Source organism: Pleurodeles waltl, chromosome 4_2 (assembly GCF_031143425.1).
Source record: "Pleurodeles waltl isolate 20211129_DDA chromosome 4_2, aPleWal1.hap1.20221129, whole genome shotgun sequence".
NCBI classification, from domain to species: domain Eukaryota; kingdom Metazoa; phylum Chordata; class Amphibia; order Caudata; family Salamandridae; genus Pleurodeles; species Pleurodeles waltl.
In genome coordinates this window covers 1044712427-1044842473 of record NC_090443.1, presented here as the reverse complement: position 1 = coordinate 1044842473, position 130047 = coordinate 1044712427, and the positions used below count along the sequence as shown (strand labels likewise).

At 47.4% G+C, this 130047-nt stretch overlaps 1 protein-coding gene across 1 annotated transcript; it reads left to right on the top strand.

Annotated features, from left to right (window-relative positions):
- Window positions 1–30914: 30914 nt before the first annotated feature.
- On the top strand, window positions 30915–101062 carry LOC138293701 (transcobalamin-1-like). Its single transcript, XM_069233024.1, has 9 exons — window positions 30915–31145; window positions 52410–52598; window positions 54282–54431; window positions 57449–57595; window positions 57717–57892; window positions 70740–70926; window positions 80342–80531; window positions 94611–94729; window positions 99907–101062. The coding sequence occupies exons 1-9, from the start codon at window positions 31070–31072 to the stop codon at window positions 99966–99968; spliced, it is 1296 nt and encodes a 431-aa protein (XP_069089125.1). The 5' UTR covers window positions 30915–31069; the 3' UTR covers window positions 99969–101062.
- The last annotated feature ends 28985 nt before the right edge of the window (window positions 101063–130047 follow it).

Sequence of the window (130047 nt, the reverse complement as noted above, 5' to 3'; positions counted from 1 at the left end):
TGTGCATGTAAGTGCGGTGGGACCTCGATCTGACTAATGGTAATTCTCGTTGTAGACTTGGACTTCTGTGTGCCCCCAGGTTGGCGGAGTTGTATATGTCAGTATATCACATTCTGTAACTTTAAACGTACTGTGACGATTGTTGACAGCCTGGCTACCCTGACTGTAAATGTTGCAGCCATATTGTCTCCACTAACCCTATGTGATAGTGCTTGCATCCTTGTCTATGTTGCTTTGCTAGATGAAGCTGTATGTTTGTTTAAAAACGTAAAATAAAATAATAAAAAAACACCTGCTCAGTTATGATATGATTTACCACGAGCGTCCTGTTCTGGTGCTGTTATGCGCTGATGACATGGTCCTTCTTTCCAGGACTGCAACGGGCCTTCAGCGACTGTTAGATCAGTTCTGTATATTTATGGTTAACTTAGATCTGAAGGTTAATCAAGGTAAGACACACATTATGATTTATGGCTCAAATTAGAAGAAAGTCACCCCTTTTACTGTCAACAATAAGATAATTAGCGCTGTTCTTCATTCTCATACTTGGGAGCCTTGTTCGCTGACCGTCTTAGTTGGGGCTCATTGAGTAAAGCCAAGCTGCGGCCTTAGCAAGGACCACTGATGCTGCCTCAGCTTTGGTTCCAAACTCGGCAGTAAACCAATAGAGAGCTTTTGATGGTTTACAACTCATAACGCTGGCCAATTGCCATTTATGGGGCAGGTTTTTGGGCATTAAGGACCATCTACACATACAGAGGGCACTTCTAGCTTTGAGGGCCTTTTGATTAGAAGGACTTCTAAAGCTTTATTGTTAAAGACTAAATTTGTAGATATTTTGAGAGCCATAGTCTGGTATTCTGTTTAAAAAAACATGCTCCTTGTTGGATTCACTCAACCCTTAATTGTTGATGTTTTTTCAGAAATGTGAATATTGTGGAGTAATGCATATGGTTCTGGTGCCCAGATGCCCATGAATTGGAATAGATAGGCACAGAGCAAAAATTGCTCCCTCCAAGCGAGAGCAAACACAAGTTTCCCTATCTGCGATGTTACCTGGATGGGTGTGATGGTTGTTGTCTAGAATAAAATCCTGGAGCCCTCCAAGTGCCTTATAGAAGCTCTGTCAATCGCGGATAGACAAGACAGATGTAAGGTCAGAATTCTCTCTGTCCAAGGAAACAGCAACAGCCAGAAGACAACCATAACAAGGGGCAAAAATTGCGAGGAAGAATGCTTCTACACCTCAGTGATAACTGTAGACTTGATTTACCCAACAGGTGGGTGACAAACGTTACGCTAATCTATGAAGTCTTCTTGACCAAGAATAGTGCTACTAACACAACTCTCCTTTGCACTTCAGCTTATCGGCAGTTGCATCACCTGTTGTTTTTAACAGACCAGGAAGATCAGAGCTGTTGAGGTGTTTTCAAAAATATGTAAAAATGTGCAGATTTCTTGTGAAAAAGATTTCTCATAATTGATGTTTATTTATAATGCGTGGAGTTGTAACCAATGAGCTAATGATGTTGGTTCTGAAATGACCTACCTAAGTGACTTAGAAGAGTAGATAACGAGATGCATATTTATGCCACGTTTTATAAGACCCCATTATTTCTAATATGGATATAGTTTTTGTTGTCCAGTTCAACCTGCTCCTGTTTATGTCCCCTCCCAACCAGTGTCCTGCTCAAAGCCATCTCCCGCCTTCTCTCTGAGGAACACCAAGTGTATGGCGTACATGTGATAGTGATGTACAACATTGGTAGAAAGCCTGTATTATGATTGAAGCTTCCGCCATGTACCCGAAGTATTATTTTCAAGGAATTCCGCTGGTAGTTGGTATAGATGTGCAGATTCTATGAGACATTTTAGAGGGATGCTTCAGTTTGTGTTGATCATCTCCGGAGGGTGGTTGCTGATGGATGATTTCTCTTACGTTAAGAAATGGGTTAATGTTGATGCTTTATCATTACATGGATGTTTCTGATGACAATGCGATCCTAACCATGATCATTCTATCCAAAATGTGCAGAATCTATTTTTAGAAAGTGTGATTTGTGTGTAAAAGTTCTTGGACTTTAGCTGTTCAAGATTTAGAGCCTAATTAAGATATTGGCGGACACGTTACTCTGTCACAACAGTGACGGATATCCCATCTGCCGAAATCTAAATCCCATTGGATAAAATGGGATTTAGATTTTGGAGGATGGGATATCCATCACCCATGTGGCGAAGTAGCTGGAGGAGCCAAAATGGCGGTCGGGACGGATGCTTAGAATCTGAGCTCCGGCCCGAGCCTACACAAAATCATCCTGTAGGCGCTCCCGGACCGATGCGGGGGTTGCGGGCGTAAGGGGGGCGGTGCCCCCGGGACCTGAATGCGCCAGCCCGCGCTAAAGCGTGAGGCGGGCTGAGGTGCGGCCCGAGAGAGGCTGGCTGCCGAGTACGCACAACATGTCCTGAGCGGCGCGGCGGCACCGGGACGCCGCTCGCCGCGCCACAGAAGAACTCCGGTGGAACTTTTACCAAGGTGGGGGGCGAAGCTGAGGAGGCGCCCCCCCCTGTTCGAGGAGACGGCAGCGGACTAGTACCCAAGCAAGGGCCGCCCCTCCCCCACTGGAGAACCGTCCGCCGCTGCCACGTTGAGGGCAAGGTGGAGCGCCCTGGAGCCCTACCCAGGACCGAGGACCAAGGCGAGAAGAGCTGGCAGGCCTGTGTCCCCCTGGGGCGGAAGCACGGAAGTGGCTAGGCGAGGCCGCCGAGGGATACTCCCGGCTGCCCCCCCCGACAGGGGCAAAGGTAACGGCTGAGGCAGCCTGCGTGAGGGGGAGCGGGCCTTGAAGTACGCAGGCTGTCCCGGGCCGCTTCCCCCTCCCAGCCCCGGCTGCTTTGGGGATTGTTTCATCTCCCCCCCTCCCCCTGTGCTCACCACAGGGGGGGTGCGGGGTGAAGCAGCGTGGAGAGAGAGGAGCAGGCTCAAGGCCCCTGGATGGAGCGGAGTGATCATGCTATAAATAACCAGCGGCTGCAGAATACAAAGCTTAATGGAACACGGTATCTCCTCCCAGAAAACTGGAACCATTATTCAGCAGAGGGACAGGGCACCCAGCACAAGGATTGTGCAACACCCCACATAGCAGCTCCCCCTATCGGGATTAAAGTGGGACCACGGCCCCAATGGGATTAACAAGGCCCGCCGGCCCAGTAGTATTATAAGTACAGGGTGCCTGCAGATCGCGCGGAGCCGCGCACACCCCTCGCTCCTCTGAGCGGTGAGAACGGTGGACCGGGCTGGCTGAGGCGCAAGGGGAGGCTCGACTGGCTACCCATAAAGGCTACACTCAAGATGCGCACTGCTCAACCGGTGCACAGTCACGCTGCCCTGCTCACTCAGAGCAGCCCACTCGCCGCACATTATGGCTGGAAGAAATAAATCCGCAAAAAATCAGGACCGCCTCACACAGGGGCAGTCAACAAGTGACCAGCAGTTAGCACCAACTCTACAAGCACTGGAAACCACATTGCAGGCCCACTCCACCCAATTCGAAAAAGTATTACAAGCAATTATGGACACTAAAACCTCCCTGGAGAACAGGATTGACTCAGTGTCACAAGACCTAAACCTGCTAAGAGTGGATCATCGTAACTTAGCGGAGAGGGTGAAGTCAGCGGAGGTGGAGCTAAAAGAACTGAATCCCTCGGTCTTGGCCAATCAAAAACAAATACAGCGGCTGGACGCAGAGGTAAAAATACTTTGGCGCCGCGCCGAAGAGGCAGAAGGCAGATCCCAGCGAAACAATGTACGCTTTTTAGGATTTCCTGAAAAGTTAGCAGAGTACAGAGATATTCCTGAAGCAATGGCTGATCAAGGAAGTGCTAAATGGGACCCCATCGAAATTCTCTGTGGAAAGGGTACACAGGATACCGGGGAGACCCCCAGCTCCGGGCCAGCCACCAAGACCTCTGATAGCGAGATTCTTAAACTACAGGGACCGCGACCTTATCTTGCAGCAATTCCGCAGCAAAGGCCCATTCCGACACGAAGACCCAGAAATTAACGCCTACCCAGACTTTACACAGGAAGTACAAAGACAGCGTAACTCATTTGTGAGGGTCAAACAACGCCTCTGTAAGGAAATGCCTCTTTGGCATGGTTACCCCCTGACTTTTTGCCTTTGCTGATGCTAAGTTTTGATTTGAAAGTGTGCTGAGGCCTGCTAACCAGGCCCCAGCACCAGCGTTCTTTCCCTAACCTGTACTTTTGTTTCCACAATTGGCACACCCTGGCATCCAGGTAAGTCCCTTGTAACTGGTACCCCTGGTACCAAGGGCCCTGATGCCAGGGAAGGTATCTAAGGGCTGCAGCATGTCTTATGCCACCCTGGGGACCCCTCACTCAGCACAGACACACTGCTTGTCAGCTTGTGTGTGCTAGTGAGGACAAAATGACTAAATCAACATGGCACTCCCCTCAGGGTGCCATGCCAACCTCACACTGCCTATGAAGTATAGATAAGTCACCCCTCTAGCAGGCCTTACAGCCCTAAGGCAGGGTGCACTATACCATAGGTGAGGGCACAAGTGCATGAGCACTATGCCCCTACAGTGTCTAAGCAAAACCTTAGACATTGTAAGTGCAGGGTAGGCGTAAGAGTATATGGTCGGGGAGTCTGTCATGCACAAACTCCAAAGCACCATAATGGCTATACTGAAAACTGTGAAGTTTGGTATCAAACTTCTCAGCACAATAAATGCACACTGATGCCAGTGTACATTTTATTGTAACATACAACCCAGAGGGCACCTTAGAGGTGCCCCCTAAAACCTTAACCGACTATCCGTGTAGGCTGACTAGTTTTAGCAGCCTGCCACACACCAGACATGTTGCTGGCCACATGGAGAGAGTGCCTTTGTCACTTTGTGGCTAGTAACAAAGCCTGTACTGGGTGGAGGTGCTTCACACCTCCCCCTGCAGGAACTGTAACACCTGGCGGTGAGCCTCAAAGGCTCACCCCCTTTGTTACAGCACCCCAGGGCACTCCAGCTAGTGGAGTTGCCTGCCCCCTCCGGCCATGGCCCCACTTTTGGCGGCAAGGCCGGAGGAGATAATGAGAAAAACAAGGAGGAGTCACTGGCCAGTCAGGACAGCCCCTAAGGTGTCCTGAGCTGAGGTGACTCTAACTTTTAGAAATCCTCCATCTTGCAGATGGAGGATTCCCCCAATAGGATTAGGGATGTGCCCCCCTCCCCTCAGGGTGGAGGCACAAAGAGGGTGTAGCCACCCTCAGGGCTAGTAGCCATTGGCTACTAACCCCCCAGACCTAAACACACCCCTAAATTCAGTATTTAGGGGCTCCCCAGAACCTAGGAACTCAGATTCCTGCAACCTAAGAAGAAGAGGACTGCTAAGCTGGATAACCCTGCAGAGAAGACGGAGACACCAACTGCTTTGGCCCCAGCTTTACCGGCCTGTCTCCCCACTTCTAAAGACACTGCTCCAGCGACGCTTTCTACAGGGACCAGCGACCTCTGAAGCCTCAGAGGACTGCCCTGCATCTAGAAGGACCAAGAACTCCAGAGGACAGCTGCTCTGTTCACCAAAGACTGCAACTTTGCAACAAAGAAGCAACTTTGAAACAACACGCATTTCCCGCCGGAAGCGTGAGACTTGGCACTCTGCACCCGACGCCCCCGGCTCGACTTGTGGAGAACAATCACTTCAGGGAGGACTCCCCGGCGACTGCGAGACCGTGAGTAGTCAGAGTGGACCCCCCTGAGCCTCCACAGCGACGTCTGCAGAGGGAATCCCGAGGCTCCCCCTGACCGCAACTGCCTGCTTCAAAGACCCGACACCTGGTAAAGGCACTGCATCCACAGCCCCCAGGACCTGAAGGATCCGACCTCCAGTGCAGGAGCGACCCACAGGTGGCCCTCTCCCTTGCCCAGGTGGTGGCTACCCCGAGGAGCCCCCCCCCTTGCCTGCCTGCATCGCTGAAGAGACCCCTTGGTCTCCCATTGATTCCTATTGAGAACCCGACGCTTCTTTGCACACTGCACCCGGCCGCCCCCGTGCTGCTGAGGGTGTACTTTCTGTGTGGACTTGTGTCCCCCCCGGTGCCCTACAAAACACCCCTGGTCTGCCCTCCGAAGACGCGGGTACTTACCTGCTGGCAGACTGGAACCGGGGCACCCCCTTCTCATTGAAGCCTATGCGTTTTGGGCACCACTTTGACCTCTGCACCTGACCGGCCCTGAGCTGCTGGTGTGGTAACTTTGGGGTTGCTCTGAACCCCCAACGGTGGGCTACCTTGGACCCAAACTTGAACCCCGTAGGTGGTTTACTTACCTGCAAAAACTAACAAACACTTACCTCCCCCAGGAACTGTTGAAAATTGCACTGTCTAGTTTTAAAATAGCCATATGTCATTTATGTGACAACTGTATATGCTATTTTGCTAATTCAAAGTTCTTAAAGTACCTACCTGCAATACCTTTCATTTGAAGTATTACATGTAAATCTTGAACCTGTGGTTCTTAAAATAAACTAAGAAAATATATTTTTCTATACAAAAACCTATTGGCCTGGAATTGTCTCTGAGTGTGTGTTCCTCATTTATTGCTTGTGTGTGTACAACAAATGCTTAACACTACTCCTTTGATAAGCCTACTGCTCGACCACACTACCACAAAATAGAGCATTAGAATTATCTCTTTTTGCCACTATCTTACGTCTAAGGGGAACCCTTGGACTCTGTGCATACTATTCCTTACTTTGAAATAGTGCATACGGAGCCGACTTCCTATAATTGGTGGATCAGCAGTGGGGTACAAGACTTTGCATTTGCTGGACTACTCAGCCAATACCTGATCACACGACTAAATTCCAAAAATTGTCATTAGAAACAGATTTTTGAAATTTGAGCTATTTTTCTAAATTTTTAAAAGTCCTGCTAGGGCCTTGTGTTAGTCCCTGTTAGCATTTCTTTTAGAGTTTAAAAGTTTTGTAAAAGTTTGAATTAAGTTCTAGAGATAGTTTTAGATTCTTAAAAAGTATTCCAACTTTTAGAAACATAGGTGGTCATTCCGACCTCAGCAGTCTTTTTTGCAGACCGCCGAGGCCGGGGGAGACAGAATACCGCCATTGCCGGCGGTATTCATGCCTCCCTATTCCGACATTTCCGCTGGGCCAGCGGACGGTAACAGCGTTCGGGCAGTGAAATGCGCGATGGGGCTATGCCTTGGGGCCCCTGCACTGCCCATGCCAAGTGCATGGGCAGTGCAGGGGCCCCCAGGGGCACCCCCAGTCCCCTTACCGCCAGCCTTTCAATGGCGGTGTTTACCGCCACGGACAGGCTGGCGGTCGGGGACTCAGGCGGAAGCCTGGCAGGACAGTGGAGGGGCCGGCGGTATGACCGTGGCTTTTCCGCCACGGTCATAATTGCTGGCGGAACACCGCCAGCCTGTTGGCGGAGTTACCGCCAACATACCGCCGGCCGCCAGGGTCGGAATGACCCCCATAATGTCTAATGCAGAAGAGAATGTGATGGAACTCAACCTCACCCCTTACCTCCATTTTAGGATGAGGGAGTTAAGGTCTGTCTGCAAATTAAAAAATATTAAAGCTGGTTTAAACCCTAACAAATTACAGCTCTAGGAGCTTTTGGCAGAGTTTGCTAAAGGCAACCCCTCTGAGGATGACCTCCTAGAGGAAGAAACTAGTGATGTGGAGGAAGTCGCACCCCCACTCCTAGTTAGGGAAGTCAGAGCTCCTCAAACCCTGACTCCAAATGTGATAGTCAGAGATGCTGCTTCCCTCACAGGAGGGTCCAGCACCTCTGGAATCACTGAGGATAGCCTCAGTGAAGATGCCCTCCTGCTAGCCAGGATGGCCAAAAGATTGGCTTTAGAGAGACAGCTCCTAGCCATAGAAAGGGAAAGACAAGAGATGGGTTTTGGTCCCATACATGGTGGCAGCAACATAAATAGGGTCAGAGATTCTCCTGACGTTGAAAATCCCAAAAGGGATTGTAACTAACTATGAAGATGGTGATGACATCACCAAATGGTTCACAGAGGGCTTGTGCAACCAGAAAAGTAAACAGATATCACTGGGGTGCGCTCCTTTGGGAAATGTTCACTGGAAAGTGTAGGGATAGACTCCTCACACTCTCTGGAAAAGATGCAGAATCCTATGACCTCATGAAGGCTACCCTGATTGAGGGCTTTGTATTCTCCACTGAGGAGTATAGAATTAGGTTCAGGGGGGCTCAAAAATCCTCGAGCCAGACCTGGGTTGATTTTGTTGACTACTCAGTAAAAACACTGGATGGTTGGATTCAAGGCAGTGGTGTAAATGATTATGATGGGCTGTACAATTTATTTGTGAAAGAACACCTGTTAAGTAATTGTTCAAATGATAAACTGCATCAGCATCTGGTAGACCTAGGACCAATTTCTCCCCAAGAATTGGGAAAGAAGGCGGACCATTGGGTCAAGACTAGGGTGACCAAGACTTCCACAGGGGGTGACCAAAAGAAAGGGGTCACAAAGCCTCCCCAGGGGAAGAGTGTTGAGACATCCAAAGGGAAAAATAGTAAAGAGTCTTCTACAGGCCCCCAAAAACCTGCTCAGGAGGGTGGGCCCAGAGCCTCTTCACAATCCAATTTTGGGTACAAGGGTAAAAACTTTGATCCCAAAAAGGCCTGGTGTCATAGCTGTAATCAGCCTGGACACCAAACTGGAGACAAGGCCTGTCCCAAGAAAGGTTCCACTTCTAACTCTACTCCAGCTAACACTGGAATGGCTAGTCTCCAAGTGGGATCAACAGTGTGCCCAGAGCAAATCAGGTGTCACACTGAAGCTACATTAGTCTCTGAGGGTGGGGTGGATTTAGCCACACTGGCTGCCTGGCCCCTAACATGCAAAAATACAGGCAGCAGCTCTTAATTAATGGGACAAGTGTAGAAGGCCTGAGGGATACAGGTGCCAGTGTCACCATGGTGACAGAGAAACTGGTTTCCCCTGGTCAATACCTGGCTGGACAAACTTATCCAGTCACCAACGCTGACAATCAGACTAAAGTACATCCCATGGCTAAGGTAACTTTAGAGTGGGGAGGGGTCAATGGCCTGAAACAGGTGGTGGTCTCCTCAAATATCCCTGTAGACTGTTTGCTTGGAAATGACCTGGAGTCCTCAGCATGGGCTGAGGTAGAACTGAAAACCCATGCAGCCATGCTGGGTATCCCTGAACTGGTGTGTGTCAAGACAAGGGCACAGTGCAAGGCTCAGGGTGAAAAAGTGGTGTTGGAGCCTGGAAAAAGGGCCCAACCCTCCAAGAGGAAAGGAAAGACAACTGGGGAACCAGTTGCAACACAACAAGAAAAAGAGAACCTCTCTTCTCAGGAAGAAGTTCTGCCCTCTGAGGGAACTGAGCCTCTGGAGTTAGAACCTTATCAGGTTGAGCTCCTAGGCCCAGGGGGACCCTCAAGGGAGCAGTTGTGTAAGGGGCAAGAAACCTGTCCCTCTCTTGAAGGCCTTAGGCAGCAAGCTGCTGAAGAGTCCAATGGAAAAATAACAGGAACACATAGAGTCTATTGGGAAGGTGGACTCCTTTACACTGAGGCAAGAGATCCCAAACCTGGCGCCACTAGGAGAGTGGTAGTGCCTCAGGAGTTTAGGGAGTTCATTCTGACCTTAGCTCATGATGTTCCTCTTGCTGGGCATTTGGGACAAACCAAGACGTGGGAAACCTAGTCAACCACTTCTATTGGCCCAACATGTCCCAGAAGGTCAAGGAGTTTTGTGTCTCCTGTGCCACCTGTCAAGCCAGTGGTAAGACAGGTGGACACCCAAAGGCCCCCCTCATTCCACTTCCAGTGGTGGGGGTCCCCTTTGAAACAGTGGGTGTGGACATAGTGGGTCCACTTGAACCTCCCACAGCCTCAGGGAACCTGTACATACTAGTAGTAGTGGATCATGCTACTAGATACCCTGAAGCAATTCCCCTTAGGTCGACTACTGCCCCTGCAGTAGCCAAAGAGCTCATTGGTATTTTTACAAGAGTGGGTTTTCCTAAGGAGGTGGTGTCTGACAGAGGTACCAACTTTATGTCAGCATACCTGAAACACATGTGGAATGAGTGTGGGGTGACTTACAAATTCACCACACCATACCATCCGCAAACCAATGGTTTTGTTGAAAGGTTTAACAAGACATTGAAAGGCATGATCATGGGGCTCCCTGAAAAACTCAAAAGGAGATGGGATGTCCTCTTGCCATGTCTGCTTTTCGCTTACAGAGAGGTGCCTCAGAAGGGAGTAGGGTTTTCCCCCTTTGAACTTCTGTTTGGCCATCCTGTAAGGGGGGACCACTAGCTCTTGTGAAAGAAGGCTGGGACTGACCTCTTCATGAGCCTAAGCAAGATATAGTGGACTATGTACTAGGCCCAAGTTCAAGGATGGCAGAGTATATGGAAAAGGCAAGTAAAAACCTTGAGGCCAGCCAACAGCTCCAGAAGTTTTGGTATGACCAAAAGGCTGCAATAGTTGAATTTCAGCCAGGGCAGAAAGTCTGGCTCCCAGGGCACTTCAGGACAGATGGAGTGGCCCTTACCCAGTGCTAGAAAAGAAGAGTCAGGTCACCTACCTGGTAGACCTAGGCACTAGCAGGACCCCCAAGAGGGTGATCCATGTGAACTGCCTCAAGCTCTTCCATGATAGGGCAGATGTGAATCTGTTGATGGTAACAGATGAGGACCAGGAACCTGAGAGTGAACCTCTCCCTGATCTCCTCTCCACAGACCCTAAAGATTGCTCAGTTGATGGAGTGATCTATTCAGACACCCTCTCTGGCCAACAGCAATCTGACTGTAGGAAGGTCCTGCAACAGTTTGCTGAGCTCTTTTCCCTAACCCCTGGTCAGACACACCTGTGCACCCATGATGTGGACACAGGAGACATCATGCCTGTCAAAAACAAAATATTCAGACAGTCTGACCAAGTTAAGGAAAGCATGAAGGTGGAAGTCCACAAGATGCTGGAATTGGAAGTCATTGAGCACTCTGACAGCCCCTGGGCTAGCCCAGTGGTCTTAGTCCCCAAACCTCACACCAAAGATGGAAAGAGAGAGATGAGGTTTTGTGTGGACTACAGAGGACTTAATTCTGACACCAAGACAGATGCCCATCCCATTCCAAGGGCAGATGAATTGATAGACTAACTAGGTGCTGCCAAATACTTAAGTGCCTTTGACTTGACAGCAGGGTACTGGCAAATCAAAATGGCACCAGGAGCAAAAGAAAAGACAGCATTCTCCACACCTGATGGGCATTATCAGTTTACTGTTATGCCCTTTGGTTTAAAGCATGCCCACCTTCCAAAGGTTGGTGAATCAAGTCCTTGCTGGCTTGGAGTCCTTTAGTGCAGCTTATCTTGACGATATTGCTGTCTTTAGCTCCAGCTGGCAGGATCACCTGGTCTACCTGAAGACGGTTTTGAAGGCTCTGCAATCAGCAGGCCTCTCTATCAAGGCATCCAAATGCCAGATAGGGCAAGGAACTGTGGTTTACTTGGGACACCTTGTAGGTGGAGGCCAAGTTCAGCCACTCCAGCCTAAGATCCAGACTATTCTGGACTGGGCAGCTCCAAAAAACCAGACTCAAGTCAGGGCATTTCTTGGCTTGACTGGGTACTAGAGGAGGTTTGTGAAGGGATATGGATCCATAGTGACAGCCCTCACAGAACGTACCTCCAAGAAGGTAAACTGGACTGTAGAATGCCAACAGGCCTTTGACACCCTGAAACAAGCAATGTGCACTGCACCAGTTCTTAAAGCTCCAGATTACTCCAAGCCGTTCATTGTGCAGACTGATGCCTCTGAACATTGGATAGGGGCAGTTTTGTCCCAAACAAATGATGATGGCCTTGACCAGCCTGTTGCTTTCATTAGCAGGAGGTTACTCCCCAGGGAGCAGCGTTGGAGTGCCATTGAGAGGGAGGCCTTTGCTGTGGTTTGTTCCCTGAAGAAGCTGAGACCATACCTCTTTGGTACTCACTTTGTAGTTCAAACTGACCACAGACCTCTCAGATGGCTGATGCAAATGAAAGGTGAAAATCCAAAACTGTTGAGGTGGTCCATCTCCCTACAGGGAATGGACTTTATAGTGGAACACAGACCTGGGACTGCCCATGCCAATGCAGATGGCCTTTCCAGGTTCTTCCACTTAGAAAATGAAGACTCTCTTGGGAAAGGTTAGTCTCATCCTCTTTCGTTTGGGGGGGGGGGGGTTGTGTAAGGAAATGCCTCCTTGGCATGGTTACCCCCTGACTTTTTGCCTTTGCTGATGCTAAGTTTTGATTTTAAACTGTGCTGAGGCCTGCTAACCAGGCCCCAGCACCAGTGTTCTTTCCCTAACCTGTACTTTTGTTTCCACAATTGGCACACCCTGGCATCCAGGTAAGTCCCTTGTAACTGGTACCCCTGGTACCAAGGGCCCTGATGCCAGGGAAGGTATCTAAGGGCTGCAGCATCTCTTTTGCCACCCTGGGGACCCCTCACTCAGCACAGACACACTGCTTGTCAGCTTGTGTGTGCTAGTGAGGACAAAACGACTAAGCCGACATGGCACTCCCCTCAGGGTGCCATGCCAACCTCACACTGCCTATGAAGTATAGATAAGTCACCCCTCTAGCAGGCCTTACAGCCCTAAGGCAGGGTGCACTATACCATAGGTGAGGGCACAAGTGCATGAGCACTATGCCCCTACAGTGTCTAAGCAAAACCTTAGACATTGTAAGTGCAGGGTAGCCATAAGAGTATATGGTCGGGGAGTCTGTCATGCATGAACTCCACAGCACCATAATGGCTACACTGAAAAATTGAAGTTTGGTATCAAACTTCTCAGCACAATAAATGCACACTGATGCCAGTGTACATTTTATTGTAACATACACCCCAGAGGGCACCTTAGAGGTGCCCCCTGAAACCTTAACCGACTATCCGTGTAGGCTGACTAGTTTTAGCAGCCTGCCACACACCAGACATGTTGCTGGCCACATGGGGAGAGTGCCTTTGTTACTCTGGGGCTAGTAACAAAGCCTGTACTGGGTGGAGGTGCTTCACACCTCCCCCTGCAGGAACTGTAACACCTGGAGGTGAGCCTCAAAGGCTCCCCCCCTTTGTTACAGCACCCCAGGGCACTCCAGCTAGTGGAGTTGCCCGCCCCCTCCGGCCACGGCCCCACTTTTGGCAGGAAGGCCTGAGGAGATAATGAGAAAAACAAGGAGGAGTCACTGGCCAGTCAGGACAGCCCCTAAGGTGTCCTGAGCTGAGGTGACTCTAACTTTTAGAAATCCTCCATCTTGCAGATGGAGGATTCCCCCAATAGGATTAGGGATGTGCCCCCCTCCCCTCACGGAAGAGGCACAAAGAGGGTGTAGCCACCCTCAGGGCTAGTAGCCATTGGCTACCAACCCCCCAGACCTAAACACACCCCTAAATTCAGTATTTAGGGGCTCCCCAGAACCTAGGAACTCAGATTCCTGCAACCTAAGAAGAAGAGGACTGCTAAGCTGGAAAACCCTGCAGAGAAGACGGAGACACCAACTGCTTTGGCCCCAGCTTTACCGGCCTATCTCCCCACTTCTAAAGACACTGCTCCAGCGATGCTTTCCACAGGGACCAGCGACCTCTGAAGCCTCAGAGGACTGCCCTGCATCTAGAAGGACCAAGAACTCCAGAGGACAGCGGCTCTGTTCACCAAAGACTGCAACTTTGCAACAAAGAAGCAACTTTGAAACAACACGCGTTTCCCGCCGGAAGCGTGAGACTTGGCACTCTGCACCCGACGCCCCCGGCTCGACTTGTGGAGAACAATCACTTCAGGGAGGACTCCCCGGCGACTGCGAGACCGTGAGTAGTCAGAGTTGACCCCCCTGAGCCTCCACAGCGACGTCTGCAGAGGGAATCCCGAGGCTCCCCCTGACCGCGACTGCCTGCTTCAAAGACCCGACACCTGGTAAAGGCACTGCATCCACAGCCCCCAGGACCTGAAGGATCCGACCTCCAGTGCAGGAGCGACCCACAGGTGGCCCTCTCCCTTGCCCAGGTGGTGGCTACCCCGAGGAGCCCCCCCCCCCTTGCCTGCCTGCATCACTGAAGAGACCCCTTGGTCTCCCATTGATTCCTATTGAGAACCCGACGCTTGTTTGCACACTGCACCCGGCCGCCCCCGTGCTGCTGAGGGTGTACTTTCTGTGTGGACTTGTGTCCCCCCCGATGCCCTACAAAACCCCCCTGGTCTGCCCTCCGAAGACACGGGTACTTACCTGCTGGCAGACTGGAACCGGGGCACCCCCTTCTCCATTGAAGCCTATGCGTTTTGGGCACCACTTTGACCTCTGCACCTGACCGGCCCTGAGCTGCTGGTGTAGTAACTTTAGGGTTGCTCTGAACCCCCAACGGTGGGCTACCTTGGACCCAAACTTGAACCCCGTAGGTGGTTTACTTACCTGCAAAAACTAACAAACACTTACCTCCCCCAGGAACTGTTGAAAATTGTACTGTCTAGTTTTAAAATAGCTATATGTCATTTATGTGAAAAATGTGAAAACTATATATGCTATTTTGCTAATTCAAAGTTCCTAAAGTACCTACCTGCAATACCTATAAATATATTTTTCTATACAAAAACCTATTGGCCTGGAATTGTCTCTGAGTGTGTGTCCTTATTTATTGCTTGTGTGTGTACAACAAATGCTTAACACTACTCCTTTGGTAAGCCTACTGCTCGACCACACTACCACAAAATAGAGCATTAGAATGATCTCTTTTTGCCACTATCTTACCTCTAAGGGGAACCCTTGGACTCTGTGCATACTATTCCTTACTTTGAAATAGTGCATACAGAGCCAACTTCCTACAGCCTCCGTGAGCACAACATCAAAAATGCACTGCTGTTCTCCACAAAGCTAAGAGTAATATCAGATGAGCGCACCCATGTGTTCACCTCCCCGAGGATGCATGGACGTGGCTGCATGCCAAGGGTCTGGCGCGTTCCCAATCCGGAACGGAGGAAAGAGAGGAATGGCTGACCACTCCACTGGGGAAGTGCCCCAAGAAAAGGCCCAAAGGTCAGCCCACTAAGGAACAGGCAGCAGAAGAAAGGGCAAAAGCCCTGAAAGGCACCCCTCTGCACACGCAAAACACCTTTGCGGTTCTGCGGGAGATCCCAGCGAACAGCCCATACTCTGACTCGATCAGCTCGGCATCCACGCTTACAGAATCACCTACAGGGCCGAAACTCACACCTCGAGCTGCGGATGAACCGTAGTCGAGGGTTGCCGTCCGCTTCCCCTCCACCCCTTCCCTCCCCCCCCCGTTCGCGGGGAACGACAACTCGGCAGGGAGGTCCGTGCCAACTCCACGCCTACCAACACGTTGAAGAAAGCTGCTACTGACCTTAAGTATCTCTGACTATTCCATTGATGATATTGCTTAATGCTGGTGGCCGGGTGGACGGGGTGGGGGGGAGGGGGTCTGGGAGTGCCTAGTTACATAGGCAGTCTACGGCTGCGGAAAGATATGGGCCCTACACATGAGCCACATCTGGTCGCTAACATGGCTGCCCCACAGGTATTCGAATGGACACAAAGGGGGTCATTCTAACCCTGGCGGTCCAAGACCGCCAGGGCTAAAATGACGGGGCACCGCCAACAGGCTGGCGGTGCCCCGCTGGGCATTCTGACCGCGGCGGTTTGGCCGCGGTCAGAAGTGGAAAACCGGCGGTCTCCCGACGGTTTTCCGCTGCCGAAATGAATCCTCCATGGCGGCGCAGCAAGCTGCGCTGCCATGGAGGATTCTGACACCCCATACCGCCATCCTGTTCCTGGCGGTTCTCCCGCCAGGAACAGGATGGCGGTATGGGGTGTCGCGGGGCCCCTGGGGGCCCCAAAAAGAATTTCAGTGTCTGCTTTGCAGACACTGAAATTCGCGACGGGTGCAACTGCACCCGTCGCACCTTCCCACTCCGCCGGCTTCTGAGCCGGCGTCCTCGTGGGAAGGGTGTTGTGCACTGGGCTGGCGGGCGGCCTTTTGGCGGTCGCCCGCCAGCCCAGTGCAAAACCCAAAATACCCTCAGCGGTCTTTCGACCGCGGAGCGGTATTTTGGAGGGGGAAGTCTGGCGGGCGGCCTCCGCCGCCCGCCAGACTTAGAATCACCCCCAAAGTTTGTTGTGTGTTAGTGGGATTGGTAGTTTGTTATTAGTTAATAGTTTGGTAATGGGTGCGAGTAGAGGGTGTGTAGTGGGAACAACAGTTAAGTTGAATTCAAAAGGTCAATACAAAATACAGGTAATACTGCTAGCGTGGACACATCGGAGGACACATAATTAAGCTGGAGGGGACCCGTGCGGACACAGTTAACGATACAAGGAGGCGGGTAGGTGCTATATATACAATGCGAAATGGCGCTAAATGCAAACTTCTCTGTGCATCAATATGATATAATTACGTGGAACGTAAGAGGCCTGGGGCTCCAAGCAAAAGACACCGGGTATACAATCGCCTCAGACGCCAGGGCGCACACATAGCTATCCTGCAGGAGACACACTGCCTGGAGTCTGACCTACGGGAACTACGAGAAAGATGGGGTGGACAGGTGGTGGGTACAACGTTCTCGGCAAACGCCAGGGTAGTGCTGTTTGGATAGCTGGCGGGGTCCCCTTTGTTCTAACCCATCAGACAATCGATAAAGGGGGCAGATATGTGGTATTAGAGGGGCACCTAGACGGGAAGCAGCTGTCAATAATCGGCATCTATGCTCCTAACAGTGCTATAGTCGAATTTCTGGGCACATTCACACCAGCATTATTAGTGAACCCGAAGCCCGAGCTATTTGGGGAGGCGATTTTAATAGTATCCCAAACGCAGAACTAGACAGGTCCAACATTACCTCAAAAGCAATACCAAATAGAACAGCTAGAAGCCCCTTGCTTGGCTGGGCGGCAGATATGAGCATAATCGACTTATGGCGCACAAAATATCCCCAACGGAGGGAATATTCATTTTACTCAATACCCCATAAGGTATACACAAGAATAGATATAATGTGGGGGACCCGGGATATCTGTGCCCTGATAAACAAGTCAGAATACCTGGCCAAAACATTATCTGACCATTCTCCATTAAGAATAACTCTGAACTGGGGCAGGAGACGCTCACAGATCCCCACTTGGCGAATGCAGGGGGAGGCCCTCCAGGATCAAGCGTTTAGAGAAGGACTAAATACAGCGGTGAAGCAGTACTGGGACATAAATAAGGAATCCACCAGCTTCAGAGCACTGGAATGGGAGGCACACAAGGTCGTAGATAGAGGGTACTGCATCTCAACCAGCTGGGGAGTCAGGCGCTCGTTGCACGCGGAAATAAACAAACTAGAGAAGGAATTGGGAGAACTGGAAAAAGCAGTGGCAAACAAAGTGGTCCCATACACAATACTAACAGAGGCACGAACGAAATATAATGAAGCAGACTTTCGCCTCCGAAAGCACGACCATAAATACCGCTTAATGCGGTTGCACGCGGAGGGCGATAGGTCTGGTAGGTTGCTGGCGTGGCTTCTCCGTGAGAACCGGCAGCACTCCCCCATCGGGTCTATAAAGGGACACGCAGGTAAAATGTTCACCACGCAGGAAGAAATTAATGGGGCATTCAGAGAATACTACACAAATTTATACACCAAACGCACAACATGTACCCCTCTGCAACTGCCGTCTTTTTTAGAGGGCTCCCCATTGGCGCAAATATCGCTGACTCATAGGCAGCTACTAAAGGCTCCACTAACACTGGAAGAAATAGACAGAGCAGTGTTGCAGATGCCCAGGAATAAAGCCCCAGGCACAGACGGACTCCCAATAGAATACTACTCCGCATGCTCGACACACTTGAAGCTACACTTGCTGAAAGTGTTTGAGGAGGCGTGGGCCAACAAAACTCTACCTCCTACATTAAGAGAGGCAATGGTGGTGGTCCTCCCCAAACAAGGGCGCGACCCCACCGATGTTAAATCCTATAGGCCATTATCTCTCCTGAACTTAGACTGCAAAATATTAGGCAAGATCCTGGCCAATAGGCTGGCCCCCCTGTTACACACTGTGATACATGAAGACCAAAACGGCTTCATCCCAAAACGCAACACCTTATTAAATATCCGCAGGCTTCTAGGAGTACTGAGGGACACTCCCCCGGAGCCTCATGATGAGATGGTATTGTCGTTAGATATCGAGAAGGCATTTGATACTCTGGAGTGGGACTTCTTGTTTGCCACAATGCAGGGCATGGGAATAGGGCCTAATTATATACAGTGGGTACAGACACTGTACACTAAACCCCAAGCCAGGGTAAAAACAGGCGGGTCATATCTGATAGTTTCCCAATCACAAGAGGCACCAGACAGGGCTGTCCCTTATCCCCCTTGCTGTTTGCCATAGCAATGGAGCCGCTGGCCACCCGAATACGTGCTACACAGGAGAGATGGGAGATGGGGGGTGATCAGGAGTGGGCTACATCACAGTATATTGCTGTACGCAGATGATGCGCTAATATACGTGCGAAACGGGACTGAGACAATACCTTTAGTAATGTCACTACTAACTAAGTACTGGGACCTATCGGGGTTGGTGGTGAACTGGGACAAATCATGCATATTTCCGTTAACTAGATGGTCCCCGGTAAGACAAGAGAATGCCCCAGCAGGCCGTTTGAAATGGTGCTTTGACACATTCAAATACCTGGGGGTGCATATATACCACAAAAATGAAGACCTCAGAGATGGGCATCTAGGGAGAGCACTAACCTCCATGAAGGGATCGCTACGGTTCTGGACCAAACTTCCACTGTCGCCCCTGGGCAGAGTGGCGGTGGCAAATATGCTGCTGCTGCCTAGGCTACTATATTATTTCGCGGCACTGCCACTCTGGGTCCCCAGGAGTTTCTTCAGGGATCTGAATGCAGTCTTACTGCAACTCATATGGGGCGGCGGCAGGACAAGGGTTGCACTCATCACCCTGCAGCGTCCGCTTACAGCGGGTGGGCTGGGAGCTCCCAACTTCGAACTTTACTATGCTGCTGCACAACTACAGTGGATACTGAATTGGCTGCACAGGCCAACACAAGCGGAGTCCAAGCGGCTTCGGGCGCGGCTGAATGGGGCTCCACTGATCACATGATTAATGAATAAAACACCAAGGGGGAAACCTGGTAATCTGTTAATGGAGGTAGCGCATTCGTGCTGGCAAAGATACATACAAAAGGGCCATAAAACATATCCATACTCGCCACTCCTAACACTGGGATCGATCCCAGGTTGTGCTAACGCGGTGGGCTCACACTCACTCAAGACTTGGACTGAGGCCGTAATAATAATGGTTGGGGACTGCTTTGAAGAAGGGAAATTGATGACATTAGAAGCTATTCCAGCCCTCACAGCAGTGAAACCTGGGCAATTTCTGTCCTACTATGCAATAAGCCACCTGATCCAAAAGACGTGGGCAGCGGGGGGTGGGGAACCTGAGTGTTCTCCCACACTACATCACATGTTGCATTTCGACAACCAAACAAAAATAGTGACAAATTTGTACAAAACTCTGAACAAACCCTCTGAGCTCAACCTAGAGAGATTGAGGGACAGGTGGAATGCAGTCCTCATTGACCCGATCCCGCAAACGGAGTGGCTGAAAGCCCTCTACCACATCAGGGGGGTGTCCAGGAACCCCAGATTTCGCTACACACAATTCAATTACGCGCACCAAACATACCTATCTCCAGCTAGGATACATCGCATGTTCCCCGGGTCGAAGTCTGCCTGTCCGCGGTGTGGCGCCTCAGAAGCGCACTTCTATCATATGGTATGGGAGTGCGCTCATATACACAGGGAATGGAGAGGATTGACAGAGGTGGTAGCGGAATTAACAGGCCTGACATTCGTAGCAAACCCCAAATCTTGCCTGCTAGGGTTGAGAGCCAGAGAAAAGAAACACAGACATTTACATAAGTTTGTAGACCTAGCATTCGTGTTGTACAAAAGACTGATTGCAACGAATTGGAAGGCGTCCAGGGCCCCTGATCTGAAAGCCTGGCACTCCCTCATACTGTGCTGGACTAGGACAGAGGCTCTGGTACTGAGTAAACTTGCACGCGCGGGACAACAACACACAGGAAAGGAAACCTGGGAAACACTGATTACCCGACTAGAGGCCAAAAATGACGAGAGGCCGTCTTGAAGCAGATGGAGGTCACGGGCGGGTACAGACTTGCCAGCACTCATTTATCGCCAGCTTACCCAAATCATACCCACAATATAACTCATGGGAGGGTTGGAGGCCCACATCCTCTCACTAGAGACCGGCATCATTTACAGTTGGCGCCCAGGGAGGAACACACGCACAAACAACATGGGCACAAAGCACACTATCACGCCACACCGAACAAACAGAAACAAAGCGTGGCTCCTCTCCTCTCAGCATAATTAATAAGTAACATCAGTGGGCAACACCGCTGAGGTACCCCGAGACAGGATCATGGGGTGCCACAAAGAACACCCCTTCAAAGCAGCGCGGCAGTTAACTAGATATATTGTAGCAACATTTGACCTAAGTTATGTTATGAGTATGGTGGGGGGTTTTAGTTTGTTTATTCTGTTGTACATGTATTTTCTGTTTTATTACTACTGATCCTGTTGTACCTTCCTCTCCTCTGCTGTTGGGCGAGGAAGTAGAGTTGCAACGAACCCGCATAATCCAACCAATGTAACCGCATATTCATGCTGTATGGACATACATTCAAAATGTAATAAACATATTTAAAAAAAAAAAAACATGTGGCGTAGTAACCCATCTGCCAAACTCTAAATCAGGCCCGAAGTCGTAGCTCCATTAGGCTGTTTTCTTTCGGGGTTCAGTTGGATTTTACAGTTGTCATTAGCTGTCATTAGGACAGATGTCACTGAAGATTTCATAGTTTATGTCCATTTGACTTAGACTCTCTTTGCAATGTGTCTGTACTTTTCGTGAGTTTGATGCTTAGAATTAGAATTCTTACTTAGACTTTGTTAACCAGGTATTAATGCGCTTAGTGATTTAGGTTTTTTTTGTAAATCGGTATTTTGAGCCTTTTTTGGCATTTCATGCCTATTTTCCCTGACAAACATTTGAACTATTTCTGTATTAAAAATCCATCTTTTGCTCTATTTTGGGCCTAGAACTCAATTCTTTACGCTTCCAATATTTACTTCTGTTTAACTTTGCTAAATTGTGCTATTCTGATGAGAAGTGTTTTCTCTAACCCCTAGTTCAACTGGAGATGCTGGAGCCGAATTTCTTAACTAAGATCTTGGGGTGTTCAAATATTGGGGATCAAGTAATTATTGGAGTTCGGCTCCCTTCAGCCTTCAGATCAGAAATTACCAACACCCCTGGATGGACCAGATGACTTGAGGAAGGGATGTGATGGGTGCACGCCATCAAACAAAGGGCATTGATGGTCCCTGGCACATGCTACAGATGCCTACTCCTTCGAGTGGTGTTCTGCTGCTGTGGTTTCCAACCTGTGGTCCAGGGACCCCTAGGAGGTCCGCGATGCCACTTCAGGGAGGCTGCGACTGCTAGAAAATGAAATAATATTAACAGATTAATAAAGTGTATATAAATAAAGTGGCTAAATGCACAACTGAAAATTTTAAAGCGTATTGTAAATGCCAAGGAATTTAAATTTGGAGGCTACAAATTAAATGAGTGTCCTCACTCAGATTGAAGCGTGAGGGGAGTGCAGATGCATCAAACAGAATATACTATGGACAATATGTGGATTCAATTGAATTTAGAAAACCCCCAACCTTGCTATTCAAATTACATTTTTTATTGTTTTTATTTACATTTGTTTGAAAATTAAATGCAATGTGTTATCCTTTGTGTATGTGTTTGATGAATGCATTTTTCTGTATTTTTGTAATTGTTTTCCAGTTCAAATCATCAACAATACTTAGGCCGGAGTCCCTGGCTTCCGGTAGTGACTCAGTGGGGGATCTCCAGATTCCAAAATGATTCAGTGGGGGTCTGCAGGTTCCAGTAATGATAAAGAGGGGGTCCACAGAAGTCAACAGATCGAGAGCCACTTTTCAACTCTTCTGAGATGCTCTGTTAACTCTAAACTCTCACTCCACGGCATTGTGCGGTTACAATGGTGTCCACTCCTCTTGAAAATGGTGGCACCACCTGACATGATGAACATCAGTCTGATGGTTACAGGAAGGACACCCATGCTGTTCTGTGGTGGCTACTGATTGGTCCATTAGGTGCTTCTCTGTTGGGCATAAACCATTTGTTAAAAAAACATGATTGAACATTGCCATGAATCTGTCTCCTCGCAGTGACGTCAGACTACAGTTGGTTGCTCTGATGGAAAACTACAGAGACAGCTCTTATAGAACTTTCCACCAGTACAGAGAAGCACGGCTGCCATACTGAATATGTAATCACTGTACCAGTGCTCCAGTGTTTATAAGGTGGCTTGCTCTGTGACACTTGGGTTGCACAACATCCTCCCCAGGATGCCACAAGCTTCCTCTCCTCTCGTCTACTTGCACTTCTTCTTCTGTTTTTCACGTCACCTGAAAGCAGAAGTACATTTCAGACCATACAGTCTCTTTCAGGAACTAAGTTAGTTCTAATGTATACGTTTATGTAACTCCTGTACATCTGTGTCCAGGTGGAAGGACCAGGGTTGTTCTTTCTGTAGATTCTTGTCATGAGGGTCACATGGCCGGGTGATGTACATGGCCTCTACATGGTGGACCATTGGTGGAGGATTCTGTGATGATGTAGAGGAGGGAGACTTTGCATGCCTGAGTGTGGGTGACAGTAGCATGAAGGGCCCCAGGTGCCTTTATTACAGTAACTACGTCATGCAATAAGGAACCCCTGCTAAAGATAAGGCTCCTAGGGCAGGGTAGCAAACTTTCCCGGCAACTTTTTAATAGTTTCACTCATACATAAACATAAATGTGCAGCTCAGAGGTAATATATAACATCAAAAACAATCATATATTTTATCCTTTTATTGCAATAATTAAATTCATCACTATATAACACTTTAAAAATTATCTTTGTCTTCTTTTACATATCCTTATTAAGTTGTGAGAAAAACCCTTTACAACAGAATGACAACATCAAGTAGCTCATCCCAGGCTGGATAATCCAAGTTTCCAAAGACCACATACATATAATCACTCACTCCTTCCAATATATGAGTGAGTGATTGTTCCTTGCTTTTGCCTTGCCACTTCTGCATGCCGCCTGTTACATCCCGCCTCCTGCCTTGCCCCGCCCACCGCCTCCAAGCGCCCCTCCCCCATCCCAGGACCTACATAATGGAGGCTGCCGCGCAAATCGATTGAGCAGGTCCCAGGTCCGGGTCTCCCCGAGCTGCTGTTCCTGTCTTCTCCTTGCTTTATCAGCGTCTTGAGACCCTCACGGGTGATTGGCTGTGCTTTATAAATCCTTAATTGATTGATATACACTTCATCCTCATCCCTCTTCGGTAATACCTAATCTTGCCTCCCACCCTCAAAAAACTTTACAACTCGCTGTAATAGTTCACAACCTTAACAATTTGCGCTTCAAGTCTTTATGACAATTGTGTTATGTTCTTTTGCAGTATACTGATTTTGATGTTATATAATTTCTCTGAGCTGTACACATGTGTCTATGTATAAGTCAAAATATTAAGAAGGTTGCCGGGAAAGTTTGCTACCAATTCTAGTTTCCTAAAATAACCAACATTCTTTCAGTGTCTCGACCTGATTATTACACACTGTGTTGCATGTTCCCCCATATCTCCACACATGTACCATACCAGTGGCGTAACATAAGCCCTTGCGATGCGGGGGATGGGGGTGGATTGAGCTCCAGAGGGCCCCAATAGCAAGCGTAGTGGGTGGTGGGCCGGGGAGGGGCCCCCCTCCATGTACTTTTGCAGAGGGTCCCCCTCAAGTTTCGTTATGCCACTGTACCATACTACTCGATTTACCATTCTACAACTGACATTGCAAGGTTTGTGGGACTAACCAAAGGATGCTATCCCTGCCTCCCCCTCTTTAACTGCATACACAGAACAGCCTTCAAGACTCCTAATGCAAGTTCTATTCAAGCCGACATCCGGGCTCCTTCCTAGACTGGGCTCAGCACCAATGTGCACCTTTATAGGGGAAAGCTGAGTGACCAGACCCATTACAGTATTAGGTGCCCGGAAGTGGTGTCCAAGACAGCCTGATAACTTCCTGCTGTTCATCCACGGTCTAAGGCATTATGGGTCACCTATACAAATGTCAGGTTTTTGCGACCTGCTAATTGTGAGATTTAGCAACTCGCAATTCGCGATTCGCAAAACCTGATTTACGGCAGTGTCTCAGACACTGTTTGCGATTCTCAAATGGGTCTCAAGGGACCTGCCTCATTAATATTTTTGAGGTGGGATGCAATTTGGGGCCCATTTGGGAATGGCCGCACTCACAGGGATGGTTGCCTGCTGGGGTCAGCAGACCACCATGTCTGTGACTGCTTGTCAAATAAAGCAGTATTTTTTAAATGCTGCCCGTTTTCCTTAAAATGCTTTTCAAAAATAAAAATGAAAATTTTCCTTTTCATTTTTTCAGAGTAGGCAGTGGTCTATGACACCACTGCATGTCCTGAAAAAATGTTGGCGCCACCATTCACAGAGGGGAATGGGTCCCTTGGGGACCACTTCTTATTTACGAATGGGTTATCACCAATTTGAAATTGGTGGTAACCAGTTATTTTTCAACTGCATTCATGGTAGCAAAACAATCACACATCTCCCTGTGAGTCGCTATTAGGAAGGGATGCCCTTGGCATCCCTTCTTAATAGTGAGTTGTAAACCCATTTTGCGATTCAGTAATAGGTTACCGAATTGCAAAATAGGGTTTTGTACATAGGGAAATGCTTTTTTTTGGTCGCAAATGGCCTGATTCAGCGAATTGGGCCATTTGCAACCAAAAAAAGATACGTACATGTGGCCTGGGTAGTGCCACACCATTCCTTGGAGTAGTGGGAAAACAGTTGTTCTTAGTAAAAGGCACACTTTTTAGAATGTCTAACTTAAAATTATTTTTCAATTTTTTTGCTTCAAATTGTTTCATTTCTTTTATTGTTGTTTGCAAAACTGTATAGCACAGCACATTTTGAAAATACTGTTTTCTTTACCAGGAACAACTTTCTAGTTTCTACTAACGGAAAAATATCTATTAATCACTAGGAATATCTTATTTAAAATAGATAATCTATTGTCATTCTTGGTTTTACCATAATTCAGTATTTCCACATGTTCCATAATGAGACTTACTGTTTCTGGCATGTCTGCATTTCGTGGCGAGTTCCCTTTGAGGGATTGAATTTTCTGTCAATAAAGAACATTGCAAACTAAGCTTATGCTAACACTAGGTTGTGTTTACACTGTCCGCCATCTTGCCTCATTGTCACACTATGCCAATTGATGGCCAGTGCTGATTTCGTTTCTAAATAAAGTATTGCTTGTGTCCACATGAGTAAGCAGAGAGTGTTCCTAGAGAAGCATTCTCACTCTACCGAACCAAAGCGATTTTCAACCATTCCAGGCTCTTGCTGAAACAATGTATCTGTTCTATCATTTAGCTAATCAATCAATCAGTCAATCAATAATTTGTTAAGCGTGCTACTCACCCGGTAGGGGCTCAAGGCGCTGGGGGTAGAGGAGGGGAGGGTGCTATTGCTCCCTGTTTTGAGGTGCTTTCTGAAGGCTAGTAGGTCCTGGGTCTTGCGTAGGTTGGTGAGGAGGGAGTTCCAGGTTTTGGCCACGAGGTGGGAGAAGGATCTGCCGCCGGAGGTGGTGCATTGGATGCGGGGGACTGTTGCGAGGGCGAGGTTGGCGGAGCGGAGCTGGCGGGTCGGGATGTGGAAATTAAGTCGTTCGTTGAGGTAGGCAGCTCCAGTGTCATGGAGGGCTTTGTGAGCGTGGATTAGGATTTTGAAGATGATCCTTTTGTTGATGGGCAGCCAGTGTAGAGGTCTGAGGTGGGCGGAGATGTGCTTGTGGCGGGGGAGGTTGAGGATGAGACGTGCGGCGACGTTCTGGATGCGCTGGAGTTTTCTCTGAAGCTTGGCTGTGGTCCCCGCATAGAGGGTGTTGCCGTAGTCCAGTCTGCTGCTGACGAGTGCGTGGTTGACCGTTCTCCTGGTTTCTATTGGAATCCACTTGAAGGTCTTGCGTAGCATACGGAGGGTGTTGAAGGAAGAGGATGATATGGCGTTAACTTTCTGAGTCATGGAAAGAGACAAGTCTAGTATGAAGCTGAGATTGTGTGCGTGGGTGGTGGGTGTCGGGTGGTCCTAGGGTGGCAGGCCACCATGAATTGTACCATGCTGTCTTGTTGGGTCCGAAGATGATGATCTCGGTTTTTCCTGAGTTCAGCTTGAGGTGGCTTGCTGTCATTCAATTAGCGATGGCGAGGAGTCCGGCGTGGAGGTTGTTCTTGGCGGTAAAAGGGTTCCTCGTGAGGGAGACGATGAGCTGGGTGTCGTAAGCATAGGAGATGATGTTGAGGCCGTGGGGGCGGACGATGCTGGTGAGCGGAGCCATGTAGATATTGAAGAGGGTGGGGCTGAGTGAGGATCCTTGGGGAACTCCACATATGGTCCTGGTGGCTTTAGACCGGAATGGAGGGAGGCAAACTCTTTAGGTTCTTTCGGAGATGAAGGAGGTGAGCCAGTCCAGGGCTTTGTGGCGAATTCCAGCGTCGAAGAGGTGTGTGCGAAGGGTTTTGTAGCATACGGTGTTGAAGGCTGCGGAGAGGTTGAGAAGGATGAGGGCAATGGTTTCACCCTTGTCAAGTCTGGTCCTGATGTTGTCAGTGCAGGCGATGAGGGTGGTCTCGGTGCTGTGGTTTTTGCAGAATCCAGACTGGGAGATGTCGAATATGTTGTTGTCCTCCAGGAAGCAGGACTGTTGTTTGTTGACTATCTTCTCTCTGACCTTCGCGGGGAAGGGGAGTAGAGAGATAGGTCAGTAGTTTGTGAGGTCTTTGAAGTCTGCTTTAAGTTTTTTGAGTAAGGCGTTGACTTCGGTGTGTTTCCAAATATCTGGGAAAGTGGCGGACTTGAAGGAGCTGTTGATGACGGACCGGAGCTGGGGAACGATGATTTGGCTGGCCTTGTTGAAGACGTGGTGGGGGCAGGGGACTGTTGGACAGCCTGAGTGGATGGTGCTCATGGTTTTCCTGGTTTCTTCATCGTTGGCGTGGGTCCAGGTGCTCAGTACGTTGGTCGGCAGGGTGCTGTGGGTATGGCTGTGTCGGTAATTGTGATGGTGGGTGACAGCGTTATGAAGCTTTCATGTATGTCTGCGATCTTGCTGTGGAACTAGCTGGAGAGGGAGTTGCAGGGGTCGATGGTGCATGATTTGGGTTTGGTGAGTTCTTTGATAATGGTGAAAGCTAAAGCTTTGATAATGGCTGAATCTCAATGTATTTCTATCCTGAGAGAATCCTTGAATGTATTCTGTAGTAAAATGTTTCTTCTAGCTTGTTCCCTATTGGTGCAAATCCTGAGAACCCATTATATCCTATGGAGCTCGTAATACAGCGGACAGGATGTCCATCACGTTTGTGATGGAGTTTTCCCTCCGCCGACATCTAAATATTGCCCTTTGTCTAAAACCCTATAAAAGTTGTGGATTTTTGCAACCAGGGGCATTCCTTTTCTTCACCGTTAGATGGTGATTCTATGCTGGGTTTCACCTAGAATTGTTACGAGTTCTTTGCACTTGTGATTTGTATGCTCTGCTGCTAGACTCTCTTATGTACCGACTCGCAATTGGGAATGAGCATCGCGTGAGGCCGTTTGCATGGCGCAAACTGCGATTTTCGCAGTTTGCGACATGCAAACGGCTTGCTACATCTGGCCCCTAGTTTTCAAAAAAATCTGAAGACCGGATTCACAAAGGTAAACTTACACTTTTGTGTAAGTTTATGATTGTTTGCTATTCAAATTGGTATTTTACTAGTACAAACGTGTTAATAGTATCTTTACGACTGTGGAGTCCCTGCACGTAAAAAAATAGGACTGTCCTATCTTTTTATGTGCAGACACTGAGCAGTTGTGTTAGACAGGTCCTGGCATTTAGCCCGGTCCTGCACCCAACCGGCTGCAAGTAGCCAACCTCTGCTGCACACAGAGCGGCATATTTATGAGAGGGTTGCACTGCTGTTGTGTCACTTTTAGTTATGCAGTGGTGGTGCTAACCCCTCAACTATATCTATGAGGTCACACAAAGCCACTGTGCGTGGCTCTGAATGGCCTCATAGATATGGAGTGAGGCGAGGCAGTGCAAATTACTGCGCTGCCTTACTCTGCATCAGGGAGGCGTCCCATGTGCGTAGCGATCTGTTTTCACACGCAACAACCATGGATTTTGACGCATCCCCAGTTTTACGAGAGCCTGTAAACCTGGGGATGTGCCACAACCTTAAACCTCCTCTGGTGCAACGAGGAGAAATACCTTCATTTCTCCTCGGTTTTTCCTCTTTCCATGTGTGCTGCATTCTGCAGCACACATAGAAGTGGGAAAAAGCCTCCCGGGATTGTTTTTGTGCAGGAAGATGCCCCTTCCTGCACAAAAACAATCCTTCCGACAATGCAGACGCCCTTGCACTATGGCACAAGGGTGCCTGCGTTGGTGCTAGGTTGCCAAAATGGTGCCAGCGCAGGGGAAAGGATACAACGCATTCTTACCCTTTCCGCTTGATGCAGGACAGCGCAGCAGGATGACTTGCTGCACCTCCCTGCACCAAGTTTTCATACATTTGGCCCTGGGTTTGGAGCACACAACTTGGCCTTCGATCTGGCCTTTTTCTCCCCCATAATGGGCAGCATCACCAGTTCTATGTCTGGTGCCTTGTGTGTTACTGTCAGCCAGAAGGTGTCCTAGATTTGTCTCCTTTAAAAGGACACCTTGCTGAAGTGAGCCCTGGACTCGACCCTTGCAAGCCTCACATCGGGGTGCAGTGGTTAAAGACTGTTCACCCTTCATGGGATCAACATTGAACACACGTCACCGGGCCTTGTCCTCAGGACACTTCTCAGAAAGGAAGATGGGGCCAGATGTAGGAAACAGTTTGCACGTCGCAAACAGCCATTTTCGCTGTTTGCGACGTGCAAACTGCACTATGCAATGCACAAAACCCGTTTTGCGATTCGGTAACCTGGTTACCAAATTGCAAAACGGGTTTGCGAGTCGCAATTAGGAATGGGAGTCCCCTTCCTAATTGCGAGTCGCAGCGCAATGCCAGATTGCTTTGTGACCGCAAACGCGGTCGCAAACCAATCGCAGTTTGCACCCATTTGAAATGGGTGCAAACCCATTCGCAAAAGGACCCCGTGGGACCCCTTCCCCTTTGTGAATGGCTTTAAAAACATGTTTTCCAGAGCAGGCAGTGCTCCTAGGGACCACTGCCTGCTCTGGAAAAATGAAACGAAAACGTTTCATTTTTCAGTTTTGAAATGCATCTTGTTTTCCTTTATGGAAAACGGGCTGCATTTAAAAAAAAAAGAACTGCTTTATTTAAAAGCAGCCACAGACATGTTGGTCTGATGTCTCCAGCAGGCCACCATCCCTGTGAGTGCCGTGAGTCTCAAGGGGGTCGCAAATTGCGACCCACCTCATGAATCTTCGGGCCAGATGTAGGAAAAAATCAAATTGCGACTTGCAATTTGCGAGTCTGTGCGACTCGCAAATTGCAAGTCGCAATTTGACATGCAGAAAGGTGTCTCAGACACCTTCTGCAACTCGCAATGGGGTCGCAATGACCCACCTCATGAATATTCATGAGGTGGGTCGCAAATTGCGGCCCCATTGCGAGTATAGGCACTCGCTAACATGGAGGCCTGCTGACGTCAGCAGGCCTCCATGTTAGCGACCTGCTTTTAAATAAAGCAGTTTTTATTTTTTGAAGTGTAGCCTGTTTTCCCTAAGGGAAAACGAGCTGCACTTAAAAAAAAAACGAAACCTTTAGTTTCGGTTTTTTTTCAGGGCAGGGAGTGGTCCCTTGGACCACTCCCTGCCCTGAAAAAATATTTTGGGCTCCAGTCACAAACTGGAAGGGGTCCCATGGGGACCCCTTCCAATTTGCGATTGGGTTACCATCCACTTGACGTGGATGGTAACTGCGATGCCATTTGCGACCGCATACGCGGTCGCAAATGGTATTGCATCCCAATGCGACTCGCAAATAGGAAGGGAACACCCCTTCCTATTTGCGAGTCTGAAATGCATTTTGCGAGTCGGTAACGACTCGCAAAATGCATTTCTGCATTGGGATACGCGTTTTGCGACTCGCAAACGGCAAATTTTGCCGTTTGCGAGTCGCAAAACGTTTCGTACATCTGGCCCTTCATGACGTGGGCATTTGCAACCCCCTTGCGAGCCACAAACAGTGTCAGGGACACTGTCATGCATAGGGTTTTGCGACTTGCAAATTGCGAGTCGCAAAACCCAATTTACCTACATCTGGCCCATGGTGTTGTACAGGTGCACATTGGCCTCTTATCATCACCGCAGCTACTCACCAGGTACCTGTTCTCTTTCCCTGTTTTCCTTTGTGCGCGCGCCAAGTTTGTGCCACATCTGCTGCCAGGAAAAGCAGGGCCAGGGAGTAGCCTCTACCTTCAGAACAAACTTGTTTTATTTCTCGAGGCTTCCAGCCTGTGGCTGGTTTCACAATGACACGGGAATTACAATGTTTGACGCAATCCTGCCCTTGCGTCACCGGCCCACGGGCTGCTCGGCTGCTATAAAAGGGCCCGTCCGGCGGGGGCATCCATCACTTCCTCCCTGGCACGCGTCCCTGCATGCCTGGCACCTGTCTCCATCTCCATCCCTCCCTGCCTGGTACCCAGCACTGTGCCCGGGAACGAGTGCTCCCTGCCTGGCACCCATCACCCTGTAGCCAGAGACTGTGAGAGAGATGGCATTGGGAGGGACACTGCTTGCCGCCGTCCTCCTGGCACTGGGCCTGCCCGGCCTGAGGTCCGAGACATGCTGTGAGTACATCCCCTGTCGCCGTCTTCAAACTGCACCGTAACTTTGAAGCACTCTTTATACTGCACCATGAAGCACTCTTTATACTGCACCATAACTTTGAAGCAGTCTTCAAACTGCACCGTAACTTTGAAGCACTCTTTATATTGCACCATAAAGCACTCTTTATACTGCACCATAACTTCGAAGCAGTCTTCAAACTGCACCGTAACTTTGAAGCAATCTTTATACTGCACCGTAACTTTGAAGCAGTCTTTATACTGCACTATAACTTTGAAGCACTATGTATACTGCACTATAACTTTATAGCACTCTTTAAATGGAATTTGTGGCAGTGGGTCACTTCCATATTACACCCTGAGTACCTATGGAATTGACTAATGGTATCACCTGTTATTTAAAGCGCTTAGAAATGGCAGAAGAGCTGTAGGAAATGCTATATGTAAAGCACGCATTATTCTAAACACATATCTGTGTACATTGGCGCGTGCAGCTGGACGCTGGGGCTATAAGAGATGCCTGCTGTTGCCCACATCAGTACCCGCTTCCAGGGGGCCTTGGTGCAGACCTCTGCGGCGCTGGACGCATGGATAGCGCTCCGTGGAATGATGCCCCCACCAGGCTGGCAGGAGGGAGGCCGGGCAGGTGAGCACTGAGTCACCACAGGAGCCACAACGGGCATGTGTTCTTTCACTGGCCGGGTCAGAGGGCAAGAGGGCGGGTCCACGGGTGCAGGGGTCCTGACCTGAGCCCATTCCTGTGGTCACTTCCAGGACTGCTAGCCATGGCTAGCCCGACAGGCCAGCCTTGTGCCATCTATGTGGCTCCTTCCTCTTCTGATCCTGTTCCTTGCTTCATGGCCTGGTGTCACCCCCAAATCCCCAATAAGGTTTCTTTTAGAGGTGCAGTACACAAACTGCATCTAATGCGCAGTAACTACGACATATTGATGGAGTGCGTGCGGGGCCGTGTGTGAAGGGCCGTGCGCGCGTTTGAAGCGGGCAAGGGGTGTTATAAAAGAGGGGGCGCTGCCTGCCTTGGACCCGGAAGTCCTTTTCTTATAGGGACTTTTAGTGACTCTTACCGAACCCCCTGAGTGACCCCGGCTCACCCAGGCTGTTCGGCACAGTCTGTCCATTTCTGTAATGCGATTCTTTTCAGTTCACAGGGGGTCCCCCCCCCCAGGGCTGGACTGGACCATAGGACGCCCTTCCTAGGCCAGAAGCGCTGGTCTGACCCGGGCAGGTCAATGTGTGGCCGGTGTTTTTCAGCTGTCCCCTTCACTAATGGGGGCTACTTTTGTTCTGATACCTGGGCCCTTTTTCGGTCCCTGTCCGACCCTGCCTCCTGTGGACATGAAAAACTGTCCGACTTGTGATGTGGGCAGAAACCCTTTGTATGAAATTAATCTCAGCCACCGGCTGAACTCTAAGACCCACCACAAACAGAAAGTCCAGTCCGAACTGGCAAAGCACAGAGCCTGTGTATGGGGCACAGCCCCCAGGACTGTCTCCAGCCTTACCGGCTAGTGGGGTGCAGCTTGAGTAGTCCTATGGCGCAGCCACAGAAGGGCCACAGAAGAGACCCACGTCTGCGCATGCCCGTCCCACCCAGAGCCACTCGCTGACGACTAAATTGTATTGTATTGTATTGCATTGTATTGTATTGCAACATTTTATAGCGCTCACTGCCTCTAGCGCTTGACTCACACAAGTAGCACGCCACACCATGTAGGGTGTGTAGTTGGAAGGATGTTGTTTCCGTTTCATCCCGTGTGGGAAGTGTTTCCGTGTGGTGTGTGATGACCACCGAGGTGTGGTTATCGTGTGATGGGACGCAGCGCGTAGCGGGGCGCGGATGAAGCAGTGTAACACACAGATGCGTGGTTTTATAACTTCAGTATGTTGCTAGCTTTGAGCAGCTCTGCAGATCCCTTTACGGTATTTCATATGATATAGGGCCTCATTTAGGTATTGGCGGACCGGTTACTCTGTCACAACAGCAAAGAATACACTGTCCGCCGAAAACGAAATCCCATCATATCCTATGGGATTTATATTTGGGTGGATGGGATATCAGTCACCGTTGTGATGGAGTAACCCGTCCGCTTAGCTGTTACTGCACTGAGTCTATGATTTTGTGGATAGCTGTGACCCTGAGCTGGCATGATTGGAGGGACAGAGGAGTGGAGAGATGTGTTGGGGTGGACATTTTTATCACCACCTCATATCTGTGTGTCTATGTGACATCTAAAGAAGCAGTCAGATTGTGTGGTTAATTGGCATCTGCACTGAATGAACTATATTAAAGTCAACACAATTTTCCAGCAATGTGTGACATACCTCTACAGTTATTCCACGCCTGTTGATTTGGTGACCTTTGTGGTTTTTTTTGGCTGTACATTGCTGGTGACAGACAACCCTCATAGCAGATGTGTCTGATGTTCAGTATAATGGGTGTAAGTTACAATTTGTTGCTGACTGCTGCGTGTTATGGGTTTGGTATTATTGTGGGTCACAACTGTTATATATGAAAGTACTTAACTATATAATGCCTTCTGCCCTCTCCCATTCTCCTGGCACCGTCATGGAAAAGGAATGCCCTTGTTGTCTGGGATTTTAGGCAAAGGGGATGGAAAAATGATCTTTGTAAGTGAACTGTTTTTTCATCAGCAAGCCAGGTCCGAGCAGGAACTGCAAGGTGTGTGCCAATGTTAGTACTTACGTCAACAAATTCTAACTTGATTAACACGTGAGTTAAAAGTTAACTGAAAATATTGACATACGCCTTATCCCATACCCTTGTTGGGTTAATCATGACACCAGAATTTGTGGACAGTCCTGTCCTAAGCCCTGACTGACACATTCATTCATGATGGCGAGTCTGTGCTTCTTCAATGGGAATGCGATCTAATGCCCACTCGCCGATGAATAGATCTTTTGAATGTTTTTTTGCAACTGGGGTGATGCAATTGAATAGGTCGCAGCAAAATCTAACAAATATCTGAGTTACATAAATTAGGAATTGAGAAAGCCAAGGTGAGACGCTCAGATACAATTAAAAAAACACAGGGCCTGATTTACATATCGGCGGACCGGTTACCCCATCACAACAGTGACGGATATCCCGTCCGCTGAAATATAAGTTCCATTATTTTGTATGGGATTAATATTTTGGCAGACAGGATATCCATCACCCTTTCGATGGAGTAACTTGTCTGCCAAAATCTGAATGAGGCCTTTAGTTTATGAAAGAAAAATACCCTTGCATGTACAAGTCGTTGAAGAGTAATGAATGGGGAGTGGCAAAGCCCGCACCAGCAGTCCTTTGTAATCAAAATATAACGAAAAAATGCTATATTCAATGGAGGTGCATGGTAATGGTGAATGCTCAGTTCATGGGTTCAGCGCTGTTTCAAGTAGAGTCAGCATAAAATGTCAACGTTTCGGCCTCTTTTTTGCCTATCATGCTTAAGACCATCATCAGGACAATAAACTTTACATAGCAGTTGTCTTCACATTAACCTACTTGCAACCATTAAAAATGCTGCTGGGGTAGTCACAGTTCATCACAGGAGGAAAGTTCCTTTGGGGTTTAGAGGACGTTTGTTTAATTCAAATGCTTAAAATAGTATGAATCTGTGTTAATCAGATGTTCAAGCAATAACAGCCACTGTTCAATTATTCACATTAATTATCCAGCAGAGTAAAATGGTCCATACAAATCAACAGTCAATGCTGTCTTGGTTGTGCTCTCGGGTGAGCAATGCAAATTGCAGTTTAATTAAATCTATAGGGAATATATTTTCTCCAGTGATTATTTCTGAAGCACTAATTTGGTTATGCTGTTGGGTATATAATACTACACGAGGTTAAATTCAGTCTTCCGGAATTATCAATTTGGGGGACAGTTAGCTGCAAAGGATTGTTGAAAAACTATTCACTCACACACAGCAGCACTATAGTATGACAAGGAGTCTTTCAGTAGAAGGTGGAATGAAGCATCTGCAGACCATCCAAATCACATGGCTCCGCCGTGTGTCACAGGATATGAGCTCCTATCACGCGGTCACCCGGTGAAGAACCAATATCACACAGTTAGCTGGAAATGGCTGCAGAGAGCAGGTTCTCAGCTAATTGTTTGCCCGTTCTGCTCAACCAATGTCCACTGCAGGTTGTGAAACCTCCCAACAACATCGGTGGTAGCCTCCAAGGCTTTGTTTTTAGTGTTGACTGGGGTTGGGGGGGAGGGGGGGTTGGGAGGAGCATTGCTGGAGGTGCATTTAAAAGTGCCTCGGGCTGTGCTCCGCACGTAGCCCTGTCCTCTTTAAGGGCTTAGCTCTCCTCACGTGATGAATAATTTTCACAAGTTGGCAGGTTTGTATCTGTGCCAGCCTGGAACTTACACTACAGAGCATGGCATGAACACAGAAGTCACAGTGGAGAATGCACTCAAACTTAGGGGTTTGTCAGGAACATCACATAAAAGATTCCTGCAGAAGAGGGCCTTAACACTCGTGACACTTAGCATGAACACTGCTGTAAACACTACTGCAGAGGAGGGTCTTTAACTCAGGGGTGTGGCATGAAGACTACAAACAAGGTGATCACAAAAGTCATCACTGATTATTAGACAAGAGCACAGTGTAAGTAATCACAGTGGACAGTTAGTATAGAAGGAACTGTCTTGAAAACTGCATGAATGATCACTGCAGGAGATGGCTTCAATGCCTTTGTTGTGGCATGAACACTGCATAAGAGACCACTGGGGCGCATCTTGTGGTTGTAGGGTTCTCTACCTAGAGAGCTAGTTTGTAGAGGTCCAAGGACCTCTTCCAAGAGCTCCTCTAGTGGTTGGTGTTTGCCTTTCTTGTGGCCAATGGCTCTGTAGAACCCAAGACAGTTCTCATAAATTCTCAGGGATTCAAGTGGAGGGATCGCCTTGTTCTAACAGCACAAGTTGAAGGCTCTTACTGGCTCTGGAGACAGATGACCAACCCAGACACACAACGCCTGATTCCTCGAAGTACTTAGGGCCTGACTTATGAAAAGTTAGCGTCGCCTTTGTGTAAGTTTTTTATGCAAAAGCAGCTTTTGCATCAAAAATGATGCAAAGAAGGTACTAACTTTTCATAAGTCAGGCCCTAAGTACTTCGAGGAATCAGGCGTTGTGTGTCTGGGTTGGTCATTTGTCTCCAGAGCCAGTAAGAGCCTTCAACTTGTGCTGTTAGAACAAGGCGATCCCTCCACTTGGTTCATCCTTCGTTCATTTCAATCTTCAAGAAATTAGGCCTGGGACCTTGTATAGTCAAGTGGGACAATTTAAAAGTTCTTCCTAGTGCCTATCTGGAAGTGTACATCTTGGTGTTGCTTGGGATTTCCATAACCTCCCCACCATGAGTTTCATCTAGTGATAGTTGGGAGGTCAAAGAGTCAATCCCTCCCTCTCCCACCCAAAGAGATGCTTCATTTTGTTATGTGTTCTTCGTCTCTCCCCGAATGGTCTTGTGCTTGTTGGGTTCTCCAGGTGACTCTTCTTCATTCTGCCTCTGGTGGTAGGCCACGGCTCTGGGTGTTGTCATCTTCAAATTATGTTCTTGTGGTTATTTTGATGTATAGGTGCCCCTCCCTAGGTAAGGCTCAGGAGTTTGCGGAGGGCACATGGTTTCTTCATTTTCCCTCGGATGCTCTTGTGGTTGTTTGAGATGACAAGTGCCTCCTCCTCTCTGTGACTCTTGTGGTTTATCATACTTCAGGGAGTGGTCAGCTTCCCATGAGTGATCTTGTTTATTGGGTTTCCAAGTGCCTCTCTCGAGCCATGCCGCTGGAGTATGATTGGCACTCAAAGCTTTTCCATCTCCACATGGGTGTTTTGTGGAATTTTGGGGTCTTAAGGTACCTCTGCCAGATATGGTTCAAGTTGTAGGGGTGGCACAGAGTATTTTATTAAATTTTCCCAGGATCGTTCCTGTGGTTGTTTGGATCTGGAGATAGCTCTCTTGCAGTATGCTTATAGTGAATGGCCGGGGTTTAGGGTGAAGTCATCTACCGTGAGGGGAGCTGTAACTATTATAGTTCTTTTACACATATCTGTTGGTTTAAGAAGGCATCACTAAGGCATAATTCTATAGACACTTCTTCTCATACAAGCCTGGACAATGAAAGTAGCCTCATTGTCTTGGGGTTGCTTCGGGTTCAGGACCTCCTCTCAGATGGGTTACTTGTGTTACCCTGAATCTCAACTCTGTCAGGTAGGGTTTGTCTTGTGGTTGGCTTGGTTTCTGTTCCTCCTCTCAGGTGCGTTGCTTGTGCTACGTGTGAATCAGAGTTCCATCAGACAGAGTTTATCTTGTCTTTGTTTGGCTTTTGTTCTTCCTCCACAGTGGGCTGCTTGTGCTACATCTCAATCTGAGCTCCTCAGGTAGGGGTTGTCTTGTGGTTGGCTTGGTTTCTGTTCCTCCTCTCAGGTGCGTTGCGTGTGCTATGTGTGAATCAGAGTTCCATCAGACTGAGTTTATCTTGTCTTTGTTTGGCTTTTGTTCTTCCTCCACAGTGGGCTGCTTGTGCTACATCTCAATCTGAGCTCCTCAGGTAGGGGTTGTCTTGTGGTTGGCTTGGTTTCTGTTCCTCCTCTCAGGTGGGCTGCTTGTGCTAAATGTGAATCTCAGCTCCATCAGATAGGGTTTGTGTTGTGTTTGGAGGAGCCTAGTAGCTGTACTCAGGTGTGTATGACACCCCTTTGTATTTAAGAGAGTGACTTCTCCACATGTTTTGAAAGAAAGTATGATATTCCTCAAATATAGTTATATCTCTTTCTTCCTTAAAACCCTCCTTCTTGAACGTTTCGCAACATCCTGCATGTATGCTTGAGAGGTATGTGCTGTGAAAGGAACCACATCCCCGCATGATCTTTTACCAAAGTAATAATATAATGGGCTGAGCAGACAGCTAGGTTCACACTCAAGCACAGCAGGAGGTACACTGATGCAATTCTATGAGGACATGACCTAAAGGTGATGTTCTTGCCAAAAGACCAGCATTTTCCTCTAAATCCTCTACCTAGCAGCAAAATACATTGAAATCTCATTAAATTGACCTGACCCTGATGGCCTTTGAGAGAGCTATGTAGAGGTTAGACTGTTTGCCTCAGTGACTTGTTTCAATGGGTGTAACTTCTGTTTGCCAAGCACCTCACTTTAGGAACTCTTTAGATGTTGTTCTACAGCCTCTCAGCGACTCCTTAAAGGAGATAATCAGGAATTTGACTTCTCACAAGTTAAGCATCATGCGTTTGGTGACGGTGCCTGTGGTCTAGGACCCCATTAGTCAGAAGGATACACTTAAGCGTAGCTCGTGTTGTATGCTTAATTGTCTGTATATTGTGTAAATATGGTGAGGCCAGTTGCACAAGGATAGTATTCTACTTCTCCTCTCTCCAGGTTAGGGATTCTTGGCTCTCCTCTCAGCTTCGGCTTATCTAGTGTCTGCCATCTTTTGCGCTCAGGTGTGTGAAAACCCTCAAACAGAAAGTACATAGTATAGGGAGTCAATTGGAGGCAGAAAGGGTAAACAGACAGAGTGTGCTCAAAGTGCAGTGCCCTTCACCGTGTGCACCTGTGAATGTATTTTACTTTTGTGGCACTCTCTTTTCTTCCCAAATGTATCTTGTCTGCCCCTCCACACCAGCCCACAAATTCTTTAACAAGCCCTCATGCGGCAGTAAGACTTGCCTGAGACCACAGGCCTCCTAAGTAGTGGTTTCAGGAGCCTCAGCATCCATCTGTTGTTGGGGTCCTTGAAAACAGTGCTCTCAGAACAGTTCTCCTCTCTCTCTGTCCTGACATCAAGAAGCCCCTTGATCTCCCTGTCCAGATCGTGGGTCCTCTCAGCATTGGTCTTTCCCTTATGGCTGTCATTCTTTGCCGTCTTCGTTATCCCGCAGTCCGCCTGCACTTGGGTCGTGCTCTCTGCCCTCCATCCATCAACGACATAAGACTGGAATAGTCCTTCACTTATGTTGCAAGACGATGATGACGTCACTTCCATCTGCGCATCTGGAACAGCACTGGCTGTTTCACCTGGGACATTAATGGCACCCATGTTGGAGGTCATGGGCACAATTGGGACCGTACTATAGTGCCTCAGTGACTCCTTTCAAGTGACATCTTCTGTTTATCTAGGGTCCCAGTGCCTCTTTTTAGGGATGCATTAGGTGTTGTTCTGCACAAACACAAACCCCGAACACCTTGTCCCCTACTGGGAACTCCTCACCACACAAGACACTGTCTCCATCATGCACTCCATACAATCAGGAGCACCCACAGACTCTTGCCCCCACCACATCTTCAACCTTGGAAGCAAGACAACCGGAGACGAGCTCACGAAGGTCCTGAATACCTCCATCACAGTGGCCTCTTTCCCGGAGGTCTGGAAGCATACTGAAGTGAAGCCCCTCGTGAAAAATCCATCGCCAACCCAGCCAAACTGAAGAACTACCAGCCCATCCCTCTGCTCCCCTATCCAGCAAAACTCCTTGAGAAAGCGATCAACCAGCAACTCACCCAACACCCAGAAGACCACAACCTCCTGGACCCTTTCCAATCTGGATTTTGAGCTAATCACAACACCAAGACAGCCATGATTGCAGCCAAGATGACATCAGAGTCCTCCTGGACCACGAGGAAACAGCAGCCCTCATCCTCCTGGACCTGTCCGCTCCCACCACATCCTGATCAACAACCTCCACCATATCGGGATTCAAGGAAACACATTAAAATGGATCACCTCATACCTCACCGGCAGAACCCAAAGGATCATTCTCCCACCGATCACCTCAGAGCCCAAGAAGATGGGGAGTCCACAAAGGATTGTCCGTCAGCCTGACCCTCTACAACCCAGTAGAGATGCCAGTTCAAGATGCTAACCCACGCCTGCAAGGCCCGCACAATGAAGAACCAGCATACATCAACAAACGCCTGATCTTCCACCAATTGACCAGACACCTACGATCAGCTTCCCTCTCCCTTGCAGAAACCTCACGGATCCATCGAGCTAACAGCGGCGGATGCTCTTTCTTGCACCTGGCAGCCAAGGCCTGGAACAACCTCCCCTGCTCCTCAGGACTCTATCGTCACTCCAGGGACTCAGAAGAGAACAAAAGACCTGGATGTCCGAATTATCCTTCCTCCACGCAGCAGCATGCAGCTCCATTGCCTCAAAGTCCTCACGGGTGATTTACCAGGCTTTATAAAGGTTTGATTGATTGATTGTTCTAGCGTACCTCAGTGACTCCTCACAAGTGAAGCATCATGTGTTTGTCAAGTGTCCCTCAGTGACTCCTCACAAGTGAAGCGTCATGGGTTTGTCTAGGGCCGCTCACTGACTCCTCTCAAGTGAAGCATCATGTGTTTGTCGTGGGTGCCTCTGTGACTCAAGTGAAGTGTCATGTGTTTGTCTAGGGTCCCTCAGTGACTCTAACAAAGTGGAACCTCATGTGTTTGTCTAGGTTCCCGCAGTGGCTCCTCTCAAGTGAAGCATCATGTGGTTGTCTAGGGTCCCTCAGTGACACCTCTCAAGTGAAGCGTCATGTGTTCATCGAGGGTCCCTCAGTGCGCCTCTCAAGTTAAGCATCATGCGTTTGTTGAGGGCCCCTCACTGGCTCCTTACCAGTGAAGCATTGTGTGTTTATCTAGGGTCCCTCAGTGACACCTCTCAATTGAAGCATCATGTGTTTGTTGAGGGTCCCTCATTGGCTCCTTACCAGTGAAGCATTGTGTGTTTATCTAGAATCCCTCAGTGACACCTCTCAAGTGAAGCATCATGCGTTTTGTATAGGGTCCCTCAGTGACTCCTCATAAGTGAAGCATCATGTGTTTTTTTAGATTCCCTCAGTGACTTCTCACAAGTGAAGCGTCATGTGTTTGTCTAGGGTCCCTCAGTGACAACTCTAAAGAGAAGTGTACAACCATACATCCTCCCAAGTGAAGCATCATGTGTTTGTTGATGGTCTCTCAATGACTGCTCTCCAGTGAAGCGTCATGTATTTGTCTAGGGTCCCTCAGTGACTCTTCTCAAATGGAGCATCATGTGTTTGTTGAAGGGCCCTCAATGACTCCTCTCAGGTGAAGTGACATGTGTTTGTCTAGGGTCCCTCAGTGACAACTCTAAAGAGAAGTGTCATGTCTTTGTCTCGGGTCCCTCAGTGACTCCTCTCAAGTGAAATGTCATATGTTTGTCTAGGGTCCCTCATGAGGGTCCCTTGGTGACTCCTCTCAAGTGAAGTGTGATGTGTTTGCCTAGGTTCCATCAGTAACTCCTCTCATGTGAAGCGTCATGTGTTCGTTGAGGAACCCTCATTGACTCCTCTCAAGTGAAGCACCATGTGCTTGTCTAGGGTCCCTCAGTGACTTTGCTCAATTGAAGCATCATGTGTTTGTCTAGGGTCCCTCAGTGATTCTTCTCAAGGGAAGTGTCATGTGCTTGTCTAGGGTCCCTCAGTGACTCTTCCCAAGTGAAGCGTCATGTGTTTGTCTAGTGTCTCTCAGTGACTCCTCTGAAGTGAAGAGTCATGTGCTTGTCTAGAGTCCCTCAGTGACTCCTCTCAAGTGAAGCATCATGTGTTTATCTAGAATCCCTCAGTGACTCCTCCCAAGTGAAGCGTCATATTTTTCTCTGGGGTCCCACAGTGAGACCTCCAGAGTGAAGCGTTGTGTTTGTTGAGGGTTCCTCAGTGACTCCTTACAAGTGAAGCTTCATGTATTTGTTGAGGGTCCCCCAGTGACTCACATGAAGAATCATGTTTGTCTAGGGTCCCTCAGTGACTTCTCTCTCAGTGACTCGCATGAAGCGTGATGTTTTTGCCTAGGTTCCATCAGTAAATCCTCTCATGTGAGGCGTCATGTGCTTGTTTAGGAACCCTCAGTAAATACTCACAAGTGATGTGTCATGTCTTTGCCTAGTGTCCCTCAGTGACTCCTCTCAAGTGACGCACCATGGGCTTGTCTAGGGTCCCTCAGTGACTTCTCTCAATTTAAGCATCATGTGTTTGTCTAGGGTCCCTCTGTGATTCCTCTCAAGGGAAGCATCATGTGTATGTCTAGGTTCCCTCAGTGACTCCTCACAAGATTAGCATCATGTGTTTGTCTAGGGTCCCTCAGTGACTCCTCCCAAGTGAAGCGTCATGTGTTTGTCTAGGGTCCCTCAGTGACTCCTCCCAAGTGAAGCAATATCCGTTTGTCTAGAGTCCCTCAGTGACTCCTCTGAAGTGAAGCGGCATGTGTTTGTCTAGAGTTTATCAGTGACTCCTCCCAAGTGAAGCTTCATATTTTTCTCTAGGGTCCCTCAGTGACACCTCCCAAGTGAAGCGTCATGTGTTTGTTGAGGTTCCCTCAGTGACTCCTCACAAGTGAAGCTACATGTATTTGTCGAGGGTCCCTCAGTGACTCACATGAAGAGTCATGTGTTTGTCTAGGGTCCCTCAGTGACTCCTTCTAAGTGAAGCGTCATGTATTGAGTGTCCCTCAGTGACTCCTTTTAAGTGAAGCATCATGTTTGCTGAGATTTCCTCAGTGACTTCTCCCAAATGAAGCGTCATGTGTTTGCCTAGGGTCCCTCCATATCTCCTCTCAAGTGAAGCGTCATGTGTTTGTTGAGAGTCTCTCAGTGACTCTTCTCCAGTGAAGCGCCATGTGTTTGTCGGGGGTCCCTCAGTGAATCCTCTCAAGTGAAGCGTCATGTGTTTGTTGAGGGTCCCTCAGTGACTCCTCACAATTGAAACCTCATGTATTTGTCGAGGGTCCCTCAGTGACTTGAAGAGTCATGTGTTTGTTTAGGGTCCTTCAGTGACTCCTCTGAAGTGAAGCGTCATGGGTTAGTTGAGGGCTCGTCAGTGACTCCTCACAAGTGAAGCATTGTGTGTTTGTCTACTGTCCCTCAGTGACATGTTTCAAGTGAAGCATCATGTGTTTGTCTGGGGTCTCTTGGTGACTCCTCACAAGTGAAGCATCATATGTTCGTTGAGGGTCCTCAGTGACTCACATGAAGAGTCATGTGTTTGTCTAGGGTCACTCAGTGACTCCTCTGAAGTGAAGCACCATGTGTTTGTCTAAAGTCCCTCAGTGACTCCTCCCAAGTGAAGTGTCATATTTTTCTCTAGGGTCCCTCAGTGACACCTCCCAAGTGAAGCATCATGTGTTTTTTGAGGATCCCTCAGTGACTCCTTACAAGTGAAACTTCATGTATTTGTAGAGGGTCCCTCAGTGACTCCTATGAAGAGTCATGTGTTTGTCTAGGGTCCCTATTTGACACCTCCTAAGTGAAGCGTCATGTACTGAGGGTCCCTTGGTGATTCCTTTTAAGTGAAGCTTCAAGTGTTTGTTTAGATTTCCTCAGTGACTTCTCACAAGTGAAGCGTCATGTGTTTGGCCTAGGGTCCCCCCCTACCTCCTCTCAAGTGAATAGTCATGTGTTTGTTGAGGGTCTCTCGGTGACGCCTCTCCAGTGAAGCGTCATGTATTTGTCAGGGTGTCCCTCAGTGACTCCTCTCAAGTGAACCATCCTGTGTTTGTCGAGGGTCCCTCAGTGACTCCTCTCAAGTGAAGTGTCAGGTGTTTGTCGAGTGTCCATCAGTGACCCCTCACAGGTGAAGCATCATGTGTTTGTCTAGGGTTCCTTAGTGACGCCCCTCAAGTGAAGTATTATGTGTTTGTCTAGGGTCCCTCAGTGACTCCTCTCAAGTGAAGCGTCATGTGTCTGTATAGGGTCTCCTAGAAACTCCTCTCAAGTGAAGCATCATGTTTTTCTAAGGTGCCTCAGTGACTCCTCACATGTGAAGCGTCATGGGCTTGTTGAGGGTCCCTCAGTGACTTCTCTGAAGTGAAGTGTTGTGTTCGTTGAGGGTCCCTCCGTGACTCACATGAAGTATGATGTCCTAGCCTTCGGTCCTTCAGTGACTCCTCTCAAGTGAAGTGTCATGTGTTTGCTGAGGGTCCCCAGTGACCCCTCTCAAGTGAAGCGACCTGTGTTTGCCGAGGGTACCTCAGTGGCTCCTCACAAGTGGATCATCATGTGTTTGTCGAGGGTCCCTCAGTGACTCCTCTCAAGTGAAATGTCACATGTTTGTTGCTGGTCTCTCAGTGACTCCTCTCAAGTGAAGCGTCTTGTGTTTGTCGAGGGTCCCTCACTGACTCCTCTCAAGTGAAGCATCATGTGTTTGTCTAGCGTTCCTCAGTGACTTCTCTCAAGTGAAGCGCCATGTGTTTGTCTAGGGTCCCTCAGTGACTCCTCTCAAGTGAAGCGTCATGTTTGTTTAAGGTTCCTTAGTGACTCCTCAGATGTGAAGCGTCATATGCTTGTCAAAGGTCCCTCAGTTAGTTCTCTGAAGTGAAGTGTTATATGTTTGTCCAGTGTCCCTCAGTGACTCGCATGAAGCGTGATGTGTTTGCCTAGGTTCCCTCAGTGACTACTCTCCTGTGAAGCATCATGTGTTTGTTGAGGGTCCCTCAGTGACTCCCCCTAAGTGAATTGTCATGTGTAGAGGGTCCCTCAGTGATTCCTCTCAAGTGAAGTGTCATGTGTTTGTCTAGGGTCCCTCATTGACTGTTCTCAAGTGAAGTGTCATGTGTTTGTCAACGGTCCCTCAGAGAATCCTCTCAAGTGAAGCATCATGTGTTTGTCTAAGGTTCCTCAGTGACTCCTTTCAAGTGAAGCATCATGTGTTTGTCGATAATCCCTCAGTGACTCCTCTTAGGTGAAGTGTCATGTGTTTGTCTAGGGTCCATCAGTGACTTCTCTAAAGCTAAGTGTCATGTGTTTGTCAACGGTCCCTCAGAGAGTCTTCTCAAGTGAAGCATCATGTGTTTGTCTAAGATTCCTCAGTGACTCCTCTCAAGTGAAGCATCATGTGTTTGTCGAGTGTCCCTCAGCGACTCCTCTCAAGTGAAACATCATGTGTTTGTCTAAGGTTCCTGAGTGACTCCTCACATGTTGAGGGTCCCTTAGTGACTTCTCTGTAGTGAAGTGTCATGTGTTTGTCGACGGTCGCTCAGTGACTCACAAGTGAAGCGTCATGCGTCATATGTTTGTTGAATGTCCCTCAGTGATTCCTCACAAGTGAAGCATCATGTGTTTGCCTAGGGTCTCTCAGTGACTCCTCCCAAGTGAAGTGTCATGTCTGGAAGGTCTCTCAGTGACTCCTTTAAAGTGAAGAGTCATGTGTTTGTCTAGGGTCCCTCAGTGACTCTTCTCAAGTGAAGCGTAATGTGTTTGCCTAGGGTCCCTCAGTACCTCCACTCAAGAGAAGTGTCATGTGTTTGTTGAGGGTCCCTCATTGACCACTCTCAAGTGAAGCGTCACATGCTTGTCTAAGGGAAGCTTCATGTGTTTGTCGAGGGTCCCTTAGTGACTCTTCTCAAGTGAAGCTTTGTGTTTGTCTAGGGTCCCTCAGTGTCTCCTCTCAAATGAAGCATCAAATGTTTATCTAGGGCCCCTCAGTGACTCCTCCCAAGTGAAGCATCATGTGTTTGTTCTAGGGTCCTTCAGTGACTTCTCTCAAGTGAAGCGTCAAGGGTAGCATCATGTATTTGTCTAGGGTCCCTCAGTGACTCCTCCCAAGTGAAGAGTCATGTGTTTGTCTAGTGTCCCTCAGTAGCTCAAGTGAAGCGTCATGTGTTTGTCAAGGATGCTTCAGGGACCTCTCTCAAGTGAAGCGTTATGTGTTTGTTGCGGGTCCCTCCGGGACCTCTCTCAAGTGAAGCGTCATGTGTTTTCCTAGGGTCCCTCAGTGACTCTCAGAAAGTGAAGCCACATGTGTTTGTCTTGGTTCCCTCAGTGACTCCTCTCAAGTGAAGTGTCATGTGTTTGTCTATGTCCCTCAGTGACTTTCCCCAAGTGAAAAGTCAAGTGTTTGTCGAGGGTCCCTTACTGACTCAGTGTTTGTGTTACACAAATGCATTTACATGCATGCAGTGCTGTAAGATCTCAGTGCTGACTCTCAGAGGATGTCTTCTGCATCACTCTAATGACCCGGTGCCTTTATAGGAGTGTCCTACTCATCAGGTTAGGGTCCACACAGTAACGTCACCCGGCTAGAGCTTGGCCCATGAGACCCTGAGGCTCAAGGACTCCAGGGTACAGTCATGTTTGTGTTCTCAGTCTGCGGTTTGTGTACTTATCTGGGTGTTGCCTCCCTGGGGTTTGTTTAACAAGGGACTGGAAACTCACTTAACTTAATTCCTGGACAGGATATTGCACAAAGGGCTTTTGTTTCTTAACTTGTTAAAACAAAACAGAAAAACAAAACCAGGAGGTGCTGCAATACCCAGAAGAGGAACTGGGTGAGAAAGAGGTGGATACCTAGAGAGATATAAATAGATAGATAGATAGATAGATAGATAGATAGATAGATAGATAGATAGATAGATAGATAGATAGGTATATAGATAGATAGATAGATAGATAGTTAGAGATAGATAGATAGATAGATAGATAGATAGATAGATAGATAGATAGATAGATAGATAGATAGAGAGATAGATAGATAGATAGATAGATAGATAGATAGATAGATAGATAGATGGTTTGATATGATAGATCGACAGATAGACAGACAACAGATAGATAGATAGATAGATAGATAGATAGATAGATAGATAGATAGATAGATAGATAGATAGATAGATAGATAGATAGATAGATAGATAGATAGAGATTGAGGGAGACACTGAAAGTGAGAGTGAGTTAGAGAAAGAGAGGGCGAGAAAGACCACGATAGTGGAAGCCGAACCCATCACCCAAGAAGTGGGGGTGACTTGGTCTGCAGCTGAGATCCATTCACTCTGGTTCTTCTACCCGCATCAGAGCTGGTGTGGGTTGGAGGGTCTGAGCTGGACTCTTCCTGCATCTGGTAACCTTACAGCCTAACTCTGTGTATGTTGCATGTGTAGTGAGCTGTTGCTGCCTGAAGATGGCCCTGTGTCTAACCCACATGAGCTGTTTGCTTCACTCATCTTCAGATCTCACTGACCTCTTGGGGGTGGTGGGTGTTGTGTGCTGCTGGCCAGGGGTGCCCAGGGCAGGTGTTTGTTTTCTTGAGCCCATGCCAGCTGAGCTGTTCTAGCCTGGGTTCCTAGGCAGAAGGCAACAGGTTAGGGTGTGGTAATCAGAGGTCCTAAATGTGGACAAGTTGCTATTTCCATGCTCCTTAGAGATCCTGCATCCCTGTCCCCAGTAGTTTGTGTCACATACGGGCCTGGCGTTATCCTTTTGTCTCCAGCCTCTGGCCTTGCAATGTGGCATCTCAAGGAGTCTGTTTCAAAGAGAACTTGTCTAGCTTGACACAGAGGTGAAGGTTGCCCACGTTTTGCCCTCATATTTGTGAGAGTGGGGCACTTGTTGGATGGCATTGTAGAGCTGTGCTCTGCAAGTCCTCATTGGCATAGGGAGTTTTTAGGTTGGGAACCTGGGTATTTCCTAATTAAAGTATTCCTGCATCTGCCACTTTTCCATATCCTTAATGCCTGAGAGGTGCCCCTGCCACAGGGGAGGGAGGCAGTGGTTGAGCTAAGGATTGGAGCTGGGGTAGTTAGTATGAAATGTGGAGCGTGTTATGTGTGTGGGTCTGATGGCAGGTGCTGTGGTATATTATGGGGTGGGGGACATGTTGGAGATGAGTTGGAGTGGGGTGGTGGGTCAGGTATCTTTGTTTGTGGTTGATAACCTCTGGCAGCGGTGTGGTGTTGTGTGGCGCGCTGGAGTGAGGGTCATTTGAAGGGATAAGATGAAAATATCTGGGGAGAGGCTACATAACTAACCGGAGAAACATTTCTAGGCTGGAGGAAATATACAGCAGTTCAGTGGTGTGGGTTTGCAGTAGACTCTTGCGACTACAGCCTGAGCCTGTATCTGCCTGCCGTGCTGTATGGGGTGTGACTGTAGTAACAGTACAGCCTGAGATCTGTACTGGCAGTACAGTACATGTTGCATCTTTGAAAATGGTTCTGCATGGGTTGTGTTTGTAGTGAGTGTAAGCTATTTTATGCTCTGGTGGTGCCAGCACAGTACACTTCTCTGAGTACAACGAGTGGTTCTGCATGGGCTGCGGGTTTAGTAACTGTACAGCGGTGGACGCTCTGGTGGTGTCAGCACAGTACAGTCCTCTGAGTACAACCAGTGATTCTGCATGGGCTCCGGGTGTAGTAACTGTACAGCGGTGGACGCTCTGGTGGTGTCCGTACAGTACACTTCTCTGAGTACAGTAGGTGGTTCTGCATGGGCTGCGGGTTTAGTAACAGTACAGCGGTGGACGCTCTGGTGGTGTCTGTACAGTGCAGTCCTCTGAGTACAGTAGGTGGTTCTGCATGGGCTGCGGGTTTAGTAACTGTACAGCGGTGGACGCTCTGGTGGTGTCCGTACAGTACACTTCTCTGAGTACAGTAGGTGGTTCTGCATGGGCTGCGGGTTTAGTAACTGTACAGCGGTGGACGCTCTGGTGGTGTCCGTACAGTACACTTCTCTGAGTACAGTAGATGGTTCTGCATGGGCTGCGGGTTTAGTAACTGTACAGCGGTGGTCGCAGGTGGCTTTGCATGGTCTGTGTGTGTAGTGACTGTACAGCGGTGGTCGCTCTGGTGGTGTCCGTACAGTACAGTCCTCTGAGTACAGTAGATGGTCCTGCATGGTCTGCATAGGCTGTGTTTGCAGTGACTGTACAGCAGTTGATGCTCTGGGGGTGTCCGTACAGTACAGTCCTCTTAGTACAGTAGATGGTTCTGCATGGGTTGTGTGTGTAGAGGTTGTACAGCAGTGGCCACATTGTTGGTGTCCGTACAGTACAGTCCCCTGAGTACAGTAGGTGGCTCTGCGTGGTCTGTGTGTGCAGTGACTGTATTGTGGTGGTCGTTCTGGTGGTGTCCGTACAGTACAGTCCTCTGAGTACAGTAGGTAGCTCTGCATGGGCTGCGGGTATAGTAACTGTACAGCAGTGGTCGCTCTGGTTGTGTCTGTACAGTACAGTCCTCTTAGTACAGTAGATGGTCCTGCATGGTCTGCATAGGCTGTGTGTGCAGTGACTGTACAGCAGTGGTCGCTCTGGTTGTGTCCGTACAGTACAGTCCTCTTAGTACAGTAGATGGTCCTGCATGGTCTGCATAGGCTGTGTGTGCAGTGACTGTACAGCAGTGGTCGCTCTGGTGGTGTCCGTACAGTACAGTCCTCTTAGTACAGTAGATGGTACTGCATGGTCTGCATAGGCTGTGTTTGCAGTAACTGTACATCAGTTGATGCTCTGGGGGTGTCCGTATAGTATAGTCCTCTTAGTACAGTAGATGGTTCTGCATGGTCTGTGTGTGCAGTGACTGTACAGCCGTGGACGGTCTGGTGGTGTCCGTACAGTACAGTCTTCTGAGTACAGTAGATGGTTCTGCATGGTCTGTGTGTGTAGAGGTTGTACAGCAGTGGCCACATTGTTGGTGTCCGTACAGTACAGTCCTCTGAGTACAGTAGGTAGCTCTGCATGGGCTGCGGGTGTAGTAACTGTACAGCAGTGGTCGCTCTGCGCTCTGGTGATGTCTGTACAGTACAGTCCTCTTAGTACAGTAGATGGTTCTGCATGGTCTGCATAGGCTGTGTGTGCAGTGACTGTACAGCAGTGGTCGCTCTGGTGGTGTCCGTACAGTACAGTCCTCTGAGTACAGTAGATGGTTCTGCATGGGTTGTGTGTGTAGAGGTTGTACAGCAGTGGCCACATTGTTGGTGTCCATATAGTACAGTCCTCTGAGTACAGTATGTGGCTCTGCATGTGATGGTTGTACAGTCTGGGAGCTGGTGAAAGTAACTGATGCAGGACAGTTTAGGACTCGCCAGCAGTAGCAGTGCATTATGGGACGTGTGAGTGGCAGCAGTAGAGTATATTTTACACATACTGCCTGTGTCAGGACAGTATACCCACGTCTGTTCCGGTGCACGTACAGTGCGCCTGGCTGGACATGCCATGTGTGTGTGTCTGGTGCTAATATGGGATTGGCTGTGCAGTCATACAGTGCTTTGTGGGCTGTATATTGTTGCCTGTACATGGGGCAGTGGTGTGTGGGCTCTACTGGGGTGTGTTGCTCATTTAGGGCAGTAGAGTGTAGAGTTCACAAGCAGGGGCAGTAAGAGTTAGTCCAATGAACAATGGGGCAGTGCACTATGGGCTGTGAGTTGTGCTCTGTGGAAAGTACAGTGCAAGCTGTGCATTTAGGGCAGCACGGTGTGGATTTGTCGAGAGGGGCAGCAGACAGTGAGTTGAAGCAATAGTGGGGCAGTGCATTGCGTGGTTTTGCTGAAGGTGCAGATTGCGGGAGGTCATTGAATATGGGTGCACCGCCGCATGGGCTTGGACCATGTGTGGAGGGGTTGGTTAGAGACACAGGACCCTGTGGTTTGTTCAGTGGGCGAGCCTGGGGTCTGCAGTGTGTAGGACAGTGAGGGTAATGTAGTTGAAAAAGTACCCCAGAGCGGTAAACTGTAGATTTGTACTGTGGGTGAAGGAGAGTGCGGGATGTGCAGCCCAGCCTGAGCTATAAAAGAAGCATTGCCATGCCCAGAGAAGTGCAGGCGGGGCAGTGTGGAAAGTGCAGCGCAGACCAATGGGACAGTACACTACTTTTTGAGCTAGGACAGAGGACATTAATAATGTTCAAGAAGTGGAGGGGTATTGTGACCTATTTGAGGATTCATGTTCCCCTCCCACACTCAATACTGCAATAAATAAATAGCATATTCTGCACATCTGCATGTATGGTGTGTGCCATTAAATGTTTTCTGGTTTTAACAAAAGTTGTTTACCAAAAACCACAATGCAGGGGGTGACATTTGTGCAGCAAGGTAAACTCACACAGAAGAGATATTGTAACTACTGGGAGAGTTGGAGCCAGATGTATCAAAGCACTGTTTTTCATTTCTTAAAGTGTAAATTTTAAGAAATCGCTATTTAAGAAATGCAAAATGGTCTGTAAGAAAATAACGATTCCCTAATAGGGATTCCCACAGAATCCCAATAGCTATTAGGGAATTGCTATTAAGAAATGCATTTCCCAATTTGAGATTCCTTAATAAGGGAATTGCAAATTAGGCAATGCAAAACCAATGGTGCCAAGGCCCTAAGGCCCCCCTTGAGGCACCCCAAAATGTAATTGTGCACATGTGAAGTGCACACATGCCCTAGGGGTATGTGTGTGCTACATGCCACTTTTAAAAATACACTTATAATGTACTTTTAAAAATTGCATATGGTTACCACCAACTTGGAGTTCGTGGTAATTCCATTTCCTAAATCCCAGTTCACATTTAGGAAATGCTTGATACATGTGTATAGGGAATCGTAAATAGGAATTCTCTATTTGCATTTTCCTATTTAGGGAATCTCAATTTGCGATTCACAAAATTGAGTCACAATTTTAGGGAATCGCTATTTTATCGATTCCTTAAAATTGCACTTTGAATGCCTTTCATACATTGTGTATGGCTATTTTGCATTCGCAAACGGTGGGATTTTGCGATTTGCACCGTTTGCGAATGCAAAATAGTTTGATACATCTGGCCCTTGATTCCCTGTGTGTAGAAAGTGTTGCATGCAATCTGGGAGGCAATGAAAAGAGTTTTTCTCATGTCAGGTTTGCTGTCCTGTGTTAATAAACTCAAATTTGACCTTTGCACTGTAGCAATAAGTCTGTGAATGTGTGTTTAATAGTACAGTTCCTATAAATAACATGTTATTAGATCACTTTTAAATTATTGTCACTGCTATGGCCAATCCCCGCTGCTCACGGCCGAAGGCTGTATGCAGTGGTGGTTGTATTAACATAAGGTAGTTATATGATCATTTATGTTAAAAAAACATAGAAATGCACTAAAACTACCAAAGGTTACAGAGATGTTGCAGTTAGGTTCACATTTTACCCACACAAAGCCATAGAAATTCAGCAGTTTTAGTTACACTTATCAGAAGAAACTATAACTTGTGCTGTTAAGTAACTTTAGGCGAGGAGTTATAGTTTCTTAATATAAGTGTAACTATAACTTTAGCTGCTGTTTTTTTCAGTGAATATATATACATATATATATATATATATATATATATATATATATATATATATATATATATATATATGTACATACACACATATATACCATAAATAAATATATTATTATAAAGAAATATATGTATATATACACATACATAAAAAAAAACACTGCTATATGGTCTAAAAACCTCCTTCTCTCCCCTTGCAGCTGTGGATCAGGCCGAGAAGCCTCAGCTCACCAGCCTCCTAGAGGTCATGCTGAGGTCCTGGAACGCTAGCGCGACGCCCAACCCCAGCATCCTGCTCGCCCTGCGGCTGGCTACGGACCACAATCTGGCGGTGGAGAAGACCATGGTCCTGAGGCTGAAGGAGTATGCTGTGCAGCAGGTTGTTAACAGTGAGTAGGCCGTCATCCATTAGAAGCCTATCAGTTCTGCACCGCTCTGAACCTCAGCATCTGCAGCATCCCACCACATTCTTAACTGTCCTCACCCAGTACTATTCACAAACCTACTGACTGGCCCGTCTCTTACGCGTTGAGATCTGCAGAAGTCTAACTTTAGCTGTAAATGAGGAAAAGATGGGGGAATGGCTCGAAAATGGGGAATACTTACTACTAAAGGGGAGGGGTTTTCGGAGGAATATGGAGGAGTTATGGCAGGGCTCAAGAGTGGTATAGGGAGGGGCATACATCCACCTAAGAAAGAGTAAGCCTCTTCCCATTCACAAACTGCACTTCAGTAGTTAATATAGCCCAAAAGGACTATAAATGTGTTCCAGCACCACCAATGGCCACTCACTGGTACTGCACCACTGCTCCTTACAGAATAATGGAAGTAGGGACTTAACATAAAAACCCTTCGAAAACGTCAAAATAACTTCAGTTATTTAAACTATTTAAAAATATAAAAGCATGTATTTAATATTAAAAATTGCCTATAAGAAAAACAGAAATATTATTTTATCAACCTTTTTACATTTTTAAAATTAATGAAACATTAATATTTATTAAAATAATTAAATAATTTCTAAATAATTCTAAGCATCTCATATTAACTTGCTTGTAGTGTATAATAAAATAGATACTTTAGTTGGGATAATTATATTTTAATATAATATGTTGAAAATATAAAAAATTTTGACTTAAAATTGCATTATTAATGCTATACATTTTTACATTGTTCTAACTTATATAGATAAACATATAACATTAATTAACAGTTTTCTAATTTTTGTTTAATACATGTTGAAACTTTTCCCTATATTTTATCATAGCGATAACTTTTCCTCGATTGCGGAGGTCTCCATCAAGTATGTGGAACATCAATTAAGGTTGTAACGTCACTCATAGCTGTAACTTTATGGTCGTATTTGACGTTTACACTAACTCCATTCCATATTTCATAAGTCCAGACAATTAAGTCTACACTTTTGAATAAACTTTGCATTTGTTATAGATGAACAGCCAAATGTAGTAAAGTTACTCAAAAGTGTAAGAATAAATGCACTTGTAATAAATCAGAATGTATAAATTTACCTTATCTTTGTGAACAGAACCCGGAGAGTTACTGCTGTCCCATCTTCCAGGAGGCTCATTTAAAGATGCGGTGGGACTCAAAGGAATGACAAATGATGGTAGTATTACCTTTCTTTCAGGGTGGGCACCACCGGGGTAGCAGGAGCTGGCCCTGAAAGGTTGCGGTCCCCAGGGCCATCTGTGGCTCCACAAGGGGGGCCGCACAACCCCCTCCATTGTTTAATTCCACCGCAGGGAGGAGGTGGTTCGCAGGGCTGGGGGTCTGAGACGGACCACCTTCATTATTTTATAGAGCGATAACTCTATAGAGACAGATTCCAAGAAAGGCGAGAGAATACAGCTTCTGAGATTCAACTGCTAAGGATAATTCACAGGAACATACCCAAAATGAGAGAGACAGTGAATGAGAGACATTGTCAGAGATAGAAATAGCAGGAGAAACATAATAAAGCTAAGGCTGAAGATATTGAAATAGAAACTCCCAGAGATGGACACATTTAAGTTTTCACCAGCAGATTGAGTCATATCAGTCTTATTTTGTAGACCAGACCTTCTCTTCGGGGCTGGTGGCCCTGTACGTGCTGGCTCTGCAGGCTTCCTGCGAGAACCCCCGGAATGTTACAGCTTTGAACTCCAACATTGACCTGGTGAAAATCCTGAAGGAGAAGTACCAGGAAGAGCTGAGGAACATTGGTGAGTTGTGCCCATTTGTCTGCTTCACCTAGAGATATTAACATCCTTAGAGTAAAAATGTCTCTCTCTCTTTCTCTCTGTCCTTCTCACTCCCATCCTCTTCGCTTCCCTAATCCTTGTCTCTTTTTCTATGATTCTTTCTTCCTCCTACTTTTGCTCTCATCTCTCTCCCATGTGCTCCCTTTCCCTCCCCATCATTCTCCTGCCTCTTCTTGTCTCATTCCATCTTCACCTCTTCCCTCCTCAAGTCCTGCCTACCTAATCTCTATTTTTTTTTTCCTTCCCCACGTTCTTAATGGCCTACCTCTAGTCTGCCTACCTGCCGCCGTATCGTCTCTCCCCCATCTTATTCCCCAGGACACACCTCTCTCCTTTCAATCTCCGCTTGTTGTTGGTCCAACCCCCTTGCCTAACCGCATAGCTCTCTTCTCTGCACTTTTACCTCTTATTTCTTTGTCTCTTTCACCTTCACGTCTCTGTGGTTAATCTCTCTCTCTCCTCCTCCTCCTCCAATCCAACTCCATCTTCTGTATCTCTTTTCTCAGGCCTTAACTCTACCCCCTCCACCTCCTAATTGTCATTTCCTTAATTCTCTTTTTTGTCTCCATACCGGTAGCCTTACCTTCTTCACCTGTCCTCTTCCTCTTACTTCCTTTCCAATAACCACCATCTTTCCCTTCACTACCCATGTCCCTCCCCTCTCTGCCTGCTTTCATTGTCTCATAACCACCATCTCCTCACTTCTGTATCTACTTTCTCCATTTCCATAAAGCTATGACTTTTCTGAACAAAAGAACCTTCCAAATGTGACAGTTTCCCCAATGGTAAAATTGCTCATTAGTCACATGGGGGCATATTTACGAGAGGGTTGTGTCACGCTTGCACCACACCAAGTGATATATGCGTGAAGCAAACCTCCAAGTCAGATTTCTGAAGCCATGCAAACGTACTTTCCATGACTTTGAGTGACTCCAACAATCTGGAATAAGGCAGCACAGCGCAGCGCAAATTGCTGCGTGCATTCCATTGGCATTGTGTTGCTTTACTATGCACTGGGAAGGCATTCCATTGGCATTGCGTTGCCTTACTATGCACTGGGAAGGCATTCCATTGGCATTGCATGGGTGTCCTACGCAACTACCATGGATTTTGAAGCTTTCCCATATTTACCAGACCTGCTAAACTTGGGAGTGCGCCAAGAAGATACGCCTCCCCAGAAGAGGCGTAACGAGGAAAATATATTTATTTCTCATTGTTACTTCCTCTATGTATGTATGCTGCATTCTGCAACACACATAAATAGAGGAATATGCCTCTCGGGATTGTTTTTGTGCAGGAAAGTGCATAATTGGCTGCCTAGCACCAACGGAGGCACCCTTGCACCATGGTGCAAGGGTGTCTGCATTGCATGCCGGATTGTTTTTGTGCAGAAAGGAGCACATTCCTGCTCAAAAACAATCCAGAGAGGCATTTTCCTCTTTCCATGTGTGTTGCAGAATGCAGCACACATGAAAAGAGGAAATAACGAGGAGGTATTTCTACTCATTACACCTGCTCTGGGGAAGCGTAACGTTTTGGTGCCCTAGGTTTACGTGATTAAGAAAATCTGGGGCAGCATCAAAATCCATGGGTGTTGCGTGAGTATGGCAATGTAGTGGCGTGTGCTGCATTGTCTTAATTAATCAATCAATCTGAATTTATAAAGTGCTGCAAATCAGATGTGAAGGATTCAAGGCGCTGGAGTTGCTAGCTGCTTCATGGTGTTCTGTTCATTTGAACAACCATGTCTTGAGTCCTTTTCTGAATTCCTGGAGGGAGGTGACATTCCTAAGGTGCAAAGGGAGGTTGTTCCAGGCTTCGGCCACCAGAAGGAGACCCCTGTTGGATCGGCAGATCCGAGGGGTCTCTGCAAGGAAAAAGCAGGCAGATTGCAGGTGTCTGGTTGGTTGGCAGAGGGTCATTCTTACTCCATATCTATGAGGCCATTCAGACCAACGCAAAGTGGCTTCGCCTGGCCTCATAGACATGGTTGAGAGGTTTGCGACACCAGAGCATCAAAAAAGTCATGCTCCGGTGGCACAAGCCTTTCTTAAATATGCCTCTGAGTACCTGCACTTATATATTTCCATTTAAAGCACTGGCACAGACAATATGCAATTATGTTTTAGCAGCAATGCCACATAATCTGCACGTCCTATCCGCACCTCGTGGTCAACACACATGACGTGGAAACACTTCCCACATAGGATCATGACAAAGACAACACCCTTCCAACTACACACTTGACCTGGTGTACCGTGCTACCCATGGAGGCCAGCACTCTGCGCCTCACACGGGGGAAGTACATACTATAGAAATGCTTCAATACAATACAATACAGTGGATCTATCCGAGTAAATCATTAAAGTAAAACGAGCAAAGCTTTGTGGCTTTGGTGAAATCACTGGGACAGTGCCACCTAGGGAGCTCCCCAGTGGCCTTAGTTTGATGCATGAAAGTACCTAGTCAATTATTATAACTACAGTTCTTCCCATGTAAATATATTGGAAGCATTGTTGGACATCCTAGATCTATAGGTTTGTTGTTTTCACCAAAGATAATGAATATGTAATGATTTCCTATGGGGCTGCCAGGTGCTGACAGCAAACATTTTATACCACCATCCTCTCACCACTCAACTATTTCAGAGACTTTTCACACAAATAACCTCAAGTATCTTACCTCTTCAGAGCCCCTGTAATAATTTATGCATGTAGGACCCCAACCATTTCCACTGCCTGTCAGTTAAAAAAATCTAAAAGTGATAGTAAATTATTTAGCCTACAGTAGAGCAAGGCTCGGAAGTGCATGATAGTGTGTGTGTAACCCTGGACCCCATTCTTGCATCAGAATTAATGAGACCAAGAAAGATTGTGCAGGTCCCAGAAGCACTGAGCATGATTTCCAGATTCCTGCTGCATTTTCCCCTGGATCCAGACATTCATCTATAAACTCTCATTGCCCCCTTTCTCTCACAGAAGAGCATGGTCGCCCACTCTCCAATTACTTCCAGATTGGCCTGGACATCATAGCCCTCTGCCTGCAAGATGCACCTGTAAATGTGTCCTCTGTCCTGGGTACCGGTGGTGTCAACATGGGGCATGGGCACCAGGAGTTCTCTGTTGGTGAGTCAAGGTTGTTTCCAGCTGTTGCTTTTCAGTGGTCTTAATCAAAAGATACTTTTATTCAAGTCATGCTTTGAGAACAGCCAATGGTTGAGCTAACATATCCAGTTCTTTATTACAGACACCGCTGCCGTCGTGGTCTTGGGCCTAACGTGTGTGGTCAGAAGAGGGAACCTCACACCAGAGGAGGTGGAAACCATCACTCTCACCCTGAGATTCCTGGTCCAGAAGATTCTAGATCAGTCCCAAAGCAATGGTGAAATTGGAAATATCTACAGCACTGGGCTAGCCATGCAGGTGAGACACCATGGATGCTGCTAGATTGCCTTCTTCCAATCTACGTGGACAGTAACCTTCTCCACCGGTTTTAAGCTGTGTTCCATTTCAACTATCTCAAAATCCTTTTCAACTTATTTTCATTACTTCCACAACTGAAACTTGCAACATCCTGGAGCTTCTCTGCGTGGCTTTTCATGGCCTCATAGATATGGAGTAAGGTAAAGCAGCACAAGTCTCTGCGTTGCCTTACTTTGCCCCAAGGAGTCTTTCTATAGAAGTTGCAGTAGATTTTCCCACGCAACACCTATGGATTTTCACGCTGCCCACAATTTATTTAATCACGTAAACCTGGGAAAGCGCAAAAACCTTACATCTCCTGAGGTGAGGCGTAACAAGGAGAAATAATTGTATTTCTCTTTGTTTTTTTCCTCCTTCCATGTGTGCTGCATCTTGCAGTACACATAAAAAGAGGAAAACGCCTCTCTGGATTGTTTTGTGCAGGAAGGAGCCCCTTCCTGCACAAAAGCAATCCTGCACCATGGTGCAAGGGTGCTTGCATTGGCGCTAGGCTGCCAAAACAGCACCAGTACAGGGGGAAAGGGCAGGAATGCACTGTATGATATACATGCGGTGCATTCCTGCCCTTTCTTGTCATGCAGTGCCAGTGACTTGCAGCGCTGCCCTACGCCAAAAACCCCGTAAATAAGGGCCCCTGCCTCAGGGCAGTAACTCTAAAAATGGAGCATCCTGAACATTCATCCTCCCAAAGCTCTCTTCATCTCTTTGCCTAGCCTGGCTCAGGCGCCTCGATCATTGGCCACAGAACTTGGCCACTGCTGTTGTCCAGGCAGCAATGCAGCAGATGTGGAAAGATCTCTCCAAAGAACTCTCTCTGTCGTGTTCACCCCAATGTCATTGGAGGGGTCACACCCAGTAGTCCCCCTTCGCCTGAAAAGCACATGAGGCCTTTTCAGAGAGAAGGAGAACGGGCAGGAGTCTCGCATTCCTCCTCCAGTGATTTATGCTCTGTTAGGCGGGGAGTGTTGGGAGTCAGACAGGTTGTCAGAGAAGCGCTTATCTGCAGGTGATCATAAAGCGGACCCCTACCTGGTACCGCCAGACCACGGGCACACCCCGTGATTGGGATTCCACAATTATAGTTATTTATTACTCAGTAGTTGTCTACAAAACAAATGCACCAGGATGGTCATGGTTAGTGCAAACAACACAGAGGATAATATGCGTATTAGGTTGCGGGTTAGCAAGGCCCCAATCATATTTCATCGCACATCCCTGGGCTGCTCATCCCTTCCCTACCCACTGTGTCTCCAATACATTTGGCCACTCATCAATGGCTGCTTTAATTGAGCAAGGGCCTGATTTAGAGTTTGGCGAAGGGGTTACTCCATCACAATGGAGGCAGATATCCCAGCCGCCGAAATATAAATCCCATAAGATGTAATGGAATTTATATTTCAGTGGATGGGATACCTGTCACCATTGTGACGTAGTAACCCCTCCGCCAAACTCTAAATGAGGCCCTACGTTTTATTATGCCAAGCCCTGTATAGTAACGCAAGCTGTCATTGGTCCAGCTGTCAGTATTCATCTCTTCATCACCTCCAATCAGTAGCCGGTGCATGTCTTTAAGCCAGCCCCTGCAGCAATGCCTGATGTATCTTTATTGCTAGTGGTGGAACAAAGAGGCATTGTTCTCCTCAGTTCCTGCTTTGTTACAAGTAAGTGCAAACAGCACCACCTTTACAAAGCCATACACAAGTTATGAATGCTACTTTGTCTTCCTTTCATCCAAGGCACACCTCCGTAAGGCCGTCTTTTCTTGCAGTCATCGTTGGCAAGGTGGCATGTCTTCCTTCTCTGCCTTGTTAATTTTAAGTGTCAGAAACAAATTGAGTTTATAAAGTGAAAATATGGTGCTTGATCAGACACTTGTTAGCATCACTATTTGAACGGTCTGCCTCCCCACGCCCCAAGTGTATGCACACATTATCTAATGTTAAATGCAGATATGTTTTCATGCCATGAAGCCTCACTTGCCTGTAACATACCCTGCCACATATGACATCCAGACCCACTACCATTCATGCATGCATCGTCAACTCACCTGTATTCACTCTCAATGATCTCTCCCAGTCCACTTCCAGTTAAATGGCCACTGCTTGCTTAAGTCATTTCACCTGTATTGAGTCCAAAAAGCTCTCCCAATCCACCATTACTCATGTGTTTCTTGTTCTAACCAAACTACGGGCCTATTTACGAGCTCTGTGGCGCGGGGCAGCAGGTGACCTTGCTGCGCTGCCCTGCACCACGGGGGAAAGGGCAGGAATGTGCAGTATCTACAGGATACAACACATTCCTGTCCTCTCCCCCTGTGCTGGCGCACAGTCCGCTGACTAGCGCTGATGCAGCCACCCTTGCACCATGGCTGCATCACAGACACCTTCCTGCACAAAAAGACTCCATGGAGGCTTTTTCTTCTATTTATGTGTGCTTAAGAATGCAGCACACATAGAAAGAGGAAAAAAACGAGGAGAAATAAAAAATGCATCAAAACCCCTGGGTGGTGTGTGGGAAAACCCATGGAATGGCTCCTTGACGCTGTGTAAGGCAATGTAGAGACTTGTGTTGCGTTACTCCATATCTACAAGGCCATAGAAAGCCCTGCAAAGTGCCTTTGCGTGGTCTTGCAGATATGGGCCTGTACTATGCGCGTACGGTGCGTCACAAAACGTGACACACCAGCGGCACACAGGACTTGTAAATAAGCCCCCACAGCTTTGCTAAGTCCAATGTAGTCCTTGCAATTCTCCACCAGGCAGGTCTATAATGTTCATCACTACTCAACTGTGATGTTTAACTATTTTCGCACAGTGAACGAATTGTTCACATTAACAACACTACCTTCACTGCACAATGGATGGGAATGATTTGTGTATTAGACCGCAAGAGAAAATCCCTCTGGTGCACACTGTAGTGAGTAGAGTCAGAACCTGTATCAAGTGATCTGTAGGGTGATGGAGTGGAAATGCTCAGGTGGGCTGTCCTCAAGGTTAAGCTTTTACACCAGAAATAAGAAGATTTTCCCCTACCACTCTACCCAAGGCCATTCATCTAGTTTCCCTTGCAACACAGTAGCACTCCCTTTGTGTGGTTTTGATTGGACTTCACTGTTGGGTGGTGGGTGTAAGAGTCTGTTTATGATCTCAGTAGCACCATCTGAGATCTCCAGGATCAATTGACTGAATCCAGAGCTGCAGAGGAAACTAGGAGAAGGAGCAGACAGATAACAACATCTCAGATAAATTATCATCTGTTGATCGATGTATAATTGCTATGTCAGTTAATAAAGTTCTGTGTCCAAAGAACAGAGGCTGATCTAGTAAGAACACTGCCAATCCAGATCAGTGTAAATATAATACCACTTTTCTACACATGGCTAAAACAATTTAGTGCCAGAATAATGTTTGGTAATATAGCTTTCTCCCAGCATGTGCTAAGTCCTTCGTCATTTCTTGTGCGTGCCTTATCTTAATTGGCATACTGTCCTGACATATAAATACAATTTGAAGATTATTTTTCCTCAACTACAGCATGTGGTAAATGTACCCAATTGAAGACACATTACAAATAGGCCCCTCCTGTTGTTCAAGACAAGATGCTCAGCCTGAGAAATGGGGCACCTAGTTCTACTGTGTATTCAAAGACTGGGTACCTAGTTCTAATGTGTTTTTAAAGACGGGGAACCTAGTTCTTCTGTGTATTCAGGCATCAGGCACATAGTTCTACTGTGCATTTAGAGAAGAGGCTACTAGTTCCACTGTGTATTCAGAGATGGGACACCTAGTTCTATTGTGTGTTCAGAGACAGAGCACCTAGTTCTACTGTGTATTCAAAGGTGAGGTACCTGGTTCTTCTGTGTGTTCACAGTCAGGGCACCTAGTTTTACTGTGTATTCCATTGGAGTAGGAATGGACTCCCACCACTTCTGCTTTGGCAGGAGAGAATGGACGAGACATCGTTTAAGGGATGAAAGCAGAGTACAACCCTCAAGGGGCAGGCTGCTAAGAGTATTCATATCACGGGAGCCCTAAAAGTATACCCAACCATTTTAGATATCTGCCACAGTGCTCCTGAGCATTCTTGCCAGCCTCTAGGAGCTATAGTTTCTACATTGGTACTACATCAGAGAGTTCACAAAATTGATAATGAAGTTATCTGGAATGAACTCCCCCATCTGGAATCGTTGGTACATTTACCCATCCCTCTCTTTCAATGATGGGAGTATGGTGGCTGCTTTGTGCATGTCTCTATCAGACTCCTCCTAGAGAGGACCTGTCTTCAAGAAACAGTTATTAAAAGGACTCAAGACTGGAAAAACCTATGATTCAAAAAAGGTTAAATATTTAGAGATAAAGTTATTCCCACAGTTTACCCTTGCTTTATTGAATTTCTTCCCACAAATGTTACTCGCACTGGGCAGAACTCAAAATCCATGACAAGCTTTCATAATGTTTCATTTAAAAAAAAATATATATATTCTTTTTTTAAAGTGTAGCATAAAGGTGGCTTGGCGGGGGCGTGGCCTGACCGCCGGGCAAGATGGCCGTCACTTTGTGAGACTCTGCCTGGTCCGGGGCCGTTTATCCGACTATTATCATATCCGACGGTGCTGGCGCGCGTGAGCCTGGCGCGCTCTGCTCAGAGAAGCCCCTGGGCTGCCTTCGGCGGCTCAGGAGCAGCAGAGCGGTCGGAGCAGCGGTGAAGGAACGCGGGCGGGCCTGCTGACGGGGGCGCTCGTGCAGATAGAACGTGGTGCGAGCGGACGAGCGTGGAGGCCCGCGGCGGCTTCTGAGGAGTGTGGCCGTGCGTGGAGCTACGCAAGGTGCATAGCGTGTGGGTGGACTTGAGGCCCGCGACTGCTCCCGGAGGTATGTGATCGGGCGCGAGTGTGCGCCTGGGGGCCATTAGGCGACGTGGTCGCGTCGCGGCCCTGCAATAAGCTTGGCCTTGGTGGCGCTAACGCGGAGGAGGCTCTGACGGGCCCTGAAGCTACCTCTGGGCCCGGCGGCTTAAACGGGCGAGGAGGAGGCCCGTAAGGAGACAAGCCGTCGAGGCAAAGCCTCGAGGGGGCCCTCGAGGTTCGTAGCTTCATTTACTTGGTATCTGGGAAAACGGACTGATCATTCGGGCGGGCCCCTCGGGCCGCTAACTCAGGGATACGAAGTGAGGCCCGGCGGAGGGCGGTGAAGGCTGTGACTGCGGTGGCCCAAGGAGGGTGTACGAGTGGCGACTACCCGGATGAGCAGTGCGGGCTGATTGGGCCTGTGAGGATAAGCTGATGTTCTGAGATCCCGTTACTTGACGAGCCCAGCTGCTGAAGTAGGAGCCCGCGGTGAGCTCTGCGTTAACTGGAGAGGTTGCTGGGGTCTGGGCCTCCCTTTGCTTGGCTCTACTTACCTGGACCTGGTCGGAGGTGTTGAAGCAGGGTGGAACTATGGGTAAGGCTGATCAACGTCAGGCCAAACTTACCTTCGAAGGTGGGGAAAAAAAGAACGCTGCTGCTAGCTCCCAGCGCTGTGAGGAGCCGAATGGAGAGGATAGCCCTGAGGCATCGGTGAAGTCCATGTTTTTGGAACTTAAGGCCAGCCTGGCGGGCATTGACATCAAACTGGATCATGTCACCGAACAGCTTGACCGCATTAGGGCGCGCGTAGACGATCACGACACCAGGCTTGAGGCCTTGGAGTCACGTACATCTGAGATAGAGGATGCACGCCGGGGTGATAGGGAACAGATCGCACGTATGGACCGAATCCTTGAGGTCATACGTAACAAGAACGAGGACTTGGAATCAAGATCACGCCGCAATAACATTCGAATTGTGGGACTGCCGGAGGCGACCGATATGGGGCGAATGGAAGACTTTATTGAACAGATGTTCTCTGAGTTGTTCGCCGGTGAGCTCTCTCGGATGTTGGTGGTTGAGAGAGCTCACAGATCTTTGGGACCCCGACCCCCTCCGGGGACTCCCCCACGTCCAATTATTGCACGTCTATTAAATTACCGTGATCGTGACGCTGTACTCCGTCTGGCAAGGGAGAGACGTCCGTTACTTTATAAGAACTCCGAAATAAATTTCTTCCCAGACTATACACTTGGTGTGCAGTCCCAGAGACGTGCCTTTCTGCCGGTTAAACGACTGCTATCTCAGGCAGGAGTGAGCTTTGCCCTGTTATATCCTGCCAAGCTGAGGGTGCGACATGAGGGTAAGATGCACTATTTCACGGACTTGAAACAAGCGACCAAGTTTGCTCGACAGCTGCCGAGGGAGCGGGACACCACAGAGCGCCGTGGCCGTGACGGCGCTGCCCTAAGTGACAATGACTAATATGCTCCGATCGACCTGACACCCATTGTTGGAACTGCTGGGGCGCGCCGGCTGCTCCTTGCCTGGTCCCAGCTGCTAAGTGACTAGTGATTGGCCCATGGGCCCTCTCTCCCGATGCCATCTGGGTGGAGAGATACTAGGCCGGTCATAGCCCCTGGGATGAGTTCTGTTATTCACTGTTCTTGTTTTCGAGGAGGGTTTTGGGGCCAAGATGGGTGGGTAATTAGTTGGGTCCGATTGGGGGGCCTGAGTGGGTGGGGGGTTTCTCACATGTTAGTGGGGTATTGTCCCTTCATTTATGTATGAATGTTCTATTTGTTTCCTTGCAAACTTTATGGCAGGTGGGGATTGGCCTTTGCATGCAAAACTGGCTGACTGTGGATGGGGCCGAGAGGTGAGGAAGTATCTGGGATCAGATGTTTGACTTGGAATGTACGAGGGCTTAATGATAGTAGGAAAGCTCGACTTGTGGCTGCATATGTTAAGAGACATGCAATTGATGTATGTATGCTTCAGGAGACACACTTAGTGGAGTCCACAACACACAGACTAAAATCTGGGTGGGTAGGTGAGATGCATTGCTCAACATACTCGGGTTACTCCCGTGGAGTCGCAGTCCTTATTCTCAAGGGTCTGCAGTGGCGAACGAAAAAAGTTCTGGTAGATCCCAATGGCAGATACGTACTGATGAGTGGTGTGTTACTGGACAAGCCGTGCCGCCTAGTCGCTGTGTATGGGCCGAATGTTGATGATCCAGGTTTCTTCATGGAGCTGTGGCGCCTGGTGGAGTCGTTGGGGCCGGGTGCGGTGCTTTGGGGGGGAGATTTTAATGTCGTACTTGATGCCAAGCTGGAAAGGGAGAGTAAGGCCAGGATGCAACATGTTGCGGCGGCTAGGGCCTTGGAGGCCGTGATGCATGATGGTGCGCTAGTTGACTTGTGGCGGCAGCGGAATGGAGTGGCGAGAGAGGGTACATGTCTGAATTATGTGCATGGTAGCTGGTCTCGTATTGACCGCTGGCTGGGTTCCAGAGACATGCTGGCCTGGACTAGAGCGGTTGAACATCTTCCTCGTACGCTGTCAGATAACTCGCCGGTGTGTCTGGAACTGGAGATACCGACTGAACTAGGTAGATCTATTATGTGGCGGCTGCCTAGGGGGGCGCTTCGCGATGCAGCCTTCCGTGAGGAACTGCGGGAGGCGATTAAAATGTACTTTGCAGAGAATCAGGGATCGGTGGAGTCCCCAGGAACCCTTTGGGAGGCATTTAAAGTTGTTATCAGAGGGGTTTGTATCTCGAAACAACACGGTATAGTTAAAACACTGAGACGAGAGATGGCTGAAATTGAGTCACGGCTTGCTGAGCTGGAAAGACGACTGGAATCTAACTGGTCTAATGAAGTCCTTGCGGAGATCCGCCAAGACATATCGCTGGATGAGGAGGTTTCTCTTAGGGAAATTTGCTTCCTCAGGAGGGAGGCTCGCGCACGTCAGTATGGGGAGGGTGAAAGGGCTGGACGTACATTGGCAGCTTTACTTCGTAAACCTTGAGCCAATGACTATGTCTCTGAGGTCATGGATGGAGGGGGTGAGAGTGTGTCGGGATCGGGGGGAATTATGCAGGTGTTCACTGAGTTTTACGCTGGGCTCTATGCAGCTCCGACGGGAGCTGGTGTGACTGATGCACAGATGCCCTTTGAGGATATTGCGTTAATATGGTTTGATGAGGTGCATAGGAAATACTTAGATGAACCATTCACAGTGGAGAAGGTGACTGCGGCCATACGCGGCTTACCTGGAGAGAAGTCACCTGGACTGGATGGCCTAACCTCTGCGTTTTATAAAGAGTATGTGGATATATTAGCCCCTCGACTATTGGAGGTCTATGCAGAAGCCCTGGAGACTGGGTCGCTCCCGACCTCGCTCCGGGAGGCACTGATAGTGACAATCCTGAAGCCTGGAAAGGATCCGACCCAATGCGACTCGTACTGCCCGCTTTCCATGATAAATATTGACAACAAAATCCTAGCGAAGATGATTTCGGCGAGGCTACAGCCTCTTCTCCCCAGTTTGGTGCTCCCGGATCAGTCGGGTTTTGTCCCGGGAAGGTCTACGGGCCACAATTTGCGCACCTTTTTCGCAGTAGCGGGAACACTGGTAGAAGATGACAATGCGGCAGCTGTTTTCCTGGACGCAGCTAAAGCATTTGATTCCTTGACATGGGACTATATGTTCGCTCTGTTGGGCCGGGTGGGAATTAGTGCGCGCTTCCTCCGCTGGATTAGATTGCTGTATACATTGCCCACTGCTAGATTGCGCCTTAATGGGAATGTATCTGCCCCGTTCCCTGTTGCGCGCGGCACACGCCAGGGTTGCCCGCTATCCCCTCTCCTTTTTGCTGCGGCAATGGAGCCCCTGCCGGCCCGGCCCGGCTCCGACATAATTATAACGACAGAGGATTGCAATTCCGGCAGCGACCAATATTGATATCTCTGTATGCAGATGATATTGCATTATATGTAAGGAATCCCGACCAGAATCTGGATGCACTACTTGATGAGATCGTGCGTTTTGGTACCTTTTCAGGTATTAATATTAATTGGTCTAAATCAGTGGTGCTGCCTTTGACCCCCAGGGTGCCGCGGTATGACTCTCGATACCCTCTGGTGTGGGCGGATGGACCGGTGCGGTATTTGAGTATACAGCTGAGTTGTGATGTGGAGGAGTTGTGGCTGGCTAACTATGGCACTGCTCTGACGTGGCTGGAGGGGAAGGTAGAGTCCTGGCGATCCCTCCCGCTGTCATTGATAGGACGTATAGCTATTGGAAAGATGGTAGTTCTACCGAAATTTTTGTACCTATTTGTGAATCTCCCTCTCCCGCTTCCGAGAAGTTACCTGAGGCGTCTGCGCTCAGCACTGATCTGCCTGGTATGGGCGGGCCGACGCGTGCGTATTTCATGGGAGAGGCTGACGTTGCCATTTGAACTAGGTGGGCTCGCTGCACCGGATATGGAGCTGTATTATCTATGTGCTCAGGCGTATTACTGGCTGAATCCTATCCGTTATCTGCCGCTCTGTGTGGCCGGACGACCTGGCGAGAACGTTCGGAGGACGTGTACCGTCCCGGGTGCGGGGGATTGACACGGTGGCATGTACGATGCGGGCGTGGGGTATGTTGATGCGGCGGTCCGGGGTTTCGGTCCCGTTCGCTCCTTCCTTACCGGTAATGGCGATAGCTGACGAGCAGTTGTATCGTGACGGTGGAGTACGTGGGTTTCTCCGAGATGCTGGCCTAACTGAATTGAGAGATTGGATGATGGATGATCGCTTGCTTGATGTATCTGAGATACTGGCTGGTCGCGAGTGCACAGTGCTTCAGCGTATGTATGTGATCCGAGTTCGTTCTTTTTTGCGGAACCGCTTGTGGAGTTCGGATGAGGCCCCGGTGGAGTTCCGCTCTTTGGAGTCCCTCTGCTGCGCGCGGTCTCATAATAGGCTGGTCACCAAATTATATAACTGTATGCAGGAACAGAGGAATAATCTCCGGGAGCCGTCTAGACTAGCGTGGGAGGCGGATCTGGAAGAACTCATCTCGGAGGCTCTGTGGCGTACCTGCTGTGCGCATATGAGAGCGTTGACGCCAAATTACAGGTTTAGATTGCTGCATTTAAAATTTTTGCACAGACTATACTATACCCCAGTGCGGATGCACTCCTTGGGGTTGCGCGAAGATGCGCGCTGTCCGCGCTGCCGGGCGCCAGAGGCTAGTTTTTTACATTTGGCGTGGGAATGTGCGGATGTTTACGCCTTCTGGGTGGCAGTTTTCAATGTAATCTCTGAAATGGTCGAACTAGAAATTCCTGCCACTCCTAGAATCGCGCTGCTTGGGTGCGTGGAGGACATCAGGGCAACACACAGACGCTTAGTGGGCCTACTATTGCTGTTAGCCAAGCGTAGAGTGGCCATGTGCTGGGGCGGGACGAGAGCGCCGCGCCGCTCTGAATGGCTAAAAGATGCTGCTTTTTGTCATGATCAGCTTATAGTCTTCTGGAGCCTGATGCCTGAAGGGTCTAGACCCAAAGATATTTGGACCCCACTGAATAATTTCTTAGCGGCCCAAGACGAGTGAGTGATATAACCAAAGAAGCCCGGACAAATTACTGACCCCTCTGTACGCTGGCATCTATGTCAGGAAGGTGAATGGCTGTTGTTGTCTGGTTGTATTCCCCACCTGCCACTTTTGTTTATATCTGTTGATATCCCTTATCCAACTGTATGTTATCACTACTGCATCTCTGGCAGAAATTGCCCCGTGGTAATTCCGTACAGATCTTGTCCCCAATTAATGGATGGGAAATTTAGAAGAACAAACTGGATTGTAATGATCAATGTGTACCTGTCTGATTTCTCCTGTATGGAATGTATGTTAATACTGCAGTGGGCGGCTATTGCTCTTTAGATATGCTGCTCTGCAGGGACTGTTGTTCTATTTTTATATATTTGATATGATAAAATCAATAAAAAAAAGTGTAGCATAAAGGTTTAATTGTTTTTACTTTTTGTAAATTGTTTCTGACATTTTATTAACTTCCTATAGGTTTCCTCTTGGGTCAAGTCTTGTAAAGTTAGTAATATATAAAAAAAATAATCAAATGACTTACTGCAACCACCATTACTGATTATAATATAACACAATATGGTATGATATAGCATGGCAATAGAAATATAAAAAAAGCAAACATATTTGTCAATGCCGCCAGCAAACCCTGTACACCAGGGGTGCAGTTTCATTGCTGCATGTTTATCTTCATGCTCTCATACAGTGGGTCCCAACCTGTGGTCCGGGAACCCGTCGGTGTCCAGCTAGGCTCCTTAGGGACAGGCTGCTTAGAAAATTGAATAATATTAACAGATTAATAAGTGTGTATGAAGTAGCTAAGGGCCAGATGTAGCAAAGGGTTTTACCCATTCTGTGTCTATGGGAAAATGTGTTCGTACATATGGCCCTAAATGTATAATTACATTTTTTAAGACAGACTGTAAATGTCACGGGATTAGAAATTTTGAGGCTAAAAATGTAATTAGTGTCCTCAGATTGATTCATGGGAGCAGCGCAGGTGTCTCAATCAGAATATAGTACCAAGGATATGTGGCTTCATTTGGATTCAGAAGAGCTCCAACCTTCCTATTAAATTTGTTATTTTATTTCTATTTGTTTGCAAATTAAATAAAATGTTCTTTCATTTGTGTATGTGTTTGATGAATGCTTGTTTCTGTATTTCTGTGTATTGTTTTGTGGTTCAAATCATTTAGGTCGGGGTCTGTTTAGGTCGGTTTCCCTGGCTTGCAGTAGTGACTCAGTGGGGTCCCTAAATTCCAATAATGATTCAGTGGGGGTCCCCGGGTATCAGTAATGATAAAGTGGGGGTCCACGGAAGTCAAAAGGTTGGGAACCACAGCTCTAACATAATATACCAATACAGAACAATCTAGTATAAGAACACACAATACTATAACAGAAAGTAACTAACACTGTGGCATAACTTATATCAATGCAAAATAACATGCCGGAATGACATAAAGACATATCATCACAGCATATCATACTGCACAATAACAGCATGACAAGGTACCACTATATGAAAACATAAACCATATTAAAAAAAGATTTGTATATCATCTTGTATTAAAACAGAACAATTTACAGCATGACAGTCTGTAGCATAAAATAACAAAACAACGCAGCATGTCATATTATAACACACCATTAACACATGCAGTAATGGTGCACTGCAACAGCATGGCATGCTACAACATAACAATTTGATATATTGCATGACAATGTACAACAACAATATAGCATCCTATACCATGAAAACATAACATGCAGTAAAATATCAATAACACCCTAAAACGTACCCTATCACTATAGTCAACTAATATATATTATACTATAAAAACATAACAACATGACAAAAACATGTAATATGACACAGAATTGCATTATATTTTATATAACATAATGTATTCATGAAACAGACTAAGCATAATGTAAGATTATATAAAGTAATAAAACTTAATATACCCTGGGGTATGATTACAACATAACACATCACGAAGAGAAATGGTTAACTAAAGCGTGATAATTATAACAAAATACAATATTATCTGAGAACATACAAACATAACATGTCACCGGGTAACATAAAAGAAATGTAACATAAAATCATATAACAAAACATGTTCCAAATGAATATACAATAATGTAGCAGACGAATATAACGTACTCTATAAAAAGCATATGTTATAACAACATAGGATGACACTACGCATACTATAGAATAACATACCACAGCAAAGTAACACAGCACAACACAGCGTGGTGGGGCCTACATGACTAAGGGCCATCATGGTGCTTCCTCACCTCACCAGATTCCCTTTTCCCTCCACACAGGCCCTGTTTGTGTCCGAGCAGCACTGCAACTCCTCCCAATGGGACTGTAACAAGACTCTGGCAGCTGCCTTGAGAGCCATCCCTGAGGGCAAGTTCAATAACCCAATGGCTGCTTCCCAGATCACCCCCTCCCTGGAGGGCCGCACATACCTGAATGCCAAAGGACTCAATTGTTCTGCAGATCAAGGTAAGTAGTTGCCACATTAGAGGCAGGCTGTGCTTTAAACTGTAAAACGTATGCAGGGAAGGTGATAGGTGAGGTGGCCAAAAGGCAGTGCTTAATTTGAGCCGGTGGTAACAGGTGGGGGCCCTGGTACTTATTTTTGAGGGCCGGCACTTATTTTTCTGCATTAGGCAATTACTGCAAGCAAAAGACACATATAGGTAAGACAGAGCAAAGAAAGAGGGAAAAGCGTCACAAAGGGAGAAGGAAGAAAGCTGCAAGAGTGAGCTGAAGGGGCAGGGAGTGGCTGTAAATGGATTAAAGAGACTCACAATGGCTTCAGGATTACGCTGCTTCAGCATTCAGCCTTCGCACATTTAAATGCAGCAGTCGTGTGTTTCAGAAGAGAGCTTTGAGCACCGGCATTTTTTTATTTACAAATTAACCACTGCCTCAAGGGGATTGAGACCAGGGCTAGGGCTAAATGAAGACTATTGCAGGCAGCAGCCATTTAAGGTAGTGCTGCTTTAAACAGCCACTATAAATGTCTCACTTGTGAAATGTTTGGTTCAATTGAAACTGTTGGCCTCACTTGTAGATTGTTGATCTCTCTTATGAATTACTCACCCCATGGGTAATGGCTGATCTGGTGATGAATTTAACCACTGGCAGTGGTGGCCCTTAATTCAAGCAGGAGGGGAACTGGTGGGCCACACATGCACACATATAAACTCACCCATCTAGATGCACACGCACTCACAGCCATGCATACATAAATGTGCACTCATACGTCCACCATTCACCCACACTGACAGAAGTACACACCCTTTCACAGCACACACACACACAAATACATATACATTCATACATACAGACATGTATGCACACACCAAACATGAAAAAGAAACACTTGTCAGCTGCAGCGGTGATTGTGGACGGCGGGAGGGAAGCCTCCCCGGTTCCTCGAAGACTGGGACTGCCGCCTCCTCTCATTGGGTCAGAGGAGGTGTCAGTTCCTCACTTGTCACAGAGGGGGATGAAGTCAGTGAGAGTTGCTGACCTCACACCAGTCTGAGACAAGATGTCGCTGATGAGCACCAGCCCTACGCACTTCAGGGTTAAAACTGAAGTGATCAGGTCCAAAGCCATCAAGGACGGTCCCCCTCATCATGAGGGGAATGACCACCAACTTATTTGCTGGGCTCAGTAGGTCATGTCCACAGGGCTGTAAAATGTTCAACCTGCCAAAATTGAAGGCATCTAGGCACCTACACATTTAGCGTATGTATAGCGCCCAGCTGCCTGACCTTAACCTAGGAGTGTCTGTCAGGCTGACCTTTGCTCAGCCTGACAGACATTCTTCATGTCTGCAGAAAGTTGGGATGGCGGGGCCCCTCCATCCTTAAGGACGGGCCCTGCCAGACCACTGGCCTAATGTGTGACTGGTTTGCTTTCCTTGTGCTCTGCCTATCGCACCTGAGCTTTTCTGGTCGCCTCTACCTTTGGTGTGCGAACTGTGCTCTGCCAATCTTGCGTGTGCTCTGTTGCTCACCCTTGAGCTCTGCTGTTGCATCTGAGTTCTGGTGGTCTTACCTGTGCTTTGTTGGCCTCACTGGGGCTCTGGTGGTGGTACCTGACCTCTGCTGGTTACACATCTGTTCAGTTGGCCTCACTTCTGCTCTGCCAGTTGCACCTTGGCTCTGCTGATTCTGTGTGCAGTTTGCAAATGTACTCCCTGGGCTTCTTTGTACTCTGCTGGTCTTGCCTAACCTCTGCCGATGTTACCTATAGACTACTGGCCTCATCTGTGCTCTGTCTGTCTTATCTGTGCTCTGCTGGTCTCACCTGTGCTCTGCTGGTCTCACCTGTGCTCTGCTGGTCCCACCTGTGCTCTGCTGGTCTCACCTGTGCTCTGCTGGTCCCACCTGTGCTCTGCTGGTCTCACCTGTGCTCTGCTGGTCTCACCTGTGCTCTGCTGGTCCCACCTGTGCTCTGCTGGTCTCACCTGTGCTCTGCTGGTCTCACCTGTGCTCTGCTGGTCTCACCTGTGCTCTGCTGGTCCCACCTGTGCTCTGCTGGTCTCACCTGTGCTCCGCTGGTCTCACCTGTGCTCTGCTGGTCTCACCTGTGCTCTGCTGGTCTCACCTGTGCTCTGCTGGTCTCACCTGTGCTCTGCTGGTCTCACTTGTGCTCTGCTGGTCTGCCGCTAATGGACTTGGTAGTGTTGCTCATGCTCTGCTGGTTACAACTGTGATCTGTCAACCACGCCTCAAGCTTACTGGTCCCCTTGTGCCCTGCCGATCTCACCTGTATGCTGCTGGTCTCACCTAGTTTCTTCTAGTCTCACCTGTGCAGGACTCACTAGTGCTCTGCTGGTCACACCTGGGCCATCTACTGATCATGCATCCATCTTAGTGGTCTCACCGAGGCTCTGCTGGTCTCACCGAGGCTCTTCTAGACTCAGCTCTGCAGGACTCACTAGTGCTCTGCTGGTCTAGCCTGTGTTCTTCTAGTAGTTCCAGGTACCCCCTTTCTTCTGTTGGTCTCACCTTTGCTCTTCTGGCCTCACATGTGGTCTGTATGGCTCGCCTGCATTTTGCTGGTTTCAAAGATGCGCTGCTGGCTCGATGTGTGCTCTGCTGATCTCCCCTGGTCTGAGCTGGTTGCACCTGAGATCTGATGATCTCACCTGAGCTCTGTTGACTTCACCTGTTATATAATGCCTTCACCTGCATTTTGCTAGCTTCACCTGTGCTGTCTTGGTCACTGGTCACACATGGGGTAAGTGTCACCTGTATTCTTCAGGTTGCACCTGTGAACTGCTGGTCTCATCTGTGCTCTGCTGGTCTCACCTGTGCTCTGCTAGTCTCACCTGTGCTCTGCTGGTCCCACCTGTGCTCTGCTGGTCTCACCTGTGCTCTGCTGGTCCCACCTGTGCTCTGCTGGTCTCACCTGTGCTCTGCTGGTCTCACCTGTGCTCTGCTGGTCCCACCTGTGCTCTGCTGGTCTCACCTGTGCTCTGCTGGTCTCACCTGTGCTCTGCTGGTCTGCCGCTAATGGAGTTGGTAGTGTTGCTCATGCTCTGCTGGGTACAACTGTGATCTGTCAACCACGCCTCAAGCTTACTGGTCCCCTTGTGCCCTGCCGATCTCACCTGTATGCTGCTGGTCTCACCTAGTTTCTTCTAGTCTCGCCTGTGCAGGACTCACTAGTGCTCTGCTGGTCACACCTGGGCCATCTACTGATCATGCATCCATCTTAGTGGTCTCACCTATGCACTGCTGGTCTCACCTAGTTTCTTCTAGTCTCAGCTCTGCAGGACTCACTAGTGCTCTGCTGGTCTAGCCTGTGTTCTTCTAGTAGTTCCAGGTACCCCCTTTCTTCTGTTGGTCTCACCTTTGCTCTTCTGGCCTCACATGTGGTCTGTATGGCTCGCCTGCATTTTGCTGGTTTCAAAGATGCGCTGCTGGCTCGATGTGTGCTCTGCTGCTCTCCCCTGGTCTGAGCTGGTTGCACCTGAGATCTGATGATCTCACCTGAGCTCTGTTGACTTCACCTGTCATATAATGCCTTCACCTGCATTTTGCTAGCTTCACCTGTGCTGTCTTGGTCACTGGTCACATATGGGGTAAGTGTCACCTGTATTCTTCAGGTTGCACCTGTGAACTGCTGGTCTCATCTGTGCTCTGCTGGTCTCACCTGTGCTCTGCTGGTCTCATCTGTGCTCTGCTGGTCTCACCTGTGCTCTGCTGGTCTCACCTGTGCTCTGCTGGTCTCATCTGTGCTCTGCTGGTCTCACCTGTGCTCTGCTGGTCTCACCTGTGCTCTGCTGGTCACACCTGTGCTCTGCTGGTCTCACCTGTGCTCTGCTGGTCTCACCTGTGCTCTGCTGGTCTCACCTGTGCTCTGCTGGTCTCATCTGTGCTCTGCTGGTCTCACCTGTGCTCTGCTGGTCCCACCTGTGCTCTGCTGGTCTCACCTGTGCTCTGCTGGTCTCACCTGTGCTCTGCTGGTCTCACCTGTGCTCTGCTGGTCACACCTGTGCTCTGCTGGTCTCACCTGTGCTCTGCATGTCTGCCGCTTCTGGACTTAATGGTGTCACCTGTGCTCTTCTGGTCACACCTGTGGCATCTACTGATCATGCTCATGATCATCTTAGTGATCTCCCTGGTGCTCTGCTGGTCTCACCGAGGCTCTTCTAGACTCACCTGTGCAGGACTCATTTATGCTCTTTTGGTCTAACCTGTTTTATTTCTGGTAATACCAGGTAGCATCTACTGAGCCTTCTTCTGGCTTCACTTGTGGTCTCAGTTTGTCACCTACACTTGGTGGTCTTACAGGTGCTTTGCTGGACTGCTCTGTTGGTCCCTGTATGTGTCCTGCTGGTCTCACCTGAGCTCCGCTGGCCTCACCTGTGCTCTGTTGGCCTCATCGGAGATGTGCTAATCTCACCTGTGCTCTACTGATCTTTCCTGTACTCTGCTGATCTCACACATGCTCTGCTGGTTCCACGTGTACTCTGCTGATCTCACACATGTTCTGCTGGTTCCACGTGTTCTCTGCTGATCTCACACATGCTCTGCTGGTTCCACGTGTACTCTGCTGATCTCACACATGCTCTGCTGGTTCCACGTGTACTCTGCTGATCTCACACATGCTCTGCTGGTTCCACGTGTACTCTGCTGATCTCACACATGCTCTGCTGGTTCCACGTGTACTCTGCTGATCTCACACATGCTCTGCTGGTTCCACGTGTTCTCTGCTGATCTCACACATGCTCTGCTGGTTCCACTTGTTCTCTGCTGATCTCACACATGCTCTGCTGGTTCCACGTGTACTCTGCTGATCTCACACATGCTCTGCTGGTTCCACGTGTTCTCTGTTGATCTCACACATGCTCTGCTGGTTCCACGTGTACTCTGCTGATCTCACACATGCTCTGCTGGTTCCACGTGTACTCTGCTGATCTCACACATGCTCTGCTGGTCCACGTGTTCTCTGCTGATCTCACACATGCTCTGTTGGTTCCACGTGTACTCTGCTGATCTCACACATGCTCTGTTGGTTCCACGTGTACTCTGCTGATCTCACACATGCTCTGCTGGTTCCACGTGTACTCTGCTGATCTCACACATGCTCTGCTGGTTCCACGTGTACTCTGCTGATCTCACACATGCTCTGCTGGTTCCACGTGTACTCTGCTGATCTCACACATGCTCTGTTGGTTCCACGTGTACTCTGCTGATCTCGCACATGCTCTGCTGGTTCCACGTGTTCTCTGCTGATCTCACACATGCTCTGCTGGTTCCACATGTTCTCTGCTGATCTCACACATGCCCTGCTGGTTCCACGTGTACTCTGCTCATCTCACACATGCTCTGTTGGTTCCACGTGTACTCTGCTGATCTCGCACATGCTCTGCTGGTTCCACGTGTTCTCTGCTGATCTCACACGTGCTCTGCTGGTTCCACATGTTCTCTACTGATCTCACACATGCTCTGTTGGTCCCACGTGTACTCTGCTCATCTCACACATGCTCTGTTGGTTCCACGTGTTCTCTGCTGATCTCACACATGCTCTGTTGGTTCCACGTGTACTCTGCTGATCTCGCACATGCTCTGCTGGTTCCACGTGTTCTCTGCTGATCTCACACATGCTCTGCTGGTTCCACATGTTCTCTGCTGATCTCACACATGCTCTGTTGGTTCCTCGTGTACTCTGCTGATCTCGCACATGCTCTGCTGGTTCCACGTGTTCTCTGCTGATCTCACACATGCTCTGCTGGTTCCACATGTTCTCTGCTGATCTCACACATGCTCTGTTGGTTCCACGTGTTCTCTGCTGATCTCACACATGCTCTGCTGGTTCCACGTGTACTCTGCTGATCTCACACATGCTCTGCTGGTTCCACGTGTACTCTGCTGATCTCACACATGCTCTGTTGGTTCCACGTGTACTCTGCTGATCTCACACATGCTCTGCTGGTTCCACGTGTACTCTGCTGATCTCACACATGCTCTGTTGGTTCCACGTGTACTCTGCTGATCTCACACATGCTCTGTTGGTTCCACGTGTACTCTGCTGATCTCACACATGCTCTGCTGGTTCCACGTGTACTCTGCTGATCTCACACATGCTCTGCTGGTTCCACATGTTCTCTGCTGATCTCACACATGCTCTGTTGGTTCCACGTGTACTCTGCTCATCTCTCAAAAGCTCTGCTGGTTCCACATGTTCTCTGCTGATCTCACACATGCTCTGTTGGTTCCACGTGTACTCTGCTGATCTCACACATGCTCTGCTGGTTCCACGTGTACTCTGCTGATCTCACACATGCTCTGCTGGTTCCACGTGTACTCTGCTGATCTCACACATGCTCTGCTGGTTCCACGTGTACTCTGCTGATCTCACACATGCTCTGCTGGTTCCACGTGTTCTCTGCTGATCTCACACATGCTCTGATGGTTCCACGTGTACTCTGCTCATCTCTCAAAAGCTCTACTGACCTCCTCTGTACTCTGCTGGTCTCACACAAGTTGTCCTGACCTCCTCTGTATTCTGCTGGTCTCACACAAGTTCTCCTGACCTCCTCTGTACTCTGCTGGTCTCACACATGTTCTGTTAATTTCACAAGGACTCTGCTAATCTTTCCTACACTCTGGTGATCTCACACGTGCTCTGTTGGTTTCACGTGTACTCGGCTGATCTCAACTGTGCTCTACCCGCCACCTCTCTGCTCTGCGAGTCTCACACATATTCTGTTGGTTACACGTGTAGTCATTTGGTTCCACATGTGATCTACTTGTCTATCTATGCTTGTTCTTCTCACATGGCCGAACTCCTGAAAAAACTTAAATTCGGTCTGGGCCCAGACAGTTTTTCTTTTCTTGGTATTAGAGGTCCTCTGAAGGCCGCAGTCCCTGCCTCTGCCCGAGAGAGGGTTATCCTTGTGTCTGAGAACCTTGGGGAGGATGGGAGGGAGAAGTGAAGTCAGGACACCCAGGGCCAATGTGAGAAATTAGATCATTGTTTGAAATGGATAAGTACTCACCTCAAGAAATATTCTCAATCCTTGACAGGGCAAACCACTAAAGTCACTAATTAAACCTGAGCTCAACCTCCTGATAGCTATGGCACAGAGTATACATTCTTAACTTAGAGCAAAAAATTCAAAAATGAATATAAAAATGAAGAAACGTTTAATAAAGATAAAAATGACAAAAATCCAATAGTGGAAACCGGAGATATGAATTTGTAAAGTCTTAACTAGACGTAGCGCCAAGAAGCACTAAGTGCCAATGAAAATCAAGGTTCACTGTAGAAGAGGACCTAGGCACAATTTGGCGCTGACTGCAGTAGAACAGGGGTTGGATACACTAACCAGGGTCGTCCGGGTCAAAGACTTTACTTTCTGACTTTAGAACTTTACGTTTCAATGCACCACAGGAATACACTTCTAAAGCCTCCAGGGCCTCAAGGGAAGCACTTAGGGGCATATTTAATAAAAGTGGCGCTGCACACATTGCAGCACCACTTTTCTTGCACCCCTTATCACCCCCCTACTCCACCATGTGTGCGCCGTATTTAAAATATGGCCACCATGGCGGTAGTTAGGGGACTAGCGTCATAATTCTTGATGCTAGTCTGGAGCTTTGCAGGATTTGACAAACTTTGGAGTGCACATCAAATGTATATGTAAACCCAGCAGACCTATCAGGCAGGATGTGACATTCAAGCAGGACTTTGCACTCTAATGTCAAACAAGATGCAAAGAGCCCCGCCCCAGAGGTCACTCTAAATCAGTCCTAGTCCCTTTTCCTCACCTGGCCCTCCCCCCTCTATTATCCTGCCCGCCGACCAGACAACACACCCAGTGGGATAGGCACTGCCCCCAGAGCTGACTTTGAATAACCACTAGGGAAGGTTTGCCCGTTATCATAGCCACACCCCTGGGTGGGCACAGGAAGCGCTGCACGGGTGAAGAAAGGTTCTGCCATGTTGGTTTAGGTGGAGGGGACACTGTTGGATAGTTTGCATTAAAACACACAGGACGTGCTGCAAACGTAGAGAGGGTCACCCCTGGAACCTTTTACCCCATTGGTTAGGAAATGGCCAGGAGCTTCTCCCACCCTAAGGCTGGCACCAGACATAAATGTGGCAACCCCAGTACCCTCAGAACCCTGCTGGACCTGTGGGAGATACAAGATGGACTGCACCTGTGCAGTGGCCTGTGAGGAGTAACCTATGGGCAAGGCCTACTTCTGTATGTACCAAGGAGCAAGAAGTTTACTACAAGGATCAATTGTCTGACATCCTTTTAAGCTACAGGGACACAAAATCTGCAAAAAGCTAGTTTTCCTGAAGAGACCAGCTGACCAGGTTCCACTAGACCTGCCCTGGACACTTCAGTTGGTGTAGATTAGAGAGAATCCTGACACCCAAGTGCTATTTCTGAGGTACTGGAACCCTTGACTGGTGTTAGAGTGTATTCCTCCTGCCCAAACTGCAAAGGCTGGGACTTAGAAACTTTTTGTCAACTTTTCTTCTGAAGAACCACTGGGAGACCAGGACCAACATCAAGCGGAAGCCATAGTTGTCGAATCTCTGGTCGGATATAACTTTCTAGTTTGTTCCACCAAAAGAGATCTGACTTTCAGAAACATTTGTATGTCTGAATGTGTAGGGCTTCACCTAGCGCGACCCTGAGCCAAGTCCAATTGATGTGGATATCTTCCTGGGCATAGATGCTGGACTTAGTCAACTCAGAGCTTTCCTACCTCCACTGACAACACGCACCAGGTCCTCGCTCGTCAGAAAATCACAGATATGGAACCCTGACTTGGATTGAGCTTGCATCATGTCCTGCCAACAACTCATCAATGACCACCTTTTCTATGCCCTCTTTGAGCTTATCGGGCCTTTATATCGAATCTGCACTCCATTACAGTACGCCTCTAACCTTACGCTTGTGCGTGGTTGGCGCTTTATGCTTTTTGGAATTAAAATTTATTTCAAAGTTTAAAAATGCAAATCTCCCATTCATCGTATTGGATTTGTTTTTCATTTTTGTGTCAGTTTATCAATTAAATTATGCTATATTTTTATAACTTTGAGGGGGATTTTGTATTGTGTTTCTTTCAACTTTTTAACTGTTTTGTAAATTCTAAATGCTTTATTTCCTGAAGTTAATCCTGTCTGCTCTGTGCCATTGCTACCAGTGGTTGAGCTCAGGTTTAAATTACAGAAACTTTTACTGGACCTACCAGAATAGTGATATTATTACTTGAGATGGAGTCCGCCCACCCAACAAATAATCCACTTTCTCAGAATAGTGACATAAATATTTAGAGCAAGGTTTATGCCTGTTAAAGGGGTTATTTTGACAGGTTGAATTTGCAGTTTAAACCTGATTGCTTTTCCTCTCCTTCTGTCCTGACAGACAATCTGCCAATAATTTCCACTCCGGCCCCTCCACCCATTTCCAACCTAAGTGAGATCACCGTCGGCTACAGGATCATTGATGGCTTGAACAACACCTTTGACATTTCCATCAGCGTCACAGTGACCAACGGGAGCACCTTCCTGGACGTCATGAAGAAGGCACAGGGAGTTGACCCCCAAAACTTCAGGTGGGTGGGGAGTTCTGTTCTGCTCAGAGAGATTTTGGTCACAGATTGTCAGGTGGGAGGCAGTGGTTGAGCAGAGGTACCAGCACTGTGAAAATGGGGAAAACTGCAGCAGAGTTTTTCAGGGTGACAGTAGTGGTCCTGGAGGTGGCAGTAATTAGAGTTCTGCCGTAAATTTGTGGATGTCCCATTGCTCTGCTGGAGGTGGGGAAATGCAGAGAGTCCTACGACAGAGCCTCAGTATGCTCCACCACCAGAAACCTCTTCTCTGTGGCTGGACCTCCACATGGCTGCCGCCATGACAGCATCAAAAGGGCCGCCATGTTAAAGTCAGGCTTTGTAGCACTGGTTATTTTTGTTTGCCACCACCATAGCAGGCACAGCAGTTGGAAAAACAAACAATTACCTCCATACACTGAAAGAACACTCTCAGAATGTCAAGAGCATTTCTATTTTATTTTACAGGAATCCCCAATTTGTGGATTTAATATTGTAAAAAAAATAGCTGATTGGGCCTCTATGACATGGGGGCCAGGCCAGCATTACATTTTCACAGAAAGTCCTGTCAGTGTGTTGGCCTGAACACTTTTGAATGTTGATAAGGCAGGAACCTGTAACACTGGCTGGTGAGCTGCTATGCATCTGGAGGAGCCGGGACCTAGACAGTGGCGTAACCAAACTGGAGGCCCCCCCGCAAAGAACATGGAGGCCCCCTCACCGGACTCACTCAGGTCAGGTGCTGTGCTGAGGGGGGGCCCTCTTGTACTGTGGGGCCTGCAGGGCCTTTGTTACACATTGGGTCTAGGCTGCTGTTTGACTTGGATTTAGAAGCTCCACCTGCCAAAGTATAGAGGAGACCCTCAGTTGCAATTAATTCCCACTCAATTCGATCTCTGGAGAGTATTTCTGATGTGCTCACAGTGGTAGACCAGCTGTTTTCACAATGGAGCAAGTCACAGTTATTTCTTGGCTATTTCATATTTCCAACAGGACCACCAGTTCCTGTGTCAGTCCTTGTTTTGTGAAGACAGTTCACTTATTCCTAGAACTGATGTATTAACTTCTGGCAACAAGTGATTTGATGCAGCAGTACTGCTGATTTCTGCAGATGATTTATTCTGCTCACCTGCTGAATTCTCTTTCAGACATCACTGTTTCTCGGACAAGTTCCCTGATTTCTGCATCATTGTTATACAACTGTGACTTTGCTGTTAATTTTGGGGAAAAACATACAAAGTTATGCATAGTTCTTGCAGAGCACTGCTGGCTACTTACTGATTTTTGTGCTGCTGTCACTGAGCTCGGTTGCAGGCCTGCTGAATCATCTGACATTGTTGGTGATAGCTAGGACATGCTCAGTGATTCCTCTTAAAGGATCACAGATCCCTGTAGCATGCTGAGCGATGCTGTAGCATGTTTATTCCTGCAGTTATCTGTTGGATGCTCACTGATTCCTCTTAAAGGCTCACACAACTGTGTAGCATACTGAGAGATTGTATAGCACAGTTATTCCTGTAGTTAACTGTCAGATGCTCACTGATTCCTTTGACTCACTGATTCCTGCAGCATGCTGAGTGATTCTCTAACACACTTATTTCTGCAGTTATCTGTTGGATGCTCACTGATTCCTCTGATTCACTGATTCCTGTAGCATGCTGAGTGATTCTCTAGCACTCTGATTCCTGCAGTTATCTGTCTGATGCTCACTGATTCCTCTGACTCGCTGATTCCTGCAGCATGCTGAGTGGTTCTCTAACATACTTGTTCCTGCAGTTATCTCTCGGATGCTCACTGATTCATCAGACTCACTGATTCCTATAGCATGTTGGGTGATTCTGTAACACACTTATTCCTGCAGGTATCTGTTGGATGCTCACTGATTCCTCAGACTCACTGATTTCTGTAGCATTTTGGGTGATTCTGTAACACACCTATTCCTGCAGTTATCTCTCGGATGCTCACTGATTCATCAGACTCACTGATTCCTATAGCATGTTGGGTGATTCTGTAACACACTTATTCCTGCAGTTATCTGTTGGATGCTCACTGATTCCTCAGACTCACTGATTTCTGTAGCATGCTGAGTGATTCTATAATACACTTATTCCTGCAGTCATCTGTCAGATGCTCACTGATTCCTCTTAGAGGTTCACTGATGCCTGAAGCATGCTGAGAGATTCTGTAACACACTTATTCCTGCAGCATTTCTACTGTTATCTGTTGGATGCTCACTGATTCCTGAGACTCACTAATTTCTGTAGCATGCTGAGTGATTCCTCTAAGATGCTTATTACTCAGCATTCGTACTGTTATCTGTCGGATGCTCACTGGTTCCTCAGATTCACTGACTCCTGTAGCATGCTGGGTGATTCTGTAACACACTTACCCCTGCAGTTATCTGTTGAGTGCTCATGAGTCCTCTTAAAGGTTCACTGATACCTGTAGCAAGCTGAGTGATTCACCTAACACACTTATTCCTGCTGTGTTCCTACAATTATCTGTCAGATGCTTACTGATTCCTCTGACTCACTGATTCCTGTAGCATGCTGAGTGATTCTCTAGCACTCTGATTCCTGCAGTTATCTGTCTGATGCTCACTGATTCCGCTGATTCCTGCAGCATGCTGAGTGATTCTCTAACATACTTGTTCCTGCAGTTATCTCTCGGATGCTCACTGATTCATCAGACTCACTGATTCCTATAGCATGTTGGGTGATTCTGTAACACACTTATTCCTGCAGTTATCTGTTGGATGCTCACTGATTCCTCAGACTCACTGATTTCTGTAGCATGCTGAGTGATTCTATAATACACTTATTCCTGCAGTTATCTGTCAGATGCTCACTGATTCCTCTTAGAGGTTCACTGATGCCTGAAGCATGCTGAGAGATTCTGTAACACACTTATTCCTGCAGCATTTCTACTGTTATCTGTTGGATGCTCACTGATTCCTGAGACTCACTAATTTCTGTAGCATGCTGAGTGATTCCTCTAGGATGCTTATTACTCAGCATTCCTACTGTTATCTGTCGGATGCTCACTGGTTCCTCAGATTCACTGACTCCTGTAGCATGCTGGGTGATTCTGTAACACACTTACCCCTGCAGTTATCTGTTGGGTGCTCATGAGTCTTCTTAAAGGTTCACTGATACCTGTAGCAAGCTGAGTGATTCACCTAGCACACTTATTCCTGCTGTGTTCCTACAATTATCCGTCAGATGCTCACTGATTCCTCTGACTCACTGATTCCTGTAGCATGCTGAGTGATTCACATAACACACTTACTCCTGCAGCCTTCCTACAATTATCTGTCAGATGCTTACTGATTTCTCTTAAAGGTTCACTGTGTCCCATAGGATGCTGAGTGATTCCCCTCACACACTTATTCCTGCAGTTATCGGTCGGATGCTCACTGATTCCTGTGAGATGTCTACAGATTACTGAGAGACGCTCACTAATCTCTCTGCCATGCTAATAACTCATGTGTCATGTCTTCTGCCTCACCCAGCAATATTTGCTAAATTCTATAACATTCTGTTGGATGCTCACTGATTCCTCTTAAAGGTTCACTGATTCTTGTAGCATGCTGAGTGATGCTCTAACACACTTATTTCTGCAGTTATCTGTTGGATGCTCACTGATTTCTCAAACTCACTGATTTCTGTGGCATTGTGAGTGATTCTCTAATACACTTATTCCTGCAGTTTATCTGTCAGATCTCACTGATTCCTCTTAAAGGTTCACTGATTCCTGTAGCATGCTGAGTGATTCACCTAACACACTTATTCCTGCAGTTATCTGTCAGATGCTCACTGATTCCTCTGAGTCACTGATTCCTGTAGCATGCTGGGTGATTCCTCTATCACACTTATTCCTGCAGTTATCTGTCGGAGGCTCAGTGATTCCTCGGACTCACTAACGCCCTTAGCATGCTGAGTGATTCACCTGACACACTTATTCCTGCAGTTATCTGTTGGATGTTTACTGATACCTTGAACTCCCTGATTCGTGTAGCATGCTGAGTGATTCTGTAACACACTGATTCCTTCTGTTATCTGTCAGATGATCACTGATTCCTCTTAAAGGTTCACTGATTGCTGTAGCATGCCGAGTGATTGACCTAACACACTTATTCCTTCAGCGTTGCTACTAATATCTGTCAGATGCTTACTGATTCCTCAGACTCATTGATTCCTGTAGCATTCTGAGTGATTCGTGCTGTGGTCCTACAACTATCTGTCAGATGCTCACTGATTCCTCTGACTCACTGATTCCTGTAGCATTCTATGTGATTCCTCTAAAACACTTATTCCTGCAGAGTTCCTACTGTTATCTGGCGGATGCTCACTTTATTACTCTGACTCACTGATTCCTGTAGCATGCTGAGTGGTTCACCTAACACACTTATTCTTGCAGTTATCTGTTGTATGCTCACTGATTTCTCGGACTCATTGATTCATGTAGCATGCTGAGTGATTCCTCTAACACACTTATTCCTGCAGTTATCAGTTGGATGCTCACTGATTCCTGTTAGATGTTTACAGATTCCTGCAAGATGCTCACTAATCTCTCTGCCATGCTAATTGCTCATGTGTCATGCCTTCTGCCTCACCCAGCAATATTTGCTTAACTCTGTAACACTGAGTTTTGTGCCACACATTTTTATATTCATCTGGCTTGTTTAGTAACTTTTGTCACACTGTTTCCTAGGATACGGTTAGTGATTCCAGTGACATTACTTGCTAATTCTTGGTGCATGTTCACTGATTCATGTGACATGTTCCCTGGCTCCCATGTCCTGCTTTATGACTCACGTGACAAGCTTAGTCATCCGTGTCACATGATTGGAGATTCCTGTACGTGGCATGCTTTTTATTCTCTCCTGTATGCATACTTGTTACTGTAATATGACCACTGTTTTTTGTGGTTTGATGTCTAATTCATCTACTATGTGCAAGGATTTCTACTTAGTATTCCTGACACACACTTTCTGATGTCTGTAAGCTGGCTGTTCACTCCACAGGCACCTTTACGAATTCTACTTGTGTGATTATTTCTGTGACATTGTAAGAAATTATTTATTGGTTGAGGAGGTAGAAACCCAACTCAGGCAACAACCACAATTCTTGTCCGTGTGAACCACAAAAGTCACTAAGCTAACTTGTGTTTCACTGTGGTAGATTGGCACAGAAGCAGTCAGGCTTAACTTAGAAGCACTGTGTAAAGTATTGATGCGGTATACAAACAGTACTAAAGTGACAACACATCACAAGAAATATCTCAATCCAATTTAGAAAAATAGAGAATTGTTTAATAAATTAAATGACACCAAAACAAATTAAATCCAGTCAGCAGTTTTTAGTGAAATTTAGTGCCTAAAAGATCAAAGTGCCAACCACAGGTATCTGGTTGCGCGAGTCCAGGGCAAAGTCAAAAGGTAAGGCCGACCGTAATGGAGCGCGGCTCGGATATAGGAGGTGGATTGGGCCCTGTCGCAGCTTACCTTCAGACTTAGAAAAAATCAGCAGAAAAGTACATAAGAAGCTGGAGTTCAGTGGGGCAAGGCAGCAGGCTGTATCCGAGGAGGAGTTGTCAGTGCCGGAGAGCCACTGGAAGAAATCTCAGTGAAGATGTTAATGACGGCACAAAAAGCTCAAAGCAGGAGAAGCTGGATTTCCAGGCCAAGTAGGTTGTCGCCATTGATGGGGAGCCAGTCGCCGTAGATGCAATCGCTGAGTGGTCCCACTGAAAGGGATTTGCTGCTGTGGAGAAGACTGTAGCAGAAGCTCAAATGAAGTCAGGCCACCCAGAGCTGCAATTTGGGCAACTTCCCAACTTTTGGAAAGGTACCACCAACACCACTACAAAGGGTCCAGGACCTGGGGAGCACCACTTAGGAGCTTATGGCCCTGTAGCTCACACAGGAGGCCTGCCAACTAGACCTTGGAGTCACTTCTGATGGTCCTGGGTTCAAGGAGATAGTCCAGTTCTCCTTCAGACAGCAAAGTAGTCCTTCAAGCAGCAGGGCAGCCATCTGGTCACAGGGCAGTCCTTCCGGAATCTTCGACAGGTCCAGTAGTGTACTGAAGAGTTGTTCTGAGGGTCCAATATTTATAATTGGTGCCAGCCTTTGCATGTGGGGTAACACCCTGTCCTACCCCACATTTGGTTCTGGAAAGTTCTTCCCTTCCACTGCCAAGGCTCCAAGAAGTCTGAGGTGACAAAAGGCTAAAGCCCTTCGAAGTGAAAGTGGGGCAGGGAACAGCTCTGCGTCCAGTCATCCTGCCACATCTAATCGTTTTGTGTCACTGTCTGGGAGGAATACACAAACCCCACATCAGAGACATACACAAACATTTGACCCAGGACACTGGCAGAAGAGAAGGCATAACATGGTTAGGGCAAGAAAATGCCAACTTTCAAAAAGTGTCATTTTCAGAATTACAATTAATTTAAGTCTAAACGTGATATCTCTATCTTTTTCCCATCCAAAGTTTGTAGTATGGAAACCTAATGATAGCCAATGGAAGAGATAGGTCTTACAGTAATGAAAAGCACATTTAGAAGTTTTTGACTGCCAGGACATGTAAAACGTAAACCCACATGTCCTACCTTTTAAATACAATTCGACCTTCCCCATTAGCATTAGGGACTACCTTAGATGTGACTTATATGTTTTAAAAAGGAAGAATTAGGCCTGGGAACAGATTTATTTTGCGAGGTGGGCATGGCAGTTTAAAACTGCACAACAGGCTGACATGGTAAGCCTGAAATATGTTTAAAGTGCTACTTTAGTGGGTGGAACAATGAATGCTGCAGGCACACCTGTAGCATTTAATTTACAGGCCCTGGGTACATGTGTTAGTAGATACTAGAAACTTATAAGCAAATCAAATGTGCCAGTCAGGTTTATGCCAATTTTACCATGTTGTAGGGAGTGAGCACAAACAGTTTAGCACTGGTAGCAGTGGTAAAGTGCCCAGAGTCCCAGTGCCAACAAAAACAAATTCAGAAAAACAGACGTGGTGTATGCAAAACATATGAGGGAATAACACACCAAGGATGTCGGGTCTAACAGACATGCTCACTGGTTCATGTAACATGTTGACTAATTTATATAGTAGGTTGACTGCGTGACATGTCTACCGGCAACTGACTCTTATGACACATATGTATTCCTCTTCTCCTTTTTGGAGATTTGAACTATGTGCTGACAGGTTTCTGTGGCATGCTTTCTCATTTTTTCAGCATACTTACTGTTCAGTATGACATGCATGTAGCCCATGCAGCCTGATTACTAATTCCTGTGATACAAGTAGTGATTTCTGTGGAATGCGTACTGATTCCAGTAACATGATTACTGTATCCTGTAACATGGTCACTGATTCCTGTGGTTGACTTGCTTACTGATTCCTGCATTACAATTAGCCATCTCTGTGGCACGGTCACTGAATCCTGTAACATGGTCTTATTTCTGTGGCTGACATGTTTGCTGATTCTTGTGATACAATTTGTCATCTCCGTGGCATGCTTACAAATTCCTGTGACATTGTCACTGATTCCTGTGACATGCTTGCTGATTCGTGTGATACAGTTTGTGATCTCTGAGTCAAGCTTACTGATTCCAGTAACTGGGTCACTTTTACTGAGGTGTGCATACTGATTCTTGTGATATAATTAGTGATTTCGGTAGCATGCTTACTAATTCCTTCAACACGGCCTCTAATTCCTCTGACATCCTGACTAATTATTGCAATGCAAGTAGTGATCTCCGTGGCATGCTGTCTGGTTCCTATAACATGGTCACAGATTCCTGTGACATGCTTTCTGATCCTTGGAGTGTGGTCACTACGTCCTGTGGCTGGCATGCTGACTGATTTGTGTTGATGAGTATTTAACTCTGTAGCATGTTCCTTTGTTCCTGTGTCCTGTGGTACCTTTATGGTTTTATGTAACATTCTTTGAAATTCCTGTGAGAGTCATTCAGACGTTTAAACATGTTTACTGATTTCTCTGGCATGCCTAAAACTTGTGTGCCATTCATAGCGTGTCCTGTAACATTGTAACTGACTGTTGTCTAAGGATCAGGGGCGACTGGTGTTCTTGGGCACAAGGGGCATTGCCCTGCCACCCTCTGGGGAGAGGCAAGAACAGGGAAAAACACAGAGCAGCTGAAAATAAATTACTGCTCCAAAACAGTGTGCTGAATCTCCTGGGTTAACTCGGGTGAACTTTCCAGGTGTCCTACTTTGCAAGCGCCAACCGGGCAAGGTTTCTTCAACCTGTTGGCACAAGGTACAGCAGTGACATCATAGGAGAGGAAGTGCTGGATGGGAATGCAAGTGATCCGAATCGCATAAACAGTGGCCCTGGGAGGAGTTACAAAGCTCAATTCACTTCAATGGCTGGGGGTGGGGCAGGCGGATGGGACAAGGAGTGAGTGGGTGGCAACAATCATGACAGAGGGGCAGGCTGTGGAAGGGGTGTGGGGGCTGCTCTCCTGGCAGGAACACGTGGTTAGTGCTGCATTTCATTTCACTTTGAAAAAAACATGAGGGAGCTGAGCATGACAGAGTGCTTCCTTATCTGGAGTCCATAGAGGCCCAAGAGAAGGAAGGAACCAGCTGCAGACAATAATTGCACTGGTGGACTAAGAGGTAAGTGTGCAGCTTAATGCCTGCATCAGGGGCATCGTCACCCTCCCCCACCCTCACACTCTATCCCACCCCACTCCACTCTCTGCTTTAGCAGCTACCTGTGGGTGAGGGGTTCTTGATGGGCCTCTTCTGTCTGCAGATTGGCACACAAAGGCTCATAATTAACTTGGGAGGGTGAGTGAGTGAAAGGAAGGCAGGGTGGATGGATGGAAGGTTGAAATGGTAGATGAATAGATGCATGGATGAATGAGTGAAATGATTGATGTAAGAGTGAAAGTGAGAGAGGGTGTATGAGTGAAAGGGATGGATGGATGAGTGGAAGGATGGATCAACGGATGATGAGAGAGAGGATGGATGGATGGAAGAGTGAGTGAAAGGATGGATGGATGAGTGGTTTGGTAAATGTATGGATGAGTTGATGAATGGAACATATGGATGGGTGAGTAAAAGGGAGGGTAGATGGATGGATGGATGAATAGGTGTAAGGAGGAGTGGCTGGTGTAGTGACAGGATGGATGGATGATGATAGAAAGGATGCATGGATAGAAGAATGAATGAAAGAGTGGATAAATGAGTGGAAGTGGATTGATGAGTGGATGAATGCAGGCATAACGAGGAGAAATCTTTAAAATATGGATAAATGAGCGAAAGGATGGATGAGTGAAAGGATGCGTCTAAAGATAGATGAGCAAAACAATGGATGGATGAGTGAAAGACAGGCTAGGTGGATGTCGAGATAAAAAGATGGATGGATGATTAAAAGGGTGAATTGATGGATGGATGAATAGATGGATAGATGGACGAGTGAGTGAAATGATGGATGGCTGATTGAAAGCATGCATGAATGGATGGATGAAAAAGGTGTGGATAAGTGAATGGATGGATGATTGAATGGATAGTTTGGTTTGATGGATGGGTGTCCCTTGACCAGTGGTTGCTCTCCTTTATGGGCTCCACAGCTACGCTACACCCTCTTTGTTTTGTGGTCCATTTTTATTGTATAAAGAGTGAATAATTATTCACTCTTTGTATAATAAAAATAAAAAATAAATGCAGACCTGCTTCGGGTCCACAACAAATTGAGGCAGCCAGTGACATTGTTTGATTGCTGACACAGGTGCATGAAGATGTGAGACACAATAAGACTGAGTAATTCAGAATGAGTGTGATGGAGTGAGTCAGAGTGGGTCACAGCAGAATGAGTGAGACTGCGTGAATTAGTGGGACCGAGTGAGACAGAGTGGGTCACAGCAGAATGAGTGAGACTGCGTGAATTAGTGGGACGGAGTGAGACAGAGTGGATCACAGCAGAATGAGTGAGACTGCGTGAATTAGTGAGACCGAGTGAGACTGAGCGAGTCAAAGTGAGACAGTGAACTTAGGGGGTTATTTACAAGACACCTGTGCTACGGGAGTGTCACTTTTTGAGACGCTTCAGAGGCTCCGGCCTCTCAATCATATCTATAAGGCGACGCAAAGCCACCCTGTGCGGCTTTGAATAGCCTCATAGATACGGAGTAAGGCAAAGCAGTGCAGGTCACTGCGTTGCTCTACTCTGCGCCAGGGAGATGTTCCATGGGCGTTGCGATGGGTTTTCTCACCCCACACCCATGGATTTTGACGCATCCCCAGATTTACAAAGTCATGTAAACCTGGGCAGCACCAAAACCTTACGACTCCCCAGAGCAGGTGTAACGAGGATGGTTTAATTTCTCCTCGTTTTTAACTCTTTTATGTATGCTGCATTCTGCAGCACACAGAGAACAAGGAAAACGCCTCCATGGATTGTTTTAGTGCACCAAATTGTACGTTCACGCTGGATGAAAGGACAGGAATGCATTGTATCATCTAGATACGGTGCATTCCTGCCCTTTCTATTTGCATGGGGCTTCGCAGAAAGAAGACTTGCGCTGCTGCCCTATGCCACATCTTTGTAAATGAGGCCCTTAGTGCAAGAAAGTGTGAGACAACCCTTCAAGAAGAAGCTCATTGGAATTCAAGCCAAGGATTACGCCCAGCACTATTAAAGGTCACCATCCACCACCGGGAGTGATTCAGGATTCTGAGCCACTGCTGCTTGTCAGTACCTATAGTACTGGGCAGGGCCCGGAGTTCTTGCAGGGCTGTGGAAGCTGCGAGTTTCTCCTCATGCTGGACTTTCTCTGGCCTGCCCTGTGCTTTACCCCTGGAGGAGTCAAGGATGTGTGGTTTCACTGGCAGTGTTCACTAGCAGAGCACAGTTCTCTGCTGGAGAGAGACTTCTACCCAACATCTACAACACAAATAGTCCTGGGTGACTACTTCCTCCACACCCGGCTATGGATAGACTGATGGCTGAGTGGTGGCAGGAGAGTGCTAATTCTAAAACAAATATCTAGGTCTTTATTACTAGTGCTACTGGGGAAGAGATAAACCATGCACAACCCATGGAGCCCATTTAATTGGGGTCTTTACTTCCAGATTAGAGTGTGAAGTGGGCAGCGTGTGTGTGTGTGTGTGTGTGTGTGTCTGGGTGTACAGTATGTGTGTATACAGTGTGTGTGTGTGGGGGGGGGTGTACAGTGTGTGTGTGTATACAGTGTGTGTGTCTGTGTGTCTGGGTGTGTCTGTGTGTCTGGGTGTACAGTGTGTACAGTGTGTGTGTGTCTGTGTGTCTGGGTGCACAGTGTGTGTGTATACAGTGTGTGCGTGTGGGTATGTGTGTCTGGGTGTACAGTGTGTGTGTATACAGTGTGTGTGTGTCTGTGTGTCTGTTTGTCTGGGTGTACAGTGTGTGTGTATACAGTGTGTGCGTGTGGGTATGTGTGTGTGTGTGTGCGCCTACCTGGGATGTTACACTTACTCGGAGTTTTGATGGTGTCTAACTAAAGACAACGAGTTCTTGCCTGTTGCCCTATAGTAAGGTTAATTCTGACCCTATCAGGCCAGTAATTGTAATTCACTTGGACATAGATGACCATTCCTTTCACCAAACATATTTACCAGAAACAGAGCCCAGGAATCTGGAATAAGACCTTCTGCTGTGACCTTGAAAATGAGGAGCTGTGCACCTGGTGTGGAAAGGAGCAGGACCTTCACCTTGAAGTTAAAGATGCAACACCGAGCAAACTGAAGACTGCATGATGTCCACTCGAGAGATAGTGAGCTGCTCCAGGAACCATGATACCTTTATGGATGAGCTGTCCAGAACAAAACCCAAGTACATCTGTGCATCAAGAAAGTCACAAAATGGCAAGTGCATTCTCGGACAGCAAGTATGGTGAGCCTGATTTGTCATCATCTTGGTTAGAACCACGCTGACCTTGAGGAAGCATCATATCTGCCCTTCACAGAGTGAGTGGAACACAGAGGTGTCTCCTCTTCATCCTAGACCTTTGGAGATGATCCTCTAGAAGAACTGGTATATTCTTTATAACCCTAACCAGTGCACGCTATAATTTTTGGAGGTTGTGGTTCCACAGTAGGTCTACACCCCAGTTCCACAGTCCCAACTGGAGATCTGGTCGATTGAGTAAGTGCTCCAGGCCCTGTTGATAACCGCTCCCACTGAAAACCTTGACCACTGTCACCAGGTTTGAGACATGGGCTCCTAATTTCTTAGAATCATCGAGGCAATTCTTGGATGCTAGCCCAACAAGAACAACAACCTTCATTTCAAGAGCAAATTGCTCCCTTCATGGTCTTTCTTGAAGTATGTCTAGGGTGTTTGAACAAAATATTGAGGAAAAAATATCATGTGGACAAGATATTGTGTCAAGAATGTCAAGGACAAAAATATTGTGAAGGTAAGTAAAGTTTGACTGTAGACAACTCCACATATAAGTACCTTGACAATCTATTTGTCTTCAAGTTACGCAGATCTCGAGTTAAGAATAGTAAATCCGTACTTACCTATTTGCACTTTCCTTCTCGATATTTTGGTCCCAGATATTTTTCACATATTATTTTGTCCACACAATACTTTTGCAGACAATATTCTAGCAGACATCTGTTTCTGGTGCCTAGACCCTACTAGAATCTTTATACTGGGAATCGAGGCTCCTGACTTTTGGAAACCAGACTTTGGCCCTCATTACGACCCTGGCGGTATAGAACCGCCAGGGCCGCTGGACGGGGAGGCACCGCCGACAGGCCGGCGGTGCCGCCGCGGTCAGAGAAGGGAAACCGGAGGTCTCCCACCGGTTTCCCGCTGCCCCCAAGGAATCCTCCAAGCTGGCGCAGCTTGCTGCGCCGGCTTGGGGATTCCGACTCCCCCTCCCGCCATCCAGTTCCTGGCGGTTCTCCCGCCGGGAACCGGATGGCGGGAGGGGGAGTCGCGGGGCCCCTGGGGGCCCCTGCAGTGCCCATGCCAACAGCATGGGCACTGCAGGGGCCCCCGTAAGAGGGCCCCAAAATGTATTTCATTGTCTGCCTTGCAGACAGTGAAATACGCGACGGGTGCAACAGCACCCGTCGCACCTTCCCACTCCGCCGGCTCGATTACGAGCCGGCTTCATCGTGGGAAGGGAGTTTTTCCCTGGGCTTTTGGAGACCGTCCGCCAGCCCAGGGAAAAACTCATAATACCCTCCGCGGTCTTTTGACCGCGGAGCGGTATTATGGAGGGCTGAATTCTGGCGGGCGGGCTCCGCCGCCCGCCAGAATCAGAATGAGGGCCTTTGTCACTTGCCAAAAATCGAGCGACAGCAGCTGCTAGTTTGTAGTTTGTAGTTCCTTTACAGATATCTTGCTGTTCTTTCTTTCTGCCTTACTGCTCTGAACCCGCCCATTCCAGAATGGCATCCCTGGATTAAAAGATGCTTGACTGCAAAGGCAGCATTCTTTCACACATTACAAACATCATCTAATGAATCGAACTAGACCTGTTCATGTTGGGCGGTTGAGTGTGTGGGTCCATTATCCGCCACTTATGTTAGGAGGCAGCTGTGCAGGACCCTCAGTTATTAACAGCGCTCTGTTGGTAGAGGTGCTCCACAAAGCCACCAGATGGTAAGACAGCTGGTGGAGATCTGTTCAAAATAAGGATCTCTTAATCTTGCTGTGGTGGTGGTTATGTTGTGCAGAGCCCACAGTTGATAACAGTGCTGTGCTGGTGGAGGCGTTGTGTAGAACTCTTGGTTCACAACAGTGCTATGTGGTCAGAGATGCCCTGCAGAGTCTTTAGTTGATACCCAAGCGCAGCTGATGGAGGTGCTGTCCTGTGCTGGTGGAAGTGCTGTGCAGATCCCTCAGTTGAATCTTAAACTCTGCTGATGGAGGTACTGCTCTACGCTGGTGAGGGTGCTGCATGCAGCCCTCAGATGATGACAGTGCTGTGCCGGTGTAAGGGCTATGAAGAGCCCATGGTTGGGAGCAGTGATATGCCAGGTGGAGGTGCCGTGAGTGTCCTTGGATTGATTATCATTCTCTCCCAAAATCTCTTTGTAGGTTCGAGGTGCAGCAGAGCAGCTGGGGTCCTTATGTTGTTGCCATTAATGGACTGATTGCCAGAAACAGTGAGAGGACCTACTGGCAGCTGCTGAGTGGGACCACCCCTTTGGACCAAGGTAGGTGCCATCTCTCTGTGGATATCCAGGCAAACTATCCTTCTGGACCAAGGTAGGTGCCATTGTTCTGTGGATAGCCAGGCAAACTATCCTTCTGTACCAAGGTAGGTGCCATCTCTCTGCGGATATCCAGACAGACTATCCTTCTGGACCAAGTTAGGTGCCACCTCTCTGCGGATATCCAGGCAGACTAATCCTCTGGCCCAAGGTAGGTGTACCTCTCTGCGGATATCCAGGCAGACTAATCCTCTGGCCCAAGGTAGGTGTACCTCTCTGCGGATATCCAGGCAGACTAATCCTCTGGCCCAAGGTAGGTGTATCTCTCTGCAGATATCCAGGCGGACCATCCATTGGGCGCAAGGTCGGAGCTGTGCATCTGTGGGCACTGAGTGAGTCTACTGCTCTTGATCCCGGTAGTAGCCGTGCGCATGTTGGTATTGAAGGAGAACACCCCTACCGAGTAATACATAAAATCCTAGAGCAGAACCATGTGATTTGAATATTAGTATCAGGAAAAACCCTCCTGAAATGAGAAAGTCTGTACCCAATGTATTTAAGGCAGGTATCAAGAAGGGGGAGTCCTGATAAGCCCTCCGTATATCTGTTTTTCAACCAGTAAACCGCTCTGCATTAACGGTATAGGTGCACCCATATTTTCTCATGTCAGGAGGTGCTTTTCTGCTGCTACAGTGCATAATATAATTCGCCCATTTCGCTTTCTTGATATCGGGCTTTTGTGGACTTTAATGGTCTTTTCAGAGCCTTGAAAATATGGTCAAAAGACGAAACACGTGTCGGCTGCCTGTTCTGTGTGGATTAAACAACTTCATTTCCTTAATGTACTACGACTTCTTTGTGTACTAATTGGCCAAATCCTGTTATCTCTCTACTACTATTCAAATCACATGGTTCTGCTCTAGGATTTCATGTATATCTGTGTGGGAGTTTCTCTCACAACGCTTCTGACACTACTTCGGTAGCGTGGTGTCTCCTACCTATTGAGCAAAGAATAATTACCTGCATACATTGATTACAAACGCAGTATTGGCTTCACCACTGCTACCTTCTTTGCTTTCTTGACCCCTACCCAGTAATGCATGATTCGCGAGACTTTGGGGACTGAGTGGTACTAACGCGCATGGGTCGAGGTCAGAGTCACACGTCCATGGGTATTGCGTGCTACTGCCGCTCTAGGCCTAGTTAGTAGCCATGTGCATGTGGGTATTGAGGGAGACCACCCTACCCAGTAATGTATGAGCTGTGAGCCTTTGAGGATTGAGTGCTACTATCCCACATGGTCAGGGGTAGGAGTTGCACATCTAAGGGTATTGAGTCCGGCTACCGCTGTGCATCTAGGTAGGAGCCACCTGCATGCGGGTATCAAGGGAGACCACCCTACCCAGTAATGTATGAGCTGTGAGCCTTTGGGGACTGAGTGCTACTATCCCACATGGTCAGGGGTAGGAGTTGCACATCTAAGGGTATTGAATCCTGCTACCGCTCTAGATCCAGGTAGGAGCCATGTGCATGTGGGTATCAAGGGAGACCACCCCACCCAGTAATGTATGAGCTGTGAGCCTTTGAAGATTGAGTGCTGCTACCCCTCATAGTCCAGGGGTGGGAGCCACACATGTGTGGGTATTGATTGCTACTACCACTCTAGATCCAGATAGGAGCCATGTGCATGTGGGTATTGAGGGAGCTCACCAGTGTCAAGTAATGTATGAGCTGTGAGCCTTTGGGGATTGAGTGCTACTATCCCACATGGTCAGGGGTAGGAGTTGCACATCTAAGGGTATTGAGTGCTGCTACCGCTGTGCATCTAGGTAGGAGCCATCTGCATGTGGGTATCGAGGGAGACCACCCTACCCAGTAATGTATGAGCTGTGAGCCTTTGAAGATTGAGTGCTGCTACCCCTCATAGTCCAGGAGTGGGAGCCACACATGTGTGGGTATTGAGTGCTACTACCACTCTAGATCCAGGTAGGAGCCATGTGCATGTGGGTATTGAGGGAGCTCACCAGTGTCAAGTAATGTATGAGCTGTGAGATCTTGGGGATCGAGCGCTATTAACCCACATGGGATGAGCTAGGAGCCGCACATCCATAGGCATTTAGGGATACTACTGGTCTGGATCCAGGTAGGAGCCATGTTCCTGGACATTATGAAGGTCATCTCTCTGGATCTAGGTAAGAGTAATGTGTCTGTGGGTACTGAGGGAGACCACCACTGTCAAGTAATATATGATCTGTGAGCCTTTGGGGACTGAGTGCTGCTACCCCTCATGGTCCAGGGGTAGGAGTCACACATGTGTGGGTATTGAGTGCTACTACCACTCTAGATCCAGGTAGCAGCCATGTGCATGTAGGTATTGGGGGAGACCATGCCTTTGAAGTAGTGCATGAGCTGTGAGGTTTTGGGGATCGAGTGCTGCTACCTGGCATAAGGAGAAGTAGGAGCTGCACGTCCATGGGTATTTAGGAGTATAACTGCTCTGTATCCAGGTAAAAGCCATGTGCCTAGACATTCTGAAGGTCATCTCTCTGGATCAAGGCAGGAGTAATGTGTCTGTGGGTATTGAGGGAGACCACCCTTATCCAGAAATCTGCCTATGGGAATTTAGGCCCACCACCATTCTGGATTCAGGCAGGAGCTACAGTGTCATAGGTAATGAGGGAGACCACCGCTCTAGATATAGGAGCTTTGCACCCCTCCAGGCCCACATAGAAGCTGGGCGTCTGTAGGAATTGAGGAGGACACTCCGCTGGAGCCATGCAGATGCTGTGCACCTTGGGGTATTCAGTCAGTCCGCTCTTCTGATCCCTGGTAGGACCGGTGTGGTTGTGGCTGTTGAGTGAAACCACCTTCTGGAACATGGACCGAGGTCTGAGACTGTAGATAACCAGTGGGATGGATCCGGGGACGTCACAGCGAAAGGGGGGGGAGTGGAAGGTGCAGGGGGTGGGGGAGGAAGATACAACGAGGGAGTTTGGAAAGGCGGAGAAGGTTCAGCGGAGTGAGAGGTGGAAGGGAATGACGTAGAGGTAAGTGAGACGACACAATGTATCAGGTTAAATATTCAGTGCTTCTTTTCTAGTTCCTTCCAGACCCTCTTCTCGATTTTCTTTTTTTTTAAATGTCCCCTACACTCTGGCTCACTAAAGCTGAGTCTTTGTGCGACAAGTAAAGTGGGTCCTGTGCCGATGACCTGGATATGACGTGTCACATCAAGAAAGTGGCATCCGCTGTAGCTCTGTTAAAGACATGTTCTTCTAATTGGCAGAATTTGTGAGATTTTCTCATGCTGATGATGGGAGGAAGGCGCACTTGGGGGCAGCGCGCCCTGTGCAGAGGCCCAGTCCCACTGCACCGTGCTTGGCATAAGCAAGAAAGACTTTATATATGATGTGGTGACCCCACCAGGGTGACAGCCCCCGCTTTACCGCCCCCTCCTTCCCTTCCCAATTTCCGCCTTATGTCTTCAGGCAGCGCCAACTCCCATGCCTCGTCCCTCCTAGATCCTGGGAGTCACCTGCCCTCGGGTGTCCGTTCTTCTGCTGGAACCATAAAAACAAATAGGAAACCCCCCTAAAATACTCACGCTCGGGTGCCTCCACCCTCCTTGGTCTGATGATCTGAAGAATACGATGGCAGGTACAAATACTCCCCTGTAGTCCACGGGAGGATGTCACAGTGTAACTGCACCGGAAGGTGTCTTTTCTCAGTGAGTTGGACTTGAGCCATCAGTTAAACTCACGCTTTTCTTCAGTGTTGCTCAGTTGATCAGGATGTGTATGGTCCACAACAATCGTGTTCCGCTTCGTCTACAGCCATGACTTGCCAAAACCATCTTCGTCACATTCCCAAACTCCGTCACTTTCCCAAACATCTTCACATTCCTGAACTCCATCACATTCCCAACCTTCATCATATTCCCGAGATCCATCACACTTCCAAACTTCATCATATTCCTGAACTCCATTACATTCCCAAACTTCGTCACATTCCTGAACTCCATTACATTCTCAAACTTCATCACATTCCCAAACCATCTCCATCACATTCCCAAACTTCATCATATTCGCGAACTCCATCACATTTCCAAACTTCAACATTTTCCAGGACTCTATCACATTACCAAACTAGCTCAATCACATTCCCAAACTTCATTACATCCCAAAACCATCTCTATTACATTTCCAAACTCCATCATATACTAAAACTATCTCCATCACATTCCCAAACTTCATTACCTTCTCAAACTCCATCGCATTTCCAGTTTCAATCACATTGCCAGACTTCATAGTATTCCTGAACTTTGTCACACTTCCAGTCTCCATCACATTCCCAAACTTCATCACATTGCAAAACCATCTCCATCACATTCCCAAACTCCATCATATTCTGAAACCATCTTCATCACATTCCCAAACTTCATTGCATTCCCGAACTCTGTCATATTCCCAATCTCCATCTCATTTCAAGACTTCATCACATTCCCAAACTATCTCCATCACTTTCACAGACTCTATCATATTCCCAAAACATCTCCATCACTTTCCCGAACTCCATCACAATCCCAGTCGCCATCACATTCCCAAACTTCATCGCATTCCTGAACTCTGGCATATTCTCCAGGTCCATCTCATTCCCACACTTCATCACATTCCCAGATTACATCACATTCCGAAACTATCTCTATCACATTATCAGACTCCATCACATTCCCAAACGCCATCACATTTCAAAATCATCTCCATTTCCTTTCCAAACAATTCAATCACATGCCCAATCTCTTTTAGCAAACATCTGGGTCACTAACAGATGAAAGATGCCACCAAACCAGGCTTTGTTCCTTCAGTTCTTAGGATATGTAAAATATGTAGGTAGGCACTACATTATCACAGAGAGTCTGATTTGTTCCAAACATCTAAACTGGTATCTGCGCTTCCTGGGAAGGCTGATTCCTGGAAGTCTGGTAGCCTGGAGCTAACGCCTATCATAGCTGGGTGTTCCCTGGTTGTGTGTGGGTGTAGCTCATCTGCTCTCATCCTTGCCCTGGCAGGTGCCGGAGGGAGGGACCAGGGCGTGGGCAGAAGTTGAGAGACAGCTGGAGAGGTGAGAGAAAGCTGTCCTTACATTCCAGTGTAATTTGTTCTCCTTTTTCCTCCTCGTAGGAGTCGGAGACTACAAGCCGTCTGATGGAGAGCATCTCGTGGCTAGGTTTACCACCTGGTAGAGCTGGAGACCCCACCCCTGGAGCCCCCGGGCCCCCCTCACGTGACACACACTTAAGGATGACTCTGGCCCCTATGATTGCAAGGATGTGCCAAGTCTATTGTGAAGTGCTGAGGCGCATCATTAGAGAAGGACTGACCCTCTCAGAGATGTCTACTGTGGTTCGTGCCAGCTTCCTGTGGCTTGAAGGCGCTATATGTGTTTATTTACATGGAAAGTCAACATCTGCATTAACTCTGATCCCCAAACTTCCACCATCTTCTCGCCCCTCTATCCCCGCCCTTCCCCGCTTTCATATGTTTATGTTGTCTTTTCTTACAAACTTAAAGCTAACAGTACACCACACTCCTTTCACTTATGGGCATATTTACAAGCCCCTTGCGCCACCTTAGCACAACCAAAGGGTCATTTTTTTACGCTAAGGTGGCTTTTCTACTGTGCCATATTTACATGCATGCATTGCGCCACTTTGAGACCCCTTGCGCCTTGCGTGTTAAAATGACACACCCATTTTTATCAATGGATCTCCCTGTGCCTTGATGCACTAGTGTCAACATTTTTAACGCTAGTGCGGAAAAGCGCCACAACCGCATCAAAAATGTTGACCCTGTTGTCCTAACGACTGCAGCGGTAGCAAATACGGCACAACCATGGTGTGGTTAGGTGCCGGTAGGAGGGTGCAAGAAGAGTGGTGCATCATCTATGAGGTGCCACTTCCTTGTAAATATGCCCCTTAGTACTCCTTTATTTACGTCACTAGGACAACTTCAGTCTTACGTCTCCCTCTTTGCCTCTCCCTCGCTACCTCTCTTTCTTCACTCCCTCCGTTCTCTTTCTTTTCCCTTTCCTCCTCTACCATCTTATGTCAATTCCTTCCTACCCCATCCCCTCCCAACCCTCTCACTCACTTCCCTACTCCCGCAATCCCCTCGCTTCCATCTCTACCTCACTTCCTTACCCGCCCTCCCAGGTTCCGCTCCGTCACTTCCTCTCCCTCTCACAGCCTCAGACTTCCTCTGCGTGCTTTGTGTGCCTGTTTCTAGTGATTTAAATCAAATACAATAAACTATGATGTATTTATCGGTCATACAATAAGGTACAGTCCATGTGTGAGTTTTCCTACAATGTAAAGCGCCGGAGACTATGGAACAATGTTTTATTTGGTGTCTACAGTAACTTTGACGAGAACATGGATTGGATAAATTCCCAAAGGAGCTCGCACCAAAGTCTAGCGCTTCAAACTAAACTAACATCTCTGTAACACTCCACGCCCTAAACACACCATTTAAGAGGCGGTTTACAAAACTGCATATCAGCAAGATGGAATCTAGAGACACGCTCAGCTCCTGATGAAGGCCGTGACCATAGATTAAGTACCGAAACATACCTCACATTCTCAGCACATGCATCACTTCTGAAAGTCTGCAAAATAATCAAAAGATAGACTCACTAAATGGGTGATGGAATTCTTATATGTAGGGACTCACCCACATGTAAGCTGTTAATCAATACCTGTCAGGGCCTGGTTAACAAAGACTTGTGTCTTTCTGTAAATTCTCAAACTTCTCAGTGACCTCTCCCCTCCCTGGAAATGTAAGTTTCTTTCAGTAAAAGACTGGAGTAAATCCCTTGCCATAGTGGAATATGATCAGAACACCTCAAACGTAGTAGGAGTGAAGGAATAGTGCTGTTTTCAGGGACAAAAGGGCAACATTGCTCAGCAACGCCAACTTTGTCTTATGTAGAATTGTACTGTGCATTGGTGAAAAAAGCAACATCCTAAAATGTCATAAAACATTGCCAGTGGTATACTGGAAACCTGTGACTGTTATAGCTTTCCAGACATAGTACTGCCCAAGGTTGGGAATGCCAAGAAGGAATATGTCTGCACGTGTTCATACTATGTCTAAGTGCAGATTTATTACTGTGTCTGACACTCAGACGCATATTTATCATTGAGCTGCATTGCCCTTGCACCACACAAGACTACGCAAGGCTTTGATAAATCTAGGGTAATGCAACGCAGCACAAATCACTGCATTGGGTTACCCTGACCCAGGGAGGAGTTCCATGGGTGGAGAGTGGGCATTCCCACGCATCCAACAATGGATTTTTGTGCATTCCCAGATTTACCAATACTGGTAAACCTTGGAATGTGATAGAATTGTATGCCTTTCGAGGGAAGGGGCAACGAGGGAAAGTATCTTAATTTCTCCTTGTTGTTTCCTCTGTATGGTCTTTCTTGGGGGGGGGGGGTATGGGAGGAGGATCACTGAGGCCCTTCATGGAAGTTTTCCTGCAAATATGCAAGACTGGTGGAGAATTAAAAAAACAGAAGCTTCGCTCTTACAGGATTCATCTCTGCAAAGAACCCTTGTAATGCACAAAGACCTAAAGGAGGTGAAAGTCTGTTTGCCGAGCAGCAAGTAAATCAAAGGAGAACTCCTGAACAAAGGAACAATTACCAGACATCCTCATCCGATGTGACATTCACGACAAATAAAGGCTCCCTAGGGACAGCAGCACTGGTCCCTCCTAGTGCTCTCTGAGAAACAAGGGGAAAAAGGGGATCAACCACAGGACAGGGAGGCCACTCTCCATGTAGCTGATTCAGAGGCCACCATCAAAGTCATGGAGGGTTGTGGTTCCTGGGTGAAAGAACCTCAGACCTCTGTTATATCTACTGTCAAGTAGCCTCCATAATCAAAGTTCATGTTTAGGACAGAAGTCTTGAAAGTTTTGTAGAGACTGAATGGTCTTCAGCTCAGGTATGAATGTCTTCTGACACATAGCAATCGAAGTCATGCGTCACGGAGAGCAGAACTGGTTTGGACACTGCAGATACTGAGTGAAGCTCAGAGTCCTGAATATAGAACTTCTAGAAGCTGTGCTGTGATAATATGAAGTTGTTTCATTGATTAAAGACTGTTCATATACCTTCAGTGTCACTGTCAATGGCTCCTCAAGACAATCACTCTGAAATTACCACTTCTCTGAGGGTTGCAAGCAGGCCCTCTTCTGCCCAGCTCAGAGCTCCCTACGCCGGCATCACCAGGCTAGTAGATCAGGTTCTTCTCGGATGGTTGATGGAGGCTCTGTAAGCCACGGTGCTTTCAGGAAGCAGTACTGATGCTCTTTCAAACTTATGAACTTGTTCAAGGACCATTCTACCTCTAGTACCTCCCACCTAAATTACCAGGAGTCATGCCTTGAATCGATCCGGGCCAAATGGACCAGTGCCCGAAGTTTGGACCACAGTCCAGCCTGTGGCATGAGCTGTCACAAGCTGAAGGGATGGAGGATTCATACCTGATTATTCATCATCACAGCTGCTGACACGGGAGGATAACCACTGAAGAGGGGTTTCAGAAGTGCAGAGTGACATATTACAGGGATTCCCTGTGCAGATGACCTCAAAATCCCAATACGTCTGCCACAACTATGAATTCCTGGACTTGAAGTCAACTTCACAGCACGTGAGATTGTGACAGTCAATGTGGAGCCTGCCCTTCCATCCCTGTATCTTAAGTAAGGAAAGAATTATTGCTCCCCATCTTGTCTGAAACAACCCATCATTGAACCCCTTTATGTGTTATATAGTGTGATGCCACTTTCCTTACAGCAGTCACTACTGGACATACCTGCTCTGGAGTTGAGCTATTACCTCCCTGATGTCAACATTTATAAGTTAACAATCAAGGTAGTAAAAGAACAGGGTTCCCTAACATGTGGTGCGTACCAACCAACATGCCCATGTTCACAGAAGACTCTGGGATCCCACTGCATAGGAACAAGGGGAACATGTATGTGGGAAATTTCAGAGAAGATCAAACCAGCATGTGCAAATGACGCTTTGACAATCCAATGACTCCAGATCTCCCTGATTGAATCAAACTAAAGGTCCTACGTAAGGGAGGTCAGGTGGAATTGTATGCACTGACCAGGTCATGAGAAGGAAAAGAGATAATAGACTGCTTGTGTCGCACAGCCCTGCTCCCATCTCAAACTGACTGGCGAGCAGATGTATTTCTTACTCAAGGATCGCCTTCTCCTGTCAGTGGATCTCCTGTCAGTGGATCCCCTGCTCGCAGATCTCCTGTGAGTGGATCACCTGCCCATGGATGTCCTCTTCATGGTGAGGACACTGCCCTGAGTAGGTGTTTCCTAGGCTGTGGTGCCCCCTGGTGTTGATAACTGATGTTTATTGTTACCCATTTGAAAGTCTCACACTTCATGATCCCTGAAAGAAGGAAAACCCATGAAAGGCACTAGGACCTGAATCTTGGAGAACAGTGTCAAACACAGGCTTCCCCAGGGATATCGCAGTCCATCGAGCCACCAGATGGGCATTAACATGACAGAGTACTAACTATGAAACCACAGGCTCCTCATGGATAATCCAGTCCACTAAGGGCATTAACAGGACAGTGAACTCACTATGAAAGCACAGGCTCCCCGATGGATATACCAGTCCACTGAGGGCATTAACAGAAGGGAATACTCAATATGAAGTAAAAGGCTCTCCCTGGATATACTAGTCAACTGGGGGCATTAACACAAGGGAGTTCTCGATATGAAGTAACATGCTCCCCATGGATATATCAGTCCACTGAGGGCATTAACAGGAGGGAGTACTCAATATGAAGTAACAGGCTCCTCATGGATATACCAGTCCACTGAGGATATTAACAGGAGAGAGTTCTCAATATGAAGTAACAGGCTCCCGATGGATATACCAGTCCACAGAGGGCATTAACAGGAGGGAATACTCAATATGAAGTAACAGGCTCCACCATGGTTATACCAGTCCACTGACAGCATTAACAGGAGGGAGTACTCAATATCAGGTAAAAGGCTCCCCGATGGATATACCAGTCCACTGAGGGCACTAACAGTAGGGAGTACGCAATATGAAGTAACAGGCTCCCCATGGATATACCAGTCCACTGAGGGCATTAACATGAGGGAGTACTCAATATGAATTATAAGGCTTTCCATGGATATACCAGTCAAATCGGGGCATTAACAGGAGGGAGTACTCAATATGAAGTAACAGGCTCCCATTGGATATACCAGTCCACTGAGGGCATTAACAGGAGGGAGTACTCAATATGAATTAACAGCCTTTCCATGGATATACCAGTCAAATGGGGGCCTTAACAGGAGGGAGCACTCAATATGAAGTAACAGGCTCCCCATTGATATACCAGTCAACTGGGGGCATTAACAGGAGGGAGTGCTCAATATGAAGTAACAAGCTCCACCATGGTTATACCAGTCCACTGACAGCATTAACAGGAGGGAGTACTCAATATCAGGTAACAGGCTCCCCGATGGATATACCAGTCCACTGAGGGCACTAACAGTAGGGAGTACGCAATATGAAGTAACAGGCTCCCCATGGATATACCAGTCCACTGAGGGCATTAACATGAGGGAGTACTCAATATGAATTATAAGGCTTTCCATGGATATACCAGTCAAATCGGGGCATTAACAGGAGGGAGTACTCAATATGAAGTAACAGGCTCCCAATGGATATACCAGTCCACTGAGGGCATTAAAAGGAGGGAGTACTCAATATGAATTAACAGCCTTTCCATGGATATACCAGTCAAATGGGGGCCTTAACAGGAGGGAGTACTCAATATGAACTAACAGGCTCTCAATGGATATACCAGTCCACTGAGGGCGTTAACAGGATGGAGTACTCAATATGAAGTAACAGGGTCCTTGATGGATATACCAGTCCACTGAGGGCATTAACAGGAGGGAGTACTCAATATTAAGTAACAGGCTTTCCTTGCATATATCAGTCAAATGGGGGCATTAACAGGAAGGAGTACTCAATATGAAGTAACAGGCTCCCCATTGATATACCAGTCAACTGGGGGCATTAACAGGAGGGAGTGCTCCATATGAACTAACAGGCTCCCAATGGATATACCAGTCCACTGAGGGCGTTAACAGGATGGAGTACTCAATATGAAGTAACAGGGTCCTTGATGGATATACCAGTCAACTGGGGGCATTAACAGGAGGGAGCACTCAATATGAAGTAACAGGCTTCACCATGGATATACCAGTCCACCGAAGACATTAACCGGAGGGAGTACTCAACATGAAGCAACATGCTCCCCATGGATATACCAGTCCACTGAGGGCATTAACAGGAAGGAGTATTCAATATGAAGTAACAGGCTCCACCATGGATATGCCAGTCCAATGAGGTGCATCAACAGGAGAGAGTACTCAAAATGAAGTAACAGGCTGTCCATGGATATACCAGTCAACTGGGGGATTTAACAGGAGGGATTACTCAATATCAACTAACAGGCTCCACCATGGATATACCAGTCCACCTAGGACATTAACTGGAGGGAGAGCTCAATATTAAGTAACATGCTCCCCATGGATATACCAGTCCACTGAGAGCATTAACAGGAGGTAGTACTCAATATGAAGTAACAGGCTCCACCATGGATATACCAGTCCAATGAGGGCCTTAACAGGAGGGAGTACTCAAAATGATGTAACAGGCTCTCCATGGATATACCAGTCAACTGGGGGAATTAACAGGAGGGATTACTCAAAATCAACTAACAGACTCCACCATGGATATATATACCAGTCCACCGAAGGCATTAACCGGAGGGAGAACTCAATAGGAAGTAACATGCTCCCCATGGATATACCAGTCCACTGTGGGCATTAACAGGAGGGAGTACTCAATATGAAGTAACAGACTCCACCATGGATATACCAGTCAACTGGGGGAATTAACAGGAGAGACTACTCAATATGAAGTAACAGACTCCACCATGGATATACCATTCCACTGAGGACATAAATAGGAGGGAGTACTCAATATCAAGTAACAGGCTCTCTGATGGATATACCAGTTCAATAAGGGCATTAACAGGAGGAAGTTCTCAATATGAAGTAACAGGCTCTCCATGGCTATACCAGTCAACTGGGGCATTAACAGGAGAGAGTACTCAAAATTAAGTAACAGGGTCCACCATGGAAATATCAGTCCACTGACAGCATTAACAGGAGGGAGTACTCAATATCAAGTAACAGGCTTCCCGATGGATATACCAGTCCACTGAGAGCATTAACAGGAGGGAGTACTCAAGATGAAGTAACAGGCTGCCTGATGGATATATCAGTCGACTGAGGGCATTAACCGGAGGGAGTACTCAATATGAAGTAACAGGCTCCCCATGGATATACCAGTCCACTGGGGGTGTTAACCAAAGAGAGTACTCAGTATGAAGTAACAGGCTCTCCATGGATATACCAGTTCATTGAGGCATTGACAGGACGGAGTACTCAATATGAAGTAACAGGCTCCACCATGGATATTCCAGTCCACTGAGGGCATTAATCAGAGAGAGTACTCAATATGAAGTAACAGGCTCCCCTTGGAGATACCAGTCAACTGGGGGCATTAATAGGAGGGAGTACTCAATATGAAGTAAAGGCTCGCTATGGATATACCAGTCCACTGAGGGCATTAACAGGAGAGAGTACTTACTATGAAGTAACAGGCTCCCCATGGATATACCAGTCCACTGAGGGCATCAACAGGAGGGAGTACTCAATATGAAGTAACAGGCTACTCATGGATATACCAGTTGACTGAGGGCATCAACTGGAGGCAGTACTCAATATGAAGTAACAGGCTCCACCATGGATATACCAGTCCACCGAGGGCATTAACAGGAGGGAGTACTCAATATGAAATAACAGACTATCCATGGATATACCAGTCAACTGGGGGTATTAACAAGAGGGAGTTCTCAATATGAAGTAACAGGCTCTCCATGGATATACCAGTCCACCGAGGGCATTAACAGGAGGGAGTACTCAATATGAAATAACAGACTATCCATGGATATACCAGTCAACTGGGGGTATTAACAAGAGGGAGTTCTCAATATGAAGTAACAGGCTCTCCATGGATATACCAATCCACTGAGGGCATTAACCAGAGGGAGTACTCAAGCTGAAAGAACAGGATTCCTCATGGATACACAAGTCCACTGGAGGCAGTACTCAATAAGAAGTACCAGGCTCCCTCATGGATATACCAGTCGACTGAGTCAACAGATAGGCATTAACAGGATGAAATATTCAATATGATAGTCACCCACCATCTCAGAGCAGCCAAGAGCTTGTGAAACCTCTTTGATGTTAATGTTAGACATACCTCAGAGCAACTTCCCCCTGCCAGCCTCTCATCTGCCGGCCATTCCTTGATGAGACAGCAGCCAGAGTGGCTGCAGCTGACAATTCCCAGAGGTGTTAGCTTGCGTGTTCAATGCTACTGAGACGTGAAACATTCTGATAACTGGGCCATTGGGAATCTGTCTATTGATCTCTAACATAAGGGGTCATGTCATGATGACCTTCTTCTGTGCTGCCTCACTGCAGAAAGGGTCTGTGTGCTTCTTTGTGGCATCTTGAGGTTCATGTTTTGCTGCCAGCAGAACTTGGAACCACTGTGTTGTGTGGAGGTATGGGCAGCAATGCTTAGAAGGTAAGTTCGCTGTTGAAGAAGAGGGTTGGCGTAATATATCTCAGTGACAGATGTTTAGGGAGGTACAACAGACCCTGGCATGTCTTAGAACTTCAGTACAACATCAGAAATGTCTTTCTTCTGACAGAAAACTCTATTGCATGCTTGGGTTGAGTCTGAGAAGTATTCATTGCATACATTATTAGTCTATGAGTGAGCCTACAAAGGGATCCTCCTGCACTGGCTCTGGAGACAGACTCTGAGAGAAGGGAATTTGAAATTTATAATCCATGACAAAAGAGTTTCTAGTATCATCGCATGACTAAATTCTGGCCACAAACACAAGCAGGTGACCAGATGACCTCACAAACCAGCTTGCAGAGAACCTTCACAAGTAGCAACAATGTTGACATCTTGTGTGCCAAGGAACATTGCGGCTCACACAAAGATTGGCACAAGCTGCAAGCAGAGTCAGCATAAACAGAAAATATAGTTACCGCAAGTTAATAAAGTAATTTAGCACTGCCTAATTCCACCTGCCAAACCCACCTTCTGCGGTACACACATGGAAGATCTACCATGCAATATTCACACTATGTTTAGAGTAATCTAATCCTGTCTCTTCAGGGTTGGCAGACCCATCTTTGTGTCCATTTCTTTGTCTGCTGCATCACTACAACTTTAGGTATACATCATTGTGCCCTTGTAAGCAATGTCACGCATTTCTGATGCACCGCGTTCTACCTCTGATGGATTCCTTAGGCCTTCCTTCAAGGTACAGTCATCAGCTGTTCTGGAAAGGCAGGAAGACCCTGCTCTGTAATCATCTCTAAGACGCAGTCTACTTCCACTTCATGTACAGATGACCACAAAATCATCTATTGTTTGCACACATACAAGGAATCAAGATACACAGGATGCCACAAGTATGTACTGTTCTTCAAGGCTTTTCAATTTATTCAGCTCCAGGACACCCCACAGGGTGTTATAGTGCTTGGTAAATCAAATAAACTCAGATGAAATCAATCAAATCATTAAAGACTATTCCCTTACTCTGTTCTTGCTGCTTTGCTGCACTTGCCCCAGTGTCTTTCAGGCTGCTTTTGAGCTCTTAACTAGGGATGGGCAATACATTTTTCTCCGCTGGCGGAGTTTGCAGGGTTTTGTCCACTCCGCCTTATGCTTGTAGTGTGGAGTTCTGGCAAAACTCTGCTAATCGCTACATGGCTGAGTTTTTTCTCACGTGCAGCTCGTCAGCATTAAGTTGGCAAGTGTGAGCGAGAATTGGCATCCCCTAGCGTGATTTTCAGGGGCTAGGACGGCACCTGGTGAGATTTTCTCATCGCGGGTGGTCATGGGCAGTTGCGACTATTCCCGGTGAGAAAACTGCTGCTTAAGAAGAAAATCTACTTGAGTGGCAGCAAAAAAAAGCAACGCCCTCTGGTGCACCGCGCAGTACAGTTTGAACTAATTTTGCAGCGTGGAACAAGCTCCCGGCACTAAAAATGAGTGCGACATGCCCATTCCGCCCACTCGTTGAACTCCGCTGAATCCCGTGGAGGGAATTCCACAAAGTGAAACTCTGTGAGTTCTGCCCACCACGTCTCTTTACCAGATCTTCCTCCCTCCATTTGTAACAAGGACAACTCTGGGTGCAGTGGTGCTGGTTGTAGGGGTGCAGGAAATGCTACAGCCCCAACCCGGCCCCCAGATATCCATGATGGGGTTCACATGGAGAATTAACACTAATGATGTCTTGGAGCATTTACTGTGCACTGAAGTACAACCTGTCACACGACAAAATGCTGCTAAGTGTTTGAATATGAGAGCTGGGTTTACTGTTTGCTTCTCTGGCTGCAAGATTAAGGTATTTTATCATTTTAATTAGTGACACTCTTGGTGAGGTAATGGTAAAGGTATTCCAGAGTTTTTCTAACACACATGGAAATAAAGACACCTGGGAGAGCAAGATGGTGTCGGCGTAGCGGAGAGGCTCGGAAGTCCCGCCCACCGGAACTAAGCACCAAGCCGCTGCTGCTTCCCCCGTCGCTGAGAACTGCCGTGCTGCAACGAGGATCTCCCTCGCCGGAAAACCCGGCGTACAGCCTCTGCCGCTGCTGCTGGGATGAGGATCGCCCCTGTTCCCTTGCTGAAGAACGCGGAGACGCGGGGGGCGCCCGGCTGTCATCTTTTTTTACTTGGAATCAGAGAGACGCGGTCAACACGGTCAAAGTTGGACTGGCGTTCGGAGTAAGGACGCTGAACCGCCGCGCGCCGCGCTCCGGTAGGGAAAAGGAAAAAGAGATAAAGAATCCTGAAAGTACACAGTGAGTACAGTGAGTGATTTTTGAACTGGTAAGCGCGCGGACTCCCCCCAGGAGACCTCTGGACCTTGCTGTTGTCCCTGGAGGGTTGTGGAAAAAGGTTATTTCTTTGGCTTTCATTTAAGAAACCAAAGGGCTCGAGGAACCTGGGATATCCTTTGGGCTCTTAAAAATCTGATTATTTCTGGGGCTGCAGGAACCAGGCATGTGGAGGACGGTAATGGCAACTTTAAAAAAAACTGCACAGTAACCAACTAGTTTTTCTTTTTTAGAAGGGAAAAAAAAAGAGAAAAGGGGGAGTGAAAAATCTTCTTTTCAACATTGATACAGATGTATAAACATTAACGGTTGGCGGTTTCTTTTGACCATCTATTAAAGTACTTTGAATACAGGAGTACGATATCAACTAGTAGTATTAGATTCTCCAATTCGACACAGCTCTCTTTTTCTGAAAGCTTCAGGGGACTGTAATGTAGTCAGGCGTGTAAGGTTATGCAATGTAATGCATCTTGGCATCTGTTTACCCCCTCACGGCCCTTTGAGGAGTGTGATTGAACGAACAATATCGGATATATTAGCGGCAGCGGCAGGAGTTACAAGATTTATTAGATTGTTATCTTATGCTGTCAAAACAAATATGGCGCCCAAAACCATCCGGAATCTTGGAGACAAGAGTGAGGGAGCTAAGATGACACGTACTGGCAAGGATAAAGGAGAGACAGTAGGGGCAAATAAACGCTTGACCTCAATAACTGGTAAAGCGGCTGGGAAGAATATGTTTGGATCAGTGAGAGATGCCAAGATGGGTGACAGTACTACCCCCCCGGAAACCAGGTTGAAAGGCAAAAACCAGTCTACTATCACAGCCTTTCTTGCAGGCGGGGTGCAAGATAGTCTTCCTGTACATATAACCCCCTCCTCGGAAAGCAATGTGTTAGGGGAAGAAACCACTCCTCCATGCGCTAGCGCAGAGACTGAAGATAGTATTAGAGAGATAAGTGAGAAGGTGCTCGGCCTCCCTGGGTGCAGGCAGTCCCAAACACAACAACCTGATCAAAGTGAGCAGTCGGAGTGTCAAAATAAGGAAGGAACTATGAGTGCATCAGGACCCACACTAGAAAAGGACGACTTAACTAACCCTTTAGGAAACTTTAAAAAATTGGATAAAGTAGCTGGAAAAGACCCCCAACTCATGGATTGGGGTAAAGATTGTAGCGATAAATTGTATTCCTTGACCGAAGAGTCCGATCTCAGCAGTGTTGATCGCAGTTTCAGTGAATCTGAAGGGAGTGAGACATCTGAGGCTGGCAACAAATCTCCAAGTAGTGAACTTACAGTACGGCAGTACCGACAACGGAAACTTGTTAAAACACGCCCTGGCTCTCAGGAGGGTTTTTTAAAATGCAGCATCTACGAGTGGTAGGACCTTAAAGTGGGACTATTCTAGTATTGGCCTAGCAGATATTCCTACCAGTGGTTCTCAGGGCCCTGTTAACGAGAAAATTGACACAGGAGCCTCTGCTGGTAACCCTGGCAACGCATATACGATGGGCACCGAGGCAGGGATCCTGCAGTCAATATATAGCTCAATTAAAGAGCTGCAAACTGAGACTAGGATCGAAAGCCGGCACGCAAGGATCGCTACAAAGAGACTGCAGGGGACGGTCCGTAAGGTAGCGAAATCATGCACAGAGATTGAAGCTAAGCTATGTTCAATGGAAGAAAGGATAGTGGCGGTTGAGGAGGATGTGGATACTCTTAAAGAGCAGAGCGCTGCGAGAGACGGACAACTGATGGATGTGATTTGGAAAATGGAAGATTTGGAAAATAGACAGAGAAGGAACAATCTTCGATTTCTGGGCATACCAGAAGGGCTAGAAGGAAGTAATATACAGGTGTATATGGTCAACCTTTTGCGTGGGGCCTTTCCAGAACTGGGGAACTGGGATTGGCATAACGAGCTGCAGCGGGTCCATAGGTTTCCGATAACTCAACGGGAGGGGGGTCAACGGGCAGATTCTAAATATCCAAGAGCGATTTTGGTCTATTTTGGGAATTATTTACTAGGACAGGAGATTGCTGATAAAACCCGTCCTAATACCCCACGCTCTCTGGATGGGGTCACTTTCTTTACCCGCCGCGATTTTTGCCATGCCACTGTAGAGCGGAGATGGCGGCTACGACAGCTCATTAAACCATTCTTTGACAAAGGAGGGGAAGCATATTTGTTGGCCCCTGCTAGACTTAAAACAGTAATGAATGGAAAAGTAAAAGTCTTTACCTCAGAAATTAAGGCAAAAGAATATTTGATGGGGGTCAAGCAATAGAGTGTAGAAATATAGGGGAGGAAGTGGTGCTTAGGAGACGTGTGGGTGGGTCAGCCGTTGTACACACGACACCAATATTCAGGCCATTGGTGGTCTGATTGCTCAACAAGGTGGGGGGCCAGTCCCGGGGGGGAGGGAAGGAGTTGGAGAGGGGGAAGGAGGAGACTGGTCCAGGGAGGTGGACGGGGGATGGGGGGGGGGAATGGGGAGGAGGAGAGGGATAAAGGGGGAGGGAGGGGGAAAAACGAGGGAAGAAAATGGAAAGGAAAGGATCAAGGGAAGCAAGAGAAATGGGGTGGAAAAATAAGAAGTGTGGAACAGGAGGAACAGAGAACTTAAGAGAAGGTGCAGTTAGAGTTAAGGACCTAAGGGAGCAGAAAGAGGGGGGGAAAATGGGAAACAACAAAAACAGTAAATGGCTAGGCTTAGAATTGTCTCAATTAATGTATGTGGATTAAATGACCCTCGTAAAAGAAGGAGAGTGGCCGAAGAACTAAAAACCTTTAAGGCAGATATTTTTTGCCTACAAGAGACACATGTGGAATATAAAAATTCTGGGATCCTTGGTTCGCTTGGTATGAAAGTGATTGCTCGGTCAGAACAAGAAGCTAGAACTAAAGGAGTAGCAATCTTAGATCGGACCAATAAACTAAATATTACTCGGCAGAAGACAGACACGGGCGGAAGATGGGTAATAGTAGAGTGTAGTTATGGACATAGTAGCTTTACATTATGCTCTCTATACAGGGTGGTTACGGACGACCCAATAGTTGTAGATACTCTTGCCATCGAGTTAACAGGATGGGCCCCTCCCTATATTATATGCGGGGACTTCAACTTTAATGGATCCTGGGAGGGACTACAGGATTTATTAGCACCTACAACCAAGAGGTATCAGGGGCGTAAACCTCGGGTATATAAGGCAATCGTTGCTATCCAGCAAGAATTAGGATTAGTGGACGCTTGGGTGAAGCTGCGCAAGCCAGACCCTGGATATACTTATTATTCGGTCCCTCATGCGAAACTAGCACGACTAGATTATTTTTTAATCTCTCCCGTATTTTTGAAGCAGGGTAAGATTGAGCTATATCCACGGATTGTATCAGATCATAACCCTTTAGCTTTAGATTTAGAACTGGATGGGTTAGAACCAAAGGTTAGTAGATGGACATTTGAACGAGGGCTCCTTAAGGACCCGGAGTATTGTGAGCACATGAGAAAGTGGATAGTGGAATTTTTGGGGTTTAATCAGGGGTCAGCTTCAGTGGAGATAGTCTGGGATACCTTGAAAGCAGGAATTCGTGGTGAAACATTGAGTTTTAGTATTAAAAGACAGAAAGATATCCAAGGTAGGATAAAAGAGTCCCAAGCGAAGCTGCAGGAAGCAGAAAGGCAACTGATTATAGCTATAGAAACTGGAGTCGATGTAAGGAGGGTTCAGGAGGAAGTCGCTATAGTAAAAGCAGCAATGAACACGGATACGGCCCAAAGAATAGCGGAGAAATATTTAGCACAGCGTGCACAAGGGTTTGAGTATGGAGAAAAAGTTGGCCGTTTGCTAGCGATACGGGCAAGCCAGAAAACAGCATCTGGGGTTATCAGAGAGATTAAAAACTGGCAAGGCCAGATAGTAGCAGAAGTGGACGGAATTAGAAAGGTGTTCCATAGATATTATCAGGAATTATATAATGATATATCTGTCCATCCGGAGGAAGAGATGTCGGAGTTTCTATACCCCATTAAGGTTGAGAAATTAGTCAAGAGTGACAATTTACGCCTGGGTGAGCGGATAGATATTTCAGAAATTGATAGGGCAATGAGTGATCTACCTACCGGAAAAGCTACGGGGCCCGACTCGATTCCTTTGGAATTTTTTAACGTTTTTAAAGTATTATTACTCCCGGTAATGGCAGAGTTGTTTATTCAGGTTCAGAATGGAGGGGAAGTCCCCCTATCTTGGGATCTGGCTAATATAGTTATGTTTTTGAAGAAGGGGAAACCCCCGTTAAATCCGGCTTCATACCGCTAGATCACATTAATAAATAGTGATGTTAAAATATACTCAAAGATACTGGCCGCGCGATTATCGCTGGTGATCAAGAAGCTTGTTTCCCCTAGGCAGCATGGGTTAGTCCCAGGAAGAGATACTACTAATTATATCCAGAGAGTTTTAGTACTCTTGGATGCTACGGCGGTAGCAAAGGAGCCTATGGCGGTCGCATTATTAGACGCAGAGAAGGCGTTTGACCGGGTGAACTGGAATTATCTGTGGTATGTTATGGAATATTATGGGTTAGGGAAAAAATGTATTGTAGCAGTAAGGGCTCTATATAGATCACCGGCCGTGAAAATACAATTAATGGGAGGACAATCCGAGAGTATTCTGATCAGGACAGGTACTAGGCAGGGATGCCCATGCTCCCCTCTCTTGTTTGCTTTGTATATAGACCCTTTGCTCAGACAGTTGGAGGCAAATAGCAAGATTCCACCAATACATAGGCAGGGATGGGATACAAAAGTTTTAGCATATGCAGATGATATAGCCATATTAACGCCCTTCCCCGATTTAGCAGTGAGAGAGGTTGAAGAGGTGACGACAACATTTGGAAAGTTTTCTGGATACCTGTTAAATAGTGCTAAAACGCAGCTGTTGGCTAATCAATACACAAATACCAAAGACACTCGGAGGGTGGATCATTCAGTATATTTAGGTATTAATATTACACCAATGATAGATGAAATTGTTAATCTGAATATAGATCCTATACTTGCGAAAGCCAGAGAAGATATGTGCAGATGGAATAATTTACATTTGCCTATTGTGGGGAGGTGTAATATGGTGAAAATGATTTTCCTCCCTAAACTGTTGTATCTATTTCGTGCCATACCATTGAGCTTTACTAATCTCAGATTTAAGAGATAGAAAGAATGATTATGAGATTTATTTGGGCATATGGTAAGTGTAGAAGAGCAAGCAAACTTATGTCTCTTCCTCGAGAAAGGGGGGGTGGTCTTTACCGAATATAAAATTATATCAAATGGCAGCAGCTTTTCAGTACATGCGCCCATTATGGGGTCCCAAGAAAGAAGGAATCACGGAAGTGGACTGCCCCAATATATACGAGCTGCAGATAGGATCAGTTGCCAATGGGTGTCTGGTAACATATCATGAGCCTGGATATTATAAGAAAACTAGATATAAGGTTTTGGGAGCAGCCTATAGGTGTTGGCGATTATGGTATAAGAAGAAAGGATTTGGTAGATATAATCATTATACCATGATTGAGAAGAATCCATTGCTCCCTGAGATTTTTCAGGATAAATACATGGCAAACTGGTCCTCTTTAGGCATCAGTAGGTTAGGGAATTTTTTTGATATTTTCGGGGTTAAGGCATTTGGAGATTTACAGGAGCAGTATGGTCTAGAGCAAAGGGACTTTTTCAAATATTTACAGATACTGGATTTTCTAGGGAAAAAAACAGGAGGTGTGCAGGGATTTAGAAGTAATCAATTGCTGAATGATATCCTGGCTAATCCTAATATAACCATCAGGTCGATTTACCCTTCAATGTTGGCGGATCAGCTAGATGATTTAGAGAAGCATAAGGAGAGGTTGAGCAAAACGCTGGTGGATGGGAGTAATAACTTTATGAGGTCATTGGAGTTGGGATGCACCATTTTATTATCTTCTTCCTTGCAAGCGCAACACTATAAAACCATGTTCGACTTGTATCATACTCCAGCTCACCTCGCCAAATGGGGGTGTTTGGCAGGAATAAACTGTCCAAGATGTGGGATGTATGGCACAGATATCGTACATATGATGCCACATGTGGGGAACTAGAGGCCTCGAGGGAAGGTATTCAATCTGTTTTGAAGGGGGTTTTGGGATGTGATTTTTGCCCTTACACTCGAGATTATGGTTTTCGGGGTTGCTGGGGATGTGGATGGTCCACAGAGAGCATTTATTTTTGTAGCTATGGCAGTGTATCGAATATGTATATCATCCGCATGGCTGAATGTACGACCCCCGTCCTGGCAGCAATGGTTGGCTAGGCTGCTCTCTGTATATCATTTGGAGATGGCATTATATGAACGCAAGGGGAAACACGCTAGGAGGAGAGGGAAGGCAATATGGGGGCCACTTCAGGTTTGGATCCGGACTCACAATGATTAGCGTTTAAATAAAACCACCCCCTCTCAGTGTTGGGTATTACTTCTAATCTGGATTAGTTGGGGGGGTCATGCACTGTATTATTTAGTCAGACGATGTTTTTTTTTTTTTTCTTCTCCCCTTTCTGTTTCTCCACTCTCGGTTCAGAATTTTATGTTTTCAGTGTAAAGTGATGTAAGAATATATTTGTTGTATGAATCTTTCCAATTAAAAAAAAAAAAAAAAAGGAAATAAAGACACATGCTAGATTTACAATACAAAGACGTAACATCTCAAAATGTGTCTCAGGAGCATGGAGTGGTGGCATGGCAAGGGGGCTATGGCCCTAACAGAAGCTAGAAAAATAGGCCTCACTTGCCATGGATTGATAAGAAAAAATGGTAACTGGTGTGCAGAGTCCCCCTCACTCCACTGGGCACTGGTGCCACTGCACCTGTTTCACTAATAGTAACTGAAGTCCTGGCTTTGGAAAGTAAAATAAAGGGACTTAAGTGAGCTGATGCTGATGGGCAGCACCCCCAAACTGGAAATGGCTCCAGCCACACAGTCTGAACCCCCATATGGAAATGTCGTCAACCCCACTGTCTGCATGTATGGGGACCAGAGGTTTTGCTTCCAGATTCAACCAGTTTAGCCCAAGGGGGGCTCTCTCTACTCTTCCTGTTGGACATGTGTGTGCCCATCTGCTGCTGTGGGGGTAGGTGGGGGGTGAGTGGGTCGATCCCAGATCCAAGCTGCACTTCCAGGGGATGGGCAGAAGAGGAAGTATGCTTTGTATTCCTAGCACCACGCTGCTGCTATAGATGCCGCCCCATATTTATCATAGTGCTGCATTGCCCTTGTGCCATGCTAGGCAGCAACGCAAAACTGAAGTCAGATTTGCCCTACCTGGCTTGATAAATTTAGAATGACGCAAGGCAGCGCAAATCACTGCATTTAGTTACTCTGCAGCAGGGAGGTATGCCATTGGTGGAGCAGGGCTGTTTCCATGTATCCATCCATGGATTTTGGCACATTCACAGATTTACCATTAGTGATAGACCTGAGGATGCGTGAAAATGCTACGTCTCCCCAGGGGAGGCGTAATTAGGAGAAATATTTGTATTTCCCCTCGTTATTTCCTCTTTCTAAGTGCTCCATTCTGCAGCACACTTGGAAAGGGGAAAATGCCACTCTGGATTGTTGCGCCAGTGCGCCAGCACGGGGGAAAGGACAGGATTGTCCCGTATGATGTTTAATGCAGCGCATTCCTGCCCTTTCCGCTTCACGCAGTGCAGCCTCCGTGTGAAAGATTGATAAATAAGCCCCCTAATGATTAAATGAATACATCTTTGCATAGTTGTTCTGGGTGTTAGGGCCTGGGGGTAGGTGCTGTTGCTACAGTTTTCTCTTGAATGGTTGTCATCTCTGGGGGGGGGGTCAACTAGGGTTGTCCAAGGTCGCAAATGCCACCCCTGGCTTTCTCCTTAAGACCCCTGGTGAGGCACTTTAAGGGGCAACGTTTTCACTTCCATGGAGGTCCATGTGAAAGCAGCAGGTGGGTGCACACTTGAAAGATTTAGGGCCATATTTACAAGAAAATGGCGCATCACTAGTGATGCACCACCTTTCTTGTGGCCCCCTTGCATCCCCTAACGCCACCATGGTGCGCCATATTTACAATACGGCGTACCATGGCGCATGTTAGTGAAAATAGCATCACTTCTTTGATGCTATTGGAACGCTATACTGAATTAGCATTAAAAAAAAAAAATTACGCTAATCCAGTATAGTGCGAAGAGGGCCATTGAAATCAATGGGAGCTTTAGTTTAGCGCCTGCTTCAAGCAGGCGTTAAAAATGACGCTACAAATGGTGCAATGGAATCTTGTAGATTCCATTGCACCATTTTTAGCGACTCTCTAATGAGGGAAAGCCCCCTTTGCATGCATCATGCATATATTATGCATGATGTGGAGCAAAGGGTTAACAAGGTGGCGCAAACTTGGTTTGCGCCACCTTGTAAATATGGCGCTATGGTAGTAGCTAGTTAGTGTCACAAAAATGTGGCACTAAGGGGCGCAAGGGCCTTGTAAATCTGGCCCTCAGCTTTTTAATACAGAGGGCACAGCCAGGGGATGCCCATCGACATCTTCTCCAGAGTCTCAGTCCCATCAGAGCCTCAGCAGGGGTCGAGGCCCAGCAGACCCTCAGCAGGGGTCGAGGCCAGCAGACCCTCAGCAGGGGTCGAGGGCCAGCAGACCCTCAGCAGGGGTCGAGGCCAGCAGACCCTCAGTAGGGGTCGAGGGCCAGCAGACCATCAGCAGGGGTTTAGGTCCAGCAGACCCCCAGCAGACCGTCGAGGCCAGCAGACCCTCAGCAGGGGTCGAGGGCCAGCAGTCCCTCAGCAGGGGTCCAGGCCCAGCAGACCCTCAGCAGGGGTCGAGGCCAGCAGACCCTCAGCAGGGGTCGAGGGCCAGCAGACCCTCAGCAGGGGTCGAGGCCCAGGGGACCCTCAGCAGGGGTCGAGGGCCAGCAGACCCTCAGCAGGGGTCTAGGCCCAGCAGACCCTCAGCAGGGTCGAGGGTCAGCAGACCCTCAGCAGGGGTCGAGGGCCAGGAGACCCTCAGCAGGGGTCTAGGCCCAGCAGACCCTCAGCAGGGGTCGAGGGCCAGCATCTTTTCCCATGCAAGGGCAGCCAGGGTGTTAGTTTCCGAGGCTCCCATGATGCTGAGCTGCTGGGGGGCTTGCACCCCGACCATTCAGATGCTTCAGGCAGCCAAGATGTCTGGGAAGAAACGAGGGCCTGAGAATGTGACTGGCCCTGGGAGAGGCCTGAGGTGCCTGGAATGTGAACATCCCAGGCCCCGCGGCGGGCCGGGCCTGGCTGACTGCTCTCCACCCTGCCTGCTCTGTAGGGGTGCGGAGAGGAGAGGCATCAGTCAAGAGCAAATGGAGGGACAGGCAGAGGCAAGAGGAGAGCTGGAGGGGGGCGCGGGCAGAGAGGGCAGGAACAGAGCAGCAGTTTTAGGCTTTGGATAGTGAAAAAGCTTCCCTCAGGGTCACAGTCACAAAGAGAACACGGGGAATGGAAAGGGTCTATTTCTCTCCCTCCCTTTCTCCCTCTCGTGCGCTTTCTCTTTCTGTTTCCATCTCTCTTCTCTCTCTGTCTCTCTCTCCCTCTCTCTCACTTTCTCTCTCTCTTCTCTTCCTCTCTCTTTCTCTCTCTTCTCTTTCGTCTCTCTCTCTCTCACTCTTCCCCTTCTCTCTCTCTTCCTTTCACCCTCTCTTGCTTTCTCTCTCTCTTCCTCTCTCTCTTTCCCTCTCTTCTCTTTCTCCTCTCTCTTTCCCTCTCTCTCTCTCTCTCTCCTCTTTCTCTCTCTCTCTTTTTCTTCCCCACTCTCTCACAGTCTCTCTTCTCTCTCTCTCGTTCCTCTCTCTCTTTCCCTCTTCTCTCTCTCTCTTTCTCTCTCTCTCTCTCTCTCCTCTTTCTCTCTCTCTCTTTTTCTTCCCCACTCTCTCTCACAGTCTCTCTTCCTCTCTCTCTTTCCCTCTCTTCTCTTTCTCCTCTCTCTTTCCCTCTCTCTCTCTCTCTCTCCTCTTTCTCTCTCTCTCTTTTTCTTCCCCACTCTCTCTCACAGTCTCTCTTCTCTCTCTCTCGTTCCCCTCTCTCTTTCTCAACTCTCTCGTCTGGCTCTCTCTCGCTTTCCACTCTGTCACTTTTATCCTCTCCTCTCTCTTTTTCTCTCTGTTTCTCTCACTCTCTCTCTCTCGCTGGCACACCCTCCCTCTCTCTTCTCTTTCTCTCTCTGTTTATCTCTCTCTCTCTCGCTATCCCCTCCACGATCCCTCTCAATACACTCCAATAATGCTTTATTAGAATGAATTATTGGTTTACAAGTATTGGCAACGCTGTGTGTCTTCTTGGTTACTGCTCTTCCACTGCACTCTCTTCCCTCATCTGCCCTGGCCCTCCCCCTCCTTCCCCTGCAGGTTGTGCTCTCCCATCACCTTGACACTGGCCCTTCCCTAGCAGACCAAACAACATTTCTCAACTCTCCACAATCTTCGATTCAGAAGTCTATTTACTCATCAAACAGAAGGGGAGAGACTGAGCCTGGAGCCTGAGTGAGGCTTATCTCTCCGAGAGCACAGCCTCCCACAGTCACTCCAGAGGGAATCTGGGCCACTGACCTGCACTGTACAGATGGGGGGGGGGGGGTCAGCAGACCCCCAGGGATCAGTGCCCGGCAGCAGCTTCCTACCTCTAGTAAGCAACAGCTCCTTATCTGAAGTCAAGTTACAGCCATATGTTGATTTGAATGTGTCCAAGATCACACAATGAGGTACAGCAGGGAAGTTTGGATAATAACTCAGTCTTTAGTGTATTTAGCTATTGTATAGCCATAAGGCCACATCTTCCCCTCTTGCAAACAACTCATGTCAGACTCAGTTTTGTATGAACATGTGGAGGCCTCGAGGTTATTTGCGGGGTGTATTTGCTCTGGTAACTAATGCAGTGCAAGGCAGTCTTTGCTCACAATGTGCTTGTACTTGCTGAGCCTTAAAGGGCAGCTAGTGTGGTCCAGCCCTTTACAACGGTATTTTGTCGGTACAAAGGTAAACAGTGCGGTGGGGGAGGGGCATGGTCCTGTGGCTCAGTTTATGAGAATTAGGGGCATATTTAAGAGGCCTTAGCACCTCCTTGTGCCCTTGTGCCACATTAGTGGTATTTGTTTTACGCTAATGTGGCCCAGCGAGGCCAAAATCACGATGCCATATTTACAAAATGGCACAATGCATGCATTGCGCCACTTTGTAACCCTTTGCGCGACATTATGCCTGCGCCAGGCATAATGTATGCAAAGGGGTTGCGTTCCCCCGTTTGAAGGACCAAAAAAATGGCGCATTTGTGTCATTTTTTTCTGCATTTTTAATGTCTGCTCAGAGCAGGTGTTAACGGGGGCACACTATTGGTTACAAAGGACCCCTATTTACTGTTCAGGGTTAGCGCCAAAATGTTGGTGCTAAACCTTAACCGTACATCAATAGCGTCAGAAATTCTGAAACTATTGCCCCTACAATGCACCATGGTGCACCGTATTTTAAATGCAACGCACACATGGGGGCGGTAGTGAGCACAAGAGGCTGCTCGGAAAAGTGGCGCAACAGGTAAGGTAGCGCCATTTTTCTTAAATCTGTCTCTTAGTGTCCAATAACTCACTCCGGCATGTCCACCCAACTCCACAAGAGACTCGAGACCATACAGAGCAAAACAGCCAGACTCACCCTCCCCAAACAAACCCACATCACCCCACCTCAGAATAATCCACCGGCTCCCCATCCAGAAGAGGTGCCAGTTCAAGATCCTCACACTCGCCTTCAAAGCCTTACACGATCAAGGGCCAGCTTACATCAACCCTCGCGTGAACTTCCATCAACCCACTAGACACCTGCACTCCACCCCCATAGCCCTCGCACACGCGCCACACATCCGTCGCAGCCACAGCGGTGGCCGCTCCTTCTTCTACATCGCCCCCAAGACCTGGAACAACCTGCCCTCCACCCCCATAGCCCTCGCACACACACCACACATCCATCGCAGCCACAGCAGTGGCCGTTACTTCTTCTACATCGCCGCCAAGACCTGGAACAACCTGCCCTCCACCCCTATAGCCCTCGCACACACGCCACACATCCGTCGCAGCCACAGCGGTGGCCGCTCCTTCTTCTACATCGCCGCCAAGACCTGGAACAACCTGCCCTCCACCCCCATAGCCCTCGCACACACACCACACATCCATCGCAGCCACAGCAGTGGCCGTTACTTCTTCTACATCCCCGCCAAGACCTGGAACAACCTGCCCCCCACCCCACTATGAACAGCACCCTCCCTTGCGGACTTCAGGAAGAAACTCAAGACCTGGCTCTTCGACTGAGACCTCACACCTCCAGATACCCTCAGGGGTGACAGTGCAGCGCTTTATGATTGATTGATTGAATGAAGAAATAATCCCTGTCAGGCCTACCTTGTACTACATGTACCACAATGCATGGCCTCAAGAGAATTGGACAAGTCTGTGAGCAGCTCCACCTCCTGATAAAGGTTCCAGGTTGGGGAAGGAGGAGGAACAGGTAGGTCGGTCGTTATGGATATGTCAGAACTTGTTCCACATAGTGGGCTGGACTAGGAGTTGGTTAATCTAGCATAAGGAAGATCTGTGCACACATAACACACTCTTTCCATGGTGGGGCAAATGTTCTTGCAGGAACTTCCACGAAGCATTCACCATGCAGACCTGATGCTTGCTGTTTTGTATTAGCCTGGTTACAGAGAACACAGCATCCACTTCAGGTGGAAGGCATGCTCAAGTCAAAACAAGCATTGGCAATGCCAATAAGTCTGAAATGTGGTAACACATGCAATCACAAGCATGTACAAAATATGTATAACTGGACTTTTTTTGCTACATTAATTTGTGAACCCTGACGTATATTTTGGTCTTATCTGCCACATATTTTCAGCAACCAAAGCAGTAGGAATCACAGTCACTCTAATATATGTTTCCATACTGTAAGAAAAACTTATTTTCTAATTCAAATTCACTTTAGGCAGGAATAATATGCTTGCATTTTTGGTAGTGCTTAATTTGTAAATAAAATCCAACTGGTGCCCAAAGCTCTCCTCTAAAACTTGTGGCTGTTGCAACTCAATATGCAAGCAGAGAATACTGAAGCTGTGTAATGCTGAAGCAAGGTTGTGTCTCTTTAACCCATTTACAGCCACTCATTGCAAAAGAACACAAGGCACTTATTAACAAAACACCTAAACAAAAGTATTACTAATAAGTTTGTACTGTACATATTTAAAATATTCAAGTATTGTGTAAAAATTGTAGGACAAAACGAAGCAATTGATCTTTTAGAGGTTTGAAACATAACTAACCCCATTGACGTAGGATGCAAACATATGGTTGTAGGAGGCTGGCCTGGCTTATAGTGGGTACCAATTGTACTTACACCTTGTGCCAGGTCCAGTTATCCCTTATTAGTAGATTAGAGATGTTCTAGCAGCTTAGGCTGATAGAGGTAGCTATAGCAGAGCAGCTTAGGCTGAACTAGGAGACATGCAAAGCTCCTACTATACCACTTATATCATAAGAAAGACAATACTCAGAGTTACTAAAAATAAAGGTACTTTATTTTAGTGACAATGCGCCAAAAATATCTCATAGGATATACTCCCTTACGAGGTAAGTAAAATACACAAAATATACACAGAAAACCAAGTCAGGTAAGTAGAACAGTCAAAAAGTAGTGCAAACACTGTAGAATACAATAGGATGCAATAGGCCTAGGGGCAACACAAACCATATACTAAGAAAGTGGAATGCGATCCACGAATGGACACCTAGGCTAGTGTAGTGTGTAGTGGGTTGCTGGGAGTGTAAGAAAACACTAAGGGTGTCCAAGATACCCCACCCAAGACCCTGGAAAGTAGGAGTAAAGTACTACTATTTCCCCTGAAACACACTAAAGTCGTGATAAAAGATTTTGCAAAGAGCACAACAGACTGCAAAGCACTGAAGATGGATTTCTGGACCTGAGGACCTGCAAAGGAACGGGACCAAGTCCAAGAGTCGAGTGTCCGGGGGGGCAGGAATCCACTAAACCCCGGATGAAGGTGCAAAATGGCTGCCTGCAGATGGAAGAAGCTGAAGATTCTGCAACAACGTAAGGTGGTAGGAACTTCTCCTTCATGCAGAAGATGTCCCACGGAGTGCTGGAGGATGCAGAGTTGTTTCTTTGGCAAAATAACGCAAACAAGCCTTGCTTGCTGCAAGAGTCGTGATTGAAGAAAAAGGGTGCTGACCGGGCCCAGGAAGGACCAGGATGTCGCCACTTGGGAGAGGAGGAGACAGAGGGGGCCTTCAGCAATGTAGAGAGCCCACACACAAGAAGGTAGCACCCGCAGTAGTTCTTGAACATGGGTTCAAGAAGTCTGAACACAGCGGTCGTCTCAACACTGCAAAAGAGGGTCCCACGACACCGGAGATCAGCTCAGGGAGCTTAGCATCGCAGGACAGAGTGCTGGGGACCTAGGCTTGGCTGTGCATGCAGGATTTTGTGGAAATGTGCACAGAAGCCCTTGTAGCTGCAGTTCACGGAGTGCACAGGATTACTGTCTGGAGAGGGGAAGCAAGGACTTACCTCCTCCAAATTTGGACAGTTGGACCACTGGACTGTGTGGGTAACTTGGGTCCACCACCTGTGTTCCAGGGGCCACGCTCATCAGGATGAGAGGGGTCCCAGAGTACCGGTGACACTGAAGTTTGGTGCCTGCTGAAGCAGGGGGAAGATTCCGTCGACCCACTGGAGATTTCTTCGTGGCTTCCAAAGCAGGATGAAGGCAGGCAGCCCCCAAAGCATGCACCACCAGGAAACAGACGAGAAAGCCTGCAGGATTACGCACTACAATGTCGCTGGTAGTCTTCTTGATACTTTGTTGCAGTTTTGCAGGTGTCCTGGAGCATTCAGCAGTCAATCCTTGGCAGAAGTCGAAGAGAGAGGTGCAGAGGAGTCCTGCTGGATTCTTACAAGTCAATATCTGAGGAAAAGCCCACAGGAGAGACCCGAAATAGCCCTCAGAGGAGGATTGGCCACCTAGTCAGATAAGCACCTATCAGGAGGGTCTCTGACGTCACCTTCTGGAACTGGCTAATCAGAACCCTCCAGAGTGCCCTCACACCTCTGGAAACAAGATGACAGAGGTCTGGGACACACTGGAGGAGCTCTGGACACCACCCCTGGAGTGGTGATGGACAGGGGAGTGGTCACTCCCCTTTCCTTTGTCCAGTTTCGCGCCAGAGCAGGGCTGGGGGGTCCCTGAACCGGTGTAGACTGGCTTATGCAAGGAGGGCACCATCTGTGCCCTTCAAAGCATTTCCAGAGGCTGGGAGAGGCTACCCCTCCCCAGGCTTTAACACCTATTTCCAAAGGGAGAGGGTGTAGCACTCTCTCTCAGAGGAAATTCTTTGTTCTGCCTTCCTGGGACTGGGATGCCCAGACCCTAGGAGGGCAGGACCCTGTCTGTGGGGTGGCAGCAGCGGTAGCAGCAGAAAAAACCTGAGAGAGCGGGGATGCATGGAATTGGCTCCCCAATACCAGATTTGGAGTGGGGGGGACAATTCTATGATCTTAGACATGTTACTTGGCCATATTCGGAGTTACCATTGAGAAGCTACATATAGGTATTGACCTATATGTAATGCACGCGTGTAATGGTGTCCCCGCACTCACAAAGTTCAGGGAAATGGCCCTGAACTATGTGGGGGCACCTTTGCTAGTGCAAGGGTGCCCTCACACTTAGTAACTTTGCACCTAACCTTCAGCAAGTGAAGGTTAGACATATAGGTGACTTATAAGTTACTTAAGTGCAGTGAAAATGGCTGTGAAATGACGTGTTCGTTATTTCACTCAGGCTGCAGTGGCAGTCCTGGGTAAATGTTTGTCTGAGCTCTCTATGGGTGGCAAAAGAATTGCTGCAGCCCATAGGGATCTCATGGAACCCCCATACCCTTGGTACCTAGGTACCATATACTAGGGAATTATAAGGGTGTTCCAGTATGCCAATTGAAATTGGTAAAGTGGTCACTAGCCTGCAGTGACAATTTTAAAAGCAGAGAGAGCATAAACACTGAGGTTCTGGTTAGCAGAGCTTCAGCGACACAGTTAGACACTACACAGACACACACATTAGGCCACAAACTATGAGCACTGGGGTCCTGGCTAGCAGGATCCCAGTGAGACAGGCAAAACACACTGAAAAATAGGGTTTTCACTAAGAGCACTGGGGCCCTGGCTACCAGATCCCAGTGAGACAGTAAAAACACACTGACATATACTCACAAACAGGCCAAAAGTGGGGGTAACAATGCTAGAAAGAGGCTACCTTCTCACAATGGTGAATACTGCTGAGGTATAAAAGATCAAAGTAAAAAGAAACCTTTAGAGATAGTGTTAAAGGTTCCTGGCTCCTCCATGTCTGAAGATCTTATCTTGTGACACAAATGTAAATGAGCCTTAGGCGCTCTATGTTAATCACAAGGGCCAGCACAAACTTCTTCCTTCCTGGCAGAAACAGTAAATCCAAATACTATAAATGTAGTGTTTATATTCAGTATAACCAGAGCAGTAGGAATCACATTCATTCCGATGTATGTTTCTGTAATGCGAAAAACATTAATTACTAATTAAGTTAAACTTTGTGCAGGGATATATAACGCTTGCAATTATTTCACTGCTTAATTTGTAAATAAAAACATGCTGGTGCCCAAAACTCTCCTCTAAAACTCGCAGCTGCTGCAACTAAATGTGCAAGCAAAGAATACTAAAGCTGTGTCCTACTGAAGCAATTCCTGGCCTCTTTAATTAATATATAGGCAAATATTGCTAATTCAGCTTACTAATGCAGCCACCTGCTTCGCAGTCTGAAATGAATACACACTGGACACTCAGCGTATGGTTTATGTTTAGTGCAACCAAAGCTGTAGGAATCACAGTCACTCTGATATGTTGTTCTGTACTGTAGAAAAAACGTAGGCCCATATTTATACTTTTTAGCGCCACATGTGCATCGTTTTCTGACGCAAAACCGGCGCAAACTTACAAAATACAATTGTATTTTGTAAGTATGCACCGATTTAGCATCAGAAAACGATGCACATGCGGCGCTAAAAAAGTATAAATATGGGCCTTACTTTTTAAGTAAATTAACTTTATGCAGGAATAATATTACTATTGCATTTTTGGTAGTGCTTAATTTGTGAATGAAAACTTACCGATGCCCAGAGCTCTCCTCTGAAACTCACGGCTGCTACAACTTAATATGCGAGCATGGAGTAATGAAGCTGTGTAATGATGAGGCGATCTTGGGTCTCTTTAACCCATTTATAGTCACTCATTGCCAATTCAGCTCACCCGTGCTCCTTTCTGTGTTCTTCCATTATGACATTTTTTTCTCTTCCCATATGCATCTTTTGCTCACAGTAACTGAGTGATGCAAGTAAATAAGTGCCAATCTTTAAAAATAAGCAGAGATGCCCCACAAAAAAACACTTTCTCAAATCAAGTCCTGTTTTTTTAGACTTTGGCCCTTGCTTTATTTATTAACATATGTTTTTATATTCCCTTCCAATAATTTCTATAGCTCCTGTACATTGAGGTTCAACAGTGCCAAGGGTCCTCATTCCAAAAGTGTCCCTGGCGGATAAAGCTATCCAGAATAGTAAAATGGATCTCATAGGAGATGAAAAGTACAGTCAGTGACTCCCAGAGAAGCATTAGTTATATGATAAAAAAAAATTGTGCAAGGGATGTCAAGCAATACGCTAGACAATGTGTAAGAAGGGAAAAGGCCCCACATTTCCTAACTAAAAGTTGGGTTCTTTTCGAGGTTGGAGGAGAGAAAGAGCTGCAGACAGAGAAGTCTAAGAGGAAGAGAGAGAGAGTGATAAGCGCGCAAAAGTAAACAAAGAAGGAGAAAGCAATGGAGAGAAAAGCAGGGAAAGAAAACAGCTAGAGGGGGTGAGAAGAGACTGCAACAGAGGAGAGACTTGGCTTGAAACATAACTTGTTGCTGTTTTCCAGCAATTTTAGCTTTTTTTGCCCAAATACTTTAAATGCAACGTCCTTTCCAATGCAAGTATAGTAATTTACAGTATTTTGTCTGCTCACTCGTGGTACTAATGCCTGGCAAAGGTTTACACATGTATACAATCCTGTCTAAACACTGTGCCTTGGCCACAATTGACATACTTTATGGCTCCTGTCTTGCTGCGTGCCAGGTTAATTAGTCACAGCAGGGTTGACGTCTCTGTCTCCCTGCTGATGTGTACACAGGGTGAACAGATGGCCCCCTTTCTTCTGAAACAAGCCAATCTCGGAAACTAAAGAGAGGTGCTGCCTTTGCACAAAAGAGCCATTAAATGTTAACAGTTAAATAAACAATTAGACACTTTCACTGAAAACAGGGCAGTGCAGGCCTATTTACAAAGACAGAGAGGATCTCTGAGCAAGAATGCTCTGCGAAAAGTAGCGCAGTGAGGAGAAAAAGACAGGCAGATAGAGTGCAAAATAAAGGAGCAAAGCCTGAAACACAAGCAGGAAACTAATAAAACAAAAATAACACCAGTAAGAAAAGAAAACAGAGCCAGTAAAACATTTGTACCTTTGTTTGTCCTACTGAACACATTTCCAGCTCTCTTTAAGGAGAGAGCAGCTCGATCAGAGCACAACAGCTGGTCTTTTCTGGCTTGGGAGGAATGAATGCTGCAATAAAATTCAAGCAGCTCAAAATGGGTGAGTAAGGAATGGAATAAACAAAGTCACACATGACTGCAGATGAAAAAAAGTAATAGACTAGAGCCCTGTTAACAAAAGCAGACTGGAACCACTGAAACATCCAGCGCTCTGGTCAAATGCTATTAGCCTTTTAAAAAAGTAATCCCTAAGCACATGCTACATAGGCACACGTGGAAGGGTACAAGTTCTAGGGCCACGCTCCAGGGGAGGGTACAACTGTGGAAAAGGTGGGACACAGAGCAAGGATTGACCACTAGCAAGCAAGGATTTTTAAGGACACTGAAACAAACCAGTGAAAAAGCAGAGACCCCACAAAGAAGTATAGAAGTATATACTAAAGTATATACAAGAGGTCTCGAATGCTCGACCTAAAAAGGCACAGGGATGTC

Coding starts and splice junctions, on each gene's coding strand:
- LOC138293701 (XM_069233024.1), top strand. CDS start 31,070: ATGGCATTGGGAGGGACACTGCTTGCCGCCGTCCTCCTGGCACTGGGC. Junction 52,599..54,281: donor TGTGCAGCAGGTTGTTAACA/GTGAGTAGGCCG, acceptor CTTATTTTGTAG/ACCAGACCTTCTCTTCGGGG. Junction 57,893..70,739: donor GCACTGGGCTAGCCATGCAG/GTGAGACACCAT, acceptor CCCTCCACACAG/GCCCTGTTTGTGTCCGAGCA.